The sequence below is a fragment of the Haemaphysalis longicornis genome, unplaced genomic scaffold (assembly GCF_048455015.1).
Source record: "Haemaphysalis longicornis isolate Haplotype H1 unplaced genomic scaffold, Haemaphysalis longicornis Haplotype H1 scaffold_6, whole genome shotgun sequence".
NCBI lineage: Eukaryota > Metazoa > Arthropoda > Arachnida > Ixodida > Ixodidae > Haemaphysalis > Haemaphysalis longicornis.
In genome coordinates this window covers 189,523,749-189,652,012 of record NW_027526407.1, presented here as the reverse complement: position 1 = coordinate 189,652,012, position 128,264 = coordinate 189,523,749, and the positions used below count along the sequence as shown (strand labels likewise).

Sequence of the window (128,264 nt, the reverse complement as noted above, 5' to 3'; positions counted from 1 at the left end):
AGCACCGGCGCTTTATTTTGGCGAGATTGCCACATGAATCTCGCAAAATGGTTTTCGAGATTGGTACATCATCGGCGAAGTCTTTATTTTCGACCGTGTCATTTGTGAACAACACTATCGAAGATACAGCAAAACGGCATCTTTGCGCACACCTCTACCGCTAAAATCTGTTGCGCACCTCAACCTAAGTTCTTATTCCCAATAACGTTGGGCGCGCGCAGCCGCACAGCCGAGAAGACACGCTAAGCGTAAAAGAGTTGACCGACTAAAACGCACAAACGAGAAAATGGCGGAGCTCACCCACCGTGGTAGCGTGAAATAATGTCACCTAATACGAACAGTATCATAATCAAAGCGGCGGCACGAAACAATAACAAAAAAATACTGCCAAAACTCTGTGCCCTTATCTAGTGAGACTAGCCGAACGCAAGTGGCAAGCCCGCCGAGACAACATTAAATGTTACTCTTCGCATCACCTTTCGAAGTAGTTTACAACTGCTTTGCTGGACATCTACTCTCGCAGGGCGGGATGGCGAAGAATTTGATTTCTTTGTATTTTTTCTTAAGCGACCGGCAGAAAGCTCGAGTTTAAACCGCTCCGCTGTTAAAAAAATGCTGGCTCGAGAAAACGGTATAAGTTAGAAGTTGGGGAAAGTGTGGCTTTTTTGTGTATTCCTATGCCAAACAAATAAAAGTGGCGGCGTTCGAAAGCTCATGGTCCACCCTTTCAAACAACTGCTGGCTGTGTTTCGTTTAAAAGTTGTGTTTTTACCCTGCGTATACCCTCTTCGATCTTTGAAAATATTCTCGCGTTGCAGAATGTGTTTAAAAGGGTCGGCGCGAATTTTAAATTTTTGACAGGAAATCTGCCTTGCAAGTTCTAATTATTTCACACTCCCCTCTCTTAATGCCCTAAAGGGCCTTTGTACCTACGTTGGACATCTTAGCTCCAATATTTTACAGATACAAAACTTATAAACAATGAAAGACCGTATAATAACAGCACTCGTCGAAACGCAATATAAACATCCCGCTGTAATAACAAGCGTAACCGGCCCAGCCAGCGGCGTAAATTAAAAAAAAAAGAAAATAATCGCTTGGCAGGCGGAGGGAGATTCTTAGGAACGCTAAAGAGGGCGTTTCGCAGCATCGTATTCTACGTTGCAAAGCAGAAAAAAGCCAAGATAAGTTCATCGTTGCGTGTCAGAATTACACACCGGAACCGGGCTAGGTGGAGGGTGACGGCCAAGATAGATAGCACTCATCGCTGAAATTTGAATAACTCGAAAGCCCCTGCGGGCAAGGAAAACTACATCCACTTGGCGCGACGCACTCAGCAGGAACTACCAAGATGTGTATTCGGTTTTTATGTAGAAATAAGAATAACGAAAATAAATCATTTGCTCAACTGTAGTTGTAGAAATGTTGGCAGCCTTCAGAGAGCAAAGGGTTGCCTATATTCTATGCATCTCTCCAAACGTTCACCGTTGTTTTTCAAGCGCGATAAAAAGTTTTTAGTCTTAAAAGAGTAATAAAAAGAAAAGAAATGCCTCTAATACAGCCTCAGCATAGTTTCTGGCCTGCTGAGCTTCGAACTACGCATTGTTTGTGTATCCAAACACCTGATGAAATCCCGGGAAACATCACACGTATGCCCTTAAAGACAAGCAAGGCAAAGACATAAATAAGGATAAAAGAGTTAGAGTAGCTAAGGAGTTATGTAGAGATCTGTACAGTGGCCATGAAATCCAGAATAATACTTTACGAGGAAGTAGATCAGAAGAGATAACACTCCATGAGTAACGACACAAGAAATAAAGAAGGCTTTAGAGGGGTATACCGACAGAACCGCACATGGCTAAAGGGTACCCGACGGAAGAGCACAAACGTAACAGCACGGTGTCAAAATGGCACGCGAAAAAACAGCACTCGAAAGAAGAACACCGTGCCAGAAGGGCACAGCGTAAAAAGTGCACATGCCATAGCAGCACAGCCTAAAATGGGCGCGTGACCAAACAACACAGGACGAAAAAGGACAGCGTCAGAAGGGCACAGCGTCAAAGCACAGGACAGAAAAGCACAACGACAGAAAAGCACAGCGACAAACGGGCACGCAAGAGAAGAGTACAGCGACAAAACAGCCCACGCCAAAACAGCACACCGCAAGAGCACAGCACTGAAACAGTTGCGTGCGCTGTTGTAGCTAGCTAGTGTGGCATGGTGCACCTGTGGGCTACGCTCGGACCTGGTAGCAGGCATTTTCATGGGACCGGGAGATGTCGGGCTTGAACCAAAATTTTTGCGGGCCCTGCTGCACCGAGCCGGCCCGGGACACATCTGATGCCTGGCAATCTTATGGCGCAGGTTCTGAATCGTTGACAACAAAAAGCTTTCTTGTTGATCTTTCAGGTTACGTGAAAAGAAAAAGAAGCGAAGGGCCAAATCACTACGGCCCCATTTAAAGATATGGTATCAAACGATTCCGCTTAGGAGGCCTTCACATCAATGAAGTGAAACGTCTGTGCCCCATAGTGGGAAAGAGCGGGCAAAAAAATGAGGGAACTCCAGTCAGAGTACGACGATTGTACTTTCCCTTTGCTTTTGAAACTAAAACAAAAAAACACGTGACCTGGACTTTCCACGGTGTGCACAGTATGAAGAAACAATTTTCGAAGCAGATCCTATTACTCCTTTGTGTAAGTTTTTTTAAAACCAAGTATAAGGACAAAAAAGTAAAGAAGGGCAGATAAAATATTGCTTCCAACGTAACCAGAGGGAAAGACAAAAATGAAGTGGTGAAACCGCACGTATCCTCTGCTCAAAGTTTACGAAGTATTGGACCAACAAACGGTCCAAAATCTGGTGAAGAATTGCAATATTAAACAAAATACCCACTTGCTCAGAATCGTTTAAAAGGACCTTGAAACACTTTTGATAAACATTGTCAGTGTTTCCTCGCGTCTGGAAGCACTTCAAAAGCTATACTTATCGCGAGCGCGGAGTGTCACCGCGTGATTTGCTCGTCGCACCAGATACGCCTTCCATTTCTGGTATGTTTCGGTTGCTTTATTTTTATAGTTTCTATAGAAAAGCGTTCCTTGCTGCAACTGAAAGAAAACCGGCCAACAGCTGCTACATGGCCTCAGTGACGTAATTGGAGCCGTCGAAGAATGCGTAGACCGGGAAAATGACAAACATCTTTTGAGCGAGTTTTCATATTATCTGATGGCAGCAGAGGTGTAATTTTTTCTTGGGGTACTTTGCAACCCCGCATTCAACTACTGGATGGGTTGGACGACTATTTTCCGCAAAAATTTAAGACGATAAAAATGTTGCAAGGTTCCTTTAGGGTATCCTCGGTGTGCCTTGAATTTTAAGAATGAAAAATGAAGTGGCAAATGAAGTTCAACGTCTACCGAAAATGAAGCTTCTAAATGAGGATATTTTACTTGTGTAAAATTCGGTTCAAGTTTAACGAAAATTTAAATCTGAATTAGTCGCTTTTTAGGTTAACAACACAATTCGAGTACATGTTAACAGCCTGTCGGACTAATGCTGGTATAATGGCCAGGCCACGACCGGCTATATTTTGTACGACCTGCTCACGCCGCCGTCTTCTACGGGAGCACGCGTCCCCTGAAATGTCACGTGGGCACGCTCTCACGCCTGGCGCCACCGTCAGATGGCTTGTAATTGATCCTCAACTTCGCTTGTTTACGCAGGGCCCGCCGTGGGCTTCCATATGATCTGCGAAGTTCCACGTTTACAGATAATGTAAACATAGCGGCAGTGGCGCGCGATTTTCGAGGAAAACTAATTATGCATCTGAGGCTCGTGCAAATGTATTTGTATATATTCGTGCATATGTATTTTTGCTGTGGTGCGCTGACAACAGCCTTACTCGTTACTGTGGCTATGATAAACTTCTACTCCGTTTTTTTATTTCAGGTAATGAGGAAATATTCAGCACAATTGTGAGTTACCTTCAGCTACACTCTTTAAGGAAGAACGTTTCAGATATCAGTGATAATAATTGCACCGTAACTTTACGTCACGAAAACGTAGGCGGCATTGTGCAGTAAAATGTTGCCTTCTTGGGAAAGTAGTAACATTTACATTACAAAGATTACAATGGCCCTCGGGAAAGTGGTTAATTGGTTGATAAATTGTTGGTCAACGGGAACTTGTGAAAGGAAATTCTCTTGGCGGAACGGCTGCTCGATTTGCAAAACGCAGGGGTCGTGACCTTTTGGGGGGGGGGGGGGGGAATGCCACACGCGTGCATTGCTCTAAATGAATTGTGCTTGGTCGCGATATTTCACCTTTTTTGACACCTTTATTTTCACCACTTTCATTTTACAATGCTTTTACAATGGCTACCCCAAACAAATAGTCATAAATTTGCGATAACCATGGAGCAGTTTAGGTGTGTGGCTTTTTTGTTGTTGTTGAGCATATGCCTACAGAGACCGCAAACAAATGGTAGTAGATTTGCGATCACCTTGGAGCAGTGATGGTGTCTGGCATTTTTGCTGTTGCTGAATATTTGCCTAGCCCAAACAAATGGGTCATAAATTTGCGATCACCCTGGAGCAGTGAAGGTGTCCTGCTTTTCTGTGGTTGCGTAGCATATGCCTACCCCAAACAAATGGCCTTAAATTTCCGATCACGTTGGAGCAGTAATGGTGCCTGGCTTTTTTGTTGTTGCTGAGCATATGCCTTAGCCCAAATAAATGGTCATAAATTAGCGCATCTCCTTCGAGCAGTGATGGCATCTGGCTTTTTTGTTGTTGCTGACCATCTGCCTAGCCCCCAAAAAAATGGTTCGTATATTTGCGATCACCTTGGAGCAGTGATGGTGTCAGGCTTTTTTTGCTGTTTCTGAGCATATGCAACCCCAAACAAATGTTCGTATATTTGCGATCACGTTGGAGGTACTATGGTGCCTGGCTTTTTTTATGTTGAGAGCAAATGCTTTCCACAGCCCTTTTGTAATCGTGTTTTGCTTATGTTTGCCAATCTGTATATTTGATTGCTCTTTTGTATTAAGGTTTCATCACAACCTACCCTTTCCTACCCGTACTTGCGGAGCCTCTGCCTGTGCGGCAGCGGCATATGCTTCCACGCCGATATCTCAGTCACTCCATACGACTAACATTTCGCTGACTTAGACCGAGGGAAGAGTGGAGGTAAGGCCCTCGACGAAAGGGGGAAGTAGCTGCCTGGTGTTAACAGTTACGAGTCGTCGAACACAGCAACTGCATCAGCATATTTACAGGAGCCGTGGCACCCTTCCTTGCACGCCCAACTTGCCCCGACTGTTTCGCATGTATTCGCACAAATCTCAATAAAACTCTCTGATTCGTGAACCGCGTGTGTAGAACACTACCTATAACCATTCACTGTATAAATAAAAGTCACAGCACACACCTCTTATGTTGAAACTCTCTTGCTTAAAGCGTCGGGCGGTTCCGTTTCGCTCGTTAGCTTCTTCCGGAAGCAGTAAACATCGTTCGCGACGTGTAGCTTTCGACCAAGTTTTGCGGTTTTTCTTATATCCTTTCAATATATCCTATCTCTCTAAAGTCGCTAAAACGAGTGCTCTAGTTCAAGCAATCATTTATGGCGGCGTAGTCGGGGGATACGGCCAAGTCTGCTTCGTAATAGGCCTTTACTCAGATAGGGTGATACGATATAGGCCAGTTTGTCTACTCGGAATGTTCTTCATTGGTACACAAAGCGAGTGTCCACGTGCTTTTTTTCCTACACATTAGAGTCCCGGCGAGGTGTGTAGGATAGCTAGACTCAAATGAGGAAACGAGGCACATCTTTTTTTCCATCGTTTTTCGGTCGTACATCTGGGGAAATAAATCTGGGGGCAAGTAGGTCACCCTACTTGCCAGAATGGGCAAGTAGGGCACCCTTCTAGGGTGCCCTACTTGTTGGGCACCCTTCTAGGGAGCAGGTTGGACACCCTTCTGGGGAGCAAGTTGGGCACCCTTCTAGGGAGCAGGCCTACTAGTCCCAGCCGACTCGTCATGAGAAAGTGAACCAGTTTGGGGGAGGAGGGGTCAGTGGCTTGAACTCTGATAATTCACAACCTTTCACATTGGGCGCGTTGTTTTTTGCAGGTGGTGGTTGAACTTAACATAACAAAACGTTATTACAGAAGGTGGACGCGTCAGTCAGCATGGGGAAGGAAGGAAGGGGGCGGGGAGAAACTAAAGGTTGCATTCGGCGGTCGACGCCTGAGGAGCGCACGAACTCCCACAGAGAAAGCAGCGTGTGCCGTGCAGTGGCACGTTGCAGCTGGGTTGTCCACTTCACAAGCTGCCGGGCGCCGGGCGTGAGATAGTGTAAACGGAGCGCTTGAAGGCCGTGACACTCCCAGAGCATGTGGTGTACAGTGGGCTTGGCTCCTGTGGAGCAAGAGGTGCAGACAACTGCGGCCACAGACTGCGCATCCTGGACAGCGTTTTGGTGATGTCTTGGCACATACGCACGCCACTTGGCCAACACATCATCCGTTAGCGCAGGAACAGCCCATGCCTTGTGTATAATTTTTTGTGCCCCACGGGGCAATCTAATGGGCAGGGGGGCGGGGTCTGGTGAAAATAAATTCCGCAACGACTCCCTGGATGCGTGCCTTGCTGCCGCCTTTGCTTCTGAGGGGTCGGGGTCGTATAGTGGGAATGGGATGAGCAACGCCGGGTTGGAGCGGAGTTCAAAGTGCTCGCTCGCGCACGCGTAAGCGGTCTCTCTTCCGATTCCGCCTGAGTGTCCCGGGACACAGTCTACCCGAACGATTATATTGCTTGTGTCCTCAAGCCTGCGACAAACGGTCTTGATAAGGTCGCAGGTCGTTCCGACGTGTGGGGTTTGGCCAAGTCGATCGAGGGCTTGGTGGCTGTCCCTTAATATTGTAAACTGGTGGTTGTCACCGGCGGCGTAATTTGCCTCATTGTGCTCCTTAGCAAGAACGGCCCGCAAGGCGGGCCTGACATGGGCTTGGTGGACGAAGAAAATGAATTGCGCGAGAAATGCGCAATTGGCCGTCAATACACGAATGTGAAGCGCGAATCGTTGTTTCATTTCGGACTGCTGTTGTAAAGATGGCTCCGGCTCGGAGGTCTGCGCGTGCAGCAACAGCGGCCCGCTCATTTCACCACTGAATTCGTTCTCCTAAATTGTTACTTTTGGGTTACCATATACGTTATAGCATTTCTCGGTAACTTTCAGTACAACTGCAATGTCCTAAAGACGCACAATTAGTTGCAGACGCTGAGGTTGTGGCTGTTGTCGTTTTGTTCAACCAAATGGCCACCAGTGTGAGGAGTAGAGGAAATAGTTCCAAATCATGCGCGCAATAAACACGGGTCTGTCTTCAAAGAAGGATGGGGCGCACTGCTATGCCATATCTTGGCGCGTTACAGTCTGCGGAACAGCTGTTAGCATAGTGCTTGTTGCGTGACACATTGACCCCAAAGCAAGTCATGTGAACAGGAGGCTGCCACGGGGGACCACAGAAACGTGGTTGAATTGTGTGACGCTCCGGAAGTTTTTATGACGAAGCGTGTTATGCCAGAAGACGAACAAAGGAAACACAAGAAAGCGACGTTAGCACGCTCTAGCAGTCAGAAAGTAGTAGGATGGGAATCCCAGGCCGAACTAGAAACTTTAGAACCCGCAATACACGGCTGCAGTTTCAGGTGTCTCCAGAAATAGTTGGCCATAAAGTGCCAAACAGTTTCCCGGTGGTGTCCGCGGATGTTTTGTTCGCACGTAGTATATGCGGTATCTTTCAGAATCTTCTTTCTAAGAATAGTGGCAATCCTACGGAAATTGCAAATTTATTTTATATTTACCTTGTAAAATTCATTGGTAAGATTCCCGTCTAACAGCGATAAGCCAGGTTGACAACGTCCCGATAATTTCCGCAAACCAAATGATAACCTACAAATGGGAATAAATTCTGGGAACGTGTTGCAAATAAGCAGCGTTTTACTAGAAACGAATAACAGAGCTTGCCATTCCCCGGAAATAGAGATTGTATATTCACATCATTACAAATATACATCATAGTGTTCATTTTCGAATACATTCTAGAGGATTATTTTTTGTGAATATATACGGAAGAAAATCGCATGATTACTACAACCTTGGTTTTATTACAATTACTGTAGACTCACTCTTTCACCACAATTTACATTAACAAAGCAACAGCGAATCGACTACTTTTTGTAATGCCTAGAATGTAATAAAAACTCAAACTCGTAAACATTTTATTATTCGCAAGCACATACAGCAAAACCGTTCTGTAACTTTCATAATTTTAAGGTTCTTTCGGGACCATTACTATGGGGGATATTTTTATCCGCATTATACGTCGATTGCAGAAATGAAAACAGGAATCGGTCCACAAGAAGTGCTAAAAAGGCCGCTACTCACAATGCACAGTACGCGTCGTTTTATTTATAGTAACAAGCGAACATGGCAAGATGGACGGGCGGCAACGTGGCAGTGATATTATTTGTTCTGATATCTGTAAGTACTAGTCTACAATTTTACCTTTCTAATAACTAGTTTAGAATTTTGTACCTACAAGCCAATTAGGCTCAATTTTCCAATATAGATGTTATTTTTATGTCAATTTACTTGCGTGGAAATGTACTTGTGAGTCTTGCCACTTTGCTAACGATTTTTCTACAGCCGTTTTTTTTTCTATGTGGAAGCATGATCGGGTTGGATATAAACAAATAAAGGAATCGATTATATTGTGTTCGCTTGTTATCGGTAGCTTGAGTAAAAAGTGAGGGACAATGGTTTTTGCAAAATTAAGGGACCCCTGCCGTACTGGTAGTGAGAGGGACAGAGAGAGAGAGAGAGAGAGTAAACGTGTTTAATGCAAAAAGCAATGGGCAGGAGTCCTCAGTCCAAGACCCCTTGAGCTTTCCCCGCCTCAACAGCCCTCAACACAAGCAGGCGCTGGTCATTGAGGTCGGAGCTGGTCAGAGATCTCTCCCAAAGCTCGCGAGAAGGAATGGAGGGATTTCGCGAATGTAGTGGGGCGTGCGCGCAGCCCCCTATCATATGAAAGAGCGTCCCGGGGGCTCCGCAGAGGCGGCATAGCGGGGAATATACGGTGGGTTGCAAGATGTGGCATTTAGTGGGGTGGGGGAAAGTATTCGTCTGGAGTGCACGGAGCTGCCGTTCCTCCTCTTTCGTTAGGTGTTTATGCGGTGCTGGGTAGATGATACGTCCCAACTTGTAGTGCTGCGCTATTTCGTGATACGTGATCAGCGGGGTTGGCCTCTCTTGCTCGCTTCCCGGGGCCCGGCGGGATAACTCTCTGGCCAACAGGTGGGCGGTTTCGTTGCCCGGGATGGCAGAGTGGGCGGGTGCCCATGTGATCATGATAGATCTGTCTGGTGGACGCTGACAGATGATTTGGTGGGTTGTGCGGTGAATTCGTCCGCATGAGAAGTTGCGGCACGCTTGCTGCGAATCTGTGATGATTACGCTGGCGGTAGTTTGCGTTATGGCGAGAGCGATGGCCGCTTCCTCCGCTTGTAAGGGGTCGTATCCGGGTAGGGTTAGGCTGGTGACGTGCTTATTGTTCTGGACAACCACGGCTATCATTGCTCTTATGCCGGGATAGGAAGACGCGTCCGTGTACACTGTGGTTGGTTCCCTCCCGTAGTAAGTGTGGATGGCCTTGGCTCTTGCTTCCCTGCGCCCAGAGTGATGCACAGGGTGCATGTTTCTAGGGAGCGGTGAGACGTACAGATCGCTATGCAAAAACGCGATAAGTGTGCGAGTAAATCAGTTGTACTTGTACAAACTTCGCATGAATAGGTTGTTTATAAAATCTCCGCAAATGCTATTGCTGCGTAAGCTTTATAACATAGTGAAGAATGAATATTACAAAGACCTTCAAAAACTGATGATGATGATGATGGTTGGTGTTTAATGGCGTGAGGCCAACGAGGGCAAAGAGTGCCAGAGAAGTTATATAATGAAAAGAAGTGATTACCACAAAAGGTAGATATAAAACGTGTAAACCGGACGATGTAGGATAAAAAAAATGATAATGGTGACGGCTGGTGTATAGGGCCAGATTTGATTATGCATATTAAGAAATGAGGTTTAAAAACTTAACGTCTGACAAATACTTAAACACGCGTTTCACAGAAACCATGGCATCGTCACCCAGTACAACGATGGGTGTAGGGGAATACGTTGTCTGTAGAGTTCTGTGAAGTGTTTGTGTCGTGTTGTGTCAAGTGCCTTGCATTGTATGAGTACGTGGACTACGAAGAGGCCCTCCCCACACCTGCTACACAGGGGTCTTGGAGATCTCGTGAGCAGGTGCGAGTGCGTTACATGCGTATGGCCTATCCGTAATCTAGCTAAGGTAACTTCAATGGGCCTGTTGTGGGAGTCAGTAGTGTATTGTCCCAAGTGTGGTTTTCTGACGTGTAGTTTGTTGTCTGTCTGTTCGCTCCAGTCTGCTTGCCAAGTTTTATGGAGTTGCTGTCTTATGTGTGGCTCGATGTCTGTGTAAGGTAGTGTTGTTATGTTTACTGTGTTTTGGAGTGCAGCAATCGCGGCCATTTCATCCGCCAGTTAATTTCCACCGATGCCAGAGTGGCCTGGCAACCAACACATTCACATCAAGGTTTGAAGAATACGCCAGCATAATTGATTTCAAGACAAGCTTAATTACATGGTTTTTCAATGACTTTCCGGATGATAATGCACGGACGATGGTCAGCGAATCTGTATAGATGATGGATTTAGGAATATTAGGTTCAACTATGTGATTTACAGCCAGAAAGATGCCTAATGCTTCTCCTGAAAAAAATACTTGTCTTTGAATTCATGGTTCTATCTCCTTCAAAATTTGGTCCATAAGCAGCACAAGACACCACAGTGAACGTTTTGGACACATCACTGAAAAACTGTGCAGCCTTATATTTATCCTGCAGATACATGAAATGCGGCGGAATCGCAATTCTCGGTGCCCTGTTGTAATCAAGATGCGTAAAAGAGCGGTCACAGAGCACAGGGCGCAGATTCCATGGTGGTATAAAATCAGTGATGGGTGTCTTGTGAATGTCTAAAAAGGGTACCTAATGCTGAGAGGCTTCCTCTCTTACCCTACGAGAAAAAGGTAGAGAGATGGATGGACGATTTAAGAATAGTTGTTGTGAGGATGTGCTATTAATGGCGGAAATAAAAGGGTGGTTAGTCAGGGCCATGATTTTCGAGGCATACAACAAATCCATGTAAATCCTCTGGTGATATAGGGACCATTTATCACACTCAGCGTAGAGGCTCTCGACTGGGCTAGTGCGAAAAGCACCACATGCAAGGCGAAGACCAAGATGCAGCACTGGGTCGAGCATTTTCAGTGCTGTTTTTGTTGCAGACCAATAAATGACGCTTCCATAGTCCAATCAGGACCCCACTAGGCTTGTGAAAATACGTAAGAGGAGTTGCTTGTCCATTCCATAGGACTTGTGTGACAAGATTTTAAGAATGTATAGAGCCTTTAGACATTTATGTTTGCATTGCCTAATGTGAGGGATGAATGTAAGTTTTTCATCCAACACCACTCCTAAAAACTTGTGTTGCTTCCTCACAGGAAGCGAAACGCCAATAAGTGTAATGTGTGGGTCCGGATGGATCCCACGCTTCCCGGAGAAGACAACACAGGTGCTTTTTTCTGAATTAAGTTGAAACCCATTTATGTCTGCCCAGCTGGCAAGCTTTTTGACATAGAGCTGGACTTGATGCTCACATTTGGACATATTGCATGATTTTAAAGAGACCTGGACGTAGTCTACATACATGGAATAAGAAATTGTACGTGGCAATGCCTTCCCAATGGAGTTTATTATAACTAAGAAAAGTCTGCAGCTTAAAACTCCACCTTTCGGAACGCCGTTTTCTTGTACATGAACCCTTGACAGTGCGCTACCAACTCTCACACGAAAAGTTCTTTTGGACAAATAACTAGCAAGAATGTTCATCATGTTCCCTGAGACACCAAATGATTTCAGGTCACTGAGGATCCCGTAGCGCCAGGCGGTGCTATATGCCTTCTCAAGGTCAAAAAACACCGTTGTGCAAAACTGTTTGTGAATGAAAGCGTCCTTTATGTATGATTCTAGGGCGACAAGTTGGTCATTTGTAGATCGTCCCGCCCTGAAGCCTGCCTGGCAGCCCTCGAGAAGACCGTTGTACTCAAGAAAGTCCACAAGTCTCCTGTTTATCATCTTCTAGAGCAGCTTGCACAGGCATCTTGTAAGGACGATGGGCCGATAGCTAGCGGGAGAGGAAGGGTCCTTCCCTTCCTTCAGGAAAGCCACTCCTATTGCCTGCCTCCAAGAGCGAGGAATGGCCCCGAAAGCCATATGTTATTGTATAGATGTAGAAGTGTTTCAAGGATGTCTGAGTGTAGGTGTTGCATCATGGTGTATGTGATTGTGTCTGCACCTAGAGCTGAAGCCTTACATGTTGCCAGGGCTGCCTTAAGCTCAGGAATTGAAAAAGGACAATTGTAAGAAGTGTGCGACTTGTTGCTATCACACAGTGACTTCTTCTCCGCAGATGTTTTGTGTTTCATGAAAGTGTTTGTGTAGTGTGCTGAACTGGACACGTGTTCGAAGTGTTGTGCAAGTGTGTTAGCCTGGTCTTTCGATGTGTCCGCTGTTGTACTAACCAGGGGCAGGCTGTGTGTCTGTTGTCCTTTGAGCTTACGTGTGTGTGTCCAGACTTTGTGTGTGTCTGTGTAAGAGTTTATGGATGTCAAGAAGGAGTGCCAACTCTCGTTTTGCCCAACGGCACACACGTTTTCCAAACGCTTTGGCCCGTTTGAGCAAGAGGAGGTTTCCCGACGTGGGGTACCGACGAAGGATACCCCACGCCCTGTTATGGGCGTCTCGCGCCCGCCTACAGTCCTCATTCCACCACGGCCTCCGCTGGTTGCGCGGGGTAGCAGAGTCGTGGGGAATTGACTTTTCGGCGGCGTCGAGGATGTGCGCCTTAAGCAGTTGGGTAGCTTCTTCAACGTGTAGGGGTCCTATGGATGTGTAGTGTAGTTTGGATGTCTCTGTACATGTATTCCAGTTAGCTCTTGCTTCGTTGAACCTCTTGTGGGAAGATGGACTGCATGGGCCTTTACCTATATATGTTAGTGAGGTGGGGAAGTGGTCACTCCTAATGGGTCATTGCCTACACCCCACTCGAGAAGAGGAAAAAGAACTGCGCAGCCAACAGCCAAGTTAAGATATGAGTGTGTGTTGTGTCCTATATTAAATTATGTGGGCTAATTTTTGTTGAAGAGGCATGCTCCTGAAGATGTAAGGAATTTCTCTATAAGGCGACCTCGGGCATCAGTGCATGAAGAGCCCCAAAGAGAGTTGTGCGCATTAAAGTCGCCTGTTAGGATATATGGTTCCAGCGCCTCGAAGTCAGAGCTAGAAAGCACAAAAGCAGGACAAATGTATATGGAGCATACCGTTATCAACCTATTAAAAATTATTGTGCGTATTGCTACAGCCTCAACGATGGTGTTCAGAGTGATAAGGTGGCATGCTAGGGATTTCCTGGCTAGTATGGCTACACCACCTGAAGAGTGTGTGCAGCCAACCCTATCCTTTCGGAATACCATATAGCTATTTAAGAAATTTTATTGATTGGAATTTAAATGTGTTTCTTCGACACACATTAAACTTGGCTGATTAGCATGCCGAATCTAACACACATCGTCAAGATTATTCAGAAGGCCTCTGGAGTTCTATTGAACAATATTTTCTCTTCCCATTATTTTGTGTTCAGAGCTACTGGAGTGTGATTATTTATGTAGGGTCTTTCGGGGCTTGGACTCTTGGAAGGGGTTTTCTGGCCTTCTCTACTGACCTTGACGTCGCAGCCCGTTCCTTCCGCTGCAAAGAAATCCGGAAAGGCTCGACGTCCATGTCGTCATCTGAAGGGAAGGGGGTGCCCAGCGGACTGGGACCCCTTGACGTGGTACCCTTTCGGGTATTCTTTGCCTGCGCTGCCAGTGCCAAAGGCTTCGGGAGCACCACAGATGGCACAGGCAGTGAGGCGGGGAAGGGGGTCACTGCGACTGCCTCCGTCTCCATCTCTGTGCCCTTGCATGTGCTTTGGGCCGGTGGAGCGGAAGCAGTGCATGCAGCGGCATCCCCAACCGAAGTTCTTGCCACCACAGCCGCTGCTGGGTGAGCGAGCGGTGCAGAGGCTAGTTGGGCTGGCCGGGGCAACCCCGAAGGGGGGGGGTGAAGGTTGGACCAAGTCCGACTCGCGGTACTGGGTCCCCGCCGAAACCAAACGCCACTGCGCCCCCCGGCGAGCTGCGTCGGCGTACCTCCCCAGGGGAAAAGAAGCGAACCTTATTCGCGCCTCTGGGAAGGTGATGTTTTCCGTGACTTTGAATTTCATGATTTTCTTTTCAATTTTGAATGTCTCGCAGGCTCGCAAATACGCGGCGTGAGGTCCTTGGCAATTCACAGAAACCAATTGATTAGAGGGACAATTATCAGAGTGATGACCTTGTTACGCGCACTTGGCGCCGGTTAGTTGGCCGCGACACGAGTTGGTACCATGTCCGAACCGCTGGCACTTGTAACAGCGCCGCTGATTCGGGATGGACGCTTGGACAGAGCACCGGATGAATCCTGCATTCATATGGTCTGGAAGCGTTGAACGGTCGAAGGTGAGAATGATGTGCCTGGTAGGTATTTCCTTATTATCTCCCCTTATGGATATCCGCCTGACTGCCGTCACACCCTGATTTCTCAGGCCTTCTAGAAGAGCGGTTTCCGTCTCGTTTGCCAGATCTCACTCTGAAATCACGCCCTGCGAGCTGTTGAGGGTGCGGGGGGGCGTGACCTTGATGCCAACATCGCCAATACGGGTCTGGCTTAGGAGATTTGTGGCCTGTTGCTGGGTGGTGACTTCTACCACCAACTTTCCAGTTCTTTGCTTTTTGGCTTTGTAGTGTTTACCGATTGTTCATTCTATAAATTTTGTAATCAGAAACACGGACATTGAGGCAACTGGTTTGACTTTTTCAAGGGATTCGATACTCAAGAATCGGGGATAATTATCAGGTTTTGGGAGAGTGAAAGTTGGAAGGGGTGGGGGCGTAACATCGGTGCGACCCTTTTCAGGGACCGATCGGGTTTACGGGGTGGTTTTGATTTATCCATGTGGCGTTGGAAAAAGTAGGGAAAGGGGGTACTTTCTTCTCAAACCTTACCCTAATAGCTTGAGAGGTCCCGGAGCTCCCTGCCATGTAAACAGACAGGGAGCCCATCCGCCGGAGCTTGTCCTGGGCTCCGACTGCCACCGTTTGAGGTTTCTACCCTTCACCTTAAAACTCATTACCATTGTCGGTTACAGCGTGAGTATGGGGGCTCGGGGTCCGCGGTATCGCCACTGACGTCACAAAGATTGCTCAAGGTGCCCCGTGCGGGGCATTCTAAAACTATCGTTATTATTATATTAAGGACTTAATAGGCGATGTTCTTAGACGTAAGATCCGGTTGAGGCGGCTTGTTGCATAGAAGCTTGATATCCGCAAATCAAGACGAACGGGACGTCAACGGTAATTTTATGTCCTGTTGCAGGCGCACTTTAACCTTTGCGAAGCGGCGGAATCTATTAATATGCGTGGTGAGTTATGTATTTCTGTGCACAATTATGTTAACAGCGGCCAATATTTTTTCCACATTACTTTAAACGTACAAGCTCCAACAAGTCTTCCCAAAAGTTTAACATGTTCGGTATATTTTTGATAAACACCTGTAATGCTTTTTTACTAGCCTTCAAAATCAATTATCAAAGTTATTTCAAAGGTTCATCTTCCTTTGTGCTACCTTTGTGACATATTAAAAATTTCGGACAACACGCGTTTGTGCAACGCTAAGTGTGGGATGTTGAAAGAGAAGAGAAAAAAATTCTATATTTAAAATTATTCGACGAATGCTGAGAATTTAGGCTGTAGAACGAGCACTTGTAAAGTATCTTCACAACTAAACCGGCTTTTATAACGTTTTGCACCTTTTTTAAGTGGGCTGTGAGCAGTACAATAATGTGAAAGTAATGGTGGTTTGATTGCCTACTGCGATCAGTACGATAACAGGAAAGGAATGCCGATTCAAGTAATTCAGGCATCTTTATGGCAGACTACTTATGTTTATGCATCATGTTTCTTTGCAACGGTCTAAATAGAGCACTTGTAATACTGGTCTCACCAATGCCAACAAAATCTCTACAGCTAAAATGTTTTTAACATTCGAATAATTGTTAGATATTTAGGTCTCAGATATCTGTAGCAATAACCTACAGAAACCCCACATACTCACCTGGATTGCTGAGAATAACAAGAAGGCAAAGTTGTTGCTACAGCCACCCACACGTTCATATCTCAGACGACACCAATTCAACGAAATATCAGGTATCGCTTATCCAAACATGAAGCCCCCCAAGCATTTTACTTTTTTCCAGGCTTCAATACTCAGACACATTGAGATTGATGCCTGCCGGCTGTGACACTCGGCCGATCATATGTAAGAATTCCGTCATTTATGAATGTAAAATGGCTTTCCACTTCCTCAGGTTGCGGACACACCAAACACCTCGACCGCATTGGCATTCATTCTCCCAATAACAAGAACCAGATACCCTGGATTGTGAGCATCACCTTAACTATCTTATTTTGTTTTGGTATTTTGTCTTTTGTGTACAATGAGCTCATTATCCCAGAATATAACTGTTGCACGTTTCTAATGCACTCATGGCCCAAATTTTTTTACGTGAGATTATCTGAACCTTCTGAATATAACTCTAAGCAAATATAATTATGCAGGATATGTGTACAAAGGGTGAAAGTCGATAAAGTAGATATTAAAATGCTCTTAGAAATATAACAACCTTTTTTCTAAGCTCACCAGTAGGAATGAACCCACGCGTTCTGGCTACACACGTGATTTGCACACACACACACACACACACACACACACACACACACACACACACACACACACACACATATATATATACATACATATATAGTAAGGAAATGAGGGGCTCGTTGAGGAAATACAGAAAGATAGGGCAGCAGTCTACAACGCCAAAGGAGGCACAGGGGTGTGGTTAGGCTCTTTTCTTTTTCACTACGGTTAATGAAGTAAACATTTTTTTTAATATACAGAAGAAAGAAAAAAAGAAAAACACGCGCCCAGAGTGGGGACCGAACCCACGCCTTTCGATTACATGTCGAATGCCTTACCAATTCGGCTATCTGGGCGACTGTGTTCTCCTTCACTTTCTGGGCTATTTATATTTACTAGAAGTGTATCTAACGCTTGAGGGTGGTAGCCAGCGCCACTCTGACTACACGGGGAGAAGGGGACCTTCTTTTCAACCCCCGGGGCGTGACTCGAGCGTCTACAGCCTGTCATGAGCGGGTAACTGGCGTGAAGCCCTCTTATGCTACCTAGGCATCAAGGCTGCCAGAACCGAGACCCTCGCTAGGCTTTCGCAGAATAATATAGTAAGGAAAGGAGGGGCTCGTTGAGGAAATACAGAAAGATAGGGCAGCAGTCTACAACGCCAAAGGAGGCATAGGGGTGTGGTTAGGCTCTTTTCTTTTTCACTACGGTTAATGAAGTAAACATTTTTTTTAATATACAGAAGAAAGAAAGAAAGAAAAAGGAAGAGGCGGGCTTTTTATATCGTAAACACGCAAGCCCACGGAGACATTGGTGACGACAACGCTGCGTCACCAGCGTCATTACAACTTACGATTCTGCAAACTTTGCTTGTTTAAAAAAAGACATCCCCCTCGCGAGGGGCACGATCAAATGCACAGCATTTCCGAGGGGGTGCGCCGGCAAGTCGTATCTCTTGATTGCGGGACCCGTGTCGCCATCTTTTGGAGGCGCGGGACAACTTGTGGCGCTTTCGAAACAAACGAGAAATGAGTGAAGGATATAAGGCGCGTTCGGTGCGTCGAAATGTGTGTCGGTTTCGTGGCTCGGTCGGTAGGGCGCCGGGCACCTTGCGTTCCGCCCGCGGCGTCATGGGTTCGAAACCGGGCGCCGGAAACTGTTATTTTATTTCTTCCTGGCTGCGGACTACGACAAGGCGCGCATGCGGACTACGACAAGACGCGCATGCGGACTACGACAAGGCACGCCAACGCCGCGTGACATTGTGAGTTACTAAAATGCTATGCATTTAAAACGCGCGCCTAGAGTGGGGACCGAACCCACGATTTTCGATTACATGTCGAATGCCTTACCAATTCGGCTATCTGGGCGACTGTGTTCTCCTTCACTTTCTGGGCTATTTATATTTACTAGAAGTGTATCTAACGCATCAGGGTGGTAGCCAGCGCCACTCTGACTACACGGGGAGAAGGGGACTTTCTTTTCAACCCCCGGGGCGTGACTCGAGCGTCTACAGCCTGTCATGAGCGGGTAACTGGCGTGAAGCCCTCTTATGCTACCTAGGCATCAACGCTGCCAGAACCGAGACCCTCGCTATGCTTTCGCAGAATAATATAGTAAGGAAATGAGGGGCTCGTTGAGGAAATACAGAAAGATAGGGCAGCAGTCTACAACGCCAAAGGAGGCATAGGGGTGTGGTTAGGCTCTTTTCTTTTTCACTACGGTTAAAGAAGTAAATATTGTTTTAATATACAGAAGAAAGAAAGAAAGAAAAACACGCGCCCAGAGTGGGGACCTAACCCACGCCTTTCGATTACATGTCGAATGCCTTACCAATTCGGCTATCTGGGCAACTGTGTTCTCCTTCACTTTCTGGGGTATTTATATTTACTAGAAGTGTATCTAACGCTTGAGGGTGGTAGCCAGCGCCACTCTGACTACACGGGGAGAAGGGGACCTTCTTTTCAACCTCGGGGCGTGACTCGAGCGTCTACAGCCTGTCATGAGCGGGTAACTGGCGTGAAGCCCTCTTATGCTACCTAGGCATCAAGGCTGCCAGAACCGAGACCCTCGCTAGGCTTTCGCAGAATAATATAGTAATCGAAATCGAAATCATGTAATCGAAAGGCGTGGGTTCGGTCCCCACTCTGGGCGCGTGTTTTTCTTTCTTTCTTTCTTCTGTATATTAAAAAAAATGTTTACTTCATTAACCGTAGTGAAAAAGAAAAGAGCCTAACCACACCCCTATGCCTCCTTTGGCGTTGTAGACAGCTGCCCTATCTTTCTGTATTTCCTCAACGAGCCCCTCATTTCCTTACTATATTATTCTGCGAAAGCCTAGCGAGGGTCTCGGACCTGGCAGCCTTGATGCCTAGGTAGCATAAGAGGGCTTCACGCCAGTTACCCGCTCATGACAGGCTGTAGACGCTCGAGTCACGCCCCGGGGGTTGAAAAGAAGGTCCCCTTCTCCCCGTGTAGTCAGAGTGGCGCTGGCTACCACCCTCAAGCGTTAGATACACTTCTAGTAAATATAAATAGCCCAGAAAGTGAAGGAGAACACAGTCGCCCAGATAGCCGAATTGGTAATGCATTCGACATATAATCGAAAGGCGTGGGTTCGGTCCCCACTCTGGGCGCGTGTTTTTCTTTCTTTCTTTCTTCTGTATATTAAAAAAAATGTTTACTTCATTAACCGTAGTGAAAAAGAAAAGAGCCTAACGACACCCCTATGCCTCCTTTGGCGTTGTAGACTGCTGCCCTATCTTTCTGTACATACATATATATATATATATATATATATATATATACATATATATATATATAATATATATATATATATTTATGTACAGGCAGCAGTAGAACTTTGAAGATGGTAGAGAACGCAAGAAAAGATAAACTTCGAACAAGGTAAAAGAACGATTGTTGCCTACGTTTCAGCAAAGAAACTTGCTTTCGTCAGGGCAATCTCTCCCCTGGCTGGCCGGTTTATATAGGGGTAGTTTCAGAGGTGAGAAGAGAGAGGGAAAGAAGGAAGTGAAATTGAGAAGGTGGATTGGTTTAGAGTATTTTGGGAGAGATATAGAGGGGGAAAGAAGGTTGTATATTTTGAGCTGCAAAGCAGGTCAGAGGGAAGTCAGGCAGGGGGTTGATATTTCGTGATTTTTTGGAGAGAAAGGATGAGAGGGTCTTTGTTGACCTGCCGCAGGGAATACCGAAAGGTTCTCAGAACCGCTGGTAGCAGACCAGATGGTGATAGTGGGGTGCTTATCAGAAACTATCTGCAAGCCTCAGGTCAAAAGAGAAGGAAGAGGAGGGGGGAATAACAAGGTCGAGAAAAAAGAAAAAAAGAGAGAAAAGAAAAGAAAAAAAGAAAAAAACGGGGAGGGAAACCACACAAACTAACACACACAAAAAAGCAATAACCCGACAATTGAATTGGCACGTGTCGCCCGCGGCAACATTCCTGGAACAAGCCTGTCCTGAAACTGGAAAACAAAAAGAGAATGTTAGAATGACGTACGGGGCACAAGACAAAGCGGAGCAAAAAAAGTGAAGAAATGAAATGGAATTTCAAAAAAGTTTTGAGGGATGGGGGGCCCTACTAGCTGGAAGTTAAAGAATGAAAACAAAAGGAATCAGGTGACAAGGTAAATAGCACAGGAAGGGGTCATAGTCTTTGGATAAGGTATGGGCAAGACAATGCCTAATGCTGTATTCCTGGTGAATATCGCAAGGATTCGAAGTTGCCCCTACACACATTAATTCCAGCAGGTTCCATGGAGTTGAATTTGTTAATTAAATAGGATTCTTTGTATTTCCGGTTTCTAGGAGACTTAAAGTTTGAGTGAAGTGTATAAAATTTAGGTTCATTAAAATTGTGGCCTGGTTGGTTGAAATGCTGGGCTACAGCTATGGATGATTTGCTCATAGTATCTGCCTGGTGACAGTTAAGACGTAGGCTCATAGGTTGACTCGTTTCACCTATATACTGTTTGTGGCACATTGAGCATTCCAACATATACACAATGTTGGATGAAGTGCATGTAAAACATGAAATAATCTTGTGGACATAATTACTGCCTGTGGTTTTTACAATGCAGTCTGTCTGCTGGTGCCCACATGTCTTGCATCTGGGACTGGATCAGCTGGCTATGACTGGTTGCTTTGAAGTCCTTGTTTTAGCATGCACGAAAATATCTTTTAGATTGCTGTTTCTCCGGTAGGTAACCCTTGGTGCTTCCGGAAAATTCTTTTTAATTCGGTTGTTACTGGCTAAAATGGGGTAGTACTCCCGCAGTATATTGTTTACGTTTGGGATGGCGTTTGAAAATTTAGTTATTAGGGCACGCGGCCTGGCACTTTCGTTTTGTTGCTGTTTGATGAGCACGTCATCCCTTTTGAGATTACACGTACGTAGGTACGCCTGATCGAGCGAGCTTTTGGGGTGGTTCCTGTTCATAAGGGTAGACTTGAGTTCATCTAGGTGCTCTACGTAGTACTGTCATCACTGCATACTCTTCTAAGCCTGGTGGCTTGTCCTACAAAGATTCCTTGCTTGCAGTGTCTCGGGTAATGGCTTTTATAATCTAGGTACTGCTGCCTCTCTGTTGGTTTTTTAAAAAGCGTGGTTTTAAGTTCACCGTTGTCTAGAATGGCGGTGGCATCTAGGAAGTTCACTTCTTTTTTCACAATACTGGCAGGATAATTTAGTAGTCAGATGCGAAGAATTGAGATGAGATATAAACGTTTCTAGAGTCGCGCGACCGTAATCGTAAATCCTGAAGATGTCATCTATGTAGCGGAGGTAAACCTGAGGTTTATGTTCAAAAGAGCTTAATAGGGTGGCTTCAAGTTGCCCCATGAAAATATTGGCATAGGTCAACGCGAATATAGTACCCATGCTTGTTCCAAAAACTTGCAAAAAGTAAGAAGAGTGAAATTCAAAATAATTGAGCGATAAAACTAGCTTTAACAAACGCCCTACTTTGGAGCTTCGTTATTTAGTGCAAATATAAATGTCATAAACCCTGCTGTATCTTGCACAGCCCTTGTCGTCATCCGAGTAGATTGTCACCATATTGAGTTTGCCGTTTAGTCGGAGTGCGTCCATGAAATATTTTTGGATGGGACTTGCTTTCTTCAACTTCTCCGGTTATTCCCTTTCACCAAACAGCCATTCGCATTTAGAGCACATAGCCTTCCCTTGCACCAAACTCACAACAGCAGCACTCAGCCTTACAGATGGGCTATTTTTTGCCACCGGGTGAACAAGTTCTTCGCGTGTCATCTAGCAGCATTTCGTTTCTAGCAGCATTTCGTCCTCTAGCAGCGTAGCGTTTCTCACAAGCTGCAGGCTTCCCCAAGGACCTGCTATTTTCACATGCCTCGTCCATTTTCCCAAGGATCTGAACCTCTGGCCGCTGGGAACACCACCAGACAGTCAATATTGTTACCTAGAGGCATGACGTCACTGCTGTGGTTGACAGAAGCCCGTTTTTGGCTTTTCCAACGCAGTACCACCTTTTCGTGCGAGCGACTTTGCTTACTTGGGTGGTATGTCCAGTATCGCTGCAACTATTACACCCCACCTTACATCTGAGCAGATGGAACAGCTGCTCACGGTACTGCGAAGCCTTTGCATCCTTTGGCGTTGGTAGTACCACTCTAAAACTGACTAGTGTGGCTGCCCACCGAATTGAGACAGATTGCTCTGCCATTGTACGCCGCCGACCATACCGCGTCTCTTCACAATAAAGGAATATTTTTGAAGAGAAGGTTGCTGCGACGCCCAAGAACGACGTTGTCCGACCGTATTCGAGCTCTTGGTCATCGCCGGTTGTGTTAGTCGCGAATAAGGACGGGTCAGTTTGCTCTGGTGTTGACTCATAATCATCACCAGCCTATCTACGCCAACTGCAGGGCAAAGGCCTCTCCCGTTATTCCCCAATTATCCCGGTCCTGTGCTAACTGTTACCAATTTATCACCGCAAACTTCTTAATCTCCTCTGCCGATATAACTTTCTGCCACCCCATGCCACGCTTGCCTTCTCTGGGGATCCACTCTGTTACCCTTAATGACAAACGACTATCTTGCCTTCGCGTTACATGCCCTGCCGACGTCCATATCAAATTATTTTTCTACTAATATGTTGCTAACGCGCGTTTGTTCTCTGAGCCATCCGCTCTCTTCCTGTCTTTTAATGTTCACCTACAATCTTGAGTTCTATTGCTCGCTGAGTCGTCCTTAAATTAGGTTGAACCCTCTTAGTGATCCTCTACGTTTCTGCCCCATAGGTGAGTACCCATAAGATGCAGTTATCATACACACTCTAAGGGACCATGGTCGGTTGCTCTTCATTATCTAAGTATGCCTTCAGAATGCCCTCCATTCTATTCTTATCGTTCTATTTACTTCTGACTCATGGTTCAATATCACTCGGAAAGGCGTTTACCCGCGGTCCCACAGCAACGATGCGTAAGACACTGTCCAAGGAGCGGAGTACTTCTAGAGTCTAGGCATACGCTCGGGATATTGGTAGATCCCAATGCATAAGGATGACGAACAGTAGACGGCTTTTAGTGGCGAAGAGTATTTCAACGTTTTGCCATTTGGGCGGCCTAATGCGCATGCCACGTTTGATCGAATGATTGACACCGTTCTTCGTGGTCTTAAGTGGGAAACCAGTCTATGCTTCCTGGACGACATGGTTGGTTGTTAAAGTTCATTTGAGCAACATTTACGCCATCTGGACCAAGTACTTAGTTGTCTTTCAAATGCGGGACTGCAGATAATCACAAAAAAGCACTTTCGCCCGCAAATTCATTAAAGTATTTAGACACATTTTCAGCAAAAAAGAAATTCAGCCTGACCCATGGAAGATTTCGGCAGTTTTAAATTTTCCCCATCCAAAACCGCAGACACACCTCTGCAGCTTGATCGAAGTCGCATTTTACTTCAACCGATGTATACCAAATTTTGAAACAGTTGCTTCCCCGCTACATCATCTTCTACCCCCTTGCATTCCTTTCGTTTGGACAGAATGTTGCGAACGGGCTTTCATCACTCATAGGCGCACTCACATGGAGCCCCGTCCTTTGCCATTTTGTTGACAGCACTCCAACGCTGCTGCACACGGACGCCAGTGGGCAAGGCATTGGTGCCATCTTGCTGCAACTAGATGCTCAACACAAGGAACGAGTGGTTGCATATGCCAGTCGTTCTCTTACGGCGCCAGAACAAAACAACAGCCCAGCCCTAAAGGAGTGCCTCGCCATTTTGTGGGTCATCGAAAAGTTTCGCACTACTTATACCACCGGTATTTCACTGTCGTTACCAATCAGCATTCGTTGTACTGGCTGCCGACATTCAAGAACCTCTCAGGCGCCTTGGCCGCTGGGTTCTTCATCTGCAGCAGTATAGTTCTACGGTTACTTACGCGTCCGGGAAGAAGCATTTGGATGCGGACGCCCTTTCTCGTTGCCCGTTGTCAAATCACCAGCCGCTGCCTCCGCATTGGCGCAGCCTGACTTACCCACCGCACCCATTCCTTACGCAATAGTTTAAGACAGCCTCGACTTACCGGCCTTGCAACGTGAGAATAATTATTGTATCCGAATCATAGAAATATTCAAAGGCGCCGCACGACCATCCAAGAACCCGTTACGCCGGCAGCTGAAGAATTTTGGGCTTTTAAGTAGAGTTGTCTGCCGTTACAGCCATCACCCTGCAGGCAGTCGAGGGGTCACTCCTTTGCCTTGCATGCTCAGGCGAGTTGCTTTAGAGGCATACTACGATGACGCGTCTACCGGACACCTAGATTTTGAGATAACGTTCGACGGAATCCATACTCGTTTTTTCTAGCCTAGCATGTCTACAAGTGTTGCAAAATAATTTTATCGTTTTCCAAATGCCGACACAGGAAACACACCACGTAATCCCCAGCTGGTTTGCTGCAACCAGCTCCCTGTCCGCCTTCTCCTTTCGATACAGTGGGAATCTGTATGAAACACTGCCAATCACACCCACCGGCTACAGCTGGATTGCCGAGAAGGTACACCATTTGACCACGCAGGCGGAAACATCACCTCAGAGATATGAATTTGCTCAAGAATTTAAAGATTTTATAATTCAGAATGTAATCTTGCGCTACGGTGCACCTCGCACACTTTTGATCGACGCGGCAAGGCACTCCTACCCGAAATTCTGGCTGAAGTGTTTCGACCAGCAAATACTGTGCATAAAACTTGAACTAGCTACCAAACGCAAACCAACGGCATCACCGAAGGATTTCATAGTACTTTGTCAGACATGCTATCAATGTATATTAAGCCAAACTACCCTAACTGGGATCGAATTCATCTTTTTGTTACATTCGCCCACAATTCGTCTATCGAGCGCACCAAAGTCCACTAACCTTTCTTCCCGGTGTTTGGATGCTCCCCCTCTTTCATCATTGATACCACTTTATTTTCTCCCTCAGACTCCCTTGCACCCTTGTTTTCTTACGAGTCTCGTCTCTCAGCTTAACCACTGCCTTCTCCTGGCCCGTTTTCACCCTGAAGTCACACATCCAGAACGCAAAAGCCAGTATGATTTCATCCACCCCCTCTGGTCACTTGCGTCTTGGGGGCAAACTATTATTTGGACGACACGATGCTCCCCCAGGCTACGCGATAAATTTTTGCATACGTACATTGGTCCGTACATCATAGGTGAGAACACATTTTCCCTCAACAATCGGGTGTCTCCGGCAGCTGCCCCAACTTACCGCCGAGGGAAAACAAATAAAATATTGCACGGCTCCAGCATGAGACTTTACAACCAGCGTACATCGTGACTCTCTGAGAAACAGGAGGCCGCTTCAAGTCGAGGGGGGGGGGGAAGTATGAGCGTGTGTAAGCGCAGTCAACACTAATGGGTAGTGTTTGTGCTTTAGGAGACTTATATGCTTTGGCCAATCGCCGTTAGTCGGTAGGACCACTCTCTAATCTTTACATACCCATTATAACAATCATCTATACATATTCAACGTCACCAGTGCCTGACTCTCCAGTTAAACCTAAACCAATGGAACTCAAGACGACCAGTGTAGGGTCTTCTGTGTCCTTACAATATCTATATATATATATATATATATATATATATATATATATATATATAGATAATTATATACACAGCACTGATGACAATGCACCCGCGTGCCCACTGTAGTGACTACAAAATCAAAGCACCCACCATGGATAGCTGTGATAACAAGCAATGCACAAACATGCTGTGAATGGAAGCGTTTCCATCAAGCAGTACAATCTCTAAAAGGCACCGCGATAACCAAACGATTGACACTTCCATGGTAATGCAGTTTCTCTGAGAGTGCCCTTAGAATTCCCTTCCTCTTTTGATAATACATGTGTGGAATGCGTGGTAACCCGTGAAACGACAAGTCGAGGCAGAAAGCCAGTAATGCAGCTGTGGCCAGCGTGCAGAGCGTGAAGCTGCGGTGACTTCGCCACATCCGTGCAGTGGTGCAGCGTGTGTCGACTGGTGGAGCTATGTATATAATTATACATATATATATATATATATATATAAGAAACGAAAACCTCGAACAAGTTAGAAACCACTATTGTTGCCAACCTTTCAGCAAAGAGATTTGCCTGAGTTAGTGCAAAGAGGCTTGGTAGACGAGGGCAAGTCTCTGCAGAAACGTTGGCAACAATCGTGGTTTCTACGTTGTTCGAAGTTTTCTTGCGAAGTTTTCACTACCATCTGGCAAGTTTTATTGCTCCCCATACACGCACACGCACACACACACACACACATATATATATATTTATAGCGAATCAGACAATGGGAAATGAGGGGCTCCGTGAAAATAAGACAAAATAAGACAGAAATAATTGCATAAAATAAGACAGAAAAGTGCTGGGGAAACAGCCCCGCCGGTAGCGTATTGCTTATCGCACCAAACCGGTATTCTGGAGGTCGTGGGTTCGGATCCTACCCGGCGGGCATTTTTTCACCACTTTCTTTTCGACTCAAAACAATTCTTCATCTCTTTCTATGACCCGCCACAACCTCCCCTTTGCTTTCCGAGGTTTTCTTAACTGCCAACCCTTATTTTCTGTCTTATTTTCACGGAGCCCCTCATTTCCCATTGTCTGATTCGCTACATGCTTAGCGAGGGCCTCTGTTCTGGCAGTCTTGGTGCCAAAGGGAGCTTAAGAGGGTTCAACGCTGGTCGACCACTGTCGACATGTCGTAGACACTTGAGTCACGGCCCGGGGGTTAAAAAGAAGGTCCCCTTCACCCCGAGTACTCCGAGTGGCACTGGCTACCACCCCCAAGTGCAGGAAACAAAAATACCTTAACATAAATACCCGAGAAAGTGCTGGGGAAACAGCCCCGCCAGTAGCGTAGTGGTTATCGCACCAGACCGGTATTCTGGAGGTCGTGGGTTCGGATCCCACCCGACGGGCATTTTTTCACCGCTTTCTTTTCGACTCAAAACAATTCTTCATCCCTATCTATGACCCACCACAACCTCCCCTTTGCTTTCCGAGGTTTTCTTGACTGCCAACCCCTATTTTCTGTCTTATTTTCACGGAGCCCCTCATGTCCCATTGTCTGATTCGCTACATGCTTAGCGAGGGCCTCTGTTCTGGCAGTCTTGGTGCCAAAGGGAGCTTAAGAGGGTTCAACGCTGGTCGACCACTCTCGACATGTCGTAGACACTTGAGTCACGGCCCGGGGGTTAAAAAAAAGGTCCCCTTCACCCCGAGTAGTGCGAGTGGCGCTGGCTACCACCCCCAAGTGCAGGAAACAAAAATACCTTAACATAAATACCCGAGAAACTGCTGGGGAAACAGCCCCGCCGGTAGCGTAGTGGTTATCGCACCAGACCGGTATTCTGGAGGTCGTGGGCTCAGATCCCACCCGGCGGGCATTTTTTCACCACTTTCTTTTCGACTCAAAACAATTCTTCATCACTTTCTATGCCCCACCACAACCTCCCCTTTGCTTTCCGAGGTTTTCTTGACTGCCAACCCTTATTTTCTCTCTTATAGATATATATATATAGAGTAGTTGAACTTTGGAAGATGGTAGAGAACACCAGAAAAGAAAACTTTGATCAAGGTAAAAGCACGATTGTTGCCAACGTTTCAGCAAAGAGACTTGCTTTCGCCCTGACGAAAGCAAGTCTCTTTGCTGAAACATTAGCAACAATCGTGCTTTTACCTTGTTCAAAGTTTTCTTTTCTTATATATATATATATATATGTATATCTATATATATAAATATGTATGTATATATATATATATATATATATATATATATATATATATATATATATATATATTTAGGGTTTGCAGTCAAGACACCCTCGGAAAGCAAAGGGGAGGAAGTGGTAGGTGATTGAAACCGATAAAGAATTTTGAAAAAAGACAAGAGTGGAGAATTTCTTCTCCACCTTAATTAGGCCATCGGTGTATGCGCATCACCAGCATAAACAAGAAAGGATTATGTCCAATCCACGCACTGTAACATGCGCCACAGCAGTGTCAGAGATACAATGAACACAAAGAGGTGCATGCACCAGAAAACGAGCTTGGCGGTCCCAACACTCGGAGCTGTGTTCCAGTCGGCTTCGCCCTGCGAATAAACAACCCCTACCGGCTACCGATGCGTCGGCTGTCTTTTCCACAGGTGGTGGAGGTCAGGAGTTTAAATTCCGCCCTGCAGCTTCGTAACCGAACGATACCCCCAATGTGCACAGACACGACCTTGCCTGTGATCTGCACGGGCTCCGCGCGCCAGCGGCACCCGACCAAGTCGCAAGTCGCACAAGTCGCACAAATGTTGTCCAACAATAATAAAACTCACCTCCGGCTGTGGTTTAAGATCCGCACTGAGTTCATTTGTATTTTCTGCGCCCCTCTGTACGAAAAATTTGTGCCGAGCAGCGCTTACGGGCACACGTACAGCAGGCTGGAAAGACGTACACCAGCTATATAGAATGTGCCATTGGCCTGTGCAAACACGTCGACCCCTCAAAGACGAAAGATGACTAGATCCGGAACATCTGAAAAGGCATTGACCACGACGCTTTCCAGATGGTCCTGGCTATACACCCCACAACTATTCTGGATTTCATATGCTTGTGTCAGAGTTTTGAAGATCTACGCAAGCACAGAGCTCTCACTCGACAAGCCTGTGCTAGCGGGTAGTCTGTGGCGGACGTTGCCTCAAGATATGGGGAGGATTCCGCTCTGTTTTCCCGCATCAAAGTTTTTTATCACAGAAGAGGTGCACGCCGAGTGTCCCTGCTCCCCTGCACCACCGACCCGCCTTCTTCTCTGGCGCCTAAACTCCGGAATATGATTCATACAACAGCTAGTTACCACAATACCACACACCGCACCAAGCTGCCCCTACGCTCCTCTAGCCTCTCACCTACGACCGTCTCACCTGTGCTGTAGCGACAGCCAAGCCGCCACATCACCTGCTTCATTCTTCAGGCCGAACTGCCGCAACCAGCCGTGTCATTCTAGCCTGCAATGCGCATTGCGCTGACTCACATACCACCAGGACCACTTTCATCCCCCATCGCGAGTCCTTACATTGCGAATGCGTGGCGCACAACAGACAATCGGCCCATCCGTTTCACGTGTCCGACACTCGCCTGCTACTGTCGTTCTGTATTGCCGCCTGCCGACGTTCTCCAAGAACCTCTTTACGATAGCCACCACGGCCTGTCGTATGTTCCGATTCAAACTTCATACAGATTGTCCGCCGAGTCTTCTGAACAGCCGCCGTTCAGCAGTGCCCTTCGGCCTCCGCACGACACCGCTCACTTTCTCATATTCGTCGCCGCCCGACCAGCAACAGGCAGAAAAACCAACCGCCGCAGTTCCTGTGGCAAGAGCTGCGTCACGGTCTAACTGTACAAGCCCTAACCTTTCGCGAAATGTTATTGGCGTAAATGTTGAATGTGCCCCGACCGTTGCGCTAATCGATACAGGGGCGGCTGTTTGTCGTCCATGACCGTCTTGGCTGTTCTCTACGAGAAGCGACGACGCCACTCTCTGGATGTAATTGCAAGCCGCCAATTTGCATCCCAATAGGCCGCCTGCTAGCTGCAGTGAATGGATAGTCATCAAAAGCATCTCGTACACTTTTACATTCATCGTATTGCCACCCAGCTCCCATTACGTGATCCTGGATTGGGCTTCTTTCCCTGCCACAGCGCTATTTTTGCCTATGCTCAGGCAGAAGTGGAATATTCCGCTGATGTCTTAGAGGATTTTAATGCTGCCCCTACTACCAAGCTGCTAATTGCTGAAGACACTCACTTCCCGCCTGGCTCCTGTGTCCTCGTGTCATCTTGTTGCACCTCAGCCCCGGACGCGACTGTTGTCTCTGCAACCTCCGCCATTTTCCTCCGTCGGAAATGTCTTCTTGTGCCTTTTGCTGTTTTAACTACTTGTTATGGTGCAAGCACAGTTTTAATCACGAATCCATTGGCGACTCCGCGTTTTCTTTTCACCCTAAGTTGGCAAATTAGCTCCTTTTGCACGGGGGCGATTGTAGCGAGGTTAATCAACCGAGGCGACAGGTGATCAAGCCATCGGGGTATGGGCGTCTCCAGCATATACCATGAAGGATTATGTCCGATCAACATACGAGGATATGCGCCAAAGAGGTGTCAGGGAAGACGATGAACCCGAAGAGGTGCATGCACCAGAAAACGAGCTTGGTGTTCCAACACTGGGACCCTGTTTTCCCATCGGCTTCACCTTGCGAATAAGCTACCTCAACCGGCTACCGACGCGTTGGCTGGCTTCCTGAATATGCATATATATATATATATATATATGTATAGTATAAGTAAAGAGTCGGATACACAGGAAGAACAATAACAAACAATGTTTACTTACGTAGCGGCAACGGGACTTGCCTTCATCAGAGTAAAGTTACATGATTTTGCTGTCGCAAACATTTTGAACACATTTCTTATATAGGTTTGCATAAAACTGTGAGAAAGAGCGGAAAGTGTTTCGGAAATGGGGAGTGTGCATACAGTCAGGCTACGCCTATGTTACTACATCAACAAACAAACAAGAAAAATAAAAATAAAGAGGGGGGGGGGGGAAAGCGAGAGAGAGAAAAGGGGGTCGTGTTAACAATGCAGCGTTCAAGATTGCACCATGACGGGTCAACGTATGCCGCGCGGGCTGCAAGTTCAGACAATGGGGGAAACTGGACAACCGCGGTTTGAAAAGAAAGGGAAGAGTATACAGTAAGGTATTCAGTGACTGCTGAGACTGGTTCGGGGGAAGCGAAGATGGGTGTGCCCCCCGCGGGTCAAGAGAATAGATAGGGAGCACAAAAGAGCATTTCACAGAAGCTAGCAATTGAACAGGAAATAGGTAGGGTCACAAAAGGTTAAACATGAATAGATCACAAAGAGTTAAACATTCTTAAGTGGTGGTGGGAACGAGGCCTCCCTCCCCAGGACAAATGGCATTGTTGAGCCGCATTAGGCTAATAAAGCTGCTGTATTAGTAGAGTTTCTGCGAATTCTGATGGCAAACTCGAGGGTGGGAATAATGAACATAGTTATAAAAATTATGAAGCCGCTAATTTTAATCGAGGGATAAGCACGTTAGTTTTCCGTAACTTTCATTAATTCCAAGCGTGGCTGACCCAAACTTATAAATGAGATAAGATTCCCGAACCTCGCGGTCGTGGTGCGTTTTGAAAGCGGATTCTAAAATCGTTGCTTTAAGATGTTCAAATGCACGCCCGGGACTGTTCACATGTCTTGACAGGGGCAAATAAGGGCAGCTTTTTGCATGAGAGCGGTGATTATTGAACCGTATTCGGAAGGGCGTTTCAGTTTGGCCGATATATTGTTGCCTACAAACAGTGCACTCTAGAAGATATACGACATTAGCGGAGTCACAGTTAAAGTTACCTTTTATATTTACGTAGTAGTCTGAACCCGTGCTGGTGGCGCGCTCTGTAGTGGTCATGTGTGGGCACACTTTACATCGGGGTTTATTGCAGGGCATGCAGCCAGTAGTTGCCGTTCGGTGGATACGAGAGTTAGTAAGAAAGTCACCTAAATTCTTATTACGCCGGTAGACAACGCGTGGTGGTTCGGGGAATATGCTTTTTAAGCGGTCACTTTGCATTAGGATATTGTGATGTTTTTTTAGCACGGTTGACACTCTTGGAGCGCAGGATGAGTGGGTTAAAACTAAGTTAGTTTGCGGGTTCCCGTTCGGGGCTTTTTTCTTACAGATTTCATTACGGTTTTATTGGTTGGCTCGCACAATAGCGTCGTCGATAACTTTTTCCGGGTATTTTTTATTCAGGAGGGCGGTCTTGAGTTCTCGACAGTTTGAGTCAAAGTCGGCTTGGTTTGAGCAAATTCTCTTAAATCGGTGGGCTTGGTTGTAAGGTCTTGCAGTGTCTTGCAGTGTCTGACATGGCTGCTTCGGAAGTGCAAATACTGCCGCGTGTCTGTCGGTTTTCTATACAGTTTAGTTTGAAGCCGGTAGTAACGGTGACGTCCAGAAAGTTTACACTGTGTTCCGAATAGGAATGAGCAAGGGAAATACTAGGGTGGGCTAGGTTAAATGCCTCAATGAAGGTGAGGAGCTCCGCCTCACCGTGTTGCCAGATCATGAATATGTCATCAATATACCTTTTATAGTACATTGGCTTTAAATTTTGGGTGTCAAGAAAGTTTTATTCGAGGTGAGCCATAAATATATTAGCGTAGTTAGGTCCGATTCGAGTTCCCATTGACGTTCCGCTTACTTGCACGTAATGAACTCCGTCGAACTCAAAATTGTTAAGTTCAAGAATAGGCCTAAGGAATGTTTGGAGAGCAGAAGAATCGATAGGTTTGTCGCACGATGACTGCTCATACGCAAGGGATACAGCGGCGATGCTATCTTCATGGGGGATGTTAGTATACAGTGACGCAACATCAAGGGTGACTAGAAGGCAGTTATCAGGAATTTCAATTTTTGAGATGTCTGAGAGAAAGTCATTGGTATCCTTAATGAAGGAGGGAAAGCTGGGCGGAATGTCGCAAATGAGATTATCCACATAGCGCGAGAGGTTTTCGGTAACAGTGCCAATGCCAGAAACAATGGGGCGCCCTCGGTTGTTCACCTTGTGAATCTTTGGGAGAAGATAGAATTTACCGGCTACTGGGCTTAAGGGATCAGGGAACGAGCCGTGGTTTCATTTATTGTTTTATTTTTAACAAGCTCAGCAAGTTTATCTTTGACAATTTGCTTATAATCTTGAGTGGGATCATTGGGTAGTGCTTTATAGAACGTCGATACTGATAGTTGCTTATTGGCCTCGTTAACATAGTCGGTTTTGTCAAGGATTACGATTGCGCCTTCCTTGTCGGCAGGTTTAATAATTATGTCGGGACAGCTTGCGAGTTCCTCTAGGGCTTTCTTTTCGTTGGTAGTCATGTTGTGGTGGAACGAAATTTGTGTTTGGTAAGCTTTTCGCACATCGCGTTGGACAGCTTTGATGTACATGTCGAGGCAACTATCACGCTGTGTGGGAGGGGTCCAGTCCTTATAGCTAGGTAGGCTTCTGCGGGCTTCTTCCGTCGCGGGGTGATCGTAGAAGTATTCTTGTAGTCTCATGTTTCTGGCGAAGTTATCTAAGTCCTTAAAAAGTTGAAATTCATCAAAACCACCAGTAGCCGGGCAAACGTTTAGGCCCTTTGACAAGACGTTTATCTGAGCTGGGGAGAGGGTTATACTTGAAAGGTTCATTACATTCCCGGTAAGGTTTTCTTTTGTGATGGCAGGCGAGGGAAAAATATTAGTACAGGGATTTAACTGAACTGTTTGGGGTGCAGTAGTCGAAGCATTTATTACAGTCGTAGTGACATTATCGGCCGTATTGTCAGAGTTCTGGCAGTTACTAGTGCCGGAGCTTGTTAGGTTCTTACGCATGTGGCCAGTGTTAGAAATCTTATCTCGATTAAACTTTCGGTCTTTTGTTCGGGATATGGCGGAGGCCGTCTTAGATTCGTAGTTGCTTAAAAGGTTCAACTCTCTTTTGCTTAGTTCCTGACTAAGTAGTTCCTCTTTCTTTCGGAGAGAATGGGCCGTTGTTTCGTAGTGATTGAGGATTATTTCAAATTATTTCAGTTATTTGTAAGGATGCTTAATCGAGTACCTGTTTCCACTTATTCGAGTTGGACGGGGAGAGTTCGGTAGTATCAGGTTTTATTCTAATCCTAAGACCCCTGGGGGTGACCGCGGCAGTCAAGTACTGTGCAAGACCGGAAACGTGCAATTCGGAACGTATGCGCTTTTCGGTGATTTTTCTTAGCTTTAAAAACTGTCTTGAAACGGGGAAGGAGGCCGCGTTACCTGTTTTTTTTTTTTGTGTTGTAGTCAGTTGCTGCTATGCCGATTCTTTCGAAGGTTGTAAGGGCATGTGGCACGGAGGGCTGGATTTTGGACCCCGGAAGGTCCGGCGGACGCGCTGCTGTTGGTTTTCGTGTGCTCGGTGGTCGCTGAAGATGCGGAGGTTGGGCGTGGCATCCTGTTGGTGCGGCGCCGGTCAGGGAGCTTCTTAGTGTAGCCGCAAGCGTTCCCTCGGGGCGTTGTGGCCGCTGCAGGTTTGCCAGTAGGGGTTGGCATGTCGCTGGCGCGACGCTTGTCCGTGGACTTCGGAGTTGGGGCGCTGGCGCTCGCCCGGGGCCCCGTGGTTGTGGTGGATCTGGGGGACGGTGGCGGTGGGCTGCTGGCATTACACTTCTCCGGGGTCCTTACACTGGATAGAATTGGAGGCAGTGGTGGAAAGTCGCTGTCATTTGGCAATAAAGCCGGGGCTGCAACTGTGTCGGCGGTGCATGCGAAGTCGCGCCAGCCCAGAGGATTGCAGCGCTGTTGCATGAAGAAGAGTGCACGAATGTGGCCGGCCAGCAAGGCCACACCCTCGAAGCTCGGGTGTAAGCCGTCCGCAGCGAGTACTCGACAGGCTGGAAGGTGCTCAAAGCCATGATCGACGAAGCGGACAAAGCGTGAGTGGCGGCAAAATTCGCGGAGAAGTGAGTTGAAACGGCGTGCCTTTTCGTTGCAGCAGCGAGCGAAGCGAGACATGCGGTAGTCGCGGCGCCGGTTAGCGGAGCGGGGAAGAATGAGACTGGCGTTAATAGTGGAAATATTCGGTCGAGATTCCAGAATCAGGTCAGTCAGTGAGCGGTAGTCAGAGAAAGCATGTTCAGCGGAAGTAGAGCTGAGATCATTAGTACCAACATGCAGAAAAACTGTAGTGGCAGAGGCAGAGATAAAGTCTATCAGTGAGCGTGCGTCAGCAATGCATGCGCCAGGCTTAGAAACAAAAGAGGGGTTCCAGGGCAGAGGGGATCGAAGTGATGATACAAATACTTGGTCTGGGAGTCCCCGATCACAACTGTTGTGGTTTCGGTCTGCGGAAATTTCCAGATGATGCTCTTTGCTGTGGTCCTGTCAGCGCTCATGGTAGATATAAATATATATATATATATATATATATATATATATATATATAAGTATATATATATATATATATATATATATATATATATATATATATGAAGATGGTAGAGAACACAAGAGAAGAAAAACTTCGAACAAGGTAAAAGCACGATTGTGGCCTACGTTTCAGCAAAGAGAACTTGCTTTCCTCAGGGCAATCTCTCGCCTGGCAGGCAGGGTTTATATAGGGGTAGGACCCCAGGTGAAAGGACAGGGAAAGATGGAAGGGAAATTGAGCAAGCTGATTGGTTTCGGAGTGTGTCGGGGGAGAGATTGAGGGGCCAAGAAGGTTGTCTAGTTTAAGCCGCGAAGTAGGTCACACGGAAGTCAGCTGGTGGTTGATATTCGTGGAATTTCTGGACAGAAAGGATGAGAGGGTGCTTATTGACCCGCCGCGGGGTATAGGAAAAGGATCTCAGAACTGCCGGAAGCAGACCAGGCGGTGAGGGTGGGGTCCTTATCAGAAACTATCTGCAAGCCTCAGGTCAAAAGAAAAGATAGAGACGGGGGAAAACTAACTAGGTCAAAAAAAAATAAAATAAAAAAATAAAAAAGGAGAAAAAAAACAGGGAGGGAAACCACATAAACCCACACACAAAAGAAAAAGCAATGGCCCGGCAGCTGAAATGGCACGTGTCACCCACGGCAACATTCCTGGTACAGGCCTGTCCTGAAACTCAAAAACGAAAAGATAAAGTTAGAGTGACGTACGGGGCACAAGACCACGCGGAGTAAAAAAAAAAGAGAAATTAAATAAATAAAATTGAATTCCAAAAGCAAAGGTTGGAGGCATGAGGGCGAGTATTAAGCTAGACACTAAGGAATGAAGAAAAAAAAAGAAAAAGAAATTAGGTGACCAGGTACAGAGCAGAGTGAACGGTCATAGTCTTTGGATGAGGAATATGCACGAAAATGCCTAATGCTGTATTCCCGGTGAATATCGCAAGGATTCCAAGTTGCCCTTAGACGCATTAATTCCAGCAGGTTCCATGGAGTTGAATTTGTGAATTAAGTAGGATTCTCGGTATTTCCTGTCCCTAGGGGACTTAAAATTTGACTGAAGTATATATAACTTAAGGTCATCAAAATTGTGGCCTGGTTGGTTGAAATGCTGCGCTGCAGCTATGGAGGATTAGTATCTGCCCGGTGACCATTAAGTCGTAGGCTCATAGGTTGGCTCGTTTCGCCTATATACTGTTTGTGGCACATTGAGCATTCCAACATATACACAATGTTGGATGAAGTGCACGTAAAACTTGAATTAATCTTGTGGACATAATTACTGGCTGTGCTTCTTATTGTTCACTGCCGACATTGTTCACTTATTGTTCACTGCAGACTTATTGTTCACTGCCGACATTCCTGGCAGACCCATAGTTTCGAATAACAATACCCCAACCGAAGCACTATCTCTGTTTCTGAATCATCACCTATCCGACATTCCGGCTCTTCTTCCTTCATTCGTTCAGGACACCCCCCACTTCCTCCGCATAATAGAAGAGATAAATATGGGCGGGCGCCTACCCAGTGGAACCCTCCTTGTTACTCTTGATGTTGCTGCATTGTATACAAACATTCCGTTCGCCGAAGGAATTGAAGCGATTTCAAAATCTCTATCAGTTAACCCGCACCAACATGCACCAGAAGTGTACATAACTTTGTTAAAACTAGTTCTAACTCTCAATTATTTTGAATTTGACTCTTCTTACTTTTTGCAAGTTTTTGGAACTAGCATGGGTACTCCATTCGCACCGACCTATGCCAACATTTTCATGGGGCAACTTGAAGCTACCCTATTAAGCTCTTTTCCGCATAAAACTCAGGTTTACCTCCGCTACATAGACGACATCTTTATGAATTGGGAACATGGTCGCGCGACTCTAGAAACGTTTATATCCCATCTCAATTCTTCGCATTCGACTATTAAATTCTCCTGCCAGTATTCTGAAAAAGAAGTGAACTTCCTAGATACTACCGTCATTCTAGACAACGGTAAACTTAAAACCACGCTTTTTAGAAAGCCAACAGACAGGCAGCAGTACCTAGATTATAAAAGCCATCACCCCAGACACTGCAAACAAGGCATCTTTGTAGGACAAGCCACCAGGCTTAGAAGAGTATGCAGTGATGACAGTGACTACGTAGAGCACCTAGACGAACTAAGGCCACCCTTATGAACAGGAACCACCCCGAAAGCTCGCTCGATCAGACGTACCAACGTGTGTCTAATCTCAAAAGGGATGACGTTCTCAAGAAACAGCGGCAAAACGAAAGCGCCAGGCCACCTGCCCTAATAACTAAATTTTCAAATGCCCTCCCAAACGTAAACAATATACTGCGGAAGTACTACCCCATTTTAGCCAGTAATGACCGACTTAAAAAGACTTTCCCGGAAGCACCAAGGGTTACCTACCGGAGAAACAGGAATCTAAAAGATATTTTAGTCCATGCTAAAACAGGGCCTTCAAAGCAACCAGTCATAGCCAGCTGCTCCCGCCCCAGATGCAAGACTTGTAGGCACCTGCAAACAGACTGCGTTGTAAGAAGCACAGCCAGTAATTATGTCCACAAGATTAATTCAAGTTTTACGTGCACTTCATCCAACATTGTGTATATGTTGGAATGCTCAATGTGCCACAAACAGTATATAGGCGAAACGAGCCAACCTATGAGCCTACGACTTAATGGTCACCGGGCAGATACTCTTAGCAAATCCTCCATAGCTGCAGCGCAGCATTTCAACCAACCAGGCCACAATTTTGATGACCTTAAGTTATATATACTTCAGTCAAATTTTAAGTCCCCTAGGGACAGGAAATACCGAGAATCCTACTTAATTCACAAATTCAACTCCATGGAACCTGCTGGAATTAATGCGTCTAAGGGCAACTTGGAATCCTTGCGATATTCACCGGGAATACAGCATTAGGCATTTTCGTGCATATTCCACATCCAAAGACTATGACCGTTCACTCTGCTCTGTACCTGGTCACCTAATTTCTTTTTCTTTTTTTTTTCTTCATTCCTTAGTGTCTAGCTTAATACTCGCCCTCATGCCTCCAACCTTTGCTTTTGGAATTCAATTTTATTTATTTAATTTCTCTTTTTTTTTTACTCCGCGTGGTCTTGTGCCCCGTACGTCACTCTAACTTTATCTTTTCGTTTTTGAGTTTCAGGACAGGCCTGTACCAGGAATGTTGCCGTGGGTGACACGTGCCATTTCAGCTGCCGGGCCATTGCTTTTTCTTTTGTGTGTGGGTTTATGTGGTTTCCCTCCCTGTTTTTTTTCTCCTTTTTTATTTTTTTATTTAATTTTTTTTTGACCTAGTTAGTTTTCCCCCGTCTCTATCTTTTCTTTTGACCTGAGGCTTGCAGATAGTTTCTGATAAGGACCCCACCCTCACCGCCTGGTCTGCTTCCGGCAGTTCTGAGATCCTTTTCCTATACCCCGCGGCGGGACAATAAGCACCCTCTCATCCTTTCTGTCCAGAAATTCCACGAATATCAACCACCAGCTGACTTCCGTGTGACCTACTTCGCGGCTTAAACTAGACAACCTTCTTGGCCCCTCAATCTCTCCCCCGACACACTCCGAAACCAATCAGCTTGCTCAATTTCCCTTCCATCTTTCGCTCTCCTTTCACCTGGGGTCCTACCCCTATATAAACCCTGCCTGTCAGGCGAGAGATTGCCCTGAGGAAAGCAAGTTCTCTTTGCTGAAACGTAGGCCACAATCGTGCTTTTACCTTGTTCGAAGTTTTTCTTCTCTTGTATATATATATATATATATATATTGGTAAGGCATTCGACATGTAATCGAAAGGCGTGGGTTCGGTCCCCACTCTGGGCGCGTGTTTTTCTTTCTATCTTCTGTGTATTAAAAAAATGTTTACTTAATTAACCGTAGTGAAAAAGAAAAGAGCCTAACCACACCCCTATGCCTCCTTTGGCGTTGTAGACTGCTGACTTATCTTTCTGTACATATATATATATATATATATATATATATATATATATATATATATATATATATATATATATATATATATAAATATATATACATATCAAGGTTGCAGTCGTCATTGCCAGTGCTATTCGCATTTTTTCGAAATATTTAATAGGGCCGAATGACGTGTGCTTGTCACGTTTCTTTGATACATTGATAAATACGCGAAAATATAAGTCGAGATAAAATCTGCTGTTTTTCCGGGAGCGGGACTCGAACCCACATCTCCGCATAGCCGGTGCGGTGCGTTCGCCATTACGCTATCCCGCTGCGGCTTCTCTCTCGTCTTTAAAGCGGGGGTTTATATTTACAAGAGCTCTGAGTCGGTCAACTAGCGCCGCCCCTCGAATACCGCGGGAGACGTAGAACGTCTTCTTTCCCAGCGTCCGCCACGTAGACCGTGGTCGAAGGTCGGGGTTAGCAATTGGCATATCCGAACTTCTGAAGCCAGTGCCTCGTAATGCATGTAGCAGAACAGAAAGATACGGGACGAGGGACTCGGTAAATATACATATCAAGGTGGCAGTCGTCATTGCCAGTGCTATTCGCATTTTTTCGAAATATTTAATAGGGCCGAATGACGTGTGCTTGTCACGTTTCTTTTATACATTGATAAATAAGCGAAAATATAGGTCGAGATAAAATCCGCCGTTTTTCTGGGAGCGGGACTCGAACCCACATCTCCGCATAGCCGGTGCGGTGCGTTCGCCATTACGCTATCCCGCTGCGGCTTCTCTCTCGTCTTTAAAGCGGGGGTTTATATTTACAAGAGCTCTGAGTCGGCAAACTAGCGCCGCCCCTCGACTACCGCGGAAGACGTAGAACGTCTTCTTTCCCAGCGGCCGCCACGTAGACCGTGGTCGGAGGTCGGGGTTAGCAATTGGCATATCCGAACTGCTGAAGCCAGTGCCTCGTAATGCATGTAGCAGAACAGAAAGATACGGGACGAGGGACTCGGTAAAGACACATATTGTTGCGTCTTAGTAGACGGAGGTTAAAGACAGCAGGATGGAGATGTACCTATTTATTAGGCGTAGCGCTACACCGAAGAGCAGAGGCAGCACGGCGAGTCTCAGCGAAGAAGGCTGAATCGTTCTGCCCGCGAGCGGTGAACCCACACACTTGCGTCGTCGTCTTCGAACACCTGGCTGGCAAGGAGAGGGAACGTCACACTCGCTGGGGATTGCACACTAACACTGCACGGCGATCACGCATACCGCAAGCAGGGGATCGCTGCTTGATAACTATCCACGTGACATTTTCCCCCTCGTCGAGAGAGCATCGTCCCGATGCGTGCAAAGCTCTGGAAAAAAAAATGCGCTCGAGGCATTGTCCCTCAACGTGTCAGGTAGGGCTTCATACGCACGACATGAACGACGTCAGGGCGGTGGTTACGCCGGCGTTGAGAAACGATTCCGTCGTCCACAACCTCATAGGTGACATCGCTAAGTTGGCGCAAAACTCTATAGGGACCGAAGTAGCGTTTGAGGAGCTTTTCAGAGAGTCCTCGACGTCGAACAGGAGCCCATACCCAGACTCGTTCGCCGGGTTTGAAAACGACAGTCCTGTGACGGAGGTTGTAACGGTGCGTGTCGTAGCGCTGTTGCTGCCTTGTTCGTAAGCGCGCCAGTTGACGCGCCTCTTCCGCTCGTTCCGTAAACTCATTTAGCTGCATGTTGTCGTGGCTGGTGTCGTGAGGCAGCATTGCGTCCAACATAGTGGTCACGGGGCGGCCGTAAAGGAGGAAGAACGGCGTCATCCTGGTCGTGTCTTGTTGAGCCGTATTGTAAGCGAATGTCACGTATGGCAATACGGCGTCCCAGGTCTTGTGCTCGGCGTCGGTGTACATACTCAGCATATCCGCTATTGTTTTGTTGAGCCATTCAGTCAAACCGTTTGTCTGCGGGTGGTACGCTGTTGAGGTCCGATGTGCTGTACCGCTGATTTGCATCACTGCGTCGACAAGCCAAGCAGTAAACGCTTTGCCTCTGTCTGTAATAACAATGGCCGGGGCACCATGCCGGAGAACAATGTTGTCAATGAAAAACTTGGCAACCTCGAATGCAGTTCCTCTTTGGAGGGCTTTTGTTTCGGCATACCGAGTGAGGTAGTCGGTAGCGACTACAATCTACTTGTTTCCCGCGGACGACGTCGGAAATGGTCCCAACAGGTCCATCCCGACCTGTTCAAACGGCTTCTCGGAGATTTGGACAGGGTGAAGGAGGCCCGCTGGCTGGAGTGGTGGCACTTTCCGTCGTTGACATTCACGGCACGTGCGCACGTAATGCCGCACGGCTGCAGAAAGTTTTGGCCAGTAGTATGACTGCTGGATCCTAGTCAGGGTACGGGTGAAGCCGAGGTGACCCGCCGTCGGCTCATCGTGCAAGCCTGCAGAACCTCGTTACGAAGTACTATAGGTACAACAAGCAGGTAGCTTCGGCCACGCGGAGAAAAATTCGCTTTATACAGGACACCACCGCGGAGACTGAAGGATGACAGCGCTCTTGAAAACACCCGCGGCACAGTGGATGAACGTCCCTCCAAGAAATCAATCAGCTGCCGTAGCTCGGGGTCCCCCCGTTGCTGCTCTGACACGGAGGATGTGTCCAGCACTCCAAGAAAAGCGTTGTCATCGGTGCAGTCATTCGCCGACGCCGGGCAAGCTGATGCTCGCGAGAGGCAATCGGCGTCGGCATGCTCTTGGCCGGACTTGTAAATGGCTTTGACGTCGAATTCTTGAAGCCGAAGGCTCCACCGAGCTAATCGACCAGACGGGTTTTTTAGGCTCATCAACCAGCAGAGTGAGTGATGGTCACTGACCACTGTAAATGGACGGCCATACAGGTAGGGTCGAAATTTAAGTACTGCCCAAACGACGGCGAGGCACTCCTTTTCTGTGGCCGAGTAGTTGGCTTCCGAAGAGGACAACGTTCGGCTGGCGTACACTATCACCCTTTCGAGGCCGTCTTGCAACTGCAGAAGAACCGCTCCGAGTCCAACGTTACTGGCGTCGGTATGGAGCATGGTGATGGCGTTTTCGTCGAAATGGGCCAAGACAGGAGGTGTTTGCAACCGCTGGCGCAGCTCGTCGAACGCCCTCTGTTGCTCGTCATTCCAAAGGAACGCGACATCATCCCGTGTAAGGTTGGTCAGCGGAGCTGCAATGCGGGCGAAGTTCTGTATAAATCTTCGGTGATAGGAGCATAGCCCCAAAAAGCGCCTCACGGCTTTCTTGTTGGTTGGCACGGGGAACTGGGATACCGCTTCAGTCTTAGTAGGATCAGGTCGAACTCCGGCACTGCTAACTACATGGCCGAGGAACAGGAGTTCGTCGTACCCAAAATGACACTTCTGAGCCTTTAGCGTAAGTCCGGCGGATCGTATTGCCTCGAGGACGGACGTGAGGCGTTCGAGGTGTTCTTCAAACGTGGTGGAAAACACGATCACGTCATCCGGATACACCAAGCAAGTTTGCCACTTTAGGCCTGACAGCACGGTGTCCATAAGTCTTTGAAACGTGGCTGGAGCGGAACACAACCCGAACGGCAACACTTTAAATTCGTACAGCCCATCAGGCATCACGAAATCGGTTTTCTCGCGATCCCGTTCATCGATCTCGATCTGCCAATACCCGCTTTTTAAGTCCATAGACGAAAAATAGCGGGCGTGTCGTAGACTGTCGAGGGAGTCGTCAATGCGAGGCAACGGGTAGACATCTTTTTTGGTGACCTCGTTGAGTTTGCGGTAGTCCACACAAAACCGCAATGTCCCATCTTTCTTTTTTACTAACACTACGGGCGACGCCCAAGGACTATTCGACGGTGCGATGACGTCGTCTTCCAGCATTTGCTGTACTTGCTGCCGTATTGCATCGCGCTCCTTGGGGGCCACGCGGTACGGGTTCTGACAGATGGGCCTCGTCGTTTCTCCGGTAATTATTCTGTGCTTTGTCAGATGCGTCTGACGGACACCTGACGTGGAGGAAAAACAGTCCGCATACTTTGTCAGTAGGTCGAGGAGCGCTCGGCGTTTTTCTGATGACAGGTTGGTGCTGACGTCTATCGCGAGTTTAGTGCTGGCTGTTGCGGTGGCACTAGTTTGAAGCACAAAACAGCCCTCTGTGTCATCAACAGCTTCGAAGAAGGCTACAGTAGTTCCTTTCACGATGTGCTGGCGTTCATTGGCGAAATTGGTGAGCAGGAGGTTTCCGCGGCCACGGGACAGATGCAGCAGGCCTCTCGCGATGGCAAACCCGTGGTCGAGGAAGAGCGATGTGTGCAGCTCGGCAACGCCATCGGCAGTGCAAGGATCGTCGCACTCTACTGCGACAAACGCGCAGGATCGTGGCGGCACACTTACGTCGTCAGCGGCGATACGCAGCGGTAGACGTCGGTTCTCGGAAGGCTGTAATGGAGGCAGGTGCGTCGATAGGCTCACCCTGCCCTCGCCTATGTCTATAACGGCGTCGTATTCCCGCAATAAATCCATGCCGAAGATTACGTCTTTGCAGCACCGAGGTAGAATGACAAACGTGCCAACAAAGTCAGTACCTCCTAGACGAATCCTGGCCGTGCATTTGCCGACTGGTGTCATCAGGTGGCCTCCGGCGGACCGAAACTGAGGCCCGTCCCACGGAGTCTTTACCTTGCGCAACCGCTCGGCAAATTGCTGGCCCTCGATAGAATAGTCTGCCCCGGTGTCCAGCAAAGCGGTCACCTCATGCCCGTCGATGGTAACGGTGAGCTCAGCACTAGCGCCTTCGTCGGCATTAAGGGTCGTCGTCGTCGTGTGCTTACACAGCGGCAAAACTCTATGGGCGCTTTGTTCTCGTCGAGTGGTCGCGGCAAAACCATTGGTTGACGTCGGTGGCGGTGGGAGGTCTTCCGAGCTTCTGCAATCAGCAACCTTGCCTCCCGAGGTCGCTTCGTCTAGTTTCCCCGCCGGGGGCTGGAAAACCGGACGTCGGGGTCTTCTCGAGGGGCCCGACGGGTCGGCGGGAGGTGCGGTGCCGGAGAAGGTGAGCGGGATCGACGAGTAGGCGGCGTGGTGTTGCGTGCGGAGAGGTAGTCGGCGATTTCGGTCGGCCGCTGGCCAAGACGGGGAGGGGGAGCAGCCGGAGAGAAGCCACGTAGTCCGATCTCGCGGTAGGGGCATCGTCTGTAGACGTGGCCAGGCTCACCGCAGTGATAGCACAGGGGTTGCCGGTCAGCTGTGCGCCACAAATCCGTTTTGCGAACCCGGGTGGGTGGGAATTTCGCCTGCGACGTGGGCCACGACTGCACAGGCGGGAGTGGCTGACGGAAAGGGACAGTCGGCACGTTTGGTGGCTGCTGACTCATGGCTGCTGCGTAGCTTGCGGGGCTCTCTTGCACGGGTGGGTCGGGAGGCGAGAATGCTTGGCGCAGCTCCTCACGCACAATCCTGGACACGGAGGGCGTCGGCTGTGGAGTCGCAATTCCAAGCTTGCCTAGCTCTTCGCGCAAGATTGACTTGATCAGTTCCCGCAGAGAGCTGTCGTCGGTCGTCAGGCTAGCAGTGGTCACGGGAGCTTTGGCGGACCTCCGAGAATACTGGCGACTTCGCTCCTGCACAGCCCGCTCGATAGCCGTGGCCTCCCTGATGAACTCTTGCACAGTGCGTGGCGGGTTTCGGACAATGCCGGCAAAAAGCTGCTTCTTGACGCCGTGCATAAGGTAGCGAAGTTTCTTCGCGTCCGACATGGCAGGATGAGCGCGGCGAAAAAGGCGTGCCATGTCCTCGGCAAACATGGTGACACTTTCGTTGGGTTTCTGGATTCTCGACTCCAGCAACCGCAGCGCGTGCTCAGGACGATCCGGGTCGGAAAAGGCTTCCTGAAGCTCCTGGCGGAAGTCGGTCCACGTCGTGAATGTAGCCTCATGGTTCTCCTACCAAATGCGAGCGCCGTCTTTCCACGAGTAGTACACCTGCCGCAGTTTGTGCGCATTGTCCCACTGATTAAAAGTGGCAACACGCTCGAAGTGAGCAACCCAGTCTTCCACGTCCTCGAAGGCATCCCCGTGGAATTTACTGGGTTCGCGAGGCTGGTGAATTACCACCTGTGGTGCGGCCATAATGGGAGCTTGCGGGGCCTTACGGGTGCGGACGTCAGAAAGGCCCGGTAATTCAGGCGAGAGACCGAGCTTGCGCCGACTGCTCCGATGGACCGGCGTATTGATGAGACACGGCCTTTCAGGGCTGGCGCCGGACAGGGATCCAGGCATCCGAAAACCCGGCTCCTCCACCAGTGTTGCGTCTTAGTAGACGGAGGTGTAGACAGCAGGATGGAGATGTACCTATTTATTAGGCGTAGCGCTACACCGAAGAGTAGAGGCAGCACGGCGAGTCTCAGCGAAGAAGGCTGAATCGTTCTGCCCGCCAGCGGTGAACCCACACACTTGCGTCGTCGTCTTCGAACACCTGGATGGCAAGGAGAGGGAACGTCACACTCGCTGGGGATTGTACACTAACACTGCACGGTGATCACGCATACCGCAAGCAGGGGATCGCTGCTTGATAACTATCCACGTGACAATATCAAGGTTGCAGTCGTCATTGCCAGTGCTATTCGGCTTTTTTTCGAAACATTTAATAGGGCCAAATGACGTGTGCTTGTCACGTTTCTTTGATACATTGATCGGCGCTAGTTGACCGGCCTCAGAGCTCTTGTAAATATAAACCCCCGCTTTAAAGTCGAGAGATAAGCGGCTGCGGGATAGCGTAATGCCGAACGCACCGTACCGGCGATACGGAGATGTGGGTTCGAGTCCCGCTCCCGGAAAAACGGCGGATTTTTTCTCGACTTATATTTTCGCTTTTTTATCAATGTATCAAAGAAACGTGACAAGCACACGTCATTCGGCCCTATTAAATATTTCGAAAAAAGCCGAATAGCACTGGCAATGACGACTGCAACCTTGATATGTATCTTTAACGAGTCACTCGTGCCCTATCTTTCTGTTCTGCTACATGCATTACGAGGCACTCGCTCCAGCAGTTCGGATATGCCAATTGCTAACCCCGACCTCCTACTACGGTCTACGTGGCGGCCGCTGGGAAAGAAGACGTTCTACGTCTCTCGCGGTAGTCGAGGGGCGGCGCTAGTTGACCGGCCTCAGAGCTCTTGTAAATATAAACCACCGCTTTAAAGTCGAGAGAGAAGCCGCTGCGGGATAGCGTAATGGCGAGCGCACCGCACCGGTTATGTGGAGATGTGGGTTCGACTCCCGCTCCCGGAAAAACGGCGGATTTTTTCTCGACTTATATTCTCGCTTATTTATCAATGTGTCAAAGAAACGTGACAAGCACACGTCATTCGGCTCTATTAAATATTTCGAAAAAACTGAATAGCACTGGCAATGACGACTGCAAGCTTGATATGCATACATCTTTACCGATTCCCTCGTCCCGTATCTTTCTATATATATATATATATATATATATATGTCATGGAAACAAGAAACTCACACAGAGTGCTAAAAAATTAGGTAAGTAGAGATAGAGACACACGAGAAAGACACAAATGTACTGACGTTTCAGGCAGAGGACTTCCTTTTTTCTAAAAAAGGCAGTCCTCTGCTTGAAACGTCCGTAAACTTTTATTTTTAGTTTTAATGTCTTTCTCGTGTGTCTCTGTCTCTACTTACCTTATGTATATATATTTATATATATATATATATATATATATATATATATATATATATATATATATATATATATATATATATCTTGAGAGTGTCGAGGACTCGTGAAGGAGAGCGGTTTATTCCGAGAGCCGAATCAGCCGATAACCGAGGAAGACCTCGTCCGGAAGCGGTGATGATGATGCCAGAAGCCGAGATGACGAAGATGAAGCGATGACGATAGGGCATCCTATCGGAGCACGGCGATTGTCCCTGCACAATAGATTGTCCCAAAACTGTAGATTCTCCTTGTGCTCAGAATATATATATATATATATATAAATATATATATATATATATATAAATATATATATATATATATATATATATATATATATATATATATATATATATATATATATATTATATATATGTATATATATATATTGCAACGAGGCGGCCAGATAGCCAGCGCAGGGTCCGCCACCACCTCCTTCCTCATCGTCGCTAATATTTGGTTATGCTGCTGTAGGCAAATGCCCTTATATACGTCCTGTGACATCACACCCTGATGGAGGGCGACGCACCCGGACGAAGCTGCGACACGATGAGTATGGTGACGCAGATGACCAATGCGGAACAACACAATAGACAGAAGCGCTTGCCATCATGGATCAAGTTAAAGGGTTTAGAGAACATCGGCCCGCATCAGCGATCTCCCCTAGGCAGCAACAAACCTGTGAAGCCCTGCAACCGTATCGGATCACAAGGCTGGGAACCCGTCGTTGTGGTTTGGTCACATGTGTTCGATTTTGGCGGCTCTGAATCCGCTCGTCACGGGATGGGGACACCCGGCGGGGGTACGTCGTCGAGTGCAAGTAGAGGTGGGGCTTGGGCTGCCCGACGCGATTCACGCACCCTCGATGATTTCACCGATGCCAATGAGGTGCAAAACTGGTGCCAGGGTGGTAATACAGCCCGCACACACCAACAAATGTAAAGTGGCGCGAAGGAGATGAGACCAACCATAATTAAGGTGAACAATCGATTTACAAGGTTGACATGGTGGCGCTCAGACGCCCAGGCAGGGTCTGCCAGAACACCTTTCGTCGTCGTCGTTTCTGGTCTTTTGTGATGGAGCTTCGGGGACTGGCCCACCTACATGTCACATGACAGTATATATATATATATATATATATATATATATATATATATATATATATATATATATATATATATATAACACAGAAATAAGGGTTGGCAGTCGAGAAAACCTCGGAAAGCAAAGGGGAGGATGTGGTAGATCATTGAAACAGATTAAGAATTTGGAAAGAAAGAAAGAAAGTGAAGAAAAAATGCCCGCCAGGTGGGATCCGAACCCACGACCTCCAGAATACCGGTCTGGTGCGATAACCACTACGCTACCGGCGGGGCGATTTTCCCATTCACTTTCTGGGGTATTTATGTTAGGTATGTTTGTTTCCTGTGCTTGGGGGTGGTAGCCAGCGCCATTCGGACTAATCGGGGTGAAGGGGACCTTCTTTTTAACCCCCGGGTCGTGACTCGAGTGTCTACGACATGTCCAGAGTGGTCGACCAGCTTTGAACCCTCTTAAGCTCCCTTAGGCAACAAGACTGCCAGAACAGAGGCCCTCGCTATGCATGTAGCGAATCAGAATAGGAAATGAGGGGCTCGTTGAAAATAACACAGAAATAAGGGTTGGCAGTCGAGAAAACCTCGGAAAGCAAAGGGGAGGATGTGGTAGATCATTGAAACAGATTAAGAATTTGGAAAGAAAGAAAGAAAGTGAAGAAAAAATGCCCGCCAGGTGGGATCCGAACCCACGACCTCCAGAATACCGGTCTGGTGCGATAACCACTACGCTACCGGCGGGGCGATTTTCCCATTCACTTTCTGGGGTATTTATGTTAGGTATGTTTGTTTCCTGTGCTTGGGGGTGGTAGCCAGCGCCATTCGGACTAATCGGGGTGAAGGGGACCTTCTTTTTAACCCCCGGGTCGTGACTCGAGTGTCTACGACATGTCCAGAGTGGTCGACCAGCTTTGAACCCTCTTAAGCTCCCTTAGGCAACAAGACTGCCAGAACAGAGGCCCTCGCTATGCATGTAGCGAATCAGAATAGGAAATGAGGGGCTCGTTGAAAATAACACAGAAATAAGGGTTGGCAGTCGAGAAAACCTCGGAAAGCAAAGGGGAGGATGTGGTAGATCATTGAAACAGATTAAGAATTTGGAAAGAAAGAAAGAAAGTGAAGAAAAAATTCTGATTCGCTACATGCATAGCGAGGGCCTCTGTTCTGGCAGTCTTGTTGCCTAAGGGAGCTTAAGAGGGTTCAAAGCTGGTCGACCACTCTGGACATGTCGTAGACACTCGAGTCACGACCCGGGGGTTAAAAAGAAGGTCCCCTTCACCCCGATTAGTCCGAATGGCGCTGGCTACCACCCCCAAGCACAGGAAACAAACATACCTAACATAAATACCCCAGAAAGTGAATGGGAAAATCGCCCCGCCGGTAGCGTAGTGGTTATCGCACCAGACCGGTATTCTGGAGGTCGTGGGTTCGGATCCCACCTGGCGGGCATTTTTTCTTCACTTTCTTTCTTTCTTTCCAAATTCTTAATCTGTTTCAATGATCTACCACATCCTCCCCTTTGCTTTCCGAGGTTTTCTCGACTGCCAACCCTTATTTCTGTGTTATTTTCAACGAGCCCCTCATTTCCTATTCTGATTCGCTACATGCATAGCGAGGGCCTCTGTTCTGGCAGTCTTGTTGCCTAAGGGAGCTTAAGAGGGTTCAAAGCTGGTCGACCACTCTGGACATGTCGTAGACACTCGAGTCACGACCCGGGGGTTAAAAAGAAGGTCCCCTTCACCCCGATTAGTCCGAATGGCGCTGGCTACCACCCCCAAGCACAGGAAACAAACATACCTAACATAAATACCCCAGAAAGTGAATGGGAAAATCGCCCCGCCGGTAGCGTAGTGGTTATCGCACCAGACCGGTATTCTGGAGGTCGTGGGTTCGGATCCCACCTGGCGGGCATTTTTTCTTCACTTTCTTTCTTTCTTTCCAAATTCTTAATCTGTTTCAATGATCTACCACATCCTCCCCTTTGCTTTCCGAGGTTTTCTCGACTGCCAACCCTTATTTCTGTGTTATTTTCAACGAGCCCCTCATTTCCTATTCTGATTCGCTACATGCATAGCGAGGGCCTCTGTTCTGGCAGTCTTGTTGCCTAAGGGAGCTTAAGAGGGTTCAAAGCTGGTCGACCACTCTGGACATGTCGTAGACACTCGAGTCACGACCCGGGGGTTAAAAAGAAGGTCCCCTTCACCCCGATTAGTCCGAATGGCGCTGGCTACCACCCCCAAGCACAGGAAACAAACATACCTAACATAAATACCCCAGAAAGTGAATGGGAAAATCGCCCCGCCGGTAGCGTAGTGGTTATCGCACCAGACCGGTATTCTGGAGATCGTGGGTTCGGATCCCACCTGGCGGGCATTTTTTCTTCACTTTCTTTCTTTCTTTCCAAATTCTTAATCTGTTTCAATGATCTACCACATCCTCCCCTTTGCTTTCCGAGGTTTTCTCGACTGCCAACCCTTATTTCTGTGTTATTTTCAACGAGCCCCTCATTTCCTATTCTGATTCGCTACATGCATAGCGAGGGCCTCTGTTCTGGCAGTCTTGTTGCCTAAGGGAGCTTAAGAGGGTTCAAAGCTGGTCGACCACTCTGGACATGTCGTAGACACTCGAGTCACGACCCGGGGGTTAAAAAGAAGGTCCCCTTCACCCCGATTAGTCCGAATGGCGCTGGCTACCACCCCCAAGCACAGGAAACAAACATACCTAACATAAATACCCCAGAAAGTGAATGGGAAAATCGCCCCGCCGGTAGCGTAGTGGTTATCGCACCAGACCGGTATTCTGGAGGTCGTGGGTTCGGATCCCACCTGGCGGGCATTTTTTCTTCACTTTCTTTCTTTCTTTCCAAATTCTTAATCTGTTTCAATGATCTACCACATCCTCCCCTTTGCTTTCCGAGGTTTTCTCGACTGCCAACCCTTATTTCTGTGTTATTTTCAACGAGCCCCTCATTTCCTATTCTGATTCGCTACATGCATAGCGAGGGCCTCTGTTCTGGCAGTCTTGTTGCCTAAGGGAGCTTAAGAGGGTTCAAAGCTGGTCGACCACTCTGGACATGTCGTAGACACTCGAGTCACGACCCGGGGGTTAAAAAGAAGGTCCCCTTCACCCCGATTAGTCCGAATGGCGCTGGCTACCACCCCCAAGCACAGGAAACAAACATACCTAACATAAATACCCCAGAAAGTGAATGGGAAAATCGCCCCGCCGGTAGCGTAGTGGTTATCGCACCAGACCGGTATTCTGGAGGTCGTGGGTTCGGATCCCACCTGGCGGGCATTTTTTCTTCACTTTCTTTCTTTCTTTCCAAATTCTTAATCTGTTTCAATGATCTACCACATCCTCCCCTTTGCTTTCCGAGGTTTTCTCGACTGCCAACCCTTATTTCTGTGTTATTTTCAACGAGCCCCTCATTTCCTATTCTGATTCGCTACATGCATAGCGAGGGCCTCTGTTCTGGCAGTCTTGTTGCCTAAGGGAGCTTAAGAGGGTTCAAAGCTGGTCGACCACTCTGGACATGTCGTAGACACTCGAGTCACGACCCGGGGGTTAAAAAGAAGGTCCCCTTCACCCCGATTAGTCCGAATGGCGCTGGCTACCACCCCCAAGCACAGGAAACAAACATACCTAACATAAATACCCCAGAAAGTGAATGGGAAAATCGCCCCGCCGGTAGCGTAGTGGTTATCGCACCAGACCGGTATTCTGGAGGTCGTGGGTTCGGATCCCACCTGGCGGGCATTTTTTCTTCACTTTCTTTCTTTCTTTCCAAATTCTTAATCTGTTTCAATGATCTACCACATCCTCCCCTTTGCTTTCCGAGGTTTTCTCGACTGCCAACCCTTATTTCTGTGTTATTTTCAACGAGCCCCTCATTTCCTATTCTGATTCGCTACATGCATAGCGAGGGCCTCTGTTCTGGCAGTCTTGTTGCCTAAGGGAGCTTAAGAGGGTTCAAAGCTGGTCGACCACTCTGGACATGTCGTAGACACTCGAGTCACGACCCGGGGGTTAAAAAGAAGGTCCCCTTCACCCCGATTAGTCCGAATGGCGCTGGCTACCACCCCCAAGCACAGGAAACAAACATACCTAACATAAATACCCCAGAAAGTGAATGGGAAAATCGCCCCGCCGGTAGCGTAGTGGTTATCGCACCAGACCGGTATTCTGGAGGTCGTGGGTTCGGATCCCACCTGGCGGGCATTTTTTCTTCACTTTCTTTCTTTCTTTCCAAATTCTTAATCTGTTTCAATGATCTACCACATCCTCCCCTTTGCTTTCCGAGGTTTTCTCGACTGCCAACCCTTATTTCTGTGTTATTTTCAACGAGCCCCTCATTTCCTATTCTGATTCGCTATATATATATATATATATATAGGGGTTGGAAATGAGGGGCTCGTTAGGAAATACAGAAAGAAGTGCCGGCAGTCGACAACGCCAAAGAATGCATAGGGGAATGGTTGGACTATTTTTTATCGTTAGTGACGTTACATTATTTTTTTTATTAATTACGTGAGAAAGAAAGAAAGAAAAACACGCGCCCAGAGTGGGGACCGAAACCACGCCTTTCGATTAGATCTCGAATGCCTTACCAATTCGGCTATCTGGGCGACTGTGTTCTCCTTTACTTTCTGGGGTATTTATATGTACTACAACTATATCTTACGCTTGAGGGTGGTAGCCAGCGCCACTCAGACTACACGGGGAGAAGGGGACCTTCTTTTCAACCCCCGGGGCGTGACGCGAACGTCTACAGCCTGTCATAAGCGGGTAACTGGCGGGAAGCCCTCTTATGCTACCTTGGCATCAAGGCTGCCAGAACCGAGGCCCTCGCTAAGCTTTTGCACGATAATAGGGGTTGGAAATGAGGGGCTCGTTAGTAAATACAGAAAGAAGTGCCGGCAGTCTACAACGCCAAAGAATGCATAGGGGAATGGTTGGACTATTTTTTATCGTTAGTGACGTTACATTATTTTTTTTAATAATTACGTGAGAAATAAAGAAAGAAAAACACGCGCCCAGAGTGGGGACCGAAACCACGCCTTTCGATTAGATCTCGAATGCCTTACCAATTCGGCTATCTGGGCGACTGTGTTCTCCTTTACTTTCTGGGGTATTTATATGTACTACAACTATATTTTACGCTTGAGGGTGGTAGCCAGCGCCACTCAGACTACACGGGGAGAAGGGGACCTTCTTTTCAACCCCCGGGGCGTGACGCGAACGTCTACAGCCTGTCATAAGCGGGTCACTGGCGGGAAGCCCTCTTATGCTACCTTGGCATCAAGGCTGCCAGAACCGAGGCCCTCGCTAAGCTTTTGCACGATAATAGGGGTTGGAAATGAGGGGCTCGTTAGGAAATACAGAAAGAAATGCCGGCAGTCTACAACGCCAAAGAATGCATAGGGGAATGGTTGGACTATTTTTATTGTTTGTGACGTTACATTATTTTTTTTATTAATTACGTGAGAAAGAAAGAAAGAAAAACACGCGCCCAGAGTGGGGACCGAACCCACGCCTTTCGATTAGATCTCGAATGCCTTACCAATTCGGCTATCTGGGCGACTCTGTTCTCCTTTACTTTCTGGGGTATTTATATGTACTACAACTATATCTTACGCTTGAGGGTGGTAGCCAGCGCCACTCAGACTACACGGGTAGAACACAGTCGCCCAGATAGCCGAATTGGTAATTCTTTCTTTCTTTCTCACGTAATTAATAAAAAAAATGTAACGTCACTAACGATAAAAAATAGTCCAACCATTCCCCTATGCATTCTTTGGCGTTGTAGACTGCCGGCACTTCTTTCTGTATATATATATATATATATATATATATATATATATATATAGACACGTAGCTGCCTCGCCTGGAGGGACCAACCAGTTTGCAGATTTATTCCCGTCACAAGGGTGCTCTTTAATAAAAACCTTGTAAATCCCATCATCGCGAGCGGCTTCAACCATACCTCCATTTTTTTATTACCATCATCACAATATGTGATTTGGAGTTATGCAACCACGATCTCCCAATTAAAAGGCGGCGTCAAACACTCAACTTTTAGATGGTGGAGTGTGTGGCCCAATCTTCCGGCTTAAACAACTAGAGATAGGTTTCTCTCGACCCCTCCCGCAGAAGGCCACGCCAATGACAGCAGAAACAGCCAACCTTCTGTGTAAGGGCTGGCTATCATGCTTCGCGACCAGCTGGCAGGGCTAGCCCTGCCTCTTGGCTGGGCTTCGCGGCCATGACGTCGAGGAATGGCTGGACATGTACACTCGATTCATCGCTTCTTACAGGTCGGACTACAGCACCCAGTTTCGTAACAACAATTTGTATGTCTCGGATGTCGCGAAAACGTGTTCTCTTGACCACGACACTTACACCACCGAGTAAGCTGACTTAACCACCCGGCTGCGTCAGACTTTTGGCCCTGCCTCAGCTCTCCCAATGGCGTAAACAGGAATCTGAAGAGCAGCGCCCAGTAGGTGCACGAAACATACATCGCTTATTATAAGGACATCATTGCCGTGTGCCGCCAGATTGAGAGAGAGATCACGAAATCGGACCGGATGCATCACATCATGAAGCACATCGGGGACCTCCCTTTCATGGCTGACCGTTCAACATCTGTCAACTGTTGCTGTAGTGAAAAGAACATGACTGAAGATGGATGACTTGCAGTTCATCCGCCTCCACCAAGAGACCGCCCAGAGACGAGCTTTCCCAATTTTTTATATTATATTTGTTGCATCTTTTATATTATATTTGTTGCATAAGTCTATCAACCGGCGCAGAAATCCCACGGGCATAGGCGTATTTCATATCCAGTGAAGCAAAGGCAGGGAAGCGTCGTAAGCGAATATACATGCATATCGACGTTTTGTTTACGGCCCAGCAAATAATGTTGCGGCTATGCAAGCAGACAAATACAGTTGCTCCAAAACCGAAATGTTATTCGATTAAGCACGAAAATCAGTTTCGCCATGCGCAGAAGGCGTGGTGTACTCCTTTACGAACAGGTTGCCAGTAATACGTAGGCCAAACCGATCGATGATTAAACTGCAGATTATTGGAGCATAACTATAACTTGCGCCAAAAGCAGGGTCGAATTTGGCAGCATTGTCGCGATTTTGGAAGCGTACCTTTGTTTTCGAACTGCAAGATAATGCTAAAAAGCAAAAATCAGGCACCCAGAGAAATAGTGGAAGCGCTAGGCGTTTTCAAAGGGGGAGACGGATGCTTTAGTCACGCATCAACTGATTTATGAGCAAAAACAGATGGCTTATTTGGAAGCCCGTGGCTCATGAAGGGAGCGATAAGAATGTGTGGTAGGATACCAAATTTATTTTTTGTTGTTTTCAGTTCGTGATTCCGTATGTTGCCCGTTTTCACGTGCTCCATTATTATAAATAGGTGCTTCCATCAATAAACCAATAGTTGCAAGTTGTCTTTGTCTTTCTCTTTGTGCACCCTTTCCGTCCTTTGTCTTTTCGTGGCGCTATACATCCATTAGGTGTGATCGATAAGCTAGCCTAACAGCGCCTCTTCCAATGCGCGAGCACATCCCTCTACGTTTGACTACTGCTTTTTACGTCAACTGAAGGTTATGCTGTTGTATGATCTACTTCAAATTTTGGAACATATGGCCCAACAAGACGTTCCCTAAGAAACATTAAGTTGGCCCACCTCGCGAGCGTGCACCCAGGCACATAAAGCCATAACAAATAACTCAGGGATTCCGTAAAAATGCTGGTGTTGGGCTCTCTGCAGTAGATAAGAGGTCGATAGCCTATATCATTTAGTTAGCCACGGGATCTTAGTCACAGTGCGGTTCAGAAATATCCTTGCTTACCACGTTTGCAGGCTAATGCAGGCGGTACAATAACACCTAAAGGAATATTCATTAACTCCAAATATATATTGGCATCTCAAACGCACATTTTCTCGCTATTATTTTGGTGAAATATGTATTGAAGGGTATTCTAGAGCGCTTTGTAATTCCGTATAATACAAAGAGCCTCAATATCAAACCAGATAAAAGATGCGCCAAGACCGAAGTTCCAATTGAGGATGAATATCCATCGAGACTAAAGGTCTACCGAGACAGTAGATCGTACCAAGCCTGAATATCCACTGGCATCAGATCAACCAAGACACAAGATCCGATCGAGCTAAAGTATTCAACGAGATAAAAAACCGACAGAAACAGAATATCTCATGTAGCATTTTTCCTTTCGTTGGATTTTTCCTTCCGTCAGAACTCTGGACACTTAATATCGAAGGCAGGCGACGTAAGCGGTCTTCACTGATTTAGTGGCCACGATATTTTGCCGGAGGGAAAAGTGGAGTGCTCAGCTTTGGGCGGCCGCTGGCCGTACTAAGAACGTGCCATGTCCTAATCTTTGGCAATAAAAACTCGGCTTGCTTGAAAACGAGTTCCATTTGCTTTAAGTGGCTATTGGAGGTGGCCATTCACTGCTGCAAACCAGCTCCTTCATCTTTCATGGTACTCGTTTTCAGTTTGAGGATCGACCCCCAGATCTGCTGTTTCTACAACCTTGCGGCGGTTGTGTAGGCGGGCCTAATTCTTTGTTCAAACATTTTAGTGTCGTTGCGCACCTTACCATTTATAATTTTACTCAATTTTATGTTACGACTAACAATTTTTTTCCTCTTGCAGGTGCAGCTTGTAGTCAGAGTTCAAAGGGAGAACAGTTTTGCAAGAAGCGTATACTGTGGCGGCAGCATAATATCGAAATCAGTCATCCTGACGGCAGCCCACTGCTTTTTTAAGGACACAGAGTAAGTTAGCAAACTATGCCGTTATACCGCCAACGACACGATACCCTGTTTTTAGGAGCACCATCCCCTGAGTATTCTTCGCAAGCAAGGCAGCTTTCTTGAGAAGGCAACAGTCAAAAGCTGAGAAGTGCGGTGTAAAAAACTTCAAAACACCGCAACCCCTCACGTGACTTTAGTTGGTAGGGCTTCAATGTGCTTTATTCCATATTGAATTACGCATCATCCAGCAGGCGGTTTTGAGATTTGTCTTTCGTGCTACTTTCGATGTGAAAGTTGCAATATAAACAATGTTCGCGGCATACGCGAAATTCAGCAATATTTTTTTTATTTTTCAGTCCCGCATAACTCCTCCCGCAGCGTGTTCCGTGCAGTTAATTGAGCAGCATATCGTTTTACAAAGATTCAAAACATCTGAAACTAAAAATCAATACGACAGAAGTAACGAGAAAAGACTATCTTAGCACAATCCACTGATGTGCTCAAAAATACTGAAAAGGATACTTCAGCATTGCAGTCAGTGATCCACTTTTTATTACAAAAAAGCCCGCCTTTGTATGCCTATACTTTGGCGTAATCGTAGATGTGGCGAAATTCGTCACCAGTTAAAGCTGTGTTTTATCCCCACCTCCGTTGTGATAATGGACGCTTCCCAGGCTAATGATCAGTTTAAAGGTCACACATACGTAAATATATTTTCGGCAAACTTTTCCTTTGTGTAATAAACATGCAACATTCTAGTATGTTTTTGAAGCATTGCCTTTTTATCCCTAGTGGTGAAATTTCCCCGTGCTGTAAAAATGCACACTAAGATTGTGTTTGCAGCCATTGCCGCACTTTTACAATTTCTGAGTTGGAAAGTTTGCCTGCCCTAAACCAAGTTAAAATCATCGACGCATACGTATACGCAAACGACTGAAACAGAAAAAAGAGAGATGGACGGTTTCTACACAGAGGCATCACAAAAACACTTTTGTACACTACCTGAAATTGGAAAAAACAATGGCACCCCCATCTGCATCACCTTCAACATTTATCAAAGGCAATTCCAGTGCCGCATAGATTTCTTCACTAGTTAGGCTGTCTGAGACGTAGCTAATTCTACCCTACGGAATGGTATAATGTAAGCATAATTGCTGCTCGTACAGTTGCACCGTCTACACATAAGCCTTATATAACTCTTCTCTATCTTCCATTTCGCGCAGTGTTCTTAGGGCTAGAAAAAGCGCCGGAAACTCATGCTACGATTAGAGGGGGTAGATTTTTCTTTGTCGAATTAAAAACACCGGTAGGTAGCTCGAATAAAAAACGAGCATAGAAAAGCCGACGCTACTATTTTCACACTCAATTACCAGAACAGACATTTATTTTACGTTGCACCCCAATATTGATCCCACCCAGTGTTGTACACGTTTCTGTAAAACAGGAACAAAAGCTCGTTCCTCGTTCCTTCCTTATTTTGAAACGAATTCCTATTACAAGTTTCTTTATTGCGACAGGAACGCGTTCGAGTTCCACTTCCAACGTTTCAACGTCTCGTTACACTAACGTTACATCTCGTTTTTAAAATTAAATACGGTGTCGGATTCCTGAGGCGAAATAAAGTGAGAAATTTTGAACTCTCATGGAGCTACGTATTTTATAGGAGTATGAACACCACCGGCAGAAGTTTATTTGGAGATAAAAAGAATCGAAAGAAAAGCTCGTAGACTATTTTTTGCAGGGAGCACCCGACAAATTCCGGACATGTGTAAATCCGATTTTGATGCTCGTCTATTATAGGTGCAACACAAATGACACTTCTCACTTTGGGCTTACGAATGCGCACTAAGGTCACTGCGCTTCAGACATGCGAATGGAAAGTTACTGCCATGAAGGGATGTAATAAAAGGTCTTGCATTAGAAACCGGGTCGAAAGGAACAATACATAATCCTTTATGAATGCTGATTTGTATTAGAGTCTATTTAAAGTACATTACAGGCCCCTTTGCAGGTAATTTATTCAGGGTGTTACAACAGTGAAGCTTTGCGGTTCATCCAGCACAAAATTCCCAGTAACCAAACACAGCAGAACAAGTTATCACCACGATGTTTGCCATTCAAAATTTGTCGGAAGACGATAACAAGAAAAAAAAAGCCAGCAGCGTAGTCACACACGAAATCTACAGACAAGAATTGCAAAGTATGCCGAACAGAATCAGGGTAGTAGATAAAGGAAACAATAAAGATAGCCAAATATGTGGACGTGACGCACAAATCAGTTTCTGTGGTTAGAAAAACGCATAAGAGAAAATCACAGAAAATAACGCAGAGCCTAATCACGTACGTAAAAAACAATTACACTATACAAAATACAGTCGGACACAAATTACGACATTATAAACTACAAGAAACAACCAAAAATAAATAAAAAGTAATGAGAAAACAAGAAAACACGTGGCGTAATAGAGAAACGAAAGAATATTTGCTTCTTCATGCAGAAAAGAAAAGTTAAGTACAAAACAAAGTTACACGACTTGCCAGAAGAGAAAATTGTAGAATGAATGAAAAAAGTATGACAACAATTATGGGAAGAATAGTCCGAATGCATTGTCAGAATAGTCCGAATGCATTGTCACAACTATGTAGAGTCCCTTTTTTGAATTAAGCAAGAGTTGCACCTCGATCTTAGAGTCAGAATGGCGAATTTGTTTTTGGTCAACACTTCAGCAATGTTGAAAAGCCGTTCAACAGAAGCGCTTGAGGGTACTGACCTGTTGTTCTTTGAAAAAAGTTGATTCAGTTCCTCTAAGTTCTTCATCTACGACCGCGGGTAGTCAACTGGTACGACCAGGTACCGCGACAGCACTTGTGCCTCGGTCGGCTTGAAGGGTTTGCTGCCCAAAGGAAAAGAAATCCTCGGGCGCGAATGAGGTGGCAAATTCTGCGCTGCATGTCTCCGTCACCGCAGCCAGCTCTGTCTTTAAACCTCAGGTCTTAGCTTCAGCCTTGGTGGTAAGGCACTGGCGACAACGAGCTCGCGCTTTCCTTCGAGGGGTCCAAACCTGCCATCCCGAACAAGTCCCCTTGCCCCGTTGACCCTGGAATCCCAGTGACCATTCGAATGACCTCACAGCGAGATCAACTCCCTCGACCACAACGCACCCGCGGCTCACGCGTTTAATGCGGTAATTACTCCTGAAAATATACGGTACTTTCATAAGGTACCTGAAGCACGGCTAGGACTTAAAAACCTTTCAACGGCCGGGAACAATTCTATTGCCCAGACGCGCATCCTGGCCTTTCCAGAGAAACGATGAAAGGTGAAAAGAATTCTCGCAGCGGCGCTTTCACACCTCGAACGCCACGTAAGCTCAACCGACGTGAAATCAAGCACAATCTGCGGCCCGCTGCGTGATCATTCTTCTGCCTTTGACCTTCGAGGAAGCACGTTCCGTTGAAGGGCGGGGAAATTGCCGAGCTTATAGGAAGGGAACCCCAGCAGCGACTTGTGGATTTTCATACTGGAGCCTTGGCATAAAAAACAGCCAATTTTTAGGGATGTAACGTTTGCAGAAGGAACGTCGTTCCTGCCGTTCCTTCAAGAACCTAACGAGTTGCTGTTACAGTTCCTCCCACACTTAATGGAACGGTGGCATTCCTTTGTTCCTCCAAAAAGGATGTAGTTCCCGGAACGCGGTTACTTGGAACGCCGTTACGTACAACACTGATGTGACCGTACACAGTACATTATCTTAACAGCGTGTTATTAGAATGCTGCAAATAACCCTTCCCTGTACTTTACGGTGCCATTATGCGCACTGAATTATCTGAGCACCACTTTGGGCACTCTGATACACGATATACTTTTGCTTGTCGCAAAATGCCTCATTTTGTTTCATAGTACATTGCCAAAAATGTAGGTAGTTCTCCAGATACCGCTAAGAGGAAAATGAAGAAAATGAGGCGTTTGCGGCATTCACTATGAAAAAATATTAAAAGGCCAGAAAATATTCTCAGTAGAATGCCCAAATTTTTAGGGTGTTTTATTGCCCCACACCAATGTAATAAGCATACGCAGAATGTTTCCACAATAAGTAACACACACTGTTAAAGCGAATAACCAAGTCGTGTAATTGTCGTAGGCCAAAACAAAAAGGTCAGATTTTTGAGGCTCGTCAATTGCTATAAGTTAAAAGTTATTTGTACATCCTCTTACTCGAGCTAAACTACTCGAAAAGAGATAGGAAAATACATAGCTTTAAATTTATTTCACTATCTTCAGATTACCTTAATTGTAGAACAGTACTTATAACATAGCAACCCGCATTATTATACAAGTAGCCCAGACAGTTAATGTAGTCTATTGGTGCACAGAAAGCAAACTTTAATAATGGTTCGAGTGTGTTTACTGCTCGTGATAATTTTGAACGTGAAACAATACGCTTTTGAAATAGCTGGAAACAAGATTTTTATGGGCATTATTTGTTGAATTGTAAGATAATTTGATTTCTATTCCATTCTATAGAACAGAACCGAGAATACTATACGTGCAAGTCAACTACAACACCACTGCACAGGAAGCAGGTCCGTATAAATTAGCGGACCGTCTCCAAATCCACCCCAAGTACACCAGTGTCCGTGAAGGCTATGACATAGCCTTACTCCACGTAAGTGAACCCTTGCAGATTCTTTCAAATTCAGTTATTTTGTGGGCCAGTTGTGTATTTCTACGTCAGCGTGGATCCGGCAACCAGACATTTTTGTCTACTCGTGAGAACAAGTGTTTCAGGATGTGGAGCACAAAACTGGCCGCGTAATAACCCTTTCCTTCCCAAAAAAACAATTTTAGAAAAAAAAGCCACAGTGAATAAATTTTTTATATTTTCCCTCTCTAATGATGCTTCGACAAGTGAAAATGGAAAGCTCAGAGTATTTCACACAGACAACAAACCCACAGATAGGTGTGGGCTGGGCTTCTAATCGAATGACCTGCGGGTACTAAGAATACCTCAAAAACAGCATCAGGTGGAGAAAAATTGCATTTTTATGCAATATTTAGAAGTTTGATGTTGTTTTTAGATATACTTACATTATAAATACGATTTTGTGAAAATAAATACTGAAGTTTTAACAATATAAATATTACTTATATATATTATAAGTATCAAAAGAAATTAAGGACTAGTACAAGATTATGGCAGAAGACAACATTACCAATGAGCCATCAAAAAACCGCCAATAAATCAGACACCAAGAAAGCAAGAAAAATTTATCGTTAGCGCAGCAGTGCACAAGACCGCCACCCTGTAACGCCAACCAAATTTTAGCGACGACGAAACCAAGCCCACACAGAGTGTGGGTGGATTTTTCAAGCGTGATGACGAAACGCACAGAAAGGGGACGGATGTATGTTCAAGGCGATAGTGCTTTCTCAAGTTCTAGAAGTCGTTTCTTACGATATTTATTCAGAAACTACAAAAATGCCCTTAAGAAATATCAGGTTGTACCTTGAAGGCCGGTAGTATGATCGCGGCGGCTTGGGCGCTGTTTTTAAAGTGCGATTTCTCGCCCCCTGCTGGCAAAATGAGTGAACTAGCGAATCCAATAAAGTCTTAGACGTGTTCGCAGCGATCCTCGTCCGGGAAAGCGGAACCGAAACAGGCACCACTTAGTAAACGAATCTGTTAACCCACATGCTTTTTGGGCTCAGCCGTCGTGGGTTAAGCTTATTGAACTAAAAATGAAGCCAAACGGAGCTAGTCATCTACCGGAGCCATATAAATGCTTTCTTTTTCTTCTCGCACATTTACACCTCTCAACCTGCCGCGTCGCTCCAGCCTGGACGAACACGATAAATATTTGGTCACGTCAAATCAGTTTCAAGCTTTCCACGGCTCGCTTGCCAAATTCAGTATCATTGAGTTACTGCTTGGTTTCTCTTTGATGCTTTTAGGCGGTTTATGCTTGCGCGCAATGCCTTGTTGTATTTTTGCTTCAGAGCGTTATTTCAAGAATGCAATCCTTTGTTTGCTATTACAGAAATGCAGAAACGCTGGATTTATTAAAAACATTGCAAATACGAGTCATGCACCGGTGTTTTTTTTGTGCAATTGGCCTCGGATTTTGTGCTTGCGTAGAAATGCTGAAATGCATCTAGTGTCCTCCTAGGTTTAAGGATTTCAAAAAATTGCAATGTACACTTATCTTTTAAGAATTTTCCTTACCTCTGGATGGGTGCCTGAAAGAAAAGACACAGACACACACACACACACACACACACACACACACACACACGCACACACACACACAGCAGGACTAACATTTTTGGTTTTTAATTGCGCACGAAAGACTGTAGTCCTTGCAATACTTCAACTTTACGAATTTGAAATGTGTGTCTTTGAGGTCGTGATCAATCATTACAAACAAAAAAGATAATGCGGATTTCGCAGTGGCAACTGGTTTCTGGCTGTTTCCTTTCTTGACATTGGTGAGCCGGTGCTATTGTAAGATGTTTGTTTGGATGAAAATATTTGTTCTAATATATAAAAGAGAGAGAGGCGTTTCGCTGCAGGAGCGTGCAGTCAATGGAACTGCCGTGCGAAGTAGTTTTGTCCAACGTTATCCTTCATTTCGCTCCTAGTACTAAATCGACTGCATTTTTGGGTCATCTTGAGTAAAGCTTTTAAAAACCTTCACCAGCATCTTCAGTGTCTAAACGTTGACAATAGTGAAATACGTTAAAACTAGTATACCAAACATTCTAGCACTTTCATCCGCCGTGCACAACTATTCCCAGCAAACCACGTTAAGCCGTGCAGATATCCTGAAGACGTCAGCAACCAACATTGCAGATGTTCAGGAGACGTACCGTTGGGGTCAAAATTACATCTATTCAACATTACTACAATTGCAAAAAACCTATCCAAATCACACAAAAGATAACGTAGAATAGACCTCTCATGGTACTTTTATATGCTGTTTTTGGGACGTTACTCCAGATATACATCTTATGGATATTGTAGTGGTAGGCATGCAAGAGGTATATAGATGTCTGCTATACATTGTTTTTTGGTCTTTGGCAGAAGCATTAGTTTGATATATTCATAATTAGTGTAAGTTAGTATCATATTTTTGAGATGACCCTGTATGCTTGAAATTTACATTCTGTATACATGTTTTCAGAGTTTCACCAGCCTCCTTTTCAAGGTTGCCTACGTGTTTTGGGCATTTATACTTACAATACATGCCTTGCTAGCTATTCAGCACTGTTTACTGTTACTTGGCACCTGTTTCTAGATTAAAGTGCTTCCATTTTTGAAGTGCTGCGTACTGCATGAAGTCTCATATGTGAAGTGCCAGGCTGACCCCACACTCTTGCAGAAGTACACGAAGCACAGCTCTAAATAGGAAATGTCGCATCGAAAACAAGTGGCAGTAAGTAAGAGCAAACCAGTCCTCATGAGCAGAACCACCCTTGACAATAAGAGAACCACAGTAGCGCCATCGAATTCAAGCGCCGAGAAGCCAAGAAGCAATTCAAAAATCTAAAAAATTAAATTGACAGTCTTGTCAACCTAGCTGTAAGTAAGTGCAGCTGGATAGTTAGAAAGCTTTCAAAGTACAAATAAAACACAAAGGAGTTCAGTTAAAACACGTTCTATTGACTTCCAAATTATGTAATATGCTTTCGCAACACAACCACTTTAATTTTAATTCCTCTCTTCCGTGGCCCACAGTGTACGCATTGTATATTTACAAGAACAGTACAATTATTAATCACTATAAATAAGTCACCCACAGCAGAAATGTTCACAAAAAGTATGATAAAAAGCAAACATGTAAACCCATGGTACACGCACAAGATTGTTATGCCACTTTAAATATCTTACAAAAAGTGAAAGGGGTAGAATCCAACGCAGAGAGAAGTGTGGACACAAAGAAATGATTGATTGGGGGTTACAAAATCAAATCAAAATTACGAAAGTAAATAGTTCACAACTAGTGAAACGTTTGCGGAACAAAAACACAAAAGCACGTGTTGAGTGGTGGTTGTGAGTGCCATACAAATTTAAGCTACTTCAAACAAACCAACATCTAGGGTAAGGGTTATGAACACTAGAAAACGTGTGTAAACAGAAATGACTGTTCGGCGGTTACAAGAGCAGTAGAAATTTACGTGACGCAATGATTCACACCTAGTGAAATGGCAGGACAACAATAACACAACAAAAAAACTTTAGAAACAACCTATTAAATTCAGGTTAGGACAACGATACAAAGTTACTCTATTTCAGTATTTCACACCAAGTGATACGATTTTGACACAAACGAAAACACTGGAAACACGAAATGATTGAATCATAATTACAAGACAGATTTACACGACAACGTGATTCACATCAAGTGACACGTTCAAAACAATACCACAAAATTAAAACGCATTGAAGGACGGAAAAGATTTAATTGTGGTTCATTGATGCATGCCTCCATCATTAGTTATGGTAGGGATTATGAACACTTTGCGTTCTTTGTTGTGGTGCCAGAAACTGCCAAAATAGTTGCAGACCGGATCGGTTGTATAGTCAGTAAAAAGTTAATGGTCCAAGGGCTGAAAGAAATTTAATACATCTTCCAGAAATAAAAACTGAGAAGCCGCAGGTTGTCGACAAAGCTGATATTTGTGCAGGATGTGCCTCACAATAATTATCTGGGCCATATACAGTGTCTGGTGAAAGAATTTGATGTCTGTAACAACATGAAGGATACCTAGTTACACACAATTCAAGATGTCACTCGCAGGTAGAAAAAAGCGTGCCTCTCTTTTTCCCAAACCAGGAGAGCTCCTGCGGCAAGTTGAAAGTCAACAGTAGCTTAAGCAGGCGCCTTGTGCAGAATGTTTCAGTAGCACCTCCCTTGCAAACCAGTTCTTCAATCTAGGCATGGGTACCGAAAAATCTGTGTTGTTAATACAGCTTTTAAGACTTCTATATTACAGATAGGCCGCCTACGATTCTCCCTGAAAAAGAAAGTGTATGACAGCTGCATCTTACCGGTGCTCACCTACGGGGCAGAAACTTCCACGCTACTAAAAGGGTCTAACTTAAATTAAGGACGACTGAGCAGGCAATATAGCACTAGATGATGGATTTAACATTTAGGGACCGGAAGAGAGTGGAGTGCATATAATTTGAAGAGCATTGGCACTACTAAGGCAACCTTAAAATAACTATGACTTTTAATGTGAGGTACCACTATTCATAAGGACTATATTTCATGACTGGGGAGTCTGAGGACATTTTAGCCCAGATACAAGTCCCATCTGAACTTGAAAAATATTTTGCTTTGTCTATAATAACCGCTTGGTTGGTTACACGGACAATATGTACACGGATGAAGCCATGTTCACAAAACGTGGAAAAAGGAAACATGCACAAACCCGGACAGCGTCACGGCCATGGACGTATACATCCTGCAGCACAATGGCGAGGTACGCTAGATGGTATATATGCATACCTAACCTTCAAACAACACAGAACTGAAAAACTCGTCATATTCTCCTGTTCGTTTGTCCTGTTAGGCTTACAGTTTTAGCTGAACAATACGTTGTACAGTAGGAAGCATTTAAGTGGTGCAAGAAATTTTTACTTAACAATCACATTTAAACATAGTATTCCCCTAACATAAACTCTATGTCAAATTTTCAGTGCCACTGTACTCGAATTGCAGAGGTTAGAATTCGATTGTGGTCAGTTGTTCAGATAGGCTTTCATTATATTAGGCGCATTTTGCTTATGTTCTTTCAGTGGCCTTTGCGTTTAAACAACGGCCATGTGACGGTGGTGGCTGCGGGATTGCTTAAAAACCTGGTGGGAATGAAACCAAAATACCAGATTCCCCCACTACCTTTCGCTACTAATGACCTACTATACCCTGATCCCAAGCACGCTGAAGATTTTTGCAATTCAACTTTGCATCAATGCGCAAGTAATGAGGCCACATTAAAACAGCTACCGCACAATTGCTACAATGCAGTTCCGGGTGGGGCATGACACGGCATTGGCTTGCACCAGGAGCTACATGAGAAAAACAGCTTAAGAAATCTGTCTCAGAAATGAAGCAGATGTAAAATATAAGGACTTGCGTGAAATTTAGGCAACAAATCAAACTGCGAGACAGGTTTATCAGGACGCAAACAAAATGCACGTGAAGTAAAACATGATACATGTGATCTTCAATTGGTAATGGCTCAATTTTACAGCTTACAGCAGGCTTTGTTGTATAGGTGGGATGACTTGACTGTATAGCATGCTATTCGGGGTAGGTCTTCCCCAAGTAAAAGTTAGTAGTCAGTCTTGTTACGAGTTTGGTCTTGCGTTTGCAGTTCAGCGCAAGACATAAAAGAGACGAGTTGTGCGACAACGAGGTTGCTATAGTCACCAGAACGGTGTGCTAAAATTACAAATGTCACAATTGCATTCCTTCAAGCTGCTTATGCTTAAAATGCTGAAGGACTGAGAGTGACTCATCATCATCACCACCCAATCTACGCCCACTGCAGGGCAGATGCCTATCCCATAGACCGTCAATTATCCCAGTCCTGCGCTAACTGCGATCAATTTACCCCCGCAAACTTCTTGATCTAATCTGCCCACCTAACTTAACTCTGCCGCCCCCCCCCGCCACGCTTGCCTTCTCTTGGGATCTACTCTGTTACCCTTAATGACCAACGGTTATCATGCCTTCGCATCCCATTCCATGTCCACGTCCATTGCTTCATCTAAATTTCTACTAATATGTCCTTAACACGTGTTCCTTCCCTGATTAACTTCGCTCTATTCTTGTAGCATAATGTTATACCTATCATCTTCCCTTCCATTGCTTGCTCAGTACCATTGCACAAATTTTGTCATTCTGCAGTTTCTGCACATATCGCAGAAATGTATGCACACTGGATGTAAAAATAGAAATGCCTCTCACTACTGTTCATTACAGCACTGCCGCACATCAGGGTTTTCCTGTTCTGGTGAACAATCTCTCGTCCAGTTTTTCTTCTCTCATTGTAGAAAAAGGCGCCTTCTATGTTGCGAACACAAACCGATCCCGCAGACAGTTCTAAAGCGTTGTACCTTTAGGCATGACTGGGACACGAGGCTGCGCTAAAGAATATAGACAGAACACCCACACAGCAAGCCACTCTGGCAAATCAGCAGTGCCGATAGCAACGGGTGTCGCTGACAGTGCGCGAGATGATGTTTACGTCAGGTGGTGTTGCCATTCCTATCGAATGTGTCCCAGTTTATGTCTTTCTTGTCTGAATAAAACTCAATTTCAGTTAAGCGTTTTGTCCTATCTTCTCTTCTTGTTGTGTCCTGGTCTACGTGCGCTGTTGATTCATTGAAGATAGCGTCGCCAAAAACCGTTTTTGTTGAGGCACGAACGACAAGAGTTTTAACTTCGGCTCGTTGGTTCTAGAAAAGGCGGAAGCCAACGTACAAGACAAGGCGGATGCTGGAGACGTTTAGAATAACGTACGCAACCGTTTGCAAACAGTTAGCGAACGCTATTTCATTGCGTCCTTCTCACTGCGCATGCGCCGTACCTTAAGCCGCTAATGTGTTTACAGGCTAAAGACTAGCGGACGCTATTTCACCGAAATAGCTTGCGTACGTAAGGCCGCTTACGTTTTTCAACATGGCGGCAAGTAGCGCGACAAGCACCGACGGTTCCGCTTTTCTGTCGACAGCACTTTCCTTCAGATGAACAAAGTTCTTTGTCTTTATGTTTTTAAAGACGTAGAGTGCTTAGCACATCACCCTCGCGCAGCTCTCCATCGTCGTGAGATCACTCACTGTCTAAACGAAGCATTGTAGCCAGGCGAGCGACCGAAGTGGTGTGCGGGTGTGTGTGTTGTTGGCGCGTTCGCGATTAGATGCGACGTTGCGCTTATGCGGTGGCCAGTGCTTGCCATGCGCTGGGTTTCCTTTTTTTAGTGACGTACGACTCAACCTCGCATCGTGTATGGACAGTGTGCGTAGCTAAAAGCTTTCTTGGCGTCCGCACCAGAGTTAAGTGACTGGCTGTTGGACCCCGTAAACCGCGCTCGAGATGAGTGCCAAATATGCGACGAGCAGGATGAGGCAACCGATCGCCGGTCAATTTTGGTTCGGGCGTGCAACGCATGTCGTGACATTGTGTTCATTCGAAACGCAACTCTGAATTGTTTTGAGGTTGAATAAAATGTATGCGTCAAACCCGGGAATTCCGTTTAGGGCGTTCTGTGAGATTGCACGAAATTAGTGCCGCGGGACGTCAACGCTTTCTTTATGAAAAGTACTCAGGCAAGAGAATATTCATGTCGTGCTGTGGCTGTGTTGCATTCAACGCGAACAGGAAAGCGTTTGTTTCCACTTGTTTGAATAGTCGTAAATTGTCCAAGAACTCCGGCACTCCGCTAACAGATAAGCCCAAGGGTCATTTCGCCAAACGCTCCAGAGATGGCGCCGTATGCATTAGCGTGTCGCCACGCAAAACTGATGAGACGCTCTACTAGCACTCCCCTCGCGTTGTTTACATAGCGGGACGCAAAAATTTAACGTTTAGCGTACGGAAAGGCAACAAACGCACTAATAAAGCTATCAAAGAAACAAAGAGCAAGTGTTTACCTACTTATCGCTACGTCCCGTCTGTACGCCAACGCTTTATTTCGAAGGCACGTTTCCCTGAACGCCAGTAACAAAGTAAAACCTGAATGCCTTTTCACAGATATGCTGGCAAAACTAATAAAGATATTTCATTACTAATGACGTTGATATGCACAATACTCACGAGGGGAAGCCGATGAACAAGGTCGCAATGGCAACGTGCTAAAAAGCGTTGCATCGGTGGCAAGTGTCGTCGCGCTCCTGAGCTTTGGCAGACAAATTGAGTTTACAACACAATTCACACGGCTGTACACAGTCTTAATTCATTCACAGTAGTAACAGTAGGTATTTGAATACAATTCAAGTCTCTTCTCCTGTTACACGTTTAAACTGAACGGCGCAGCGTCTGAGAGTTGCACTAGTTGCAAGCGAAGATCATGACCAGTGGATTGCATTGGCTCATGTGATCTGGCTTTATAGCACCGTCGTTATTTTGAGGCCTCGAAACAACATATCAAACCATTTACTTTTCAACAGTTCAAACTGTAGCGTTAGTACACAATTTGTGTATTTTATTTCGTTTTTATCTTAACCGGAGGAATTCATGCCGTAATTTGGGCATTGCGGGTATAAAGAAGCAGAAGGCCTTATGGCTCTGATACAAATAAAAGAACGTTTTTGACGGCAAACCTCGAGCATTAAACCAAATTTGTTCTTTATAAGAAATTTTTATGACCAAAATAAAACAAACATGATTTATCTGTCTGAATCTTGCATTGCTAATTCGAATACCCCGACGTACGCAAATGGCGAGAAATTTAAACATCAGAATCAAAAGCGCAAAGGTTGTATGTTTCATATCTCAAGACATTAGGTGTGTATAGGTTAAAACGAAAATATAATGCGTAAAGCTAACGTCTTACTTCGTAAACCAATACTATGAACGTGTATTTCCTATCCCAGCAGCCTATTAAACCTCGCGAATGATCGCGATTGCAGCACACGGTTTTGTCTTCAGGGAAGTGCGCTAGCTACATTATCGGCTCCTTTTGCTCTTAGAATTCGTGAAATACACGTCTATGATGGTTAAGAATGTAGTATTTTTCTACCAATTATTAAGGCGCAAAACAAAAAAAGGTGTCAAATCTTGCAAAACACACAAGGACGTTCCTGTTTTTTTTTTGAGGCAGCATAGACTTTTAATAAGCCATGTGAAATAGCTGAGCCCAATGCAGGGAGTGCATGCCGTCTTAAGATCACTTATCATAAAATGTTTTCTTCACCTTTTTAATATGTTGCCTCTACAGTTTATGTCGCAAAATATTATAATATTGGAACAAAGCTCGAACAGTCGTGCACAGTTACAAAACTTTACCACTCACGCGGAACCATTTAGAGGACAATGAGCTTTCAAAACTTGTGGTGTTAATCCTGATGCTACAGAACTGGGATAGTAAAGCTTAGGACTAAAATTAACTCCAACGACTCAAACATGGTCTGAAGATATAAAATCCTTAAATAACGGCCATCCTTGAATGTCTGCTAATTTTTAAATTCAGTGATGCTTTCTTCAAACAGGGTATATCACCTGCCTTCGACCCCTTATGTTCGGCTCGGTGTTGCTAGAGTTGCTTTCAAAACCTGGCAAAGCATATTTTTTTACAGAAAAAAAAATGATAGACATTAAAAATGCCTTTTGATATTTTTACTAAAATTTTCGATCTTCTCACTGCCAAGCTGTTTATTAAGCTCTTGTTTGGAAGAGAAAAAACACCAAAAAAATTCTGCACGCACGCAAGCCTGCATTTGGTGAAGAGCGCACGGCCTAATACAGGCTTTTGTGGGCTTCCACAATGTCAGGGGCTCACAAAAAATACTGAGCTAGAGAAAACAAGCGCATGTGAGCGTGAATCACGTGAGGAGCGCCCGGCATCACACAGGCTTGCACGTGGACTTACGCCATGTGAGGGGCACTTAAAAACGAAATGAAATTACCGAGTGCACGTGAGCGTCCGCCTCGGGATGAGCACCCGGCATCATTCATATCGCCCTTCTAGAACACTCTGCCCAGCGTTTTTGACGTTATCTCTCCCGTGCTGTTCTATTCGACAGTTCACGAACGCTCGCGCCAGAAGTAGGCAGCACCGAACAGCTCGCGTTGCAGACGCCCAGTTTACGAACCCGGTAGCCACCGTTTCGACCACGTTCTACACGGTCCACCTTGTTAAATATGTTTAAGCCAACGGACGAAACGATCCCGGCCGGCGACACATGGAGAGCTTTCAGGAGCAAGTTAGGAAATCCACGTCAGGTGCAACAGCTGGGTCTCTGACGAAGGGAGGAAGAAAGAGAGAGAAATCACTTTATTTTCAGGCAAGGTAAGTAGGCATGCGTGGTGGCTTCCGGCAGAAGGCTGGGGGTGGCAGTGGCGGCTCGGTCAACCAGAAGGAGCTGCGCCTCCGGTTACGAGCAGCCGAGCGCGTCCTCCCACTGCTGCTCGACGCTGGAGATGGGGCGGAATGGGTTTACAAAGACAGGCTCACATGCCGTGGCTTAGTCCGTCCAGGGAGTCACATAGAGGACAGTTGGGTGCAGGGAACTCTAAGGAGTAGATATTGTGGAGGAGGGATCGATGGGAGAGGGAGTTGGTCTGAAGGAGTCGCCATAGACGCTAATGAGCGTTGGTGAGGGCTGTGTGGGCAGTGGGAAAACGGCGGCGGAAGAGGCGATACTGCTCCGTGGCTTCATGATACGAGAGCAGACGATCGGGTGCCGACTGAGCACTGTGTTAGAGAGCAGGACCGAGTTCAGCACGGCTGTTTAGTTCTCGTGCTGCTTTGTGGGCCGCCTCGTTGCCTCCCAGCCCAGTGGGGGCCGGGGTCCAGACGATGTCGCGTGGTCGGGTTTGGGGATTTTTATTGGCCGTCTTCGAATAAGTGATTATAATTTTGGTGGCAGCATGGTGATGTGGGCCAGGCCTATTGCCGCCTCTTCCGCTGTTGCGGGGTAAGATGTCTGTGCGGAGAGGAAAGTGACCGGGGGAGAGCACGCCAGCTGTCCTGCTCTCAAACCCTTAACCATCAGTACAAGCGGAGGAAATTTTTTGTTAACATATGTGGCTGAACAGTGCCGCAGCGATTTGTCAAGTCAGCATTTGTATTTTCATTACGAAGGTAGAACGACCAAGTGAAATGGTGCTTTCAGTGAATAAAAAGTCCTATGAGCATAAAATTTTCTTCAGGCATTGTTGACTCTAAATTATTTATTATGTCCTCCGTATTTATATTTCTATAAAAGCAGTATTGGTGGATTACAAATCTTGCGCAAAACCTCTCGGTACAAATCCCATTAAAAAAACATACAAAACCCCTCGGTAACTTCAAAAGAGTGCGCCTGCGGAGAGTTTGAAAATAAAGTATAGCAGATATACCTAATATAATGTAACTGCGATAGACATGTACGAAGTAATAAACGGACATACCAGCCACATCTTAACAACGTCAGAAAAATACGACTAAATACCATCCACAAATTAAGCAGCAGCAAAATCGAGAGTACGACTTTAGCATAGTTAAAAGAACGCCCACAATAAGGTACCAGTATTGTTATCTGAACATCCAAAAAATTTTATAAAAATATTGCACGTGGTACGGATGTCTAATAAAAATACTGCTGGGACATGGACGTTCGGATCTTATCGGGATGTCGCAGGGACTTTAGTGGTTCGCTGGGTTCAGTTCGTTGCCAAATCATGCAATAATAAAAGGAACCCGTCTTTTCGGACCACGATGACACGCTCGTTGTAACGCGGCTCGCCCTGACATTAGCACCCCATTTAGCTATTATATATGGTAATGCTTACATGTTGGGTCCAGCTTCTTTATGAGCATCTGGGTGACGTATTTCAAGCGAGCACATTGCTGAAGTGGTAAACGTCTGGAAATGGAATTCGATATGGCGGAGTTTTTAGCGCGCTGAGACGTACGTTTTTCCTGGTTTTAGGTGCTTATCTTGAGCTAAACAAACTGTTCGCGTTGGTGGTCCATGAGACATATCTGGTACCACTGTCTCGCCTCGTTTAAACAGGATAGTAGCCGGTTACTGGCCTCATGTTTGCTGTTGCAAGGAAAAAGACACCACGAAAATGCCGATGGTCGTATGCACGTGTCTTGCTGCCACTGGCGAGCGCCCCGCCGGCCGCGTGGCTTTAAAGAAACTGGAACAAAGACCGACGAGTAGGAGTAGGAGTGAACGTTTATTGGAGCAGTCAATGTTTGTGCCCTGATCACCTGGTGTGAGGCCTCTTCATGTTGGGAAGCCCTCAGTCTTGGCGGCCTGTCTCGCCCGCTATACCCCATGTTGTTCATAAGCGGCACGAAAATCCTCAGCGTAATGACCGCGTACGTGACGTCGACCGCCGGGTCTGCGCAACGTAGAACTGCTTTGGTAAAAAAACTCAGACGCTGTCGTGAAGCGCTTCCCCGCATGTACGAATAGCTTAAGCGCTAATGCTAAGGATCGAAAGAAACCCTGCTTGGTAAAGGCCGCCGCGGCCGCAGCATTCTCTCGAAACGATAACGGATAATTGGAGACATTTCCAGGAGTCTTCCGCTCCTCCCCGAGACAGCTGGCAAATCCCGCTACCATGTGCATCGGGTCGATGACGGAGAGCTTGTGGAAGTCTTGAATTCTAAGGATGACTTTCCATAAAGCAGTCGCAGCAAACGTGACGGCGACCTGTTCGGCGCATATGACGACACTAACCAGCACCGTAAAATGCAAATGAGCAATGATACCCTAACCTCAATATGTGGCGGCAGTGCTCGCCTACAAACGCGCCTCCTTAGAGTGGTGAGTGCAGATGGATGCTTCCCTTAGTTTTTTGCCCTACTTTTGGAGCTAAACAGTATTGCGTCTCCGTTATTTTTAAATCACCAAATTTAGATATATCAAAGTTGGAAAAAGCGAAAGTATCTTACCGAATCTAAATGCAACGATGGTAAAGGTACTATATGATATGGTTTACATATCAGAGAGGGGAATGTTAGGGACACAATAAGTTAAAAATTACGCGTATAATTCATGCAATATTATGATAATGAAATTGTGGGTGGCTTGATTTGGAAGACCATATTAAGGTTGATGGGGCATTGTTATCAAATGTTTATTTGAGGTGACCTTAGGGGACTGCACAAAGCAGTTTTTGCAGAAACGGTAATAAACATGTGCAAAAGGGCTTCAGGAACAGAACTTTACGCAGAAGGCAGGCGAGTTCTCTTAGCCACATTAGTTGTTTTTTTCGACTTTCCATAGAAACGTTCTCGTGGCCACTCCTGACGACAAGAAAAGAGCAATACCTTCATTGCCTTCGCATGGATTGTGAAAATGCTTCACAACAAGGCTGGTCATGTTGTCCCGTAGCCAAGAGCGACGCCGGTTTTCCTTAAGGAAGAGACATTTATTTTGGGCGAACTTGCCCTCTAGCAAAAGGCGAGCAAAATTGAAGCCGCGTAGAAGCAGTCAAAGCGCTGCGTCTCCGCCGCTGATATTTTGACTTTGGCGCGATTGTTTCTTAAACTGACGAATTAAATCCAGAGCATTAAAGATTAAAGAAGATAATTAGAGACGTGACGTAAACGCGAAGCAATGTCCGTGTGAAATAAGATAGCCCGTGCGTCATTTAAACAAAAGGAATCGATACAACCACTTCCCAACAAACACAGGCAACACAGCCTGGCGCACTGGATAAAAATATAGCCGCAAAAGTTAACAACGAATGCGTACTTTGCGATATTGCCCCTCTAATATTGTATTGATGCGACGCAAAAATTAAAGTGCAGTTCAAACAAAACAGTCGGTCATCCAGCATAGTCAGGCTGGAGCGGAACCACGTGGACGACTTTGGGGCGGAGGAGCCTTCGCAATGTGCTTGAGGCAATGCGGGGGACAAAATCGGAAAATTGGTTTGACACGCGTCGTTGAACTTTGTAGTGACTAACGCATACTCTAAGAAGCTCCTCGCTTAGTCCACGTCTTATAATTGGAGTTTAAAGCCACAAAACATGACCTAGGTGATACTCGGCGTCTCGGCGTCGGAGGCTGTAGCGTGCAGCATCCCCTAGCTCCACGTCCATTCTGCGAGATCGAGGAACCTGGCGAGCCACCTCCTTATGCGTAGGTATGCTTGGACGTCAGGGCTAAGGTAGTTGCCTTTTACCTGTGGTACCATGGCGTCGGCAATCGTAGATAGCCGTCTTTCATAGACAAGCTTAAACGGTGTCATCTCCATAGATTTCTGGTTTGCTGTGTTGCCTGCAAAAGTGACATAAGAGATAACATCGTCCTACGTCTTGTGTTCAATGACGCCCTACATTCACCGCGATCACGTTGTTCAGGCGTTCCGTTAGTTCGGTAATGTGGGGGTCGTGCACCGTCGTTCTCAGATGATCTGTGTTGCAGCAGCGTAAAAGTCCTTCAGTAAGATCCAAAGTAAAGGCCGTTCTAGGGTCCACGATTAGGACTTCAAGGGCTCCATGTGGCAGCCAAACTTCGCGGATGACACACTTAGCGAGTTCTTATATATTCCTCGTCGGAAGAACGGTTTTCTCTGCGTAGCGCGTGATGTAGTCTCTCGATACCCCAGTAAACGTGTTCTCTGCTCGTCACGTAGAACAAGGTCCCGTGAGGTCTATTATGACCTTTTTGACGGGCCTCGATGGCACGTGGATCCTCTGCAGAAATCCGCCTCGACGACGACATCCTACAATTCTCGTAATTCTTCTGATCGTCCCCCCTTCTGCTGGCGAAGAAACAGACGTTACTCTGAATTTAGGCGTTGACTGTAGACAATTCAACAAAATTACGAAAAAAGACGTATCCCCGCATCTCCACCAGACGCCACGTAGCTAAGGATGACGCCGGTTTTCTATAAGGAAGTAACGTTTATTGGAGTGAGCTCGCCCTCCGCAAAAGCTCAAAGAAAATACAAGCCACGTACGAGCAGCCAAAGATCTCACCTTAGCGGTCTTTTGTCGACGAATCACAAGGTGCGCCATCTGCCATGCTAGCGTTTATATTTCGGCGTGATTGTTTCCTAAACTCTGGAATTACATCTACAGCACTGAAGACCAGAAATATTCTAGGCTAGTGACGCCAGGGCAAACCACTCTCGCTATAAAATAAGATAGCCCGTGGGACATATAAAGGAAAGGAAACAATACACGCATATTTCCCGAAATACAGCGAACACAGCATGGCGCCACCGGATGAAAAAATAAAATACAGAAGTAAATCAACTATCTATAGTTCGCCCCGATATCTTCTTCTCCTAAAGGATGTGGTTTCTATCCAAATGTGTGGAAAAATTTTGCCAGGGCTTGTAGGCGGTACCTATATAGTTAATTGCTAAGGTAGGGAAGGTCGCAATAAAAAGCAATAAAACTTGGAGAGGACATCTACGTTTCGGTCTTAAGATGTATCCCGCGATGGCATTTCTTCGAATCACAGTGACCGTTTCGGAACTAAATCGATGCATTTACGAGGTATGCATCACGAAAACTGGAGGTCAGCGAAGACAGGAGGACTAGCAGTAAGGATGCTGATTCGCCGTGTGCCAGAAGAGATTGAGACCCTCCATGCTTCTGTGGTTTAGAATACGAGCGTGAGAGATTGCGGCTGCGAGGTTTTGGTCAGTGGAAGGGAGGATGTAGCAGAGTAAGAGTCTCAAAGTGTTTGTTTTCTAATTTGAGTGCCGGGCTGAAAATTCTTGCTTTTTTTCGAAGAGAGAGAGAGACAATGTGGAGATGTTTGTTGTGAATAAATACTGGAGGGCCTTTGGAAAACGGGTAAACAGATGTGAGAGAGCTGAATCGTGGAACTTGTTGTCTAGGCCATTGAAGAAAGAGGTCCTTCGCCTGCCCTTTCAATCAGCTCGCGCAGACCTGGACTTAATAAGGTGGTCAAAGCTGCCTCGAATATTTTAGTGGAGGTGGAATGTTCGATGTTGGACTTGTTCGCCCTTGGGCATACCCCTGTGCATGCCTAGGATACGGAGAAGGGGGTAAATGTTTACACAAAATCAGAGCAGTTTTAAGTTATCTATGATGTTCCCACCCAAAATCTTCCCCTCATTTATTTGTAGATACTTGTGTTGCTTTATGCACCAAAGAGTTCACAATGTTTGGACACTGAGACCTAAGCGTAGGGTTACCACACCTTAACTTTGTTCATGTAGAGGCGTGCTGTAATCGTGGTATAAAGTAGCACGCTGTGTGAGTTCGTGCAGCTTTGGGTCAGTGTCTCGACTTCTTCAAACCCTTGGGTGCGGGTGTCCTAGTTCCGTTCTTAAATTTATTCATTACGGACTGGAGTATACTTACCAATCTTTTATGTTCTGCCAGCAGTGTAATGCCCTTTGAGAGTCTATAATAATGTTACATTAGTATTTGCTACTTCACCTAGTTGATTGTCAAGGTGTCTTCAACGTCCGCTTCTTTGTTCCTGTAGGTAGGACCGTCATGCATCACAAAGGTTACCAGAAAAGCTCCCTACGACAATTTCTGTCTTCTACTATTATAAATCGCAATGTCCATGCACATGTTGTTGTCGTGATATTTCACTGTTTTAACGAAGTTGATAAGTCATAATTCGTTTCCTTGCGAAGGGTTTAGTGCATATTTTTGGTAGAGAGTTTTTAGCGGAGCCTCTAGATCGGTGACATGACCGAAATGGCATGCACTGGATAATTCCCTGGGGTGGAGCGGAGGGGAGGGTATGATTTTTCACACGTTGACCCTGCCCGATTTCTATTTCGAAGCCACGCCCTTGGTGCCCGGCAAGCGGTCTGTCTACCAGGTGTCTTGAAATACGTTTTAAAGAGGCAACTTTAATTGGACCCATTCAATGTCAACATTCAGGTCTGTGCCAGGACGATGGCCTTCCCCCGCTCCTGTGCGATGCTGCCAAAGTTTATTCACTGCCTCTAAATTTTCTTACTTCATTCCTCTAAAGAGCTAAAGGCCTTACCCTTCTTTAAGAACCATCTCTATCTGTGCGTTCTGCTACACTGATGGCCCGCCGGCTATCTCTTGGTCGCACGGTAAAACTTGCAAGGTTCAGGGCTGCCTTCTAAGGTGTCCTGATGATCTTCTTTTCTGAGGTTAAGTTACAATGGCATGGTAGGCTCAGTAAAGTCTGCCCTGTGATCAAGGGCTTCGTGAGTTTTATTGTTTGACCTTTCATTCTTGCTCAGCATTCTTTCTCATCTCTTGGTCAGGCATTTCACAAAGTGGGCAAGTGGTAATTATTTTTTCTTTCTTGTTCTTATTGTGAAGCCGGCTCCGCCGCTACACTTTAGGGAATACCGTGCACTCTTACGTGACTGATCTATCGGAGGATATCCGAACCTATTTGCAGGGTGACTTTTAACATTTCCGCACGGTGTCTTGCGACGTTTGTAAACCACAGCTTCGGTCCGAACCAAAAAACGGGAATATTGAAAATAGTTGAAAAATTCATTGGGTTTTATTTCAGTTGGTTTCAGCTCGTTTTGTCTGCTTTCATTATTTTCTGAGTGCTAGGCGTTATGCCTTTGCCTCCGGTTTCGGTTTGGAGACCCAATGGTGGGGCCGGCAACAGTTACGGTGAAAAACAAGCTGTGGTGGTTCAGCAGTTATCCTAATGGAAGCACAAAATAAAAATGGCAGTGTGCTCAGGTTTTAGTGCTTCCTACAATATTCTTTCTTCTTTCTTCTTTATTTTCTAGAAGAGCTTTCTTCATATACTCTACAATGTAGCTTTCATTTTTTTTTACTCCCCAGGTATTCCAAAATGCCATTTGTTATCTTCGCAGACTTTTAGTCTAGAGTAAACCGTACGGCATTGTCCTTTTTCCCAATGTTAATTCCCGACGTCGAAGTCTAATATACCTCCCGGAGTCGTTCCTTTTCTACAAAGCACACATATTTTATCATTTCAGCCACATTTTTGGTTCCCAATAATTCTGCTGTATTATAGCACTGAAGCCCTAAGATTCTCAACCACGAGAAAGCTGACTAGAAATTGTGAAGCCTAGCAGAGCACTACGTACCCGCGGAGTGCCCTACCGTCAATTCTGCGTTCACTATATTTCTGTTCGGTCTCTGCTGTAATGGTGTAGCAGCCGCGAAGGTCGGCTGCCGAAGGAAGCGAGAAGCAGACGTGGTGCTGGTTTGGAGTTTCAAGACACACTGTTTATTTTCCAAAGATGCGAGTGCTGAGAGTTCTCCCCGACGAGGGAGAGAAGGTGAACTCCAGCGTCTTTCTCAAAGAGATGGGAAAAAAGGGCCCCCCGAGCAAGCAGACAGCAATGCCGCCCGATGTAATCCCAGGAGTCGGCCTGACAACAAGTTGTTCCTCGAAGAGGGTAGGGAGCCGGCGCCCTACAGTATTAAAAGGCTATCCCTGAGCCGGCCACTCGGAATGATCTCGATGAGCGAGTGCTCCGTATTACTATGATGCATGAACAGATTGTGAACGGTGAAAGTGAACTTTTTCGAGACGAGACTACAGTTGCCTCTCTTATCTTCTCTGTTTACCGTATAAGATTGAAATCCCGAAAGTGAGACCGACTGAGCCAATGTCTCATGGAGTAAAATGACACGCGGTTTATTAGGATGGGATCTCACGAGCTGCTGTAGACAGCCTTGTTACGTTGGGAGACGCAACAGTTCAACTGCCAAATGATTATCTCGCCATCGTGTCCCGCCATTATTGGGATCCTTGATTATCCTCTCGTGCGAAATGCTCCCCGCAGGCCACCTTGACCGTGACCTAGCCCGGCCGCCGTGAAGGTTCACCATGACTCTTAAGCTACCCCTCCATGGAGATGCGTCTGGCGCAAAAGAACGAGGCAGGTTAGCCGTTACCCACACATTAGATTCGACCGAATCGACTCTCTCGTCCAGAGCAGAGAACACTTCGCAGAGGGCTTTGACCATGGTCCTCAATTCTGACTGGAATTCTCTTAACTCGATTGTATGCTTGTCGAAACCATCGTCTCAAATGGGTTTAGAGGTCTATTTGGCGAGTTTCTCTATAAGGGTGCCTCAGTTTTCACTGGCGTTGCCACGTTCTCGATTTCGGTTGGTAAAGGCTGTTGAGCTGGTAGGGCCTTTCCAGCCCTTTTAACCACGTATATTTCAGCATTCAGGTGCTCGAAAGCGTTCCTCAGGGAAGCGTTCTTGCGTTCTAGCTGTACACTCCTAGCTGCACTATGCTCAGGCAGTGTTGAGAAACCCACATTACCCTTGGTTAAGCCCCTTGACTTGATCGAGCCACGTCGTCTGCCCAGCCTCGGGTGGCTGCTGGATGCGCACGGCTGATGGCCCCTTGGAGTGACAATGTCTTCTGGATCGCGAACGTTCCGTGGAACGGCAGTTCCCGCTTTTGTAGCAAGAACGTCGTGCCTCGAAGGGACCCCTCGAGGGTGACCTGATCCGGTAACATTTTGTGTCTGGCGATGCACGTGACTTGGTTCTCTGGCGTTCCATTCTTCTTCTCCGAACAAGATACGGCATTCGAAACCGGTGCTTACACTACTTGTCCGCCGTGGGATGAGGGCCCACACATAGGGCGCACTGTGGCGTACAAACGTGGTCTCTGGGTGGGGATGGAATGCCACACCCCCTGGAGATCGTCTTTTCAGGCGTCGGGCAACCTTCGGCCCGGTGCCCCAAGCTGCCGCAGGCGTAGCAAACTTCAATTTGTCTGCAATAGAGCGTGCAGTGAAGCATGCTTTGTCCACACATGACGTCATTTTGTACCTTTATGCCATCAAAAAGGACGGAGACCGCAGTGGGGTCTTTGTACGCTTGACCTCCAGGACCCTGGGATTCCTAGGCTGCACAAGCATGTCTTTGAGCTGTCCTGCGTCGAAGTCGAGATCGACACCCCTGATGACCCCCTTGCACGTGTTGTGCGGCGTTGCCAAGTAGGAGCTGACCTCGTAGTTTGCCACACCCACTGCGATTGACTCCACTCTTGAGTATGCCCGTGCGTTCTTCTGCGTCAGCGTACTCACGGCAAAACTATTTTGCATGACGTTGGAGCAGATGATATCGCCGGCGATCTCGGCAGGAGCTAGCTCCACCACTAACGTGAGAACTTGGGCCAGCTTGATTTGACACATGTTCTTGACGTTTAGGCGTTCCCTTGGACTAACGATGATTCTGTAGTGCTCCGTCGGCAAATGGGGGAGCCTCGACGCTGTGACGATACGATTCTTTACTTCGGCGGGAGTGCGGGCCCCGCCGGTGCCGCGACTACTTTGTGCGGAACTTGTCATCCCGCCCGGCGCGGGTGACCCTTGCATCTTGCGCTTTGACAATGCCGTATTCCACCCCGACTTCAGGCACTCTTCCGGGTTGATATCCTTCCCCTCCATGGTCACTTGCATCGGCATCTTGAGAATAACTTGCACACTAGCGCGGGGAGACGCTCCCCCAATGCGTCTTCGATGTAGAAGTAAGCCTAGCGGCCCAACGGAGTGGTCCGGTCTAAAAGTCTTGAAAAATCACCTAAGCTACCACTCACCGACAAATATTTCGGTTTCCGTGATCCTCGTGATCTTCCGCATGAGATATCACAGAAATCAGCAACTGACAATACAATTTTTACCAAAACACTAGAAGAAGCCGTAGCCAATATTTACTCGTTCGTACTAGTCGGCGCCCCCTGGCGGCATAGCACTACCCTGCGTGTCATTTTTTGAGTCACCAATTTTGTTCTTCTGGGGTAAACAAACCTGCCGGCAAAAACACCAACAATAAACTGGGTATGTTTGATGTCATTGATGTAAGTTTGCTCATTCCGTAGTAACATCTGATATTTGTTTCTATAGCACATCGTCAGATCAGAGTACGGTGGGTGTCGAGCGCGGCCGAAGCAGGCAGCCCTTGGACCCGGTGAACGCACACTCGAAACGGCGAAAGCAATCGCTGCCTCTTCCGCTTCTACCTGAGAAGGAGCGCAACCACACGCTCAACTGTAAATAAAGGCTAGTCACTCACTCACTCACTCACTCACTCACTCACTCACTAACTCACGCACTCACTCATGCACTCAACCAAAGAATCTATAAATAAATCGGTCAAGCAAAGACTCAATGAAACAATCACTGACTCTCTCACTCAGTGGAGCTAGATGTTTCTTCGTGCGGGATAAAAAAGCGTGCTTCGGTGTCCTAAATGTTTTCAGAATGGCAGATTGCGAAAATCTCAGGCAGCATTTTATTGCGGTATGTCATGCCATCTATCGTGCTTTCATATTATAAATGATAGTTGGCGCTGATTTTCTGATGCCTTTTAAAGAATAATTGAGTGGCCACTAGCGGACGTTGAACAACTCTTTAATATCTCAAAAAAGGGAGCACTGACGGATACCCCGCGCACTTGGAGTAGCTCTGGACCTAACCGGAACGCTCTCGGAGAAGAGTAATCGAAACATAAATTCGAACGCAAAAGTTTAACTGAAACGAACACAGGAAGCATTGATGTAACAATAAGTTTATATTCCAGCACTGCTCATTCGCATGATAGAGTAGTGGCAGATATTTTGGGTAGACAAAGCTTCTGCAAATACAAATCTCAAAGGATAAGATGTAGGGAGAAACGGCCTGTCACACATTGTGAATATTTTCCGGGACCCAGGTAAAAAGAGCCATGACGTCTGCCTTCTCACTAAGTCCACAATAGGTAGCCTCCTTTCCGGCAGGCCATTTCCGGAAATTTTGATAAAAGCGTTGCAACTTCTCATGTGTGCGAAGATAAAAATAAACATATAACTAAGAGATACAAGTAACCATTAGGAGCATATCGTATGAATTTATAAGTATATTCTAGGAGTTTTTCCTCCGAATGAGCGCTGGTTACCTCATGGTATGAGTACAAAAATATTCATCACGGCAGCTTAATTTTAAGAAGGAACAATGTACCCAATGTACCCACAAGCTTTGTTTACAGAAAGCTAGTATAGTTCTGTGTAATCAAATATGAGCCCAATTTTTGAGGTTTCTGTGCTGGCTTTTCTTGTATCTGCGCCTGAGAGTTTGAGGCGACCGTTAAAAGACTAAATAGGCAAACATGTCTACACAGAATACGTGGTGCAACCGGCGTAGCTGACTTTTTTATTCTAGGAGTACTTTATTTAGAGAAAAAAACGGGCATGCGTGTTTAGATACTTGTCCTAGAAGTGCCCATGAGTGCCTGTACGAAAAACCCAAATAACCGATACCAACAATGGTTTTTTTCGGTAGTAGATGGCAAGGTTTCTATACGTAGTTTCGCTACAGGGGCGCTTATATGAATAGCCCAACCACGGCCGCAGCGGTGTTACACTGGGCGAAAATGTGGCTTTGAATCCAGTATTCGAACTACCACAAACAGAGCTTCCTTACCCATAAATGCGCAATAGGGAAAGGGTAATTTATAGCAGAAACTTGTATGCTGAAAGAATTGAAGGGGATGAAATGAATGCTCCTGCACTCCAAAATAATCGTAAATAATTTGTGTGAAAAGCAAGCAGAGCGAATAACTAGTGTTTATATAAATGAATTGCAAAATATGATCCTTGATTTCCTGTATGTTCGTTGGGCCATTTGCTGTTTTTTTACAGGTGGAGGAGCCATTACCGCTGGATGAATTTGTACGGCCTGTATGCTTGCCAGAAGAGGATATAGAGGTGGAAAATAAACAAGTTCTTGATGCTGGTTGGGGTATACATCACTTCAGTAAGCAACAACGTTTCTTCACGCGTTTGCTAAACAGTTTTTTCTGGCTGTACCAGTATGGTCATTTTTTTCAACTCGCTTTTGCATTGGCTAGAATGTGTGTGCCGGCGTTGCAAGGAGTAGTTATTCATACAACATTCGCTTCTGCTCGTACGATGTTCTAAAACAGCGTCTAATTAATCAAAATACAGGTGATTTGGACTTTATGAGTCGTTGTTAGCCTGAGAATGTTCTATAGCTTTAGGAGCAAGAACACGTCACTGAAAAAGGCATTTTTGTTAGTCAGAAGGCCATCCCATGTACACATGGGGGAGTGACTATAGGACGCCTAACCTCGGTATGCGCAAAAGAAACAAAATGTAGTGCATGTCTCCAAAGTTGTTTACTTTTTGTTTCATTTACCAAAGTGCGCGCTTGCAGTAGAGACCAAGTGTGAGGAGCGTCCGTGCGAACATAAAACTGTGAGTAGCAACTATCGGGCAACTGATCTTCCTAAATACAAGACTAGTGAGCACAAAATAGTCACCAAGAGTGCCATAAAAAATTCCGAAACAACACTTTGGGCTTACAGGTACAGGTAAAGGAGGGGATGGGGCAATAAAAAGAGCCCGGTTTTATATCATCCCACGAAGAAGATGCATGTGTGTAATTTTTAATGTAAAAACATGATATTCACAAAAATGTTCCAATTAGCTGGTTTTCTAAATATATATTCAGCTGTGGTACGTACAAAAAAAGCGGCAGCAAAAACACATAAAAGAATTCTTAGTTATGTACTTCTTCCTTTTAATGAAAAGCAAGACACGAAATGCCTTAATCACATAAAACATAGTGTAAATGATACCCAGCATATTGTATGCCACAATTTACCTTTCAAAGCTGGTTATTTCTACTGGCGCGCTAGTGAACCTGTTTCAAAGCATAAAACACTATTGTTCCCAACACATGATTTCAGAACCCGAGCATTGAAGGCAAGCAAGGTCGCATGTTCGTTTTCGTTTTGTATATTGATCTTCTCCGTAAGAATAAAAACCCTAGAAAATATTAGTGCCGCCTAACATTACTTTACATAATCCCGCGTCTGGAACTACTTCGCCCTCTAAAGCATTTAGGGTGGAGAATAAAAACCGATGCTTCGCATAAAGTTATCTCCTTTAGCGTATGTTAGCTTCCAAGTTCAACAAAGCCTAATTTAGGTCAATCTTACTTATCCTACTCTAACGTCACGCACTCTGTGTTCTGTGCAAGTTGCAATTCACCATCATCATCATTGGCAGTCTATCTAGGCGCACTGCAGGGCAAAGGTCTCTCCCATGGAAGAAAAAATACTCAAAAGATTCCCGTAGCACCACAATGCATTGCAAAAAATGTGAACGAAATGACACCATTTTTCTTGAGCCCGTAGACAGTGTTGCCTAGTTTTTTACGGCTTTGGCGGCTAAATCTTGATAAAAGCCACGGATGGCGCTTTGATTGAGGCTGCCTCACTACGTTGGCAACACAGCGCGGCTTTCGCTAGGGCGTTGTCGTCGTCTTCAATTTGTGCAGTACGACTGATTTCACAGCGTTTCTTTTACGGCCGTTTCCTTTGTGGTGTAATGTTCCTTTGGAAGGCAACATTCGATGGATAATAATTTATATGATAGTTGTGCACAGCTGCCGTGATCCTGTGGCGTTATCTCGTCGATTCGCAAAGTGGTTTTCCATCCCTATTGGTCTCGCTGAGAATTACCGCGTTGGCGGCTTCAGCAGTGTCGATTCACGTTTCGGGGCGATTTTCTTCAGTTGGGAATCTTTTCTTAAAGAACACAAGGCAAAGTGTGGCACACACGTATTACTTCTGTTTTGCTCGACAAATAGCGCAAGCACGCATATATTCCTCTGTGAAAAGTGGCTCCCGGTTTGAGCAACGGCGAGTGCGACCGCCAAGCCAGCACGCAACAGTGGCGCATCTTGCAAACCACTGCAGCCACTTACTCACGTGAAGTGAGATTGGACAGTTTTAGTTTTACCAGCGTACAGAATTCACGTACGCTCCACGCCCGTGTAGGTTGAAACTCTTATACATCGATGATGGTAAGCCATGCACGCCGCTCGTAGAGTGAGCTTATTTAGTGGCGCTAGAGTGCCGGATTGCCTATTTTCCTCTACAAACAGACACAGACGCTGCAGTTTCCACTCGTGATCCTGCAAGCCCGTTGCTATGATGACGACAAACGCTTCTTCACCATCATTAACAGCTGAAAAATCCCTGATATCTCAAAAACAAAGGCCTTTTTTGATTAAAACTTGGGATGATGGTTAGAATGGGCTAAGTAAAAACAAAATCAAAAAGCTTAGAGCCTGACAACGCGCCCAGAAATAAGCGACGAAGCTGTTCTTGCTGCGAAGCGGGAGGGCAAGGCGACGCCATGTTGGTCAAATAAACCGGAAACAGCGGAAGAAAATGGGAAAGAGTGCGGCGCTTGATAGCCTCGTCGACATGACGGGTGTGGCCTCACAAACATGATGTCAGGGCCGCTCTTAAAATTTTCTTTTCTGCATGGTCTCTCCCAATATTCTCCAATTATCCCGGTCCCGTACCAACAGCGAACAATTTATCCCCGCAAGCTTCTTGATCTTACCTACCCATGTAATTTTCAGCCGTGCCCTGCCATACTTTCTTTTTCTGAGGATGCACTCTAGTACCAACTTTGGACGAACGGTTATCTTACCTTCGCATTACACGGGCTGCCCACGTCAATTTCTTGGTCTTGATTTCTACTAATATGTCATTAACACGAGTTTGTTTCCAGACCTACTCCGCTGTCTTCTTATCCCTAATGTTAAACTTATCATCTTCCGTTACACTGCTCGCTGAGTCGTCCTCAATTTAAGTGAACCCTCTTAATGCGTCTCCTGTTATGTTCAATTTTCTGTTCATTCAGCTTGAATCCAAGCTAATAGTTGGCGTCGTCTACCGCCCTCCAAGCTCCCAAGTTAGTAGTTTCCTAAATAAGCTAGAGCCTGGTCTAGAGTAGACATCTTTCCGCGATTGGCCAGCTGTAATATGTGGCGATTTTAATATTGGTACCCTGAACGATAGCAGTTATCCCTATAAAAACCTGTTTGAATCATATGGATTCCTGAATCAAATCAACCAGCCTACCCGAGTGTCGTGTTCCTCATCTACACTACTAGATCACATCATATGCAACTTTGAACCGCCTTGCACTGTATCAGGTGTTCTTGATGTCGATATTACAGACCAGTTCCCGGTTTTCATTCTTACGCAAATACCTGTGCTTAAACATAAGTTGGACAAGCCTGTAATTGCGAATGTCGACATCACTCTTTTATCAGCACGACTTGTGAACCTGCAACTACATATAAATGACGCCTCTGCCATCCATTCCGAATACAACCGCCTTGTTAGCTCTATTACTTCGTGTATTATTGAAACAATTGCTGATCAGAAAGTATACTTTACAAAACATATCTGTCCATGGGCAACTAAAGAAGTAATTGTTGCAATTATAGCAAAGGATAAGTGGTTCAGAAAACATAAAAAGTTCCCTGAAAACGAATATTACAAAAACCAATACAAATTCTTCCGTAATAAGACCTTGGCGTTCATCAGAAAAACTAAAAAAACGTACTACTGTAATTTTATAGAACATAACCAGCGATCACCTAAACTTATGTGGTAAAGGATTACCTCAGTAATTAAAAAAAGTGATGCCAAACAAATATTACCGGAGGTTGCACCACCAAATAACACTTCAGAAGATGTGGCACGTAACTTAAATGAACACTTTTGTAAAGTTGGACCACCCTCGCATTAAAATACAGATCACAGGTTATATCCCCAGCCTTCCACCGTCTATGCCTAACTCATTTGCTTTTGAAGAAATAGACTCAGAAGAATTTTTTCGTACAGTTCAGGCCATGTCAGCAGGAAAAGTGCTGGGCCAGACAACATATCTATCACTGTTCTTAAACACCACATCCAGGAACTTATCGTACATTTTGCTACAATTTTTAATGCGTCGGTATATGCAGCAGTATATCCCGACGCCCTGAAAACGGCTAGGGTTGCCCCTATTTACAAAGGGGGAGATGTAAACGATTACCACAATTACAGGCCAATCTCTATCCTAAACACTATAATTACAATCTTTGAAAAATTGCTAGCGAAGAGTATCACTCGGTTTTTAGATAAACACCAAATACTACTTTAAAGTAAGCATGGCTTTCGCGCAAACAAATGCACAGCCACGGCAGTTAAAACCTTGAGCGAGACAGTAAACAAAGCTTTAAATGAAAAATATTACGCAATCGGCATTTTTATTGATATCAAAAAAACATTTGATACGATCAACCATAAAATTTTGTTAATGAAGATGGAGCGGTATGGTTTTCGGGGATTAATTAAGGAATTCCTTCAAATCTATTTAAAAGGTAGAACACAGTTTGTCAAAATTGGGCCAACTGCCTCTAGTGTTGAATGCATTACTTGCGGAGTCCCTCAGGGCTCGGTGCTGGGTCCAATATTATTTTCTGTGTATATAAATGATCTACGGCTGGTACTAGAGCATGGCAACGCAATAATGTATGCAGATGATACTGCTTTGTTGTTTTATGGTGAGAAACTGAAGTGTCTTGAGAGCTAGTCCAATGCAGATCTCACGAAGGCATCACATTGGTTCAGAAACAATAAATTAACCTTGAACGTACCCAAAAACAATTACTTGATATTCTCTAGCCCCACTAAAACTCAATGCTACCAAGTGAATTGAAGATGCATGATATTTTGATCAAAAAAATTGATGAGTACAAATATTTAGGCGTGACTAGATTCTGCCCTTAGTTTTAAGCAGCATATAACATGCATGTGTAACAAGTTAACCCTATCATGTTTCGTTCTAGTTAGAATTAGCCGTTACTTTCCATTACACATTCTCAAAATAATATACTGCGCTATATTTCATTGTCATATCGCTTACTGTGTTGAGACATTGGGGGTCACATACTTCTCCTACATAAACCTAGTTATCTTGTTACAAAAGAAAGAGCAACACATTATAACGTTTAGTAGGGTAAACCACAGTTCCGCTCCACTTTTTCCTAGCTTAAACATTATGCCACTTACAAATGCTAGATACCAAAAGTTAGTTTGTATGGTTAATAATATATTAGAAAATATTATTCCGTTCTCTCATTCTATTTTTCTATGGCAACACCGAGAAACGCGCAATCAAACCAACCTTCGTTTCATCCTCCGTGTTATCCACAATAATTATGGTAAACGTAGTATAGCGTTTCCCGGAGCTTTGATCTGGAATCTACTGCCTTTAGATATTAAAACTAAGGCCAATTTTACGAGATGTATAAAAGAGTTTTTTCTTGATGGAAAGTATGCATCACCATTGTAGCCAAGCGGCATTTCTTTAGTGTTGTCTGCTCTTGATGTGTGTAATTTGATTTCCCACTGAAATGTTTGACCAGCGTACAATTTCATGAAGCCTTTACTGCATGGGCCCGGGTACTAGCCAGATTGTCTAAGGGCCCAGATGGTAAAACTGTATTGTATGCAAAGAATGAAACAAACTTTCTTTCTTCTTCTTCATCTACTTCTTCTTCTTCTCCTTCTTCTTCTTCCAAGTTTCTGACCATAGGTGAGTACCGGTAAGATGGCGCTGTCATACACTTTCTTATTCATGGGCAGCAGTATGCTGCCATTTATATCTGAGATTGCCTGCCGAATGCACCGAACCCCATTCTTATCCTTTTAATTATCTCGCCCTCTTGGTTGGTGTCCGGGATCACAAGTTGGCCTAAGTAGATATTTAAACTTACTATTTCCTCTGCCTCTCTTCCTATCTTAAACCGCTCTGCTATCCCGAGGTTATTTATCAGTACTTTAGTTTTCTGCATGCACTTTTCGGGCGCAGGGTTCTACGCTATTTGTCCAATGTCTGTTTGTCGAGACCTATATGTAGCGAAGCGAGTGTAGAGGCGTTGTTCGAGGAATGAGATGGCATTAAACAGGATGTCTTAGGCCTTAGTGACGTTAGTAGGACAAGTGAAGATTTTACGATGATGAAAAATGGTCACAACCTATGTTACCATAATCTAGTCAACAGAACAGAACAGGGAGGGGGATTGCTATGCAATGACCGCATAGCCTCCAACGTAGATGAAAACTACAGCATTAACGGAAAGTTAGCGGGTATTGTATTTATGCCTAATACGAGGTAAAAACTCAAGGTGGTACAGGGCTACACGCCTACATCCAGCCACGACGACCAGCAGTTGGGAACAAATTTTAAATATCATGTTGGTACTTTGGGAACGGAATTAGTGATCAGTTTACACGAAACGCACTAAGGCCAACAGGACAAAATGGCCTTTTCTAACGTTACAGATCCTAAAAAAAAATCGGTCAGGTCACATAGGGGGCTAAGGGTTTTAAAAAGAACATCCTGGCAATTGTATGAACTTTTTAATGGCTGAATAGAATGTGATTATTTATTTTCGCCTATTTTGTTTCTGTTACCGTGACTGCTTTCGACGAACATTTTTGCTGCAGTGTGTTCCCGCCTTTTCCCTAGTTTCACTACTGTGCCACTACTGTTACACACATTATGTAAGCGCACCAACTACTATACGCATTAGCTTGTCTGAAATTACTGGTCAGCATAGCTTGATTGCGTGTGTTTTACACACATGCAAGTAACGTCGGGGTCAAGGCGACTTTCTCTTTCTTACTATTTTTACTTTTGCCAATATTTTTATTTATTTTAATGCAAATATTTCTACCTATAGCAGCCAACGGTTCTTTCGCAGCGCGTGGCACAATAAACTCCCAACGGGGCGGAGGCGGCAGCAGTGGGGAAGGAGGCAGAAGCGTTTTACTCATGGAGCATATTGTAGATGGAGTGGCGAATTTACCCAGCGTTCCTATGCGGAGGTGCCTGCTCGCTGGCGGGCGCATCGGCGTTACGACTTTGTCATCTGCTTTCGTGACGGTTGTAGTGGGCCTTTTTTGGCGCAGCTTCGCAGTCCATTGGGCGCTTCCTTTGCACGGCTTGATTAACTTGTTCGAGAGCACCTCCTGTGTAACCCCTACCCTACGGGATAAAGTGGTCGCACGGCAAGGATACGTTAAGGATTAGTTTGAAGGGCAGAAATAGAAAACGTACGGCGGCTGCGTTTTCCGCAGTGCTGGCCACAAATGGGAGTCCATTTTTTAAATTGATGAATACAATTCGGTTTGGCTTTAAGGGGCATTACAAAAGGCAGAAGGAGCAACTGGCCCTGATAAATAGCGATTATAAAAGTTCCCTAAGGCGTTTTGTATTTCTTAAACTTACTAAACTACCTGCTTAAATCGGTATAAAGTGGAATCACAAAGTTCACCTGCCAAATGTTTTTGTTACATACGCTTGTGTCACGCGGTGGTGTAGCCCCAGGTTTGCACATAAGGATGGCCAGGCTCTGCTGTCGCACACTTGGAAGGACGCTCCTCTAGGCTTTCTTTCTCCCGACTCACGGTCGGGGTACGGTGGCGGCGTCAACCGCTCTAGTCTGGCCACGGGCCGACGCTGCTATGCTCGGGACGCCGCCCCTGCGGATTCAGAGTAACGGCTGGCAGAATCTCTGGTTTGACATTTTGTAGAGCCACGTGTGAAATCAAATGACGTCGCATGGGCAATTGTTGTGGATGTCATTTAAAGCTTTATTTTGAAACCCCCTTTCACAGCGTGGATTGGAGCCATTTTTGTGAAGCTCTTAAATCATCCGCTCACAGCTTCTGATTCCGTAAGAATATAAAAAGTGGGTATGCTCTGCGAGAAAAAAAATGACATTTTTATTCGAGCACTGGCCTCGTTTACGGGACTAATGCGGATGCGCACGGATCGCGTATGCTGCCGAGCTTTCGCCCCACAGCGTCTTCACATTCCTAATTTATGTATGGGCTTTCCAAACTTTCAGTTCTCAATGAGGTATGTTTTCCTTTATAAACTGCAAATGGGAATACACACTGCTTGGATAGCGTGTCTGCTTGTTGCGTATAACACGTATGTTTACCATTTATTATAAATAGTGGAGAAAAGGCAGTATTACACACCGGGATACCTGTTTAAATCGCATGGGAGCATGCCAATGTTCTCATTAGGCGGTACAGGGGGAGAGTTTTTTTATCGTATAGAAACTAGAGCGGGAAGCCGGTTCAACTTCGAACAAGGAAAAGAGCACAGAAACAACAACAACGCTGGTCGACAGTTATATCGTCCTATTTTTTCTTCTGTTTCCTGTGTCCCTGTTCAACGTGGAAGCCCATTCTAGCTCTAGCTCTACAGCAACAACTATCTCGCCACGATGTTCTAAAAAACTACGCCAAAGAAGTTTTGTCAAAATTGTCACTCCACGTGTTTTTATCACAAGAAATCATGTGGTGCAACAAGGGAGAAAGAAAAGAGGGTGAACGGGAATATTTAGCTGGCAAAGTGACCTTTGACCTTTATATTGTTTGAGGAAAAGCAAATGTAGTTACTAAAAGCGTAAGCATTTAGAGTAGTTTCTCCATTGGGGATGTCAAAAATGTATTTTTAATTTAAGCGATCGTTGACTTCACAATGAGAAACTTGTTTATTAGTCACCAGTGCTTCGTATGGTTAGTCCTAGTATTGCTAAAGTGTTAGTCGTACTCACGCCATCTTTTTGCTAAATAAACTTTGCGACAATGTATCAAGTGTTAAAGGGAAGTAAAAAAGTAACGGTAACTTTTCGACATTCTCTACAAGCCATCCCTAAACCCATCCGACAGGCTGCTGAAATCCGCGGGTTACAGCACAGCCTGTATTTCTACGCACAACTGACAGTTTCAGTACTTTCCAAAAGTGCGTTCAAAAAGAGTGCGCTTAATTTATCCTCCGGATTCTCGAGACCATTCATGAAAGTGATGGGGAAGGAGTCTCTACACAATATACCTATATTGAATTTAGAGTGCTTAAAACCTATCGCTCGTAAACATGGTCACAGCGCACCGTAGCATTACAGGTAACAAGCATCTAACGTTCATAGTTAATGTCTACTTTTAAAAAAGTGAAGCCTCCGAATTCATGACCGAATGAACGTCATAAGCAACGAAACGTTCAGTGGAAGAAAAGAATCGGCAAGAGTTGGTATCCAGAAAATTGAAGTTACCATCCCCTACAAGCGACACATTCTTTATTTCGAATGCCATGGGGTCAATGTTAGCAGTAAGGGCGTGAATGAGACCTACTAATTGATGATTAGGAATAGTTAGCAGAGAACACTATGAGCTTGTGGATTTGTGGGCCAAAAAATGCAGGGTTTAACTCATTCCGGTTCACAACACCAAGCATTTATTGCCAAGTTGGGCTCACGGGGTTGTATAGCTTGACCAAATACTAAAATTGCTGCTCCACAATAACTCACTTTCTTGTCAAGACTCTGTGGCATACAAAAAAATTTGTAAAATTATATCGGACCTTCAAAACATCTTTTGGAGTATCATGAGTAACAAGAATACCGGTTCGTGTTTCGATATTATTCGTTTCGATATTATTTGTGTTTCGATATTATTCGCAGTGCATAAATATTTTTTCTAGACAATTGGTTCAGGATGCTACTCATGATCGAAATGAGTAAAGAACATTTATGGTATTCGTTTATTCTTTTTTAAGGGGGTGTCCCAGTTTTTACCCTGGGTGCCTGGGAAAACTCCACTTGCCTAATAGCCGAGAGTAAGAGCTCTGGATGAAAACTGATGACCGATAGCCAGTGCTTAGTGGCTGCACTGACACCCGCGGTCACTTCCGTCTTTCTTCGTGTACCACATCGGTTGGTAGTGTGCGAGAAAAACGTTTTTTCTTAGCATGTGTTATTAGGTTGTGGCAGGTGCTTTATTGAGGTAAAATCATAAGTGCTGAGATGAGAAAAGAAGCGTAGAATTTGTAGTTTCTTTAGGGGCAGAAAATGGCGCTAAAACGTTTATCATCCCTTCTGGGAAAGCGTCCAGAGAAGCGCTGAAGCTACGTTAAACACAAGAAAAGTGCGTTCAATAGATCGTCAACTTTCACAGGAAAAACAACAAATCAATCGACAATTTTTTCCAACTAAGTAAACTTCGCTACAAACAATCGAAATCAATACCGTTTCATGGTTCAGGATATCAAGGTATAATATTTTACTTCTTTTTCATGATTGATGCGTGTATATTTCTAACGAGAACCATAGTTTTTGGGGATCTTGAAGCAACAGTTTTTGCACAGTCGTAGTCTGGTATTCAGCACGTGCTGTTTTTTCCAGAAATCTCATCAGGGCATTCTGGTCGACCAACCGGTTCATCAGAAGACGCATTAGCTTTTAGGAGCAGAGTACCTCAACACCACACAACATCCGTCCACCTCCGTGGTCATAGCATTTACAATCGCAAAAAGAATCACACAGTCATCCGCAGGATTCGAGCATGTGTATGGTAGACCAGACAGAGTTAGTGTCAGTCTCGTCTTACACATTGGCCTACGACCATGGGTTAGTACCCGACAGTCAAACTGATTACTCCGTCGCCTGTAACGGCGCGGAGAAGCTTTGGTCCTCCAAATGACCACCCGCGTCCATCCGTGAGCACACAACCATCAGACGAAAATCAAGCGGAATTCGATTTGAGCCGTGAGTTGCAGATTTATTTAGGGAATAATCAAGGTGTCGCTCACGCTTAAAATCGAATGATGGTCGGGGCGCAACTTGGATGCCAGTATGGGCGCTACTTGGATGTCAATTAGAGTTCCCGTCCTCCGCACCTTCGCAATCATGCACGGAGTGGAGATGCTGCCATTTTTTTCATAGGATATCATCGGTTGAACTCACATCGTTATGCTTTAAAAAGGAGACACTTTAACGAAGCATAATATCGGATAAACATTCATGTGTTTTTCTCTTGTGGCGCCTTGAGCAAAAGCGGGACGTGAGCCCAGAACGGCACCGCTGTTACCAAGCAAGTTTACGGTTCCCCAATGCAGTTCCGTAGCTAAACGTCAGGAGCACAAGGCTCTCTGACACTTCGAGATCTACGCTGTCTCTATCGGTCGGTGGTAAAAGATCCCAAGGCGGCTTCCAAACCTCCCTATACCCTCTGCCGGCGGGTCGGCGAACTTTGAAAGTGAAAGTTAAAGTTTATTTCATAAAAGGAATACACACATATTAGTATAGAGATGAGGGTACCAGAGTCAAAAGACTGAAAGGGGACCCTCGATTTTGAAATCAAACTATAATTGCATGGAAGCAGCGATTAGGCACAACAGCCCATCGGATCACTACGTAGTGTAAAATGACAAAGAAAATTAGCCTACGGTATACGTGCGCTCAAAAAGGTTGCTTTTTGCTTGCTTTAACCCCTTTGCTTGCCCCTTTCACTTCTTTGCTTGCTTTAACCCCAGCTTGTTTTAACTTGCTTTAACCTCTGCGACATCCACAACCTACAGCAAACGGGCTAAAACAATCGACCCACAGCAGATTCGCTGTTTAAATACTTTTGTGTCACAGGGTTTTTTGCCTGGCTCTACAGGTAACTTCAACTTCGATATAACAAGCTCGGTCATCCGAGGTAACTAAGATGGCAAATATTAGGCTCCCGTAGAAAAATATGTAGATTAAAGCTTCTCTGTAACATGAAGATAGGTGTAACTGGAACTAACAAAAATACTCACATAAAAACGCCGAATTACGTGTCGGCACAAAAAGAGGATTTAGAAAAAATATACTGTAAGAGTGCCGCAACTCCTTCTTTCCCAATATAATTGACGATTCGAACGTGCTCCCGAATTACATTGTGCACTCACCGAATGTTTTGAATGCAGTTAAATGTGTTTCCTGAATGCTAACATGTGGCTTTACTGCTTTTGACCGTATATTGTTGCTATGTTTTAAATTAGGGTCTGTTGCTATGTTCTGCAGTGTTCTGGTTACTGAGAAAAACCTGTATTCTCATTCCATAGCCTGCGTCTGTATGATTACTCGTTGTTTTTGTGGCTACAAAAACGCCAAACTGGCGCTGTAGGTATTTGGAATAAATAAAAATAAATAAATAAATAAATACAGGGTTGGCGTCGTGTAGGAGTCGAGCGGTAGAACACAAATTTTAGAACACCTCAACTTGATGAAATATGACCAGAAAGAGAGACACGACAACGTTAGTGAATTGGTATTCTGAGGAAGTTGTGGAATGTCCTACTACCCTTTCTATGGACGTAGGGTGCACCAAAAATATAAGAAAAAATAGTACAAACTACAAGAATTCGGGAGCTATACAAAGGCCCGTCGGAATACAAAAAGGCGAAATGCCAGGAAACAAATGCCCAGGAAGATACACAAGCAAGAGCTCGTAATTAGGGCTCTTAGGGGGCCATCACCAAGAATTCGGGGTAAAAGCCCACAAGAAGACAAATTTCTAAAGCCAAAAACTTCGTGGCTACACACAAAACCGGTAGTTTCGTTAGGCAGAAAGCACCTCCGGCGAAACCGTTACAGCACGCGCGAACAATATAGTCTGGACAGGTTTTATAAGTAAGGGACGCGAGACTGTCTGGATTTAGAGATCACGTCGATACACTCGCGCATCTGGCGATGCCGGTAAGTACAGAGCGCTTGCCCAGCGAGCTATCACGTGAAGCGCGGCTCAAGCGAGAACCGCGGGATATGCGGCTGTAGTGAACTGGGAACCGCATACCACAGCTCCTATTGATAATCGTTTCTTTGAAGTGCATGCGGCAATTTTGTTTCAATAATTTGCGGCGCTTCAGTCGTTTGGGCTGTAATTTTGTGGCGATACTGAAATATTTCATCTTAGCGTCTCTTGTCCTTGCAGGAGAACCGGTATATCACCTAATGTATGTTTTTTTGCGAGCTCTATCGCCCTATGAATGTCGCGAAGATTTTCAAAATGAAGATATGAAAGAGCTTGTTGTGAATATGCTCATTTGCACCCGAACATATGGAAAAGACGTTTGCACGGTGAGATTTTCTCTTTAACTTTTGGCGCGTGTGAGAATACCTTGTGGTGTGGTTCACTCGAGCCCTGTTAAAAAAAGATGTAAATTATATCTTAACAACATACGCCCTATAAAGAAGCAAGAACTTTACCAACAAGTTTATTGTCAGTATCAAATGCCTTGTACTACCTTATGTGTTTTCAGCACGCACCGTTCTCTAACAAAAACTTTGTCGCCTCAAGCTGAAACCTAGCGTATTCAAGACCCAAGATGACAAGTTCAACTCTATTGTTTGTTGGTGTTGTTGTTGCTGTTATTGTTCCTTAACATTACTGGCGCATACGCAATCAGGGGATCGGTCAAGCATGAGTCGTTAAAGCTAAAAAGGAAACTGCCTAGGTGGATAATTCAAGGAAATTAGAAAATTTGAAACTTTTTTTTGTTGTGTTTGAGTTATCGTGTTTGGAAATTAGTCAATATTAAAATATAACAACCAAAAAAGGAAATAAATAAATAAATAAAAAACAAGAACACGAAGAAGAAGAAGAAGAAGGAGGAGGTGAAGGAGGCGCAGCAAGCGGAGGAGACGGCGGAGGAGGAGTAGGGGGGAGAAGAACAATAAAAAATTCCCCGCATTTCCCCGAGGGGAAAAATGTGAAAGAGCGAATGCACGAGTTGAATTTGCGCGGTTCGGTAATGTTCGCGAAAGAGAGATCACACACACACACACACACACACACACACACACACACACACACACAACTACAAAGAAGAAAGATGCATTTATTCACAGACACCTATTTGTGTTGTCGTTCTACTTGATTGCTAGAGCGGATCTCAGCTTTGAAATTTCGTGTCAGTACTCCTTTAAGCAGGTGCATTAGCCCTTCTCATGCCCGATTCTTGGCCAATCCCCCACGTGGGTATGTTCCATGTCAGCGGCCAGGCAGCGCGCGCCCATCTCCCCCCGTCGCGAAGGAAGACGAGGAGATTCCTGGCCAATCCCCCACGTGGGTATGTGCTATGTCAGCGGCCAGGCTGCGCGCGCCCATCTCCACGTGCACGGACATCCCGGTGGACGCAGGTTCAGGGTCGCTTAAGAAGTGCATTGCACTTAAAATGTTCAAAAATGGATGCTTTTGTAGGTGTTTGGTGAGATACCAGATTAAGATACGAGTTAGGTTGTGAATTTTCTGAATTTTTTTGGCCGGCTGACACTTCTTCGTCTTCTTTTAAACCTTCATTCGTAATTACGCTGTTACAATGCAGCATTTCCAAATATATTTAGAAGGCAGATTTGCATTTAAGCGCCACATAATCCAAACGTATCGCAATACAAGTATCTAAACATAAATGTCTTTTATATTTTGACGATATATACGAAAACAAAACAATTATTTATCTTTTGAGTTATACAACCTAAAATGTAAATGTATGTTGAGTAAAATGCAGACCGTTGGCGTAGTCTAAACTAAGAGTTATGCCGTAAAGAACTGTCAAAGAGGTGGCAGGTATTTCGGGATTTCTGTGACACTTACCGTTCGTTAAAACGGCCCTGAAAGTGGTTATGCCAATGAGCGGGTGTTCACATTTTAACGTAACTCAGTGCTTTAGTAATCACCTCTTGAAAGAATTGTGTTACAGCGGCGAGTATCAGTGGAGTTATTGCAAATAAAAACAGCGAATGTTTGCCCATGCCGCGATTCTCCCTCGTTTTGTCCCCCCCCCCCTCCCCCCATGCATCCCTCGAGCGTAACTGACCATGATGCCTCGCTTCTCAGGGACGTCTACAAGAATGACCAGTGGCGCGCATCGTTTGCTTTTGCGATTTACTGCATCTCAGCATCGCTTTTTGGATGAGGCCGTCCGACTTTCTGCTTCCGTTTGAGCCATTTTTAAGTGCAGAGTACCTTAGGCATTCGCCTTGTCGTCCTAGCTCACTCGCTCTACCGAAGTATATAGCGTCACGGCGTCACACCAAGGCAGCGTCACGGGGTAACGTTCTTGTTCGCGGCGTACCCCAGGGACTTAAAAAGCTAAGTGGTTTATATAGTCATAAGTGCCCGAAACTTGTGAAACGCTCGCGCTTGTCATACATCTTTTGGTTGTTTAGCGCAAAGAAAACTGTAGGTACACTTGAGGAAAATATACGTAATCAACCGGCCGTTCCCGCGTTCCTTTAGTTAAGGACGCCCGTTGGGTTGGTTTTTTCGATAGTAAATACAAAAAGGTGGAAGTTCAACGCCGGCAGTGTGGGCAGAAAAGCACAAAGAGAACAGAACTCCCGCTGTCGCAGTTTCAGGCAAGGAAGCGTGGGAGCACTGCGGAGGCGGGACATTTCAATTGCATGGGGTGGTAGCAGTAAGCGGATGACGGCGTAACAGCCATTTGTGGCGAATTACTACTCTGAACTTCGGACAGCTTCCACATTGAGTGGAACGTCTTTATTGTTTTATCGTTTTGCTTACATATTCTGCACTCTTTTTACGGCTGGAAGAGCTGCACCTACATGCGTCCCTAATCGCCGTCGGGTTATGTATTGCTTAATTGGCCGCTCGTTCGCGCCAATATCGACCTTGGTCGTACTGAGGTGACGCCATGCACTCGCGGTACACAGTCAGTTGAAGTAGTATTCCATTTCGTTACTCCGGTCGGTTCTTAACACTTCTGAATCGTTTCTCAGCCCTTCGGCATGCTCCAGTCGAGAAGGCTGGCTTGTACGTTTATTGACAGAACAACAAACTTGTTTTGAACGCCCGAGCACTCGGTGTGCCCGCCTACAACAGACCCTCAGACGCCGTGAAACTTGCCGCTACCGAAACCTCCTTCGGAAGTGACAAGTTCGGTTACAAATATTGAGCAAACGAGGCTACCTGGTTAAGGCGACGTATAAACGGTGGGCTCGGTGTCGCTCAGACGGGTGCCTTAATCTCATGCCCGTTGATAATCACGTTCATCTGCTCCTCTTCCTTTGCCCCAACCTAGCGTGAAATATACACTCGCTATCCGGCACCCGCCTAGAGTAGTCGTGCCCGAGGTCCGTAGCAGCCATATTCGGAATTGGTCGGATAACCACCTGCAGTACTCACCCTAGCCTGTCACGGGTGTTTAGGTTCGAACAAAGCGCGGGCACGATTTAGAGATAGGAACATCTGCGCACAAAGAATAGATTAGAATCTCAGAAGGGTCGCTTAGCATACCGAAGGTCATCTTTTCCCTTTTGCTGTTACCGTTCGGGGTTATTGCTTCCAGAAGCTGATGTTTTCACCGTGGTTGGTTATCGACTTCTCTAATGGCTTTACAATGCTGTTCCAAAACTAAATTGAAAGCCAGATGGCGTGACGATCATTGAGCCGATCGGAATTGTCGGAGTTCTAGGCTAGCAAACCAGTCACAACACGTGGACTTCCGATTGGCCGATCCGATCGGAACTTCGGACTTCCGATCGTCGGATCCGATCGGATCCGCGGTCTTCCGATCGTGGCCGTCGTGTCGTCGTCTTGTTGGCGTAGCCAATGCTATAACGAGAAGTCTGGTAATGGAGTAAAAAAAACATAAATATGAACGAACTTGATCGCGTTAATTGTGCTGCAGGAAGTGTAATTAACCAAATACGTCACCGAGAGCCATCGATGCTGAGCTGATGCCACGTCTTGTCGCCTTAAGTGCGAGTAACAGCCGTGCAATTGCAAGATTTTTACTGTGCCACGCAATGGGAGAATCGATAACGGAAGATTGTGGAGCCCAAAAACACGCATAAAAAGGTAGTACAGCCGCAACGAACTTCCGAACAAAATTGGCAGGTTTGTAGTGCAAGCAAAAAAGTTATACTTTGCACAGATGACATTGACCACCCAACCGAACGATTTCGCTAGTTCATTTAGTGTGCTCAAAAAGTCTTGAAGGGCATAAGCATTGTTGATCATAAGCATTGAAGGGCATACAAATTGTTGAAGGGCATAAACATTCACGCCGCCACTTGCCATCCCGCTCGTTTATATCGTCTCCTGCCAGGTTTATAGACCGATGATTAAGGAGGAGCATTTGTAAAGCTTATAATAATTTTCCCCAGAGCAGAGAATAGACCTGTGAGCGAGATACTCTGTGAAGTCTTTTGGTTCTGAGGCAGAGGTATGACTTCTAGTAACTTAAAAATCAGTTGGTATGCAAGCTACACATGCCATACCTAAGCTGCGCGGGCTACAGGGCATACGTGCCAGCGGAGCAGCAAAGTTAAGGGTTAAAGCGGGTGTCTCTGCCCAGTGTTTTCGAGAAAAGTGCGCAGTGAGAAAGAGAAAAACATTTTTACTTCCTCCTATCATAAACCCTCCTGCAACGTTAAGGTGTTGCTTGTTACCAGCCGTCCACAACACTCAATTATTTTGTTGAGTTGAAGGAGGGTCTTCCGGTTTTCTTCAGTCATTTTTTGTGAAGTTGTTCGATGCAAGCTTTCATTGCCGGGTACAGAGACCCACAGGCAGTGCACGTTAAATTCGAAGTAGGGATGCTGTCTTAACAGAGGGGTCCTCTTTTGTCCATATATATATTCCGGTAGGGCTCTTCTCTGTATGCGTAATCAGCTACGGGCAGCGCTCTCATCAAAAAGGCAATCCGTAAACTACAAATGAATGGTTCTGTCAGAAACCTATTGTGGTGATTTAAAGTGTGTGGAGGGTCCCTCTATTGACGGACTTAACGAAAACATTTCTGTCTTTGGAGCCTGAAATGACCAATCACGCACTTTAGCCGGTGGCAGTCCTAGGCTACGTTCTGTTGGCAACGGCGGCCATACTGCAGGGGTGAATGCCATTCTGATGACAGAAAAGCATGCTTTTTGTTAAGTCATATCCGAAAGAGGTGGTCTACAAAATTCTGCTCCGGGGCAAACTGTATAAGAGCAAAAAAATTTTTCGAAACAACACTGCCGCAATACAGTGGTCAAATTTCTCATCATTCACAACATAAGCATTTAAAATGAAAAAACTCAGGCGTAGGATGTCTGCAAACGTACTGTTCTGGAATCTACATAGCCGCTCTTGTCAAATACCGTTGCTATTTTTTAAGAAGCGCCTTGAAGTGTTTTAAAGAAATCTTTTGGTAACGCTGATAAACGAAAATTTTAATGCAGTAGATGCAGCGTATGTGAGCACTAATACTTCAATAAAAAAAGCCCTCGTAAAAGTATGTCATTATCTGATGATCTAAACGTGCGCAGAAGAGAAGATTTGTTAATCGCATCTTGATTTTCCTGATTACCGCAGGACTTCAACTTTAAAAAGCTGGGGTGAGCTGTGCCAACTTCCAACAAGACTTTTCAGTGTTTTGTGTACCACTTCTGTTGTTGGCTGTTTTAGCGCTTACATAAATTAATTTGTTCTCTACAAGTGGTAGCACTTCCGAGAAATATTCACCTCTGTATTGTGCAACACCATCACTCAAACCTTTTAGTCAGAAAATGCTGTGTTCTCGTCTGTGTGGCCGTTTTGTCTTGCCAATTACGATGGATAGAACAGCTACCAAACAAAATATTCAGAGTTGATTCTGTTTTGTGTAATAAGACAACATACGCTTCCCTTATTAGAGCGAACCTGGCCAGAAAGCTCCTTAATGGAATGATTCCAGCTGTACGCCAAAAAAGAAAATCATTACCCGTGGCCGCTGCGATTTCTTCCTTCTTTTTTGTACAAGCTTGACTTAGAGAGGGCGCACTTTAGGGATACTCTCTAGTATCTCGTAAACGTTCTACAGCCAATGCTGACTTCGCTGTGTAGCTCCACACGTCAAGTTCTCGATGCCTAGTAATGAAGAATGGTGAACCCGAAACCAAGTACAGTAAAATTACACCCACCTCCCCTCGCGGGAACCCTGATGTGATGCGACGCTGAGGGATGCGACGCTGAGGGAGGTTCAAGCGCAAACGGAGAGCAACCGTCGACCGAAAGGCCGCCGGAGAGCGGCACACCGGTTATATGCGCAGCGCGCCCGAAGGAGAGGAGACCGCGGAAGAGAGAGTACTGCACATGCGCCGGTGCCACTGCGTCTGCCGCGGCTATGACGCAACACAATCCGACACAATCCACTTTAATCCAATCCAATCCAAATCCAATCCAATCCAAGTCCATTGCAATCCAATCCAAGCAAAGCCAAGCCAAGCCAACCCAATCCCATCCACTCCAATCCAATCAAATCCAAGCCAAGCCAAGCCAAGCCAAGCCACGCCAATCCAATCAAATGTAATGGCCCACGCGAGAGAGTGTTCGCTATCGGAGAGGAGAGGGGGTGACCGGCGGAGAGCGCAGCTGGCGCGGCGAGGACAATGGGGGAGGGGTGGACGCCGACAACACCGGATGGATGCTGGGACAAGGCGAGTGAATGAGATGCGTTCGCATCTAAATTCAAAACACTCACCCATGGATATAGAGATATACAAGTTGTTTTAGGTGCCACGTCATGGCAACCGTGTCTTCGGGGACTTGCGTGCGATGCTCAGCATTACTGGGGTAGTGTTTCCAGTGACGGAAATTTGCCTAGTGTTAAACGAGCATTCTGAGGCAGGAAATTGTCTCGTTGCCAGAGGTCGGGCTGGAATCAGTTTGTGACGCTTGTGCAGCACACCCTTTGCTTCCTAGTTTTTCGATCTGCAGAGCTAATGTGGGCTTTTCTATCTATTGCCAGACATAGTTTCTGCTCAGAAAGGGCAGCCAGCGCGCCTGCCAAGCGTAGCCCGAATAACAAACAATATTTCTTTGCACTACAAGCGTTTGATTTCGTCGTCTTTTTGTAAAAGAGGAATGATCGTCTGCCAAAGACTGTTTATTCAGTGCACTGATACACAGCCAACGCGGCATGGTCGTTATTTTTGTTTATTGTTTTTTTTATTTCTACAGGGCGCCTCTGGGGGACCTTTGACTCTGCTAAATGGACGGCGTTGGGTGCAGGTTGGCATTACATCATCCGGTCAGGATTGCAACAAGGATGGTGAGCCCAGTGTGTACACACGGGTCTCTCTCTTCACAAATTGGATAAAAGATTCTTTAAAGAACCCGGAACTTTGGAAGAAACGTCTATAAACGTGGGGAAGACGACACGATTAGAAACATTTCTTCTCAATAAATATTAGAGGTATTTCCGCGCATTTGTTTGGAGATTATTACGGCTTCCACACTAAACAAGGCTTTGCTACGCAAATCCAATTTTCGTACTACTTCCTCTAATATATTCGTTTCGTGTGAAGTATTTCGTTTAAAACATTATTTCAGTTGGAGATACTGGCAAATCTAAAGAAAGAAACGGGTCATCTTCAAGGGAAACTGAGGAGATAATGATGAAAATACCGAGGGTGCACCGAAATTGTAAATGACATGCGGAAACTGGTGCTCACTTAGGTAATCGAGGCGCATTTCAGCCCCTAGGACGTCACCATAGCCTACTTTTTACTGACTTCACCGCCACTATGCATAGCTCTACTTGTGCTCAACGTCCACAAACACCTAACCAGTTCGCGTGCTTTATCAATGAACACAGACATAAAAAAGGTAGTGTGCCCTTTGAGTCTGCAACAGATAGCTTCAATTTAACCATTGACAGACGTAATTGTATTTAAACAATAATTATCTTTACACAGTACTTTTAGCAGTCGTAATTATCTTTAATTACCTTGGAACCTTCTAAAATTGTCGTCAGTTTGCTGTTCGATGCATGTTCCATTGTCAGAACGAGGTATTGCTGTACAACAAGGGCTGTTTGGTATAGCTGGATTTGCTTACCATGGAAGAAACCAAGAACTCTTTCTTAATACAACAGAAAAAAATTGAACAGATCTTTGGATGCAAGTCACTGGTTGTGAAAAAACGACATTAGCCTTTTGCATTAAAAAACATTTAGCATATGTATGCAAGCCTCTCTTTGCCCTTAAAACAATTAGGAGAAAATCAAATCTCCTCTTTCAGAACCAGGGCTTTGGGGGGCACTAAACGTAAAAATCCACACATAATCATCACACGTTGAAAAATAGTTCTTTTTTGAGGCCCATGCCGCCCCGAATATGCGTGTTGTGCAGATGGGGAACGAATACGGTATTTCACTTTGGGCGTCTGACAATCTCGGGATAAAACAGTTTCATCACAAATTAAAACAATACATTTCTACCGGCGGCTAAAGAGATGCGTTCTCTGCACAGAACGTTTACTGTTAAGTATGCTTTCCCTAAGCATAAATAGTGCTTCGGCTTGGAGGTACTTACAAGGTGATGCAATTTAAGGCCACTAAAAAACGACGGCCAGGGAAGTAGTAAATGTTTATTACCATTACATTGCCCGAAGCCTTACCGAAGTTAGTTCAATAAATCATCGACCATTATCCACTGAAAGCATGCCACAGCGTCGCTTTTATTTGCTTCAAGCAAGCACAGGTACTCATGCAGTTCAGCAACACACTGCAAAATAATTACACGTCCCAACGGGGGAATAAATACTGCGTATCTAATAACCACCGTTAATCGGTGGAAGCGTTTTAAGTGCGAATGCACTTCTTAAGCGACCCTGAATCACGCGTCCACCGCCGTCCGTCCGTCCGCCCCACATACCCACTTAGGGCGATTGGCCAAGAAGAAGTGCGGCGAGTGGTTGATGGAATACATGCTCGCCAACCACTCCATGACGTGCCTACCGCTAGAGGCTCCCACCACCATCAACGGCAGCTACATCGACCTGGCCTTTGCGAGGAACTGTCTTAAACGCGCGGTCTTGCAACAACTCTTGACCGTACATTTCAGTGACCACAAGGCGGTCATAATGACCGTCAACTACAACGACAACACCAACAAGTGCTGAATAAAGAATACTGTCGGTTCACTTCACTTGCGTGTGTGTGTGATCTCCTCGAACACACACTTTATTTCACCAAGATTTCTAGAGAACGACTAACGGGGTGTGTGAATCCCCACTTGATCACGCGGGGGTGTTAAATGCAACTAACGGGCCAATGCCAACACAGTTCAACATAACTCCCCCTCATAGCATCACCCGTGCATTCGCACTTCCCCATGCTCCCCTTCGGGGAAATGCGGGTGATTTTTTGCAACCAACTCTTCAAGTTAGGCTAAAAATCATTTGTAAATATATTTCCAACTTTGAGATAACGGTAGCCACGCACTAAATACTATGCACCGTTCCCCGCTGTTTTTTTTTTTTTTTTTTTTGCTTGGCGTGCTGCTGCCTTTCCCGACTGCTCCCCGCATGATTGGCTTTTTTCTTTGCCTACTTATTTCTGGTGTGTGTTGGAAGCCTTCGAAGATAAAGAGGATAGGTTGTTTGGGATAATAATACTCGGAATTGTATTTCTTTGTATATGTAAATATATCGCTCTGTCTTTTCTTTGATTCTTCCGCTCGGTGATAACTGCACGTAATTCTGGAAGGACAACTTTATATCGACAAAGCGTTTACAAACCACTGAACCTTGCCGCACAATTTATACTTTTAAACGTTAAACAATGAAAAGAAAATCACACTTTATTGGAAACGTGATTACATAACAGGTACTTGAGAAGCCCCTAATAGAAGAAGATGGTGCTTGGTTTTGGTGATAGCACAAAAATACCAACATGAAAACGGTGTTTTCGCCCAAAATACAAAAAGCACTTGCTACGACCCTAGACCTTGTGGCGACATTCGTAGAAGTCCTATAGTTTCGAAGGCTGTTATAGGTGTCGCGCGAGTAGCGGATCTAAAATAACTGATTGAGCTTGAGCAAACCTCCACATTGTTTATCAGGGGGGAGGGGGACCAATACGGCAGAAGAAAAGAAAAACTTGAGAGTTCGGAGGGAAGCAGAACATAGGAATTTTTACGGCAAGGGTGGGAGTGGAATAACGTCTTTGTGCGACACTTGCACCAGATCAGCGTGTATAGTGTGCAAAGCCCTTTACGGGCTCGCATGGTCGTCCTAGATCGCTCGCTGAAACCAAGCATATGACCACGGCGTTACGGAGTAGCCTGTGACCGTGCCTTCACCACGGCGTAAACCAGAGGCTTCGAAAGCCAAGCGGCAATGCCGGATATACGTATAGCATGAGCTGAAGATCAGCTGGTTATTCTTAGCTTTCCTGGTTGTTTAGGATTAGCTGATTATAATGCTTACTGCTGCTTATCATCCAATCCAAATACAACACGATCCAATACATTGCAAAGCCAATCCAATACAATGCAACCTATTCCTCGCGCTCGTGCAGCACGGCACTCGAAGGGCTGCGCGAAACTGGTCGACCTCGGCTAGTGAACCCAAGCCAATCAAATACAATACCAGTAATGCGGTTGTTCGCGGCGTCGTGCCCCAGAGGTTCGTAAGCCAAGCGGTTTATATAGTCATAAGCATTCGAAATTCGTTCAACGCTGGCGCTGGTCATACATCCTCCCCTTGTTTACCGCAAAGAAAACTTTAGGCACATTTGCGGAAAACTCTACGTAATTAACCACCAGTGCCCACGTTCTTTATTTAATGATGACTTTTGGGCTGGATTTTACGAGAGTAAACGCAAAACGCGGCACTGCATCGTCGGAACGTACGGGGAGAAAACTACAAGAGAACAGAACTCCCGCTGGCGCAGTTTCAGGCACGGGGAGTGCGAGCACTGCGAAGGCGCGAAATTTGAATTGCATGTGCCGGTAGCAATCAGCGGGTAACGGCGGCACAGCCTATTCTGGGGAATCACTGCTCTGCACTTCCGACAGCTTTCAGATTGAGTAGAACGGCTAAAAGTTTTTTTAAGCTGTTCCGCTGGTCTTGTCCGTAAGGCAAACGGGCGGGGGGACGCTATAATTTTGGCGTAGTACGAGTTGCTGAACTGCGTTTTCTGTTCGTTTCTCTTGATTTTCGCATATGGAGAGGGAGAAAATTGCAAACCAATCAGAATTCAACAGTTTCTGTGTAATATGCCATAAAACCCCGCTCTTACGCTCCTCAGGTCTGCGTTTTCCCGGCTTCTACGTTTTTCTTGTCGCGTCCCCACGGAGCTCACGTGGATTCCCAGATATTATAATCCTGAGTGTTAGCTCGTGGTCAATATAACGTTCCCTTATCATTCTCCGCAATCTGGCACTCTGAAACATACCAGGTCACATGCGCGGACAGCCATTTTGACGCCTGATGAGCCTTCGCCAGGCTTGGCTGCGGAACTGACTGCATGAAGCGGCACGCGTTTGCAATTTTAAACCACTAGATGGCCAACATTACACTATGCTATCATCATCGTCACTGCGCTTACAAAGGAAGTTTTTACTTAAGAATGCCGCAAGTGCGTGTTTGCCATAAAAGCACCACCACACGAATCGCCCACTTTTTCGCGACATGGTGTGATTCCAATTTTTAAAACACCGTTGAACTTGCAACCGCGAATTTTGTCGTGTCTTAATTGCGTCTGGAGGCGATTTCCCTTGAGGAAAAGCTTGAACGTGAAACCTGGAGGCGATTGGAAAAACCGGAGGCGATTTCTCTTCAGGAAAAGGTTTACCTACCAAACGTACTAGACAAGCAGCTAGCGGGAAAGAGGGTCGACATCGCTCGAGGCCATGCATTGCCACGCGTTGTATTTTCGAGAGATCGCAAAAATGCGTGGTTGGAAATCAAAGCTACACTGTTTTTCTTCATTTTCGATGGCTTTCTCACAGCTGCGTTGTCCTGGTTGTTACGTTTTGTTTTCCAGGTATGTGAAAAAGTCTGAACACAGTTTCACTGTATTGATAGGATCTGAAATAGTAGCGAGTGCTGTATTAGTTAAGTCGTGCGTTTATGGCGCCTGTATGCAGTAGAGAAATCCCAGCAAACCACGTTACGTCGTGCGGATATCCTGGAGATGTCAGCAATCGACATTGCAGATGTCCAGAAGACGTACCGTTGCGGTCTAAATTACATATATTCAACATTGCTACAACTGCGAAAAACCCATCCAAACCACACGAAGGATAACGCAGAATAGACCTCTCATTGTAGTTTTCTATGCTGTTTACAGGACGTTACCTTAGTGGTACATCTTATGGATGTTGTTGTGGTACGCATGCACGGCGTATATAAATGTCTGTTCTGCAATGTTTTTCTGTCTTTGGCACAAGCATTTGTTTGATATATTCATAGAAGAGTGTACGGTAGTATGATATTGTTGAGATGAACTTGTATACTCAAAATTAACATTCTTTATACATTATTTGGGAGTTTGGCCAGTCCGCTTTCCAAGGTTGCTACGTGTTGTGGGCATTTATTCTTGCTTTATTTATTCTTTATTATGTATTGCTAGCTATTGAGCATTGTTTGCTGTTACTTGGCACCTGGTTTACAGAATAAGGTTTCAATTTTTGAAGTGCAACACACTGCATGAGATCTCATATGTGAACTGCCAAGCTGACCACACCCTCTTGCAGAATCACACAAAGCACAGCTCTAAACACGAAATGTCACATCGAAAACAAGTGGCAGTAAGTAACAACAAACCAGTCCTGATCAGCACAAGCGCCCTTGACACTAATGCAACAACAGTAGCATCATCGAATTGTACCACACAGCACGGCTGTACAGGCCTTGTGCAAATAAACTCTCCGAGAAACAATTCAAAAATTGAACTAATTAAAATGACAGTCTTGCCAACCTAGCTGTAAGTGAAGCTGGGTAGTGAGAAAGCTTTCAAAGTACACATAAAACACAAAAGAGTTCAGCTAAAATTCGTTTGACTTCCAAACTATGTATTATGGTTTTGCAACACAACCACTTAATTTTTATTCCTATCTGCCCTGGCCCACAGGGTACGCATTGTATAATTACAAGAATAGTACATATCTTCATGACCATAAGTAAGTCACACGCAGCAGAAATGTTGACAAAAAATAGAAAAAAAAAACATGTAAACCCAGGGTACAAGCACAAGATAGTTATGCAACTTGAAATATCTCACAATAAGTGAAATGGGTAGAAATCAACGCATGAAAAGTGTGGAAACAAAAAAATGCTTGAATGGTGGGTACAAAAACAAAGCAAATTTACGAAACTAAATAGTTTAGGGAACAATAAAACAAAAGCACCTGTTTAGTGGTAGTTGTGAGTGCCGTAAAAATTTAAGCTACCCCAATCAAACCAACATCTAGGGTAATGGTTATGAACACTAGAAAACGTGTGTAAAAAGAAATGACTGTTCGGCGGCTACAAGAGCAGTACAAATTTACGTGACGCAATGATTCACACTTAGTAAAATGGCAGGACAACAATAAAACAACCAAAAAACTTTAGAAACAACCTATTGAATTCAGGTTAGGACAACGATACAAAGTTACGCAATTTCAATATTTCACACAGAGTGATACGATTTTGGAACAAATGAAGAAACGGGGAACACGGAAATGATTGAATAATATTTACAAGACAGATTTAAACGACAACGTGATTCACATCAAGTGATACGCTCAAAACATTAACATAAAATAAAAACGCATAGAAGCACGGAAAAGATTGAATTGTGGTTCAGTGATGCATGCCTCCATCATCAGTTATGTAGGGATTCTTGAACAGTTCGCGTTCTTCGTTGTGGTGCCAGAAACTGCCAAAATAGTTCCAGACCACATCGGGTTGAGAGTCTGTAAAAATTTCATGGTCCAAACCCTGAAAGAAATTTAATACCTCTTTTAGCAATAAAACCTAAGAAGCCGCAGGTTGTCGACAAAGCTGATATTTGCGCAGGATGTGACTGACAATACAAATCTTGGCCCTATACATTGTCTCGTGAAAGAATTTGATGTCTGTAACAACAAGAAGATATCTAGTTACACACCATACAGGGTGACACACGCATAGAAAAAAGCGTGCTTCTCTTTTTTTAGAAACAGGAGAACTCCTGCGCCAAGTTGACCGTCAACAGTAGCTTAAGCAGGCTCCTTGTGCAGACTGTTGCTATAGCACTTCCATTGCAAGCCATTTCTTCAATCTAGCCATGGGTATCAAAAAATCTGTGTTGTTAATACAGCTTTTAAGACTTGTGTAATACAGAGTGGCCGCCTATCATTGTCCCTGAAAAAGACAGTGTATGACAGCTGGATCTTACGGGTACTCAGCTACGGGGCAGAAACTTCCAGGCTCACTAAAAGGGTCTAACATTAAATTAGGGATGACTGAGCGGGCAATATATTACTAGATGATGGGTTTAACATTTAGGGAGAGGAAGAGAGCGGAGTGGATATAATTTAAAGTCAGCATTGGCACTACTCAGGCAACCTTAAAACTAACGATGACTTTTAATGTGAGGTACCACTATTTATACGGACAATATTTCGTGAATGGGTACTCTGATGACATTATAGCCCAGCTACAAGTCCCATCTTAACTTGAAAAATATTTTTCTGTGTCTATCCTAACCGCTTGGTTGATTGAAGAGACAATATATACACGAATGAAGTCATAAGCATCAATAGTGGCAAAAGGAAATATGCACATACCCGGACAGCATCACTGCCCTGGACGTATACATCCTACAGCAGAATGGCGAGGAGGGCTGGTTGGTATATATGCAAAACTATAAACTAACCTTCAAAAAGCACATCACTGAAAAACTCGTTCTGTTGAACTGTTCGCTTGTCTTGTTAGGCCTACATTTTTAGTTGAGTATGCGTTGTACAGTGGGAAGCATGAAAGTAGTGCAAGACACTTATACTGCACAATCACATTTAAACATAGTCTTCCCTTAATTGAAACTCTATGTCAACTTTCCAGTGTCCACTGTATTCGAATTGCCGAGGTTAGAATTTGATTCTAGCGAGTTGTTGAGGCAGGCTTTCTTCAAATTAAATGTATTCTGTTTACGTTCTTTCAGTGGAATTTGCGTTTAAACAACGACCATGTGACGGTGGTGGCTGCGGCATTGACTAAAAATCGGGTGGGAATGAATCCAAAATAATTGATCCGCCCACTCACTTTGGCTACTACTGCACCTACTATAACCTGGTCCCAAGCAAGCTGGGTATTTTTGAAATTCAACTTTGCATCAATACACAGTTATTCAGGCCACAGAAGAACACCTCACGCGCAATTCCTAAAATGCAGTGCAGGCTGGGGCATGAGACGGCTTTGGCTTGCACCAGGAGCTACATGGGGAAAACAAGTTCAGAAATCTTTGTCTCAGCACTGAAGCACATGCAAAATACATGGTCTTTGGTGTCATTTAGACAACACACATGACTGGCATACGGAATATTAGGGACGCAAACAAGATGCACGTGAAATAAAACATGATACACGCAATCTGAAATTGATACGGGCTCAATTTCACGGCGTACAGCAAGCTTTGTTAGTTGAATGGGTGGGATGACTTGAATGTATAGCATGCTATGCGGGGAACGTCTTCCCCAAGTAAAAGTTGGCAATTAGTCTTCTTATGAGATTGGTGTTACATTTGCAATTGAGCGCTAGAAATAAAAGAGACACCAACTTGTGCGATAACAGGGTTGCTATAATCAGCAGAAAAGTGTGCTAAAAATAGAAATGTCACAATTGCATTCTATTAGGCTGCTTATGCTTCAAATGCTGAAGGACTGAGAGTGAGTCATCACCATCACCAGCGAATCTACGCTTACTGCAGGGCGAAAGGCCTCTCCTATAGATCGTCAATTAGCCCAGTCCTGCGCTAACTGCGATCAATTTGCCCCCGCAAACTTCTTGATCTCACCTGCACATCTAACGTAATTATGTCGCCCCCTGCCACGCTTGCCTTCTCTCGAAATCTACTGTTACCCTTAATGACCAACGATTATCTCGCCTTCGCATTACATGCCATGCCCACAGCCATTTCTTCTTATTAATTTCTACTAATATGTCCTTAACATGCGTTCATTTCCTGATCCCCTCCGCTCTCTTGTCGCTTAAGGTTATACCTATCATATTCCGTTCCATTGCGCGCTTAGTGTTTGGGTGCTTCCGTAACAATGCGTGCTGAGTACCATCGCAAATATTTTGTCATTCTACAGTTTCTCGGCCGAAGTCGCAGAAATATTTAGACACAGGATGTAAAAATGGAAATGCTTTTCACTCGTGTTCATTACATCACTGTCGCTCATCAGCGTGTCCCAGTTCTGGTGAACAATCTCTCGTTCTGTTTTTTTTTTCACTGACTATACAAAAGGCTCCTTTTATGCTGTACACACAAACAAATCCTAAGGACATTTCTGAGGCGTTGTGCCTTAATGCATGAGTGGGGACGAGGCTGCGCTAAAGAATATGGACAAAACATTCACTCAGATAGGCCACTGTGGCAAATAAGCATTGCGGAGCCACTAGGAGCAACGGGTGTAGCTGGAAGTGCGACAGATGATGTTTACGTCAGGTGGTGTTGCCATTCTAATCGAATGTGTCCCGGTTAATGTCTTTCTTGGCTGAATAAAACTCAGTTACAGTGCAGCGCTTTGTCCTATCTTTTCTTCTTGTTATGTCCTCGTCCACGTGCCCTGTTAATTCATTGAAAATCCCGTCCCCAAGAATCGTTTTTTTTTTTTAGGCATGCTTTACAAGACTTTGAACGTCGGCTCGTCGGTTCGAGAGACGGCGGAAGCCAACGAAGCGGACGGGGCGGAAACTAGAGAGTTATAGAATTACGTACGCAACCGTACGGGAAGAGTTAGCGAAACCTATTTTTTTGTGTCATTCTCACTGCGAATGCGCCGTACGTTAAGCCACTTCTGCATTTAGCGGACTGAAGACGAGCGGACCCTATTTCAGCGAAATAGCGTGCGTACGTAAGGCCACTTGCATTTCCAACATGGCGGCATGTAGCGCGACAAGCATCCACGGTTCCGCTTTTCTGTCGACAGTAATTTGCTTCCGACGGACAAAGTTCTTTGCTCCTATGTTTTTAAATACGTCGAGTGCATAGCACATCTTCCCCGCGCAGGTCTGTGCCGTCGTGACATCGCTGACTGTCCAAACGAAGCTTTGTAGCCAGGCCAGCGAACGAAGTGGTGTGTGAGTGTGTGTTGTGGGTGTGTTCGCAATGAGATGCGACGTTGTGCTTCTCCGGTGAACAGTGCTTCCCTTGCTGTGGATTGTCTCTCTCGAGCGACGTATGACTCAACCTCGTATATCGGGTATGTGTAGTGTGCGCGGCTAAAAGCTTTCTTGGCTTCCACTCTAGAGTTACGGTAACTGGCTGTTGGACCCTGCAAACCGCGCGCGAACTGAGTGCCGAATTCGCGATGGGCAGCAGGAGGCAACCGATCGCCGGTCAATCGCGGTTCGGACATGCAACGCATGTCGTGACGTTGTATTTGTTCGAAACGCAACTCTGGAGTGTTTTCATGTTGAATAAAATGTATGCATCAAACCCGGGAATTCCGTACAGGGCGTTCTGTGAGATTGAAGTAAAGAAGTTCTGCGGCACTTCTACGCTTTCTTTATGGAAAGTACTTAGGTAAGGGAATATTCATGTCGTGCTGTGTTGCATTCAACACGAATGGGAGAGCATTTTTTTACACTTGTTTGAATAGTCGTAAAATGTCTAAGCACCCCGGCACTCCGCTAGCAGATCAGCCGGCGAATCATTTCGCAAAACAATTGAGATATGGCGCCGTATGCATTAGCGTGTCGCTACGCAAAACTTATGAGACGCTATACTATAACTCCCCTCGCGGTGTTTACGTGGCGGGACGCAAAAATTTATCGTTTACCTTACGCAAAGGCAACAAACGCTGTAGTAAAACTCTCTACTAAAGAAAAAAATGCGCAAGTGTTTATGCACTTATCGCTCCGTCTCGTCTGTAACGCCACCGCTTTATTTCGAAGGCATGTTGTATACAACGCCACGAACAAAGTACAACCTACATGCCTTTTCACGGATATGCTGGCAAAACTAATAAAGCGTGATATTTCATTAGTAATGATGCTGAGATGCACAATACTCACGGGGGGAAGGCGATAAAGAAGGTCGCAATTGCAACGGTCTAAATAGCGTTGCATCGGTGACAACTGTCGCCGCGCTTTCGACTCGCTGAGCTCTTGCAGACGAATTGAGTTCACAACACAATTTACAAGGCTGCACACAATCTTCGTTCATTCACAGTAGTAAAAATAGGCATTTGAATAAAGTTCAAGGCTCTCATGCTGTTCCACGTTTCAACTGAACGGCGCAGCACGCGTCTGACAGTTACACTTGGTGCACGCCGAAGGTCTTGACCAGTAGATTGGATTGTCTTATATGATGTGGCTTTATAGTATCGTCGTTATTTTGCGGTCTCAAAACAACATATAAAACAATGAACTTTTCAACGCTTCAAACTGTAGCGTAAGTACGCATTTTGGGTATTTCATGCAGTTTTTATTTTAACGGGAGGAATTCATGCCCCCCTTTGGGCATTGCGGATATTGACAGTAAGAAGTTTGAGTGGCGCCCCCTGGATGTGACGTCCGCTGAGGGACACGCTCCGCTGTCGTCTGCTACATTCGCGCCACTGCTACACCCGCGCCGCAGTCGTCCGGTTGTGACTGGCAGCAGTGCATTTATTAGAAATTGCCCGCATTGATGCTTTGGTGATTTAAAAAGCCTGTTTTCAGACAGATTCTGAACGCTCTGTAAAATTTCAATCTTTATCCCGCACAAGTTTACTACACACGAGGAGAGAGAGAACAACTTTCAAAGAGCATCGCTCAGACGATCGTGTGTAACTCGTCCTATCTAGGGTATTTGCGAGTTTCAGTGCTCGGAGCTCCTCGATAAGAATTCGAAATGAGTAGGCTCCCCTTATCAATTTCTGAGATTCTCTTATGGAGACTCAACAGCCTAATGCTGAACGGGTGTTTTCTATGTCTTTCGCTGTTGTTGACTTGTGTTAGATAAATATTGTTTTTCTGTGCCCAACGCATTCATTTTTCTGCACCGTCGTAAATGTCCTAGGAGGTTTGGGAATGTTTGCGAGGCTCACAAAGTTCGTGTGGGCATGCAATGCAATGAGATTTGTGCTACGGTGCAGATAACGTTGTCCACAGTACTGGAAGGCGGCTTTTGTACACCTAATTTCTATCAAACCATCGTTATTGTAACGAACTCAATCTCAACCCGAACAGGTATGACATGACTACGGTGTTGAAAACTTCTTATACTTGCTTACGAACGCAATAAATTGTATACAAGTCATTTTTCAGTATAACACAATTCGAAACCAATGAATATGTCCTTACAGCTCTTTATTGTTTTCCAACCCCTTCAGTCGCAAAGAAGAAATCCTGGCCTACTCGGGATGACGTTCGGATAATTGAAGAATGTAGCTTACTTTTCGTCTTGGACTGAGGAGCCTGCCCACTAAGCAGCTCGATTTTGCTGTTAAAGTTTTCTCCACCTTATTATCCTCCTCCTGTTGAGTGCAGTTTTACTATAACGCCTATCTGAATTTTGGGATGATATGGCTATGGCAAATGTACCGATATATCCCTCCAAATCTGAACAAACATAGTCTTAGTGTATGTTTGCCATACTGGTTACTCGTTTTGCTCAATGAGCCTGCATACTGGTTGGACGCCTGGCATAAAACCAGCACGCACCTATGCACACAGCAGGTTATTTGGAAATCAACCTACATCATTCGTGCCCCATAGTGCATGTCGGCACACTTTCATGCCATGACAACGTGAAGTGACTTGATACAATAGTTTCGAGCGCTATGCAAGGTTGCCAAATCTGTTTTATTTTACCTACGATTAGCTGGAATCGTAATGCCTTCTGCTAAAGCCGACAGCCCCGAATTCCTGAAATTTGTTTTGGTCTTCCATTTTCGCTGTTGTCGGTTGTCAGCCTCTGTCTGTTACCTTTGTTCGAAAGACTGCTGAATACAGAGGCTAACGCCTAGCTCCGACTTTTCACGCTCCGCAGGGGACCAGCTTCGCAGCAATGCATGTGCGCGGCCGGCAATGTTTTTTTTTCCATAGTGGTATCAAAAATATATGCTTACAATCACGCCTTTAGCTAGTTTATGCTATTTTAAGTCTATCGTTACGAAAAAAAGTAGCGCATACGCAAGATCTCCTGCGGAAAAGCACAAAATCTTACCCGTGCGCTAACAAACAGCAGAGAGAGAGAGCCCTAGTGAAGCAGACGACATGTGCAAAATACCTAAGCCTGAGTAACGGAGGCGCGCTGCGCAGGGCCGCCCGTGTTCGCGCTCACCGCCAATAATTAAGCACACTTCGCTGATACCTCTGATACAAATAAAATAACATTGTTGGCCGCTAAACTCGAGCCAGAAATAAAATCCGTTATGTATAAGAAATATTGCAAACTAAAATAAAATAAAGATTATTTATCTACCTAAATCTTGCATTGATAATTTGAGTAGATAAACATACGCAAATGGCGCTAAATTCAAACAACACAATCAAAAGTTCGGAGGTTGTACGTTTGATATCTGAAGACATTGCGCGCGTACAAGTTTAAAATAAAAATGTAAAGCATAAAGCTAACGCCTTACTTTTTAAACCAATACTAGGAATGTACATTTCCTATCTCAGAAGCTTATTAGGCCTCGCGAGCAATCCCGACTGCAGCACACGTTTTTTTTTTTTTTGTTCAGGGAACTACGCTAGCTCCATTATCAGCTCCTTTTGCTTTTAGAATTTGAAACACGCGTGTATGATGATTATGAATGTAGTATTTTTCAGCTGAATATTAAGGAGCAAAAAAACAAAAGGTGTCAGATTTTGGCGAAACACACACGGACACTCCTATTTTTTTGTGGCGGCATAGACTTTTACTAAGCCATGTGAAATAGCTGAGCGCAGTGCAGGGAGTGCATGCCATCTTGAGAGCACTTACCATATAATGTTTGCTTCACCTCTTTAATAAGTGACCACTTGAGTTTGTGTCGCAAAATATTTTATTATCGGAACCAAGCTGAACACTGGTGCACAGTTGGAAAACTTTAACACTCACACGGAACTTCAAGGACAATGAGCTTTCAAATGTTGTGGTTATAATTGTTATGCTCCAAAAGTTGGATAGTAAAGCTGAGGAATAAAATTAACTCCAACAAATCATAAATGCTGTGACGTTACAAAATCCTAAAGTAACTGCAAACCTTGAAGGTCTGCTAATTTCTAAATTCAGCGATGCCTTTTTTAAACAGCGTATTTACACTGCCTTCGAGCCCGTTTGTTCGGCTGGGTGTTGCTAGAATTGCTTTCAAAACATGGCAAACCACTTTTTTTATAGAAAAACATTCATGGACATTAAAAATGCCAGTCGATATTTTCAACTAAAATTTCGGAACTTTTAACTGCCAGGCTGTTTATTAGTCCTTTGGTTAGAAGAGAAAAAATATCAACAAAATTCCGCGCGCACGTAAGCGTGCATTTCTTGAAGAGCGCACGGCTTCATACAGGCTTTTTTGGGCTCCCGCCACGTCAGAGGCTCACAAAAAAAGAAAATACTCAGCGCAGAAAATACAAGCGCATTTGAGTGTGAATCACGTGAGGAGCGCCCGGCATCATCCAGGCTTGCGCCTGGGCTTACGCCACGTGAGGGGCACTCAAAAAAGAAAAGAAATTACCGAGTGCACGTGAGTATGCGCCTCGAAACGAGCCCCCGGCATCATCCCAATTGCCCTTCTAGAACACTCTGCCCAGCGTTTGTGACGTTATCTCTCCCGAACTGTTCTACTCGACAGTTCACGAACGCTCGCGCCAGAAGTAGAAAGCACCGAACAGCTCGCGTTGCAGACGCCGAGTTTGCGAACCCGGCAAACTCCGTTTCGACCACGTTCTACAGGGTCCACCTAGTTAAATATGTTTGAGCCAACGGACGAAACCATCGCGGCCGGCGACTCATGGAGAGTTTTCAGGGGCAAGTTAAGAAATTTATGTCAGGTGCAACAGCCGAGTCTCCGATGAAGGGAGAGAGAAAGAGATAGAAATCATTTTATTTTCCAAGCAAGTTGAGTAGGAACGCGTTGTGGTTGGTGGCCGAAGGCTGGCGGGGGCAGTGGCAGCTCGGTCAACCAGAAGTAGCTGCGCCCCTGGTTGCTAGCAGCCGAGCGCGTCCTCTCACTTCTCGACGCTCGATATGGGGTGGACTGGTCTAAGAGAAAAGGCCCACATGCCCTGGCTTAGGGCGTCCAGGGAGCCACATAGGGGACAGTTGGGTGCAGGGAACTCAGTGGAGTTGGTCTTGCGGAGAAGGAATCGACAGGCGAGGGAGTTGATCTGAAGGAGTCGCCATTGGCGCTTCTGAGCGCTGGTGAGGGATGTGTGAGCAGTGGGAAAACGGCGGTGGAAGAGGCGATAATGCTCCGTGGCTTCTTGATACGAGAGCAGATGATCGCGTGCCGACCGAGCACTGTGTTAGAGAGCCGGACCGAGCTCAGCACGGCTGTTTAGTTCTCGTACTGCTTTGTGGGCCGCCTCGTTGCCTCCCACTCCAGTGGGTGTCGCGGTCCAGGCGATGTCAAGTGATTGAGTATGGGGATTTTAGAAAATCTTGAGCGCTGTAGCCGAAACGCTACCATGAATGAAGTTTTTAGTGGCCGTCTTCGAATAAGTCATTATAATGTGTGGTGGCAGCCTGGTAATGCGGGCCAGGGCTAATGCCGCCTCTTCCGCCGTTGCGGCTAAAATGTCCGTACGGTGAGGAACGTCACCGGGGGAGAGCCCGCCAGCTCTCCTATTCCTCCAGCCTTTCACCATCGGTACAAGCTAGGGAAATTTTTTTATTAACATGTGTAGCTGAACAGTGTTGCCAGCGATTTGGCAGGTGAGCATTTTTATTTTCATTACGAAGGTAGAACCACCAAGTAAAATGGTGGTTTCACTGAATACAATCTATTGCGCTCGAACTAGTGCGCTTACCTCTAGGCAGAAAACCTTAGTAAAATTTACAGCAGTTCGAAGAGTAGCCATAGCTGCATTCTCGAAAAAACTTTTATTGAGCAAAATGCCGGCAAGTCCGCGCACCTCTAAAGAATTTAAGTCACGTGTAGAGTATACGCAGGCATTACGAATTTCATGTGATGATTTAAAACAAACTTCTGGTTCTGTTTTTTCTGAAAGCAAACTGTATACTGCGCCTGAGGTGCCTGTAAAAATAATGAAACTGTGCTGTATGCTTTGTGTAATACGTTCCGCAGTATTTGAAATATTGTGGGACTAGGCTGTAAGTTTTATGGTGTTCTTAGTGTGGTCATTATGGTTGCAAAGCTACGGCAATGCGTAGCGGACGACACAGAAGAAATGTTGGAGTCGTATGTTCTGAAATGTGTGTAAGAACACTTGTGTTATAAATGCAGGAAGCGCGTAAGGTTCTTTCTGTTGCAGCATTTATTTTTAGTTTTGGGAAAGTAAATCAGAAGATACTGCTGGTATTTCCCGTGGAGCGACGAAGTATTTATTTGACGTTTTGTCAGTCTTTGTACAAGGGATCAAACGTTCCTCGTTTCACTTTCACTGGCGCTGGAGCAGATATAGAAAATGTATTTAAGAACAGCGGCATGGAACGTGTGCCAATGAACACCAACGAGAAAAGGTGAATTTTTAGAGATTTATTCCGGGCATTCGTTAGGTCTGTGTATGATCGGTGCACTTCTAGGCAGTGCTAGTCACAGTTGAGAACTTTGAGAAACCGCAAATAATTTTACAGATTTCACCACCTGCGCAATCGGAACAAATTCGAACAAAATAGTCACGCTTCAGGCTTAAGGCATGTTGTCGCTTTTTTCGAAAATGTTTGCAATTTCGACCGGTCATTTTTTTCACATGAACCATACAAAGGAAGGCTTTTTATGAAATTCGAAAGCTGAAAAATTGTAAAAGTAAAATTTTGGATTCTTCGTAATGACAAGAAATACCCGAAACTTGGCTGTTGCGGGAACATTCATAACTAATAAATTCATTACACGAAATTCAAACTTTTTGGTACGGAGGTAGTTAACTAACCATACTGTGGAACGAACTACGATCTTTGCCGTCCTATATTTGTTGGGAATCGAGGTATAGTGAAAATGGGAAAGAAACCAAACAATGTGTCGTTTTTATCAGCATAATTTCAAATAAATAATGATTACATCACAACTTAAGGTTATTTTTAAAAATCCTAGCTGTTGAACTGTCCAGTAATAAAGAAACAGGCCTGCAAAAAGCATTCAAAAAGCATTATTCACTTCAAAGTCACCAATGTGCGCGCAAGAAAAAAGTCCGCAAAATAGATTCGCGAAAATCAAGAATAAAGTTTTTCTATCGGTACACAAAACAGGTAATCTTGCCCTCGAAAGTTACCATTCACTTCGTTCATAACTAGGGCCCCCCTTCGCTGCAAGAAGCGCGTCTTTGGCTTTTCTTGCAGCACGTATTTTTTTGCGCAGATATTCAGTATAGCCAACGGATTGGCACTAATCTTGGTCACTTTGCGCAGGTCACTGGTACAACCTGCTACGGCACCTTGGTGGGTTGGTTCAACGGCTGCTTCACTCTAAAAAGCTGTTGTGTTTGTGCTAGTTTATTTGGAACATCGAACAACATATTATATTACAAAAAGCAGGATCGGCAGGCTCATGCGGACGTCCTGGGCAACACAGCCCAGTTGTGCAATAACAGAAGATAATATGCGCATAACTATGATTATTAGGTTGTTGTAACGGTTCTTGCAGGGGCACCTCACAATTGTTCTCCAAGTTCTCAAGCTTTGCAGTAGTAGCCGACACGTTCACGTCCACATGGTCTTTCGTTGCAGCATTCACCATGTAGCGATTGCTGCGAAACATTCGCTTCTGTCGCCTTCGTCGCCTGCACTTGACTACTTCTTTTTTATTAGAACATCCAGAGAGATTTCCATTGCTGTTTTCACCAAGAATATTTTCTATAAAATACCAGCCTTGAAGCCATAACAGCGGGTACATAAAGCCTGCGCAAAGTATACGAGAGACGCTTGTGGGGTCATACATCCCTCTTTCTCAAATTCGAAGCAAAGTTTAGAAAGCGTAAGCTTTACAAACTGCCTTTGAATAATATTTTACGTATCAAACTAAAATATACCAGATAAATGTTGAATATATGCTGCTCATACTTCCTGCGTTGTAATTTTTTTTACCGCACCACTTTCATTTTGGTTTCAGAATCATTCACCACATGCTAGAAAATTGGCTATTGTTTTGAACAAACGAAGATAAGAACATACTTCTTTCTGCAGAACATACTGAAATGTTTGGAGGTTCTTAAAAACTCATACCGAAGAAACGGTATTTAAAAAAAAAGTGTTTTCAAAGGTGGCAACGAACGTTGCCACCTCTCGATCTTCACGAACAGATCATCCGTCAATGGTTTGTATTCATGACGACTATTCTGGGGGAGGGCAATCAGTGAGGCTTACTTGCAGGTTGTATGACGCGCATTTGCAATGCTGTATTGACTGAATGGATTATTATGACGTGTGTGTCTTTTTCATTCATTTGTTTAACAAAAATTTTTTAGAGGATGATGCAGTCACCGGGCTGGAATGCATATGCAGACGGAATGCATATCACCACGATACAGATAATACGTTTGAAAAACATACATAGCGCAAATTCAAAAATCAACAAAGAAAAAGGCACACTCATTGGGACATAGCCCCGTTTAAGAATTACGTTTGTTCCTACGTGAGTACACTGAGCACTAAAGTTACAAAGGTGGCGCTTTCTTTTTTCACTAGAGCAAACAATAAAATATTGGCGCCACCACCCTTTTTTGAAACCTAAAAGAGTGTCCATCTTGCATTGTTGTTTTCTCAACTAAAGTTTTGGAAAATTCCTCGACAACTGATTCCGTTTGTATTGTTTTAGCTTTCTGCAGTGTGAACACTAACTTGCACAAAGAAGTTTGGTATATCCAAAATTTATGAGCACGAACAGCTAAGAAATATGTCGCTGCATTTCTCAAGGCGTGACGCCCTCACAAACAATAAGCAAGACACCGCTAATACATCTCTGTTATTCGATAAACACTCCGCTATCTGCGAGACTACCGCTGCCCTAATAATAGAATCAGGTGTTTTATATTAGTGAAGTAATTTTGACAAGGTCAAGGACGATTGCCAAAGGATATTTCTGTTTTGCGCCTGCACGATGGTTTAGACATCTAGCAAAGAAACCAAGTATCTTTCTCCCGGCTAAAGCTTGTATTTGATTCTTTGTTTCCCAAAGAGATCCTCCAACACGTAAGCTTTATGATTTCTGTGATGAAGGCATTCTTGAATCAAAGTGCATAAGCTATTTCCTTGAAAAGATTCAATTCTTGTGTTTTTAATAACCGCCTGTAAGCGCGCCTCGGCTGGATGAATAAAAAAGATGTTAACATCGGCGGGTTCAACTTAAGCATTCAATTAAAGTGGATGGATTGTGCTAAAGTACAATTATTTATTACGATGCCAATACGGAAATTTTAAAAGTGAAATTCCCCTTTGCTTATTTGGCATACTGGACTTAGCTTTTTGTTTAACCGAGATTGTTTCTGCATGAACCCTGTTTTTATACAAAATGGTTTAGAGTATTGGCAGTGTTTCACGTTCTCTGCTATTGAAGATCAGCTGTGACTTCAACTAATAAGAACTAAAACTGTGGAGATGTGAAGTGCGCGGTTTCCTTAGGCGGTGCAATCAGGCAAATCCTGTGACCACACCACAACGAAAAAATGATAGGTATTGGCAATAGCTTTGTTTGCATTTCTAATTTCAAAAACAGAAAACTACGCATTTCTTGTAAGGGCATGTAGGAACGTTTCCTCCGAAGTGGCGCTTTTGGGATATTTTGCATTACTAGCAATGTGTTATTATATGTTTTTAGGATGTTCTGAGCTAAAACACAAAAAAGAACCTGCTATTTAAAGAGGATAATGTTCCTTGGGCAACCTCAACCACAGCATATTGGACTGTCTATCTCTTTGTTTGAACCTTGCTTCGGCCGATCGCCCAGTGGTTAAAATATTCCTCAAATGAGACGTTTATTTAGGCAAAACTTTTCAAACTACCTCTTCTGGTGACAAAGTTGATAGTTGCAATGTTTTGCAGCTAAAAATATTTGGCATATTTCAGAGAAAGCTACGGTACATCAGTCATACTTTCACGTTCGTGCGTTAAAAATTCATGGCTGTTTATTTTTGAGGTAGCTAACAAAATACCGCGTAAAAGAGGTCGTTTGACAGATAAATACACAAACTGCTCGCGGAATCTGAACTCCAAAAGTAACGAAATGTTCTAGTAGATGGTGCTCCTGTAGGGGACGGCAGCAATGGTTGAAGGGAAGTGCATAAGGCGTGACAACCGTTCCATGAGAGGTGCCGGGAAAAGATATAGAAATTTTGGGGCCTGTGCAGAAGACTACGATCCTGTTCTGATGATATTATGGGTAGCGATCATATACGAAACCAGTTTTTGTAGTGTCCTTGTTCAAACAAAAACACCAGAAGTGTCTGTAGCAGGTGCACTGAAGCATTTACGTGCTCAGACGGCACAATCAGAATATTGCGGAGAACTTTACAGATACCTTTGTTGACACTTATGCGAACACTGACCAAGTAAAATAGTCCATTTTGACGTTTTAAGTCCCCTAGGGGACGCTTCTCATATGGCGCTGATTCTGGCCAAAGCTTTTTCTTCCGATCAGAAACGTCAAACAAGTGCATTTGGCTTTGTCCGAGGCCACGGCTTTGCTATGAAGTTATGTTTTGCTGAGACCGACCTCCCTAGAACCCTGGATGGGCTACTAAAACGAAATAGTGCAAAAACAGAAATACGTCGGCTATTCGTTCTACAACTATAAGTAAGCAGCGCCGCAATAAACTGCTTAAACCTTAGTGTCTTTCTCGAAACACAACGATTTTGGTCAACCACTCGTTTCGTGTTCGAAAGTGCCGAAAAACATGTTTAAATGGGTGTGCGCCATTAAGAAAAGGGAAGGCGGACTCTCGGTGCTGATGACCAGTGAGAAAAAGATTGGATACAAGAAACAAAGAAACAAGCACAGGCGAAAACTCTCGGCTAACAAAATAACAATACGAGAGCTTGGGAGGGAAAAAAAACTCCCGCCTCCTCTCGCGGGAACTCCTGTGTAGATGCGATGCATAGGGGGTTCAGGTTGCAGCGTTGGACATCGGAGGAACGGCGCTGGAACGATGGAGCGGAGCGGCGCAGGCACCGTGTTTTATAGCGCGCATAACGGTGATGGGACGCGCCGGCGCCAGTGCGCCTGCCGCGCCTATGACGCAACACAATCCAACACAATTCACTTTAATCCAATCCAACCCAAATCCAGTCCAATCCAAGCAAGCCAAGCGAAGCCAATCCAATGCCTCTAGCAGAGAGTGTTCGCTATCGGAGAGGAGAGGGGGTGAGCGGCGGAGAGCGCAGCTCGCGCGGCGAGGAGAATGAGGGAGGGGCGGACGCCGACGACAACGCCGACGACGCCGGATGCAGGGACAAGGCAAGTGAATGAGATGCAGTCGCATCTAATTTAAGTGAGTTCCGCCGAAATGTTTCCATAGATCATGAAGCAAGCGCAATGACATGCGTCTAGCCGAAAAGCGGACGCTTGTGAGCAGCGGGGTCCCGAGGATAGCGGCAACGCTAAAAGAAGAAACCTGCAAAGAGGAACGAAGATATTTTCTGCCCTCAGTATTACTATTGCAAACAGTTAAAGGAGGCGATTAGGCACACAAGAGGCTCTTCGGGGTAGCGGCACCTATGGCCTGAACAGTAACGTTTACTGAGTTCTTAATCCATGCCTATCTACCCTACCTTTCGTGGATTGCTGGTCCCACGGCCTTTATAGCGGCTTCATAATCTTCGTTGACACAACTGCATATTTGTCGAAGGCCAAGATAAATGTTACGTGGAGCGATTGGTCGATTGCCTGTTTCAATAAAGTAGAGGAACGCGTTTAGCGCCTACAGCAACACTCATCATTGTGCAGAGAGCTGCGGCTCTACTACACGCTTCCGGGATCTCTCCATCGGGACACCGAGTCGAGGCTGGGAGAGGTTCTACATGCAATCCTGGCCGAAACAGAGACTACAGTAGGAAACAACACAGCGCGTTGTCTAATGGTTGTCGGCGGACTGGCCCAACTCGAATAACTGAAAGTGCCGTTCGCAATTCAATAAGCACGGAAGCAGAGCTATGCGGCGTTCACCGGTCTCCCTGTTCCGCATATGAATATTTGCAATGCGGTTGGCGCTTTTTTTCTTCTGCATTACAACAGGTACCTTCTTGCGGCGAGTCTATTTTCAGCTTCAGATACTTGGCTGGTAGTTGCAGAAAGTTGCGATTTGGATCTGTTCCAATTTCGCCTTTTTCGGGACCCAGTTTTTGCAGGCGTATGAAAAACGGCACCATCGTGGTCATGGGCGGAACTGACTGGTAACATACCGCAACTCCTGTCATCCTTTGTACTTCGCCAACCAGATGTGAGCAGCCGCAGAACGCTGTAACATAATTCTACCCAATTTTTTTTTATTTTTTTATAATCACATTGATTGTAATCTAGCATGATTCAATTAAGGTTTTCCTATGGCGGCTCCTCCCGGCCTGGCAGCGACGTTTTAACTGCGTCATACTCGTTTTCCCCGTAGCGCAGGCACGGCTACCTCCACGTGGTTACTGCTTCATTTACCAAAAGAGCACTTCTATCAACACGACAAACACTTCACACGGTGATTGGGGAGTTTTCATGCCCTGCAACGCTTCACTGAACTCTGTGGAGCACCTTCGAAGCAGTTTCCTTTACACATATTCTTTTTGCGTTGGGTATATTTCCAACAAGGAGCAGTAACTTTTGCGAGCTCTCAGTGCTCTTAGCACATAGTTTCCCGTGTATTCGATCAACTACTGCTGCACATAAACACATCAACTACTGCTACACACACACATAAAGCGGTCTGTTATCAGGGACAGATTGTGTATGGGGGGGTTGAAAATACAATATGCTCTAGTATAAAAGGATGGGGCCAGTTTACTTCCTTATATCGGGTTACCCTAAAGGCGAGGGAGGACCCCGAGCTCCCTACCTGGTAAACAGAAAGAAAGCCCATCCACCGGACATGACCTGGGCACCAACGTTCATGGTTTCGCACTCTCCACTTATAAATGCTTCGCCACGGTTGGACAGAGGTTATGTTTGAGGGCTCGGGATCCGTGGTGTCGCCGATACCGTCACTAAGATTACTGATGATGCCCAGTGCGGAGAACACAAAACATAAAGAAAGCACAAGAGACTGAACAAGCGAAAAGGGTAGATAAAATAAAAATACAACACAGTCAACTAAATTGAAGATATCCTCTTTGTAATCGCATTTCCTCGGCAAGTCAGAGATGCACCATACGTTCCGTGTCTAGCTTTTATTAAACAATAGTTGTTTCCGCGTTAGATAAATGGCGGGTGTGTGTTTCGAGGTATTCAATTTTCAATCATTGTTGGTATGCACCAGTCTCGTGTTTTCTATTGTTTCTATTCATTGCTTGTAAAACAATTATAAATTTGTGTTGCTAGGCACGTTCTATCCGTGGGCCTCCGTCTCTGTTTATGCGTTTACCGCGCGTTTCAGCTTTCATACACTTGCCAACTGGCCAGCCTACATTGCAGAATGTTTCAAATAAGTTAAAACAGGGATACCTTTAATGTTGTATATTTAAGAAAAGGGCTGAAATTCAAAGCAGTAAGGGTAGAAAATTGTACCTCTGTTTC

General features: G+C 45.3%; 1 protein-coding gene and 1 non-coding gene across 2 annotated transcripts; both read left to right on the top strand.

Moving 5' to 3' along the window:
• The first annotated feature begins 15,698 nt into the window (after window positions 1-15,698).
• On the top strand, window positions 15,699-104,730 carry LOC144143411 (plasma kallikrein-like). The gene is made up of 7 exons (XM_077675169.1): window positions 15,699-15,705; window positions 16,651-16,724; window positions 57,055-57,176; window positions 61,681-61,822; window positions 84,446-84,560; window positions 97,438-97,583; window positions 104,449-104,730. The coding sequence occupies exons 1-7, from the start codon at window positions 15,699-15,701 to the stop codon at window positions 104,629-104,631; spliced, it is 789 nt and encodes a 262-aa protein (XP_077531295.1). The 3' UTR covers window positions 104,632-104,730.
• Window positions 19,550-19,621, top strand: Trnai-uau (transfer RNA isoleucine (anticodon UAU)). Its single transcript has one exon. It is a non-coding gene; the product is annotated as a tRNA-Ile (tRNA).
• Window positions 104,731-128,264: the final 23,534 nt, after the last annotated feature.

Bases quoted from the DNA above. Each gene is read 5' to 3' on its own strand.
- LOC144143411 (XM_077675169.1), top strand. The intron at 57,177-61,680 runs GTAAGTTAGCAA...TCCATTCTATAG, and splicing joins TGCTTTTTTAAGGACACAGA to AACAGAACCGAGAATACTAT. The intron at 97,584-104,448 runs GTGAGATTTTCT...TTATTTCTACAG, and splicing joins ATGGAAAAGACGTTTGCACG to GGCGCCTCTGGGGGACCTTT.